At 43.7% G+C, this 144,179-nt stretch overlaps 1 protein-coding gene across 16 annotated transcripts; it reads right to left on the reverse strand.

Moving 5' to 3' along the window:
• Positions 1 to 53,633: 53,633 nt before the first annotated feature.
• LOC106588626 (phosphatase and actin regulator 4B) lies at positions 53,634 to 112,862 on the reverse strand. 16 transcript variants are annotated; one of them, XM_082970096.1, is made up of 16 exons: positions 112,564 to 112,862; positions 100,727 to 100,810; positions 94,579 to 94,614; positions 69,828 to 69,998; positions 69,512 to 69,592; positions 67,881 to 69,200; positions 67,037 to 67,465; positions 64,741 to 64,884; positions 63,387 to 63,996; positions 61,333 to 61,577; positions 59,482 to 59,647; positions 59,343 to 59,398; positions 58,488 to 58,549; positions 58,129 to 58,266; positions 55,730 to 55,806; positions 53,634 to 55,555 (listed from the first exon to the last, which is right to left on the reverse strand). In XM_082970096.1, the coding sequence occupies exons 3-16, from the start codon at positions 94,589 to 94,591 to the stop codon at positions 55,540 to 55,542; spliced, it is 3,528 nt and encodes a 1,175-aa protein (XP_082826222.1). In that variant the 5' UTR covers positions 94,592 to 94,614; positions 100,727 to 100,810; positions 112,564 to 112,862; the 3' UTR covers positions 53,634 to 55,539. The 16 variants fall into 16 exon arrangements, with proteins under 16 accessions (XP_082826222.1, XP_082826218.1, XP_082826223.1 ...); XM_082970092.1 differs by having other exon boundaries at positions 94,570 to 94,614; XM_082970097.1 differs by having other exon boundaries at positions 100,723 to 100,810.
• Between the last annotated feature and the right edge of the window lie 31,317 nt (positions 112,863 to 144,179).

The raw sequence follows: 144,179 nt of genomic DNA on the forward strand, positions 1-144,179 counted from the left end.
TTGGTTTTCGTGGGTAGTTGTTTTTGCACTGCGTGTTGTGTGCCTGCAAAACTGTTCCTGTCGTATATATTGTTTGAATTGTTAAGTGGATGCTCTACTCCTTTATTTTAATTAAAGATGAGTATTCACATACCTGCTGCGCCTTGGTCCATTTCTACAGAAGACAGCCGTTACAGAACTACCCACCACCAAAGGACCAAGCAGCAGAAGAGGAGGAAGCCACAGGAGAGAAAAAGGGAACAATGGACATGGGAGGACGTCCTGGACGGCAAGGGAGCCTACACCTGGGAAGAGATCCTGGCCGGAAGGGATCGCCTCCCATGGGAACAGGTGGAGGCACTCAGGAGAGTGGAGGCAGCTGGACAGAGGAACCATCGGGAACGTTACGCTGGAACACGGTTGGCTAGGAAACCCGAGAGGCAGCCCCAAGATTTTTTTTTGGGGGGGCACACGGGTAGTTTGGCCAGGCCAGGGAAGAGCCGTAAGCCAGCTACCCGTGACTACAGGGAGGTGCGTACGAGGTGGAGGGCGTCATGTTACGCTGAGGTGCGCACCATCTCGCCTATACGGACGCACAGCCCAGTTCGCCCAGTACCAGCGCCCCGCAGGTGCCAGGGCAAGGGGAGCATCGAGCCGGAAGGGGTGATGCCAACCCTGCACTCAAGACCGCCAGTGCGCCCTTTCGGTCCGGTGTTTCCCGCTAGACACACTAGCATGGAGGTGCGTGTCTCCAGGCTGGTACGTCCAATACCTGCCCCACGCATCAGGAGTCAACAGTCGTCATCAGAGCTGCCCGCCAGTCAACAGTCACCAGAGCTGCCCGCCAGTCAACAGTAACCAGAGTTGCCCGCCAGTCAACAGTCGTCAGAGCTGCCCGCCAGTCAACAGTCGTCGGAGCTGCCCGCCAGTCAACAGTCGTCGGAGCTGCCCGCCAGTCAACAGTCGTCGGAGCTGCCCGCCAGTCAACAGTCGTCGGAGCTGCCCGCCAGTCAACAGTCGTCGGAGCTGCCCGCCAGTCAACAGTCGTCGGAACTGCCCGCCAGTCAACAGTCGCCGGAGTGGCCGGACTGCGCTGAACTGCCGGAGTGGCCGGACTGCGCTGAACTGCCGGAGTGGCCGGACTGCGCTGAACTGCCGGAGTGGCCGGACTGCCCTGAACTGCCGGAGTGGCCGGACTGCCCTGAACTGCCGGAGTGGCCGGACTGCCCTGAACTGCCGGAGTGGCCGGACTGCCCTGAACTGCCGGAGTGGCCGGACTGCCCTGAACTGCCGGAGTGGCCGGACTGCCCTGAACTGCCGGAGTGGCCGGACTGCCCTGTTCTGCCGGAGTGGCCAGACTGCCTTGAACTGCCAGGGTGGCCAGACTGCCCTGACCTGCCGGAGTGGCCAGACTGCCCTGACCTGCCGGAGTGGCCAGACTGCCCTGACCTGCCAGAGGTGCCCGCCTGCCCGGATCTGCCAGGGTGCCCTGCCTGTCAGGATCGGCCCGAGTGGCCCTCCTGTCCTCCGGCCCAGCCCGAGTGGCCCTCCTGTCCTCCGGCCCAGCCCGAGTGGCCCTCCTGTCCTCCGGCCCAGCCCGAGTGGCCCGCATGCCTTCCGGCCCAGCCCGAGTGGCCCGCATGCCTTCCGGCCCAGCCCAAGTGGCCCGCATGCCTTCCGGCCCAGCCCGAGTGGCCCGCATGCCTTCCGGCCCAGCCCGAGTGGCCCGCATGCCTTCCGGCCCAGCCCGAGTGGCCCGCATGCCTTCCGGCCCAGCCCGAGTGGCCCGCATGCCTTCCGGCCCAGCCCGAGGGGCCCTCCTGCTCTCCGGCCCAGCCCGAGGGGCCCTCCTGCTCTCCGGCCCAGCCCGAGGGGCCCTCCTGCTCCCCGGCCCAGCCCGAGGGGCCCTCCTGCCCCCAGGCCCAGCCCGAGGGGCCCTCCTGTCCCCCGGCCCGGCCCGAGGGGCCCTCCTGTCCCCCGGCCCGGCCCGAGGGGCCCTCCTGTCCTCCGGCCCGGCTCGAGGGGTCCGTCTGCCTGGCGCAGCTATCGGCTCCACCGAAGTGGGCGACGCCGAGGGTGGAGCAGGGTCCACGTCCTGCACCGGAGCCACCTCCAGGATAGGTGGGTTGGGGAGGGAGGGTGTAGCACAGTGCCGTCGTTGACGGCAGCCACCCTCCCTTCCCTCCCTTATTGTTTAGGGGGTATTGCTTTTTGGTTTTGTTGGGGTAATGGGGATTTTTTGTGTTTTCTTTTAAGGTGCATTCCGGGGTCTGCACCTTTAGGGGGGGGTAATGTCACGTCCTGACCAATATTTAGGTATTATTTCTATTATATTTGGTCAGGACATGGCAGAGGTATATTTGTTTTGTATTATGGGGTTTTTGTGTGTGGTGTAGTGGGGTGTATTAGTTTGGTATAGGTTCTAGGTTTGTTTTTCTATGTGTAGTTTTGGGTGCTGGACTCTCAATTGGAGGCAGGTGTTTCTAGTTGCCTCTGATTGGGAGTCCCATAAGTAGGTGTGTGTTTGTTTGGTTTTCGTGGGTAGTTGTTTTTGCACTGCGTGTTGTGTGCCTGCAAAACTGTTCCTGTCGTATATATTGTTTGAATTGTTAAGTGGATGCTCTACTCCTTTATTTTAATTAAAGATGAGTATTCACATACCTGCTGCGCCTTGGTCCATTTCTACAGAAGACAGCCGTTACATATATATATATATATATATATAAAACTGCATAAATTTTGCTCTCCACTTTCTGGAGGACTGATTTTTGAAATCAGTGGAATTAGTGTATGACAGCTAAGGAGATGGAGAAAATACCTGTCTCTGGATTACATCTTCAAACTAAGGGCAATCATGGCATCTGTGACAGATGGAGAAGTGTCCATCCATGTATACAGGTAAGATAGTCTAGCTAGGTATGTTTTCAGATATTACGCATTTCTAATTTTGTTAGAAAATCATTTTCATTTCAAGTTAAAGTGCACTGTTAGCTAGCTACCTACCTAACGTTAGCTGACTGGTTCACTAGCTAAATTATCTGTACGATCTGTGTAGTAGTATTATTCGTATCTCAGAGCCATTTGCTTTGCTAGTTATAGCCTAATGTTAGCTAGCTAACATTGAACCTGGTTGGTTAGCTACCTCCAGATTCATGCTGGGTAGTAACGTCATGAGTTAGGATTATGGTTCATTATTTAGTTAGCTAGCTCCATGTCTTAACAAAAGACTCCACTTTGCAAGTATCTCTCTGGCTATCTACTCTGATTTCAGTCTGAGTGTGCCAGAGCGCAGAATAACTGACGAATTTACAAACGCTCAACACCCATTGAATTGGGGCGGCAGGTAGCCTAGTGGTTAGAGCGTTGAACTAGTCAAATCCCCGAGCTGACAAGGTAAACATCTGTCGATCTGCCCCTGAACAAGGCAGTTAACCCACTGTTCCTAGGCCGTCACTGAAAATAACAATTTGTTCTTAACTGACTTGCCTAGTTAAATAAAGGTAAAAAAAAAAAAAAAATGGCCGGTGTCAGTAAACGTTGGACAAAAAGCATAAATTGTTGCCAGCAGCACAGTTGCAGTCACCAATGCTCTGGATAACATACAAACAGTCTAACCAGCTCTGCCAGGACGAGTAAAAGGGTTCGAGTGAGCCGTTCTCTCATTTGTGTCTGGAAGTAGCAAGCAAGCTAGCCAACGTTAGCCAGTTAACTTGGGTGCTTTACTGCTGTTATTAGTACAGAATGCTCGGATCAACCCTTAAAGAGATGGGTAGGGCTAAAGCTTAAGAGGGTGTGAACGATGCTGAATGCGTGTAGACAAAGAAGTGCTCTCCAGTAGGTGTACCAAAACATTTTTAAAGGCCATTTTCTCAAAAGTGAGGTTACAAGATTAGTAACTTTCAAAGCAGAATTACTTTTCCATTGTTCCTCAACTGTAGTGTATGATATACCATTTTCTAGCTCTGAGTCTCTACTTTTATCCATTGTAAAAAACACAATTTCAGATTTTGGTACACAAGACAGAATCGAGCCGGTCGGTCACAAATTTTGGGAGGGGCAGAAAGCAGTTTTCAACAAGTGATTAAGTTGTGAGGCTCATCACTCCCCCTAACTGGGAGTGGCCCTGAGACAATTACTCAACGCTAACACATCTTTCTAGCTAAGTGACACACTGAAGTTGTGTTGCACTTGGTGACCTCTGACTGTTTCATCCTAACATTGTTGGTGTCGATGTGGATAACAATATCCCTATAACTATTTACACTCGCCAGTTTCAGCCTCAGCCAGCACCATCTTCAGATTAGCCTTTACGTCGGTATCCCTGCCACCTGGTAATGTATGATCGCTGGATGATTATTTTTAAGTCTAACATTGCGGTGGAATGGAGTCGCCAATGACTAGGGTTTTCATTTTGCCAGAGCTAATGGTGGGAGGCTTCAGCGGCTCAGTCCCCGTAACGGGAGGAGGAGAGACCAGAGAAGGCTAAAGTTCTGTCTCTGACTTGTTGCTTAGTGGGGAAAACTGGTTAGAAGTTTCTATCGGTTTAATGAGCGACACCGGTTGAGCTTGCCGAAAGTATATCTTTCCAGAAGTCATGATAAAATTGTCCGGCTGCGTGGACTGGGCAGGGCGATTAAAGCTATTACATGTATTTACTGGTGGCACAGATGCTGTATCATCCTTTCCTACATTTAAATTGTCCTTGTCTAACGATTGTGTTTGAGAAGCTGAGTTTGCAACTAGGCTATCCTCACCGTAAGGAGATAGTTATCCTATATATTAAGAGTAGAGCAACTGCATTGAGAAGGCTTAGTGTTACTTAGCTATCTTTTCTGGGGGCCGGAGGAGGTTCTGCAGGTCTTTGTAAAGCGTCTGGGTTGAAAAAGTTGAATTAAAAAAGTTGTGTGATGACAAAACTGTTTGTTAAATACAGAATTTGATTAAATAGTTGAGATTAAAAAACAAAAAAGTTTGTCAGGTAGCCAAGTAGCAACAAACAGTATAGCAGTACAATATGCCCGTACGACCAGAAATAAATACACAGGGTCATTTATTAGACATACCAGTGATGATTTCAAAATGTCATTAAAAAGCATTGTGGCTTTAATGCAAGCAAGCTTAATGTAAGCTTTCTTCATCTTCAAAAATGTAAACAACATCAGAGAAATGACTGTAGTAGAAGAATGAGAGAAAGTGATACTCTCGATTGGCTGACGTGGGAGCACAGCGTGACGACTCAATCACGATATATATATAATTGTTTGGATGGAAGACCATTGTGGGCTATCACAGGGGTGAAACACACCTTCTCTGTGGCAATCTCGAGGAAGAATCCTGGGGTCACTGATGCCAGGAGAGGTGTGAAGACTGATGAGACTTGAATCAACTAAATTAATGTTACTCTGTGAATTCAATTATCATGTTTGAGTTCATAAAGAGCCACACATTTTTATATGTTTTATTGTACTGTAAGTGCTATGGATTTATTGTTAATTAAAGGGATAATGTGTTATTTGGTCCGGCTCATGACGGATAGTTCAAAGAGGAGCAACACAGGGGTACGCTCCTATCGTTTTGTTGATTAGAATCGGGGTGTGTTTTCCAGTCTTTTCTTTTTACTAGCAAAATGCAAAGAAATACTATTTCAGGTTGGGGGTAGGTTTCTGTTTGAATTTGGTTAAAAGGACAGTGAATTTGCTCATAGTTTGAGAACTTGTTACCAAGCTCCTGTGTGTATAACACACAGTTTTTTCTCTTCGAGATGATTCTGAACTGAAGACGTGTAACCATGTTAAGTGTTAGCCTATTGGGGATAGTCACTTACTCTGTGTTGTTCTATAATGTACCATGTATCTCATGTACACTGTACTTGTTTGGGTGTTAATTCGTTCATGACTAATCAATTATATTAGTTGAACTGGGTAAATGCATTCCTCGTTTTACAGAGTCATTATTTGATTGACAAGAAGCTTATAATTTAGTAGGTCTATTGGTAATTGTTAATTACACTACTTATTACAGTGCTTGCCTCAATAAATGAATACTAGAACATTGGTCACCAGGATTAGCTATTTGTATCTAATCTCTTAATAATTGCTGTGCAAGTTAGACATGTTCATTGTAGTCATACTGAAAGGTGATGTAAGGCTTGTTACCTTGACTAGATTCCTCCAGAGGCCCACAGGGCTTGTTGCATTTATTCACATAATATTGTCAGATTGATGAATGTAGTTTATTATTATATTCAACATTATTTCTACATAATGATTGGATAATTTCCACCACACAACATTATCTACTGGCACTTTCCATGTCACAGAAATCATTGCCCCTTTAAAATAATACATTTTAAAGTGCTTCCAAAGTCTGTTTCAATAAAAGTAAATCATGAAATCAAATTGTAAATGCATTTCCAATTAGACGCCTTCAATATGAATGCGTCACAAATATGGCCCGAAGACCTCTGTCAGTGAGCTCTAGCGTTGCTATTGCCATTGCATGGAGCGATTCGCTGTCAGAAAATTAAAGTTCCTACTCTGTTTGCATCCTCTGCAGATCCAGCAAGCAACATCATCCACTGCAGTCACCATGGAGACAAGGGTAGAAACAACACTGTCCTCAGAGATGCAGAGCATTCGCTTCACTGAAGCATCTGAAGTGTTTATGGTTAATTAAGGGGAGTTTTCTTTCTACCAGCCTCATATTGATTACCCTTAGAGTTCAGCTAATTTCAGTTTATGTGACAACACAAGCAGTTGTGTAGGGAATCATTGTACCATCTAAACCACTGTGAAATATATTTTATTGTATTTTCAGATGTTCAGAGCTGGCATACAAACTGAAAGTAAATGACAAAAACAAAAGTTAAGAACGGGAAGCATAGAAATAGAGCACATAGGAGAGATCTACCACTTCTTAGTTTTGCCTTCAATGAGAATGAAAGATTTATAACTCACATTTCTATGTGAATTTGGTCAGTCAACCATAAAGTGACATACTTTAGCTTTAAGGATGAAAGATTAAAACAAGGAGAAAGATAATTATTCCTATGAGCAATACAAAGGGGTTCAACAACTCCCATGGGCTGGTTATAGCATTATAGCTCACCATTTCACATGGCTAAAGGACCAATGGGGACATGCCACCGGCTATAGAATCTATCAACATTCTATAGATTCTGAGAATATTTGATTAGATGGAAGAAGACCTAGAATGTCCATCGTTGGTTAATTGGCTTGTGTGGCAAATGAATGCACAAAAACCATATTGTTTTTCCTTTGCAAAAGAGGCAACCATTTGGACATTTGACCTATAGCATACATTAAGTCCAAATTAAAACCATACAACATCACTGTGTTATCCTGCTTAATTCAATAATGAGAAAGCACATGTATTTTATCCCTCGGTTAATTCCTGTGTCTGGATTTCTGTCAGCCCTAAAGGAAAAATAAATTATGCAGAGACCAAACCAGCCTGTGTTTCACAATTCTTTTATTCTATCAGAGCATTGTAGTGCACTATATAGGGAGTAGGGTCCCATTTGGGATGCACCCATGCTCCATTAGGCATTTCTTCATTCCGAGAGCTGTGCTCCCAAGGTTATAGTTCCCCTCGCAGACTTTTGTTATCAGGTACAATAGGCTTTACTGTAGTAGGCTCTCTGAATGCTAAAACCATTCCACAGAAGGATGTAGTTTATCTTCAGGTCGAAGGTTATTTGCCTCATATTCATCGTAAAATAAATCATCAAATGTTTAATGCTCGTAAAACTTTCCCTAAAGGCTATCTTAACTCTGGACTTCATATAATGATAATGTTAGGAAAAATATAGTGTCAGATATGGTAGGAAAGGATACAGGTTTTAAACAGGGACTAAGGTTGCAAAATTATGGTAATAGAAAAGAAATCCCAGGTTTTCCATAAATCCTAGTTGTAAGAATCCTATAATCAGGAGGGAATAATCAGGATATCCTGAATCTGCCAACCAGGAATTCTGGAAAACCTGTGAATTTTGAGAAAGGATGCATTATTCTTCCTCCATTATTCTTCCGCTCTTTCTCATCCAACCATTTTACATAAGATCATGCTACTTAAGATATTCATCGCCAGACCATAATATGTCTTGGTAATCGGGTTAGACTGAGTCTGCGTCCAAAATGCTAACCTATCCCCTATATATGATGCACTACTTTTGACCAGGCTATGGTCAAAAGTAGTACACTGTAGGAGAGAATAGGATGCCATTTCAGCCGCAGCCCCAGTCTAATCCGATTACCATGACTGATTCAGGTTCTGGTGATGAACATCTTCAGTAACATGATCTTATGCAAAATGGTTAGATGAGAAAGAGCTTCAGATCACAAACCCTCCAATGACAATAACGAATGATCATATTGATCTGATCTTCAGACTGGAGCTGAGCTGACTGAGAGGAACGAATGATGTGTTCATAACAATCCTCCAGATGATATGAAAAAGTCTGAAGCAAGAGGAGTCACAGTGAGGTCAGAGATAAGGCTATGGCTGAGTCTGAAAGGACACCCAATGCAGCAACACGATTTGAACGTTTAGACCAGAATGTTGCTTGATCGGTGGTCATTACTGGCCAAAAGTAGGCTACATGAAAAGTGCAATACTGTTAGTATAATCATGTCTTAGTGTGGGCTTTCAGTGAAATACGAAGCTCATCTGCATTTCTTGGGTTGAAAATTCTCAGCAAAAAAAGCATCTGACATCTGTATATAGGCATTAGGGTGCCATTTTGATTGTACCCTATGTGACCTTGACAATTATCCAGAAAGGAAATATGCTGAAGTATGGGGAGTCACACTGAGGCCAGGGATAAAACTTTATGCCAGAGGATGTGGGATGAAGATATGGGTCTCACTCAGGCGGACTGGCTGTGTTGTTATCAGCCTCAGACAGAAAGAGAGAGAGCGCGTGCGTGCGTGTGTGTGGTTAGTTGAGGGAGGCCTAGGGGAGATGGTGTGTGTGTAGGTATGGAAAGGCAATGAATACCTCCCTGCATCACTGTGTGTAAACGCCCACCCCTCTCACACACGCGCAAACACACCCGCAAACACACCCGCAAACACACACACACACACACACACACACACACACACACACACACACACACACACACACACACACACACACACACACACACACACACACACACACACACACACACACACCATTGGGGATACTATGAACAACAGCATTTGATTTTTAGCATCTTTCCACTTTTTCTCAAACCTGCAATGAATGTGAATAGTCTGGAGTTGGCAGGACTTACAGAGTTGTTTGTCTTTAACTGTGGACCAGAGCCACGGAATGGGATTGTCAAGATGAGGACTGAGTCTATGGCTATTCCCTTTTGTCTCCTTTGCCACCAGTTTTAAGGTAATTCAAAATATATTCAACAGAAACAGTCATGCAGGTTCTGATTCATTATAGCTACAATAAAAGGATTTGGGGAATTCACACAAGACTTGCTTTCCTTTCTACTACATCTCAATCCTTCTTCTCAATGGAGAGAAATGGAAAGAGAACATATACTGGTAGACTGCAAACGTTTCAAATTTCTCTAGCTGGATTGTCAGGTTCATGTTCATGTCATGTCAACATCATACAGTACCAGTCAAACGTTTGGACACACGTACTCATTCAAGTTTTTTTTTTTTACTATTCTCTACATTGTAGAGTAATAGTGTAGATATCAAAACTATGAAATAACACATATGGGATCATGTAGTATCCAAAAAAGTGTTGAACAAATCAAAATATATTTTAGATTTGAGATTCTTCAAAGTAGCCAATCTTTGCCTTGATGACAGCTAGCTTCACCTTGATTGCTTTTCCAACAGTCTTGAAGGCGTTCCCACATATGCAGAACACTTGTTGGCTGCTTTTCCTTCAGTCTGCGGTCCAACTCATCCCAAACCATCTCAATTGGGTTGAGGTCGGGTGATTGTGGAGGCCAGGTAATCTGATGCAGCACTCCATCACTCTCCTTCTTGGTCAAATAGCCCCTTCACAGCCAGGAGGTGTGTATAGTCATTGTCCTGTAGAAAAACAATTGATAGTCCCACAAAGCACATTTAGATGGAATGGCATATAGCTGCAGAATGCTGCGGTAGCCATGCTGGTTAAGTGTGCCTTGAGTTCTAAATAAATCACTGACAGTGTCACCATCAAAGCACCCCCACACCACGTCCTCCATGCTTCACGGTGGGAACTACACATGCGGAGATCATCCATTCACCTACTCTGCGTCTCATAAAGACACGCCGGTTGGAACCAAAGATCTCACATTTGTGCTCATCAGATCAAAGGACAGATTTTCACCAGTCTAATGTCCATTGCTTGTGTTTCTTGGCCCAAGCAAGTCTCTTCTTCTTATTGGTGTCCTTTCGTAGTAGTTTCTATGCAGCAATTCGACCATGAAGGCCTGATTCACGCAGTCTCCTCTGAAAAGTTGATGTTGAGATGTGTCTGTTACTTGAACATTTATTTTGGCTGCAATTTCGGAGGCTGGTAACTGTAATGAACGTATCCTCTGCAGCAGAGGTAACTCTGGGTCTTCCATTCCTATGACGGTCCTCATGAGAGACAGTTTCATCATAGCACTTGATGGTTTTTGTGACTACACTTGAAGAAACTTTGAAAGTTCTTGAAATGTTTCGTATTGACTGACCTTGATGTCTTAAAATAATGATGGACTGTAATTTCTCTTTGCTTATTTGAGCTCTTTTTGCCATAATATGGACTTGGTATTTTATCATATAGGGCTGACTATCTTCTGTATACCACCCCTGCCTTGTCACAACACAACTGATTGGCTCAAATGCATTAAGAATGAAAGAAATTCTACGAATGAACTTTTAACAAAGCACACCTGTTCCTTGAAATGCATTCCAGGTGACTACTTCATGAAGCTGGTTGAGAGAATGCCAAGCGTGTGCAAAGCTGTCATCAAGGCAAAGGGTGGCTACTTTGAAGAATCTGAAATATAAAATATATTTTGATTTGTTTAACACTTTTTTGGTTACTACATGATTCCATATGTGTTATTTCATAGTTGTGATGTCTTCACTATTATTCTACAATGTAGAAAATAGTAAAAATAAAGAGAAGTCCTTCAATGAGTAGGTGTGTCCAAACATTTGACTGGTACTGTATGTAATCCATTTCTCCCTGTGTGTGTTCAAGTGTTTGAATGTCGTTATAGGATTGTGACTATCTCTGTCTTGGTTGAATGATTGTGACTCCGAAGTAGACAACAATAAACAACAGCTACAAGACAGCTCTCTTTGTCCTGATATTTATTTTTATTTATTTTTTATTTCACCTTTATTTAACCATGTAGGCTAGTTGAGAACAAGTTCTCATTTGCAATTGCGACCTGGCCAAGATAGAGCATATCAGTTAGACACATACAACACAGAGTTTCACATGGAATGAACAAAACATTCAGTAATAATACAGTAGAAAAAAAGAAAACAAAAATTCTATATACAGTGAGTGCAAATTAGGTAAAATAAGGGAATTAATGCAATAAATAGGCCATGGTGGCAAAGTAATTACAATATGGCAATTAAACACTGGAATGGTAGATGTGCAAAAGATGGATGTGCAAGTAGAGACACTGGGGTGCAAAAGGAGCAGAATAAATAAATAAATACAGTATGGGGATGAGGTAGATAGATGGGCTGTATACAGATGGGCTATGAACAGGTGCAGTGATCTGTGAGCTGCTCTGACAGCTGGTGCTTAAAGCTAGTGAGGGAGATGGGAATCTCCAGCTTCAGAGATTTTTGCAGTTCGTTCCAGTCATTGGCAGCAGAGAACTGGAAGGAAAGGCGACCAAAGGAGGAATTGGCTTTGGGGGTGACCGGTGAGATATACCTGCTGGAGAGCGTGCTACGAGTGGGTGCTGCTATGGTGACCAGCGAGCTGAGATAAGGTGGGGCTTTACCTAGCAGAGACTTGTAGATAACCTGTAGCCAGTGTGTTTGGTGACGAGTATGAAGTGAGGGCCAGCCAACGAGAGCGTATAGGTCGCAATGGTGGGTAGTGTATGGGGCTTTGGTGACAAAACGGATGGCACTGTGATAGACTGCATCCAGTTTGTTGAGTAGAGTGTTGGAGGCCATTTTATAGATGACATCGCCGAAGTCGAGGATCGGTAGGATGGTCAGTTTTACGAAGGTATGTTTGGCAGCATGAGTGAAGGATGCTTTGTTGCGAAATAGGAAGCCGATTCTAGATTTAATTTTGGATTGGAGATGCTTAATATGAGTCTGGAAGGAGAGTTTACAGTCTAGCCAGACACTCAGGTATTTGTAGTTATCCACGTATTCTAAGTCAGAGCCGTCCAGATTAGTGATGTTGGATGGGCGGGCAGGTGCGGGCAATGATCGGTTGAATAGCATGCATTTAGTTTTATTTGCGTTTAAGAGCAGTTGGAGGCCACGGAAGGAGAGTTGAATGGCATTGAAGCTCGTCTGGAGGTTAGTTAACACAGTGTCCAAAGAAGGGCCAGAAGTATACAGAATGGTGTCATCTGCGTAGAGGTGGATCAGAGAATCACCAGCAGCAAGAGCGACATCATTGATGTATACAGAGAAGAGAGTCGGCCCAAGAATTGAACCCTGTGGCACCCCCATAGAGACTGTCAGAGGTCCGGACAACAGGCCCTCCGATTTGACACACTGAACTCTATCAGAGAAGTAGTTGGTGAACCAGGCGAGGCAATCATTTGAGAAACCAAGGCTGTTGAGTTTGCCAATAAGAATGTGGTGATTGACAGAGTCGAAAGCCTTGGCCAGGTCGATGAATACAGCTGCACAGTAATGTCTCTTCTCGATGGCGGTTATGATATCATTAAGGACCTTGAGCGTGGCTGAGGTGCACCCATTACCGGCTCTGAAACCAGATTGCATAGCGGAGAAGGTACGGTGTGATTCAAAATGGTCGGTAATCTGTTTGTTAACTTGGCTTTCGAAGACCTTAGAGATGCAGGGTAGGATAGATATAGGTCTGTAGCAGTTTGGGTCTAGAGTGTCTCCCCCTTTGAAGAGGGGGATGACCGCGGCAGCTTTCCAATCTTTGGGAATCTCAGACGATACGAAAGACAGGTTGAACAGGCTAGTAGTAGGGGTTGCAACAATTTCGGCAGATAATTTTAGAAAGAGAGGGTCCAGATTGTCTAGCCCGGCTGATTTGTATGGGTCCAGATTTTGCAGCTCTTTCAGAACATCAGCTATCTGGATATGGGTGAAGGAGAAATGGTGGGGGCTTGGGCGGGTTGCTGTGGAGGGTGCCGGGCAGTTGACCGGGGTAGGGGTAGCCAGGTGGAAAGCATGGCCAGCCGTAGAGAAATGCTTCTTAAAATTCTCAATTATAGTGGATTTATCGGTTGTAACAGTGTTTCCTAGCCTCAGAGCAGTGGGTAGCTGGGAGGAAGTGCTCTTATTCTCCATGGACTTTACAGTGTCCCAGAACTTTTTTGAGTTTGTACTGCAGGATGCAAATTTCTGTTTAAAAAAGCTAGCCTTAGCTTTCCTAACTGCCTGTGTATATTGGTTCCTAACTTCCCTGAAAGGATGTATATCACGGGTGCTATTCGATGCTGATGCAGAACGCCACAGGATGTTTTTGTGCTGGTCAAGGGCAGACAGGTCTGGAGTGAACCAAGGGCTATATCTATTCCTGGTTCTACATTTTTTGAATGGGGCATGCTTATTTAAGATGGTGAGGAAGGCACTTTTAAAGAACAACCAGGCATCCTCTACTGTCGGGATGAGGTCGATGTCATTCCAGGATACCCCGGCCAGGTCGATTAGAAAGGCCTGCTTGCAGAAGTGTTTTAGGGAGCATTTGACAGTGATGAGGGGTGGTCGTTTGATCGCAGACCCATTACGGATGCAGGCAATGAGGCAGTGATCGCTGAGATCTTGGTTGAAAACAGCAGAGGTGTATTTGGAGGGCAAGTTAGTTAGGATGATATCTATGAGGGTGCCCGTGTTTACAGATTTGGGGTTATATCTGGTAGGTTCATTTATAAGTTGTGTGAGGTTGAGGGCATCAAGCTTAGATTGTAGGATGGCCGGGGTGTTAAGCATGTCCCAGTTTAGGTCACCTAGCAGCACGAGCTCAGAAGATAGATGGGGGGCAATCAAATCACATATGGTGTCGAGGGCACAGCTGGGGGCAGAGGGTGGTCTATAGCAAGCGGCAACGGTGAGAGACTTGTTTCTGGTTCATTTTTAGAAGTAGGAGCTCGAATTGTTTGGGTACAGACCTGGATAGTAAGACAGAACTCTGCAGGTTATCTTTGCAGTAGATTGCAACACCGCCCCCTTTGGCAGTTCTATCTTGTCGGAAAATGTTATAGTTAGGGATGGAAATGTCAAGGTTTTTGGTGGTCTTCCTAAGCCAGTATTCAGACACGGCTAGGACATCTGGATTGGTGGAGTGTGCTAGGGCAGTGAATAAAACAAACTTAGGGAGGAGGCTTCTAATGTTAACATGCATGAAACCAAGGCTTTTACAGTTGCAGAAGTCAACAAACGAGAGAGCCTGGGGGATGGGAGTGGAGCTAGACACTGCAGGGCCTGGATTAACCTCTACATCACCAGAGGAACAGAGGAGTAGGATAAGGGTACGGCTAAAGGCTAACAGAACTGGACATCTAGCACGTTCAGAACAGAGAGTAAAAGGAGCAGATTTCTGGGCACGGTAGAATATATTCAAGGCATAATGTACAGACAAAGGTATAGTAGGATGTGAATACAGTGGGGGTAAACCTGTGCATATAGTGATAATGAAAGAGATATTGTCTCTAGAAATAGCATTTAAACCAGGTGATGTCACTGCGTGTGTGGGAGGTGGAACTAAATTGTTAGCCGAGGCGTTTTGAGCAGTGCTAGAGGCTCTACAGTGAAATAAAACAATAGATACAAACCAAAACAGCAATGGACAAGGCATGGTGACGTTAGGGAGAGGCAGAGAGAAATGTCCCTATTTGTTCTCCTGAATCACTTTTATGGCTGTTTAATCTCAGTGCAGCTATGAATGCTGAAATGTGTTTGGTGTATTACTCACCTCATTTTCACACTTCTCTCTTTGAGGGCGTCCACTCTCACTAATTGACAGCTGTCAGCGTAGTGACAGTTTAGCACAAAACCATCACTTCCACACTATTCCCTTTATAGTGAACTACTTTGTGTACTATAAAGGATATGGTGCCATTTGGGACACAGGACAAGATTAGGGAAACATGAAAGAGGCCTTTGCTCTACTCAACCGTAGACCCAGACTAAAGAGTGCAACGCTTTAGATAACAGTACTATTAGATATTTCTCTCTCTCAATTCAATTTAAGGGCTTTACATACTACACATATGTTTACATTGCCAAAGCCAGTGAAATAGATAACAAACAAAAGTGAAATAAACAATACAAAATTAACAGTAAACATTACACTTACAAAAGTTCCAAAATAATAAAGACATTTAAAATGTCATTATGTATATATACAGTGTTGTAATGATGTTCACATAGTTAAAGGTACAAAAGGGAACATAAACATAAATATAAGTTGTATTTACAATGGTGTTTGTTCTTTACTGGTTGCCCTTTTCTTGTGGCAACAGGTCACAAATCTTGCTGCTGTGATTGCGCAATGTGGTATTTCACCCAATAGATATGGGATTTTATCATTTAACATTTACATTTAAGTCATTTAGCAGACGCTCTTATCCAGAGCGACTTACAAATTGGTGCATTCACCTTATAATATCCAGTGGAACAACCACTTTACAATAGTGCATCTAAATCTTTTAAGGGGGGTTAGAAGGATTACTTTATCCTATCCCAGGTATTCCTTAAAGAGGTGGGGTTTCAGGTGTCTCCGGATGTGTGTCTGTGTAATCTGAGGGAAATATGTGTCTCTAATATGGTCATACATTTGGCAGGAGGTTAGGAAGTGCAGCTCAATTTCCACCTCATTTTTTGGGCAGTGTGCACATAGCCTGTCTTCTCTTGAGAGCCAGGACTGCCTTTGGCGGCCTTTCTCAAAAGCAAGGCTATGATCACTGAGTCTGTACATAGTCAAAGATTTCCTTCATTTTGGATCAATTTCAGTGGTCAGGTATTCTGCCACTGTGTACTCTCTGTTTAGGGCCAAATAGCATTCTAAGTTGCTCAGTTTTTTTGTAAATTCTCTCCAATGTGTCAAGTAATTATCTTTTTGTTTTCTCATGATTTGGTTGGGTCTGTTTTGCAGTCCTGGGGCTATTTGGGGTCAATTTGTGTTTGTGAACAGAGCCCCAGTGTAATGTGGTCTGTATGTAGCTTGTGTAGAGGCGCAGGGCGATCCGGGTGGAGACGGTGGAAATCCCACAGCAACGAAGGGTCCAAGACATCCTCCACCGGCACCCAGCATCTCTCCTCAGGACCGTAACCCTCCCACTCCACGAGGTACTGAAGGCCCCTCACCCGACGCCTCGAGTCCAGGATGGCTCGAACAGCATACGCCGGGGCCCCGGCGTGTCCAGAGGGGGCGGAGGAACCTCCTGCACCTCAGACTCCTGGAGTGGACCAGCCACCACCGGCCTGAGGAGAGACACATGGAACGAGGGATTAATACGGTAATCTGGGGGAAGCTGTAACCTGTCGCATACCTCATTCAGTCTCCTCAGGACTTTGAATGGCCCCACAAACCGCGGACCCAGCTTCCGGCAGGGCAGACGGAAGGGCAGGTTTCGGGTCGAGAGCCAGACCCGGTACCCCGGTGCGAACACCGGGGCCTCACTGCGGTGGCGGTCGGCGCTTGCCTTCTCCCGGATCACGGTCCGTTGCAGGTGCACATGGGCGGCGTCCCAGGTCTCCTCCGGGCGCTTAAACCATTCGTCCACCGCAGGAGCTTAGATCTGATGCCAAGGTGCCATAACCGGATGATACTCCAGTACACACTGGAAGGGAGAGAGGTTAGTGGAGAAGTGGGGACCCCGTAGTGCAGGAAGACGTGAGTGAACAGGGCCTCCGCAGTCTGTAGGGCTGTAGGGCTCCTATTCCAGCCTCGGACGTGTCCACCTCCACTATGAACGCCAAAGAGGGATACGGATGAGCCAGCACGGGAGCCGAAGTAAACAGAGCCTTCAGGTGACCAAAAGCCCTGTCCGCCTCAGCCGACCACTGCAGTCGCACCGGTCCCCCCTTCAGCAGTGAGGTAATGGGAGCCGCTACTTGACCAAAACCCCGGATAAACCTCCGGTAGTAGTTGGCAAACCCTAGAAACCGCTGCGCTTCCTTTACCGTGGTGGTAGTCGGCCAATTACGCACGGCTGAAATGCGGTCACTCTCCATCTCCACCCCTGAAGTGGAAATGCGGTACCCTAGGAAGGAGACGGACTGTTGGAAGAACAGACATTTCTCAGCCTTGACGTACAGGTCATGCTCCAACAGGGTGCTTGGTCTCCCAACGATCCATCGTCTGCAGCACACGATCCATGGCGGTGCCCAGATGTTGCAATATGGTCGCATGCTGCCGGACGCGCTCCTCTATTGCCACATGGAGGGCGTCTGCTCCTGCTGACTCCATTCAAGGTGAGTAATTCTGTAATGTGGTCTGTGTGTAGCTTGTAGAGGAGTCAGGCGCAGGACAGCAGATATGAGTAAATAAACGTTATTTACTCAAAATAGACAAATATAACACAATATAGCGAGCCCACATAACGGACTGTCTTACATAGAAACAATTACTCACAAACAAACATTGGGGAACAGAGGGTTAAATAATAAACAAGTAATTGGGGAATTGAAACCCGGTGTGTAAGACAAAGACAAAACAAATGGAAAATGAAAAGTGGATCAGCGATGGCTAGAAGGCCGGTGACGTCGACCGCCGAACGCCGCCTGAACAAGGAGAGGGGCCGACTTCGGCGGAATTCGTGACACCCAGGACCAGCTTGCTTAGGGGGCTCTTCTCTGTAGGCGAAGGCTATGTTATGGAAGGTTTGGGAATTGCTTCATTTTAAGTGGTTGCAGAATTTAACAGCTCTTTTCTGTATTTTGATAAGTAGTGGGTATCGGCCTAATTCTGCTCTGCATGCATTATTTGGCGTTTTACCTTGTACGCGGAGGATATTTTTTCCAGAATTCTGCATGCAGTGTCTCAATTTGGTGTTTATCCCATTTTGTGAATTCTTGGTTGGTGAGTGGACCCCAGACCTCACAACCATGAAGGACAATGGGTTCTATAACTGATTCAAGTATTTTTAGCCAGATCCTAACTGGTATGTCGAATTGTATGTTCCAGGTCTGACAGAATCTGTGCGGAAGATCTAGGTACTGCTATAGGCCCTCCTTGGTTAGTGACAGAAGCAACAGATCATCAGCAAACAGTAGACATTTCACTACAGATTCTAGTAGGGTGAGGCCGGGTGCTGCAGACTGTTCTAGGTCCCTCGCCAATTCGTTGATATATATGTTGAAGAGGGTGGGGCTTAAGCTGCATCCCTGTCTCACCCCCTGGTCCAGTGGAAAGAAATGTGTGTATTTTTTGCCAATTTTAACTGCACACTTGTTGTTTGTGTACATGGATTTTATAATGTCATGTGTTTTTCCACCAACACCACTTTCCATCAATTTCTATGGCAGGCCCTCATGCCAAATTGAGTCGAAAGCTTTTTTTGAAATCAACAAAACATGAGAAGACTTTGCCTTTCTTTTGGTTTGTTTGTTTGTCAATTAGGGTGTGCAGGGTGAATACATGGTCTGTCGTACAGTAATTTGATAAAAAGCCAATTTGACATTTGCTCAAATCAAATCAAATGTTATTTGTCACATACACGTGTTGAGCAGATGTTATTGTGGGTGTAGCGAAATGCTTGTGTTTCTAGCTCTAACAGTGCAGTAATATCTAACAGTAATATTTAACAATTTCACAATAATACACACACATCTAAAGTAAAGGAATGGAATTAAGAATATATAAATATTGGGCAAGCAATGTCAGAGTGGCATAGACTTTGATACAGTAGAATAGGATAGAATACAGTATATAGATATGAGATGAGTAATGCAAAATATGTAAACATTATTAAAGTGACTAGTGTTCCATTATTAAAGTAGCCAGTGATTCCAAGGCTATGTATATAGGGCAGCAGCCTCTAATGTGTTATTGATGGCTATTAAAATAATTGAACAGTCTTATGTTAGAAGCTGTTTTTCAGTCTCTCGGTCCCAGCTTTGATGCACATGTACTGATCTCGTCTTCTGGATGACAGTGGGGTGAACAGGCAGTGGCTCGAGTGGTTGTTGTCCTTGATGATCTTTCTGGCCTTCCTGTGACATCGGGTGCTGTAGGTGTCCTGGAGGGTAGGTGGTTTGCCCCAGGTGATGCGTTGGGCAGACTGTACCACACTCTGGAGTGCCCTGCAGTTGCGGGTGGTGCAGTTGCTATACCAGGCAGTGATACAGCCCAACAGGATGCCCTTAATTGTGCATCTGTAAAAGTTTGTGGGGGTTTTAGGTGCCAAGCCAAATGTCTTCAACCTCCTGAGGTTGAAGAGGCGCCGTTTTCCTGGAACGTCACTTCCAGGGCCATCACCTTCTCCCTGTTGGCTGTCTCATCATTTTTGGCAATCAGGTCTACTACTGTTGTGTTGTCTGCAAACTTGATGATTGAGTTGGAGGTGTACGAGGCCACACAGTGATGGGTAAACAGGGAGTACAGGTGGGGGCTGGGCACACATCCTTGTGGGTCCCAAGTGTTGAGTGTCAGAGAAGTGGAGGTGTTTTCCTACCTTCACCACTTGGGGTCAGCCCATCAGGAAGTCCAGAACCCAGTCGCACAGGGCGGGGTTCAGACCCAGGGCCTCAAGCTTAATGATGAGCTTGGAAGGTACTATGGTGTTGAATGCTGAGCTATAGTCAATGAACAGCATTCTTACATACAGTTGAAGTCATAAGTTTACATACACATAGCTTGGAGTGATTAAAACTCGTCTTTCAACCACTCCACAAATTTCTTGTTAACAAACTACAGTTTTGGCAAGTCGGTTAGAACATCTACTTTGTGCATGACACAAGTAACTTTTCTGTTTACAGACAGATTATTTCACTAATCATTAACTGTATCACAATTCCAGTGGGTCAGAAGTTTAAGTTGACTGTGTCTTTAAACAGCTTGGAAAATTCCCAAAAATTATGTCATGGCTTTAGAAGCTTCTGATAGGCTAATTGACATCATTTGAGTCAATTGGAGGTGTACCTGTGGATGTATTTCAAGGCCTACCTTCACACTCAGTGCCTCTTTGCTTGACATCATGGGAAAATCAAAAGAAATCAGCCAAGACCTCAGAAAAATATTGGAGATCTCCACAAGTCTGGTTCATCCTTGGGAGCAATTTCCAAACACCTGAACGTACCATGTTCATCTGTACAAGCAATAGTACGCAAGAATAAATATAACGGGACCTCGCAGCCATCATACCGCTCAGGAAGGAGACACGTTCTGTCTCCTAGAGATGACAATCAATGCAAATCAATCCCAGAACAACAGCAAAGGACCTTGTGAAGATGCTGGAGGGAACAGGTACAAAAGTATCTATGTCCACAGTAAATCGAGTCCCATATTGACATAACTTCAAAGGCTGCTCAGCAAGGAAGAAGCCACTGCTCCAAAACCGCCATAAAAAAGCCAGACTACGGTTTGTAACTGCACATGGGGACAAAGATCGTATTTTTTGGAGAAATATCCTCTGGTCTGATGAAACAAAAAAAGAATTGTTTGGCCATAATGACCATCATTATGTTTGGAGGAAAAAGGGGGAGGCTTGCTAGCCAAAGAACACCATCCCAAATGTGAAGCACGGGGGTGGCAGCATCATGTTGTGGGGGTGGTTTGCTGCAGGAGGGACTGGTGCACTTCACAAACTAGATGGCATCATGAGGCAGGAAGATTATGTTGATATATTGAAGCAACATCTCAAGACATCAGTCTGGAAGTTAAAGCTTGGTCGCAAGTGGGTATTCCAAATGGACAATGACCCCAAGCATACTTCCAAAGTTGTGGCAAAATGGCTTAAGGACAACAAAGGCAAGGTATTGGAGTGGCCATCACAAAGCGCTGACGTCAATCCTATAGAAAATTTGTGGGCAGAACTGAAAAAGCGTGTGCGAGCAAGGAGGCCTACAAACCTGACTCAGTTACACCAGCTCTGTCAGAAGGAATGGACCAAAATTCACCCAACTTATTGTGTGAAACTTGTGGGAGGCTACCCAAAACGTATGACCCAAGTTAAACAATTTAATGGCAATGCTACCAAATACTAATTGAGTGAATGCTCTGTGAATGCTCTTCCATGCCATCCCTAGGAGGGGTACACCACTTAAGTGGGATGAGTCACTGACATGATTTTCCTGTCCGTGTTTGCACCCCCCTTGGGTTCGTGCCGTGGCGGAGATCTTTGTGGGCTATACTTGGCCTTGTCTCAGGACAGTAAGTTGGTGGTTGAAGATATCCCTCTAGTGGTGTGGGGGCTGTGCTTTAGCAAAGTGGGTGGGGTTATATCTTGACTGTTTTGCCCTGTCCGGGGGTATCATTGAACGGGGCCACAGTGTCTCCTGACCCCTCCTGTCTCAGCCTCCAGTATTTATGCTGCAGTAGTTCATGTGTCGGGGGGCTAGGGTCAGTTTGTTATATCTGGAGTATTTCTCCTGTCTTATCCAGTGTCATGTGTGAATTGAAGTATGCTCTCTCTAATTCTCTCTTTCTCTCTTTTTTTCTTTCTCTCGGAAGAGCTGAGCCCTAGGACCATGCCTCAGGACTACCTGGCATGATGACTCCTTGCTGTCCCCAGTCCACCTGGCCGTACTGCTGCTCCAGTTTCAACTGTTCTGCCTATGGCTATGGAACCCTGACCTGTTCACCAGACGTGCTACCTGTCCCAGACCTGCTGTTTTCAACTCTTTAGAGTGAGTCAGACTACACTCAATCATAGCACCTACTGAAGAGATGAGTCTTCAATAAAGACTTAAAGGCTGAGACCAAGTCTACATCTCTCACATGGAAAGGCAGACCAAAATGGAGCTCTGTAGAAGAAAGCCCTGCCTCCAGCTGTTTGCTTAGAAAATCTAGGGACAGTAAGGAGGCCTGTGTCTTGGGACCGTAGTGTACGTGTAGGTATGTACGGGAGGACCAAATCAGAAAGAGAAGTAGGAACAAGTCCACGTAATGCTTTGTAGGTTGGCAGTAAAACCTTGAAATCAGCCCTAGCCTTAACAGGAAGCCAGAGGCTAGCACTGGAGTAATATGATCACATTTTTTGGTTCTAGTCAAGATTCTAGCAGCCGTGTTTAGTACTAACTGAAGTTTATTTAGTGCTTTATCCGGGTAGCCGTAAAGTAGAGCATTGCAGAATTCGAACCTAGAAGTGACAAAAGCATGGATTAACTTTTTGGCATTATTTTTTGGACAGAAAGTTTCAGATTTTTGCAATGTTACGTAGATGGAAAAAAGCTGTCCTTGAAACAGTCTTGATATGTTCGTCAAAAGAGAGATGGGGTCCAGGGTAACGCCAATGTTCTTCACAGTTTAATTTGAGACGACTGTACAACCATCCAGATTAATTGTCAGATTCAACAGAAGATCTCTTTGTTTCTTGGGACCTAGAACAAGCATCTCTGTTTTGTCCGAGTTTAAAAGTAAAACATTTAGCGCCATGCACTTCCTTATGTCTGAAACACAGGCTTCCAGGGAGAGCAATTTTGGGGCTTCACCATGTTTCATTGAAATGTACATCTGTGTGTTGTCTGCATGGCAGTGAAAGTTAACTTTATGTTTCTGAATGACATCACCAAGATGTAAAATAAATATTGAAAACAATAGTGGTCCTAAAACGAAGCCTTGAGGAACACCGAAATGTACAGTTGATTTGTCAGAGGACAAACCATATACAGAAACAAACTGATATTTTTCTGACAGATAAGATCTAAACCAGGCCAGAACTTGTCCATGTAGACCAATTTGGGTTTCCAATCTCTCCAAAACAATGGGTTGATCGATGATATCAAAAGCAGTACTAAGGTCTAGGAGCACAAGGACAGATGCAGAGCCTTGGTCTGACGCCATTAAAAGGTAATTTACCACCTTCACAAGTGCAGTCTCAGTGCTATTATGGGGTCTAAAACCAGAGTGAAGCGTTTCAAATGCATTGTTTGTCTTCAGGAAGGCAGTGAGTAGCTGCACAACAGCTATATATAAACATTTTGAGAGGAATGGGAGATTCAATATAGGCCAATAGTTTTTTATATTTTCTGGGTGAAGGTTTGACTTTCTCAAGAGAGACTTTATTACTGCCACTTTTAGTGAGTTTGGTACACATACACAAGCACAGGAAGCAGCTCATTCAGTAGTTTAGTTGGAATAGGGTCCAATATGCAGCTTGAAGGTTTAGAGGCCATGATTATTTTCATCAATGTGTCGAGATAAAGTATTAAAAAACTTGAGTGTCTCCATTGATCCTTGGTCCTGGCAGTGATGTGCAGACTCAGGACAACTTAGCTTTGGAGGAATACGCAGATTTAAAGAGCAGTCCGTAATTTGCTTTCTAATGATCATGATCTTTTCATCAAAGGAGTTCATGAATTTATCACTGCTGAAGTGAAAGCTATCCTCTTGGGGAATGCTGCTTTTTAGTTAACTTTGCGACAGTATCAAAAATAAATTTCGGATTGTTCTTATTTTCCTCAATTAAGTTAGAAAAATAGGATGATCGAGCAGCAGTGAGGGCTCTTCGATACTGCATGGTACTGTCTTTCCAAGCTAGTCAGAAGACTTCCAGTTTGGTGTAGCGCCATTTCCGTTCCAATTTTCTGGAAGCTTGCTTCAGAGCTCGGGTATTTTCTGTATACCAGGGAGCTAGTTTCTTATGACAAATGTTTTTTGTTTTAGGGGTGAGACTGCATCTAGGGTATAACACAAGGTTAAATTGAGTTTCTCGGTTAGGTGGTTAACTGATTTTTGTACTCTGACGTCCTTGGGTAGGTGGAGGGAGTCTGGAAGGGCATCGAGGAATCTTTGGGTTGTCCGAGAATTTATAGCACGGCTTTTGATGATCCTTGGTTGGGGTCTGAGCAGATTATTTCTTGCGATAGCAAATGTAATAAAATGGTGGTCGGATAGTCCAGGATTATGAGGAAAAACATTAAGATCCACAATATTTATTCCACGGGACAAAACTAGGTCCAGAGTGACTGTGGCAATGAGTAGGTCCGGAGACATGTTGGACAAAACCCACTGAGTCGATGATGGCTCCGAAAGCCTTTTGGAGTGGGTCTGTGGACTTTCCATGTGAATATTAAAGTCACCAAAAATGTAAATATTATCTGCCATGACTACAAGGTTCGAAAGGAACTCAGTGAGGAACACTGTATATGGCCCAGGAGGCCTGTAAACAGTAGCTATGAAAAGTGATTGAGTAGGCTGCATAGATTTCATGACTAGAAGCTCAAAAGACGAAAACGCAGTATTTTTTTTTTGTAAATTTACATTTGCTATCGTAAATGTTAGCAACACCTCCGCCTTTGCGGGATGTGCGGGGGATATGGTCACTAGTGTAACCAGGAGGTGAGGCCTCTTTTAACACAGTCAATTCATCAGGCTTAAGCCATGTTTCAGTCAGGCCAATCACATCAAGTTTATGATCAGTTATTAGTTCATTGACTATAACTGCCTTGGAAGTGAGGGATCTAACATTAAGTAGGCCAATTATGTTCGATATCACAATCTCTGTCAATAATGACAGGAATGGAGACGGTCTTTATTCCAGTGAGATTGCTAAGGCGAAGACCGCCATGTTTAGTTTTGCCCAACCTAGATCGAGGCACAGACACGGTCTCAATGGGGATAGCTGAGCTGACTACACTGACTGTGCTAGTGGCAGACTCCACTAATCTGGCAGGCTGGCTAACAGCCTGGCCTGCACCCTATCTCATTGTGGAGCTAGAGGAGTTAGAGCCCTGTCTGTGTTCGTAGATAAGATGAGAGCACGCCTCCAGCTAGGATGGAGTCTGTCACTCCTCAGCAGGCCAGGCTTGGTCCTGTTTGTGCGTGAGTCCCAGAAAGAGGGCCAATTATCTCCAAATTCTATCTTTTGGGAGGGGCAGAAAACAGTTTTCAACCAGCGATTGAGTTGTGAGAGACGGCTGTAGAGCTCATCACTCCGCCTAACTGTGAGGGGGCCAGAAACAATTAGTCGATGCCGACACATCTTTCTAGCTGATTTACACGCTGAAGCTATGTCGCGCTTGGTGACCTCTGACTGTTTCATCCTAACATTGTTGTGCCAACGTGGATAACAATATCCCTATACTCTCTACACTCGCCAGTTTTAGCCTTAGCCAGCACCATCTTCAGATTAGCCTTAACGTCGGTAGCCCTGCCCCATGCTAAACAGTGTATGATCGCTGGATGATTCATTTTAAGTCTAATACTGCGGGTAACGGAGTCGCCAATGACTAGGGTTTTCAATTTGTCAGAGCAAATGGTGGGAGGATTCGGCATCTCAGACCCCGTAACAGGAGGAGGAGAACCCAGAGAAGGCTCGGCCTCTGACCCGATGCTGAATAGGGAGAACCGGTTGAAAGTTTATTTTGTACATTTGTCTTTTGTACGTTTGCCCACTGACAAACAAATGATCAATCTATAATTTTAATGGTAGGTTTATTTGAACAGTGAGAGACAGAATATCAACAAAAAAATTCAGAAAAACGCATGTCAAAAATGTTATAAAATGATTTGCATTATAATGGGGGAAATAAGTATTTGACCCCTCTGCAAAACATGACTTAGTACTTGGTTGCAAAACCCTTGTTGGCAATCACAGAGGTCAGACGTTTCTTGTAGCTGGCCACCAGGTTTGCACACATCTCAGGAGGGATTTTGTCCCACTCCTCTTTGCAGATCTTCTCCAAGTCATTAAGGTTTCGGGGCTGACGTTTGGCAACTTGAACCTTCAGCTCCCTCCACAGATTTTCTATGGGATTAAGGTCTGGAGACTGGCTAGGCCACTCCAGAGCCTTAAAGTGCTTCTTCTTGAGCCACTCATTTGTTGCCTTGGCCGTGTGTTTTGGGTCATTGTCATGCTGGAATACACATTTTCAATGCCCTGGCTGAGGGAAGGAGGTTCTCACCCAAGATTTGACGGAACATGGCCCCGTCCATCGTCCCTTTGATGCGGTGAAGTTGTCCTGTCCCCTTTGCGGAAAAACACCCCCAAAGCATAATGTTTCCACCTCCATGTTTGATGGTGGGGATGGTGTTCTTGGGGTCATAGGCAGCATTCCTCCTCCTCCAAACACGGCGAGTTGAGTTGATGCCAAAGAGCTCCATTTTGGTCTCATCTGACCACAACACTTTCACCCAGTTGTCCTCTGAATCATTCAGATGTTCATTGTCAAACTTCAGACGGGCATGTATATGTGCTTTCTTGAGCAGGGGGACCTTGCGGGCGCTGCAGGATTTCAGTCCTTCACGGCGTAGTGTGTTACCAATTGTTTTCTTGGTGACTATGGTCCCAGCTGCCTTGAGATCATTGACAAGATCCTCCCGTGGGTTGATTTCTCACCGTTCTCATGATCATTGCAACTCCACGAGGTGAGATCTTGCATGGAGCCCCGCCGAGGGAGATTGACAGTTCTTTTGTGTTTCTTCCATTTGCGAATAATCGCACCAACTGTTGTCACCTTCTCACCAAGCTGCTTGGCGATGGTCTTGTAGCCCATTCCAGCCTTGTGTAGGTCTACAATCTTGTCCCTGACATCCTTGGAGAGCTCTTTGGTCTTGGTCATGGTGGAGAGTTTGGAATCTGATTGATTGATTGCTTCTGTGGACAGGTGTCTTTTATACAGGTAACAAGCTGAGATTATGAGCATTCATTTAGAGTGTGGTCCTAATCTCAGCTCATTACCTGTATAAAAGACACCTGGGAGCCAGAAATCTTTCTGTTTGAGAGGGGGTCAAATACTTATTTCCCTCAATAAAATGCAAATGAATTTATAACATTTTTGACATGCGTTTTTCTGGATTTTTGTTGTTGTTGTTCTGTCTCTCACTGTTCAAATAAACCTACCATTAAAATGTACACTGATAATTTCTTTGTCAGTGGGCAAACGTACAAAATCAGCAGGGGATCAAATACTTTTTTCCCTCACTGTATATTACCTGAGATTATTGTATTTTACTTTTTCTCCTTCAGAAGTAGTTTCAGACTGAACATTACTCACTCAGTTTTGTGTTAGATGGTATTTCCAGGTTCCACTGTGTTTCTTTTGCAGGTTTTGGTTTGTAAGAAGTTTTTTTCTTGATATTCATTGGTAGTAATAGCCCATTTAGGTCATTTTGTCCAATAACAAGGTTTTAGGTGTGGAATTGTGATGTGGATTGAAGGTTTTGATGTTGATGGTACTATCCTGTATAAGTCCCTGTGAAAAACGTCAAATGTATCTACATTTATCCAAGTCTAATTCTATTTTTTTTCCCAGAAGAACTAAATCCCATGCTCTCTGTGTCTCTCCTCTCTGACTCACTCTCTCTCTCTCGTTCAAGGCCGCAGTGCCAATTAGAAAGCCTTCATTAACATCCACCCCATTGGAGAACAACAGTTTTATCACGCAGCTAGTCTGGAGAGAAAAGGCTGCTTATACTGAATACAAAGACAATATCCAGAGTTTATACAAGAGTTTACAGCAGAGTTTATACCAGAGTTTTTAGCCAGAAAATGAATTTTTAATAGAGAGAGCAAGCACCGTAAACTTTGAGTTTCACCAAACTTTCAATCAAAAGCTGAGCCCCGATGGCTCTTTTCCCAAGAAATTTGGTGAACATCTAATACGTTTATGCAGGGGCGTCATTTCAGGTAACCCAGGGTATGGCCAGAAAGAAAACTGTGCTCACACAGAATACAAAGAAAGTCTTTACTAGAATTTAACTGCTGGTGCAGGGAGATTCAATACTTTTAATAGGAACTCAGAATGTAGAGTGAGCACGGCTGGCTAAACTTTCAATTTAAAGTTAAGATAAACCACGTTTCCATCCAACCATTTCATGCGGATGAATTACCCGACGCATGAAAAAAGTCATGACAGGGCTGATGGATACAATTTTATAAATGTCAACACACAATTTGTTTGTTTGACATTGTGGAATCTTTTTGAGTTGGGAAAATGTATTACGCGAGAAATATCGGTGGAAACGCCTTAATGCGCAAATATTGATATAATAACCACCATATTGAAGTAAACTTGGAGTCATGCGATGATATGGTGTGTGGTCCTCCCACTACGACTTGGGAAAGCATGCAGTTTCTTTGGCTACAGAATAAATAAGTTATGATGAACTTCACAGGGTGGTGAAAGTGCACACTCCTTTCCAAAAATATCGAAGGTCTTATTCTGGTGACATGATCATCGATGCTTGGCTGCCCTTTTGACAAATAATGTTGCTCGTATCCATAATAATCTCATAATGCAGAGAGTGCACAAAGAGTGCACGTTTTTACCCTTACACTACACAGCTTATTCAAATTATCAAAGTTTGATGATTCATTTATTATTTGAATAAGCTGTGTAGTGTTAGGGCAAAAACTAAAATGTGCATCCCTTGTGGTCCCAAGGACCGAATTTGGGAAACCCTATCATAATGTATGTAGCCTAACCCGCACTGTATCTGCAAGCTGTTGGCTAGAGCGCATGTACCAAAGTGGGCACATTTGCTATATACTGCAACAGTTTTTGTGACAAAACCATCAGTAGAGTGGAAGATGCGATGGAAACCCATTTAACTTTTATTTTTCATCCGGTACATGGGAATCTAATGACAAAAGTTATTTGTATGTGCACTACGTAATCCCGCACAGCCTTCTATCAGCAAAAAATCAGTTTGCTGGAAACATCTCCTGTGGGAAAGTGCTCATATTGTTTTATGCAGATTTTAGAATATTCTCATGAAAATCTGTCGCAAATTGGATGGAAACCTAGCTACTGATAGCACTTATTCTGAAAAGTTTGGTGTATATGAATGTGTATGTATCTCTTCAGAGAGCAGTGTTGTATCCTGACTTCCACTTAAGTAAAATTTTCACTTTGGCATACACTGACGTCAATGGGAGACTAAGTGAAAATTTAACTAAATTGAAGTTAGGATTTGTCCCTGAGAGAGTAATTACTGTTCAAGCACTATAGAACTGCATTTGGTTTATGGGCTATTAAGTAATTTAGCATTCTGTTCCTGGAACTTGTTATTCCAGTGAGGTGCAGTCTGTTTATATTTTTCCAGTTTAACCTTCTACCCTGATGCATATGTGACTGAATTGACACGGCTGCTTCAACTCATCCTCACTGTTAATGGCTGTCAGCACCTGTTAAAGTGGCTGTCCAAACTGTTGCAACTAACGAACTGAAAACGCCAGCCGTCCGGGCTGAGAGCATTATGTTGATGTGTGCGTGTGTGTGTGTGTGTGTCCACAAGAGTAGTAAACAAACAAAAATTGGACCAACTTGGGACATTTTGTTAGTCCCCACGAGATGAAATGCTATTTCTAAGGGGTTTAGGGTTAAGGTTAGAATTAGTGTTAGAATTCCATTAAGGGTTAGGGGCTAGGGTTAGTTTTAAGGTTAGGAGCTAGGGTTAGGGTTAAGGTTAGGTTTTTGGGTTTAGGTCAGGGTAAGAGTTAGGGAAAATAGGATTTTGAATGGGACTGAATTGTGTGTCCCAGAAGGTTAGGTGTACAATTCTGTGTGTGTGTGTGTGTGTGTGTGTGTGTGTGTGTGTGTGTGTGTGTGTGTGTGTGTGTGTGTGTGTGTGTGTGTGTGTGCACGCGCGCTAGCCTCATGGATGACCTGTGGCAGGAGTGAGAGAGTGTGTGTATGTTGCTATCGTTAAGAACATACTGAAAGCACTTTGTCCTGGCTTTCGGTGATGCTGGGCCTTTTCTTTATAATCAATTGATGGCTCTTTTAAAGAGTATTATCAGAAACAGCACATGGAGTTTAGTCAATGCCAAAGCTTTAATGGATTGTCTAAATAGGTTGTATTGTGGAGATAGGAGACAAGAAGACAGGGAGCAGTGTTGTATACCCACATCAGGTTCAAGGAAAACGTAAAAAAAATGGGGTGATGGGTTTAAAATGTTAGGCCGTGTTTTTGTGACATTTACGGAAGAATACAAGAGTGAATTCAGAAGAAACCAAGATGGAAAATAATTATTGACTTTCTGACCACACAGACAAAACTGTCCCCAAACCCATTAGGAAAATAGATGCCTGGAAACTGGCAACAGATTAGATGTGGAATAAACATCATGATCCATTAACTATAATGTTCCAATTACTTCATTACATTCATCAAAAATAGAATCACAAGGAACATACATAACAGTCAAGGCAAACTATGTTGCTATCATTGCTATAGCATGTAAACAGGTTCAAGGACTGAGTTATAGTGTGTCTCCAAAAAGGGAGAGAATGCATTACTGTAGCCTGAATCTCAGACCTGTTTTGTGCTAACATTCTACTCCTTGTAGTCGGTGTCATATGCCAAACACATCACGTTTGACATGAAAAGAAGTGGAATGTTTGCACAAACGGAATGGTACCCAGGCTATAACAACAGTGGTACATACAGTACCTAGCTACATATAGTACAACAACCTTATTACAGAAATGTAAACTGATAACCACTTAACAGTTTAAGGACTGGGTGGAAGGAGTGTGGTATAAACATATAAATAGAATCTCATTCTAGTTATGTGGGTATAACAGTACGGGACATTGTAGTACATTCGGGCGCTGCTTCTAGAGTGATTTGGTGCAGAAAATACTATATAAAGCACTACTTTTGACCAGGGACTGTATTGAGGGATGCAAACTATGCCACGGTCACCTCAAAAGACAGCTTGAACAACAACTTATCAACATTTTTCTCTCAACTCATCAGGAGCACATCTTTCTTCTATTCCAGGAACACAAAGTATACAGCATTTGTCCTCTTTCAAATCCCAAGGTATTCTCTGGCCTCAACAACTCTCTGCAAAGAGTTTTACACAACGACCAAGATGTACCACAACAGTGATCGATGGTTACTATAATTTACTGAAGGACCGATTGCTTGTTGTTGTCCTATAACTTTGCTGTGACAGAATCTTTTCCATTAACAGATGGGTCAGGTAGGTAATGAGGCTATGTGCAAACACACAGATGGAGCTGAAGGTGATCAACTCATCTCATTGACATCCGCTTCCAGACTTTCAAACAGGACTTATAGGGTGCTTCTGAAATGGCACCCTATTCCCAATATAGTGCACTACCACGGGTCAGGTAAAAAGTAGTGCACTAGGTAAAAGGGTGCCATTTTGGTGCAGCCAAAGACTCTTAAACACAATTTGCAGTCTGGACTAGGCTATGTTATGCAGTGTAGGACACATTTTACAGTCCATTAGATTCACTGACTCAACAACTGTGCCTTCATTTAGAACAGCAAATATAATTGAGGTACACAGACACACGCACGCACAGTTGCGGCGACTGAGACCTTGATTGCTTCTAGCTAACAGCCTGGGTTCGGTAATTGAAAGGTGTGTTGCTTGTGGCAACAGATGCATGTCATTACATTTCTGCTGAACTCCTGTGAGAAATGTATTGTAGATGGAAGGCATGAAGGCACAGGGAGGTCCTGCTTTAACCTGCCATCTTGAACATGCACGCATTCTTGCACGTAACTACGCACGCACACATGCACATACATACACGCACGCACACAAGCACACACACCCCCCAGGGCGACATAAATCCTAATCAGTCTGCTGTTACACAGCCACGACAGTGTACTAGTATACATTATGGTACATACATGTCAGTATTTGTATACATACCTTTATTGAATGTATGTCATTTACATACACAGCCTACATATAATATCATGCTCCACATAAAGTATTTGCCAAATGGCAGTAAATTATGTGCTTGATTTACCTGAATTCCTGTACAGACACACACTGTATGTTCATGTTGTAATCAAAATGTTTGAGACGTTTTGAATAGCATATTTTCTAGGTCAAGCTTCGGCTTGCTATGTCAGCTGGTTGGGCTATAATGCGCTTACAGCTGATGAGGAATTGATGCACACAATCTTAAGACTATTGTATTTCAAAGCAATATAGTGCGCACTGTAATCCTATTGGACTGAAACGTAAACTGCGGAACACATACAAATACAAGGGGCGGCAGGTAGCCTAGCGGTTTTTAGTGTTAGGCCAGTAACCAAAAGGTTGATGGATCGAATCCCCAAGCCGACTAGGTGGAATATCTGTTGACGTGCCCCATGAGCAAGGCACTTAACCCTAATTACTCTTGTAAGTCGCTCTGGATAAGAGCGTCTGCTAAATACTCAAATGTACAAATACTGTGTTGTCCGCAAGGGTAAAAGTCAATACTTTAGTGGCGCAGTGGTCTAAGGCACTGTATCTCAGTACCAGAGGTGTCACTACAGACACCCTGGTTCGAATCCAAGCTGTATCACAACCAGCCATGATTGGGAGTCCCATAGCGCGGTGCACAACTGGCCCAGCATCGTCTGGGTTTGGCCGGTGTAGGCCGTCATTGTAAATAAGAATTTGTTGTTAACTGACTTGCCTAGTTAAATAAAAACAAATTCTAGCGCTGCCACGACAACCCTGTAATACGAGGTCGGGAGGTCGCTTCAACACTAACGGGTAATGATGAAAAGCAACAAAAAATAGTTGCTAGTCCTGCTCTGTGTAGAGTTCATAATCACAATTATCTTGCTTGTTGTTTCAGCATTAATTCTTATCATCTTCTATGATGTATGCTACTAAACCAAAGACTGGTTGTACTTCAAAGTATTCTGCCTGAAAGCCCTTCATGACATTACATTAGCATTATAACATGGAAGAGTTGTTGATTATTGTGTCCTCGGCAACCACCTCCACTTACCCAGCCTGAGAGCATGCAGAGGGGAACGGTGTGTGTGTGTGTGTGTGTGTGTGTGTGTGTGTGTGTGTGTGTGTGTGTGTGTGTGTGTGTGTGTGTCACCCTGAGAGGAGAGTGAGTTAATGGGTTCGTTCAAAGAGACACAAAAATAATTTCAGGACACCAAACTGAACACAGACTCCAATAGGTTTCTATTGATGAAATGTGCAAATGTAATGATGAGGGTTTTTGTTCAGAAACCTCAGAACTGATGTTTTCTGTAATGACACCTTCTCAGTCAGTCAATAATCTTACAGACCCAGTTCCTTCCTACGAATAAATATCCTAGCTAGGTGGATCATTACTAGTGCCTATCTGCTGGTGCAACTATCTTGCGCCACCTCTCCATCCATCATACAGCAACGTAATACATTTTTTTAAAGTATTTCCGAATACATCATGTAACGTCATCTCATCACCAGAGTGATAACTGTGTGAGTACAACAGCAGAGTGATAACTGTGTGAGTACAACAGCAGAGTGAAGGGTGCCAATAAGGTAAAAATATCTCACCAGATGGCAAAGAAAATGGACTTGATGGAAGGACGAATGGCAAAGTGACCTGGCTCTCCACCTAATCTCTCACTCTCTCTCAGCTTACTTTGGAGATGTACAATAATCAAAATTGTCAACGTAACAACAATAACCAAGGGTCAAAATAACCATACAATAATAATAAGCATAGAGGACATGTGCAGGTTGGCTGGTCTGTCAGACACAATCCCTTATCTCTCTCTCTCCCACTCTCAGCAGCAGCAGCAGCTAACACATTGTGATTTAGCCAGAGGAACTAAAGACTGAGAAAGAAGCTTGTCTTCCCTTTAGTCCTCATTGTACTGAACAGAGGTTATAGAGGGCTTCTGGGGTCTGGAGCATTGGGACTCACATGGCTGATGGATTCTTGTGAGCCATTTATACATCTGCGATATTCCAACAACAAAGAAGAAACACAGTTTTTACCCTTTGATATCGTTGCGAGACGCTCCTCACCTCCGATTTGTCAACAAAACAAAAACAATACAAATGTTAGTGAGGTGGACAATGGCGCCGTTTCCCCTAATGCGGATTCCATCTTTAAGATTGAACATGTCAGATGCCTGGTGTTGGCTGTCCAGCCCCGGAGACATCTCCTGCCAGAGAGACCGTCTGATAGAAGTACACAGATCGGGGATGGATTCACAGCCAAGCCGGGCGGGTGTTTGTGACAGCTGACAGGCTGAGTGGCATATTGTATGGCCGAGCCGAGGCGTCGATCGATTCACAGCTGCTGTGATGGCCCAGTGTGTGCCAGCGCGCTGCTGTGACCGAGAAAAACATGTGCACCATGCCTCTGTCTGTTTATGCCAGTCCGAACCGTCCCCTGCCTCCACAGAGTCTGTCAGGGATGTCATGCTGTGTCACAACAGCCGTTCACAACTCCCACATCAACTCACAGAAGTCTACAAAACAGCGCACTTTACAAATACATTCTTTGTAGAATAATATTTTTCAATGTGAGTTATTTAGTGCAAGATGAGCTCAGATCACTCAACGTTCAGAGAGCAAGGCTACTGAAAAAAAGAACAGAACTGAGAACACAAAGCTCACACGCAAAAATCACACACATAATTCTTCATGGCCACCAACCCAGATCCCAACAAACAAGGTCTAGTCATGTCACAACTCAAAGTGAATGGCTGCATCGTAAATACACTCTACTATACAAAGAGGTGAAGGCCGTCTCTGCACGATAGAGGAAGCAATACAATTTGAACCTCAACATTTCTTAGTAATAGGTTAGGTACTGCCTTAAAGGTCTTCTTTTACATTTCATGGGCACTGGGTCGTGTGTGTAAAAAAAAATACTACTAATAATTATATATATATATATATTTTTTTTTTTTTTTTTTAAAGAAGCAAGTTTGCATTAATCACAGGTTAGCTAGGCATAAAGCTTTTTTCTTCAAAGTACATTTTTAGAGTGGTAATTTGAAAATCTGCAGGCCTCTTTCTCTCACTGCTTTAGTGCTCCTAAGTGGTGATTTTTCTCTCTGCTACCCTTAAACATCAACCACTCACAGGCTACAATACTTTTTAGCTCACTGTATGTACCAAAAGGCACCCTATATAATGCACTAATGTTGACCAGGCCCATTTGGGAGGTATACATTGTTCCCATTCTGGCCTGGGGGCTGAAAGGTGAGGGGAATACATAGAAAAAAACATATGCTCAAAATGGCACCAATTTGAAATGTTTTTATCTTTGAATGTCCACTAGGCCCAAGTCTGCTGCAATTACTTTTGGAAAAGTACCCAGATAAAAAGGGCTCATATTGAGATTTTGAGTTTTGTCTGCTCTGATAACAATGACTGTGGATGATTGAGCTAAATGTATGTTAACATATCTGAATTATTTGTTGACATATTTCATAGACTCCAGACATGAACATAAATAAACCAGCTTCAAAGTTTCTGGTTCTCAGAGGTCCTGGCAAAACAATCAGTGGCACTTTCTGCATGACACATACATTTCCTCTTAAAGAATTCACCTCCTATCCCCTTGAAGAGACTCAGTGTGGTCCTTTCCTAATTTAGTTTTCAGCTCGAGGGGACAAAATAAAGATTGATTCATGTTTTGGGGATGAATAAGATATCGCTTTGCAGATACACACCATAGATTTGTGTTGTTTCATTATTGATGAAAATGTGTTAATGGATTGATTATTGATGTTGGTCAAAGCAGGGTCATGATGGACAACATGAAGAGGGCGTATGATCACCATAAAACCACAGAGCATGAAGAAAAACGATGATATGAGAAAACAAATCTAGCTACAGTATTTCCACAGAATGGGTCTATATTGTTATTCTCCTGTATTAATAATATGATGTTACCACCCACCTAGCCTACTCTCCAGAGCCACCAGTCGCCTCTCTGACGACAAAATAACAACTTTAACAAACTTCTTTGTTCCTTTGTGACTTTTGTTGTTCATTGAGTTTCATGTATTAATTTGTTTCATTATAAACTCCTAGAGGAACGGATAAGGAAGTCAACAAAGCTCTACTAGTTAATTAGATTTAGAATGCCAAGCATGGCAGCAGCATTTTCTTAATTACAGCAACAGTCACATTGGAGGCTGCTGGAGCGAGGAAGAGCGTAGCACTCCTCTGAAGATTCCCTTATGAGCCAGAAGGGGGAGCCGGTGGACCCAGGGACCAGTCCACAACCAATGTGTCCCAAATGGCACCCTATTCCCTATATAGTGCACTGCTGTTGACCATGGCCCAGAGGGAATAGGGCTACATTTGGGACACACATTGGCTAAGGTGTGCTAGTTAGCAGTTAAAGGCTAGCAGTTAGCAGGCACAGGGGTTCAGGGTTTTATAAGAGGAAAGAGGGGTAATCATAAAAAGCATTTTGCGTGAAGCTAGAGGAGGCTGATTTGAAGTGGAGGATTGAGGTTAATGGAAAACAGTTAATTAGCCCCCTGTAGTGTCTAACCCAGATTTTTGAACAACAGTGTTCACAGTAAAGTCACTAACAGGGAGAGTAGATAAATGCAGTGTTTTTCGAGATGGGATACAGCTTGAGGAAACACAAGGGATTTCCTGTTGTCTGTGTTCAAATTCAAACAGCTAGTCTCTGAACAGAACAGAGTTCCCCTACTTACTTCATCCAGCCACATGGGCATGGAATATTTATGATGATGTTGGAACATTTTCAACTTCCTCCACAGAGGCTAATCAATGTTCATGGAACAGCAGCCGGGGGACTCAAGAGTCTGAAAGGTTATGGATTCAGTCTGATCCACGAGACAGACAACTCACAACAAGCATTCAATCACACAACCCTATTGTCCATGGAGAGATGAAGTTGTCTCTCCAGTGGTGAGGGATGGTCTGTCTCTCTGGGTTACCACAGAGTAGGAGTTTCAGGTCATTTTCTGATGGCATCAAACACTTGTTGTGTCCCAACAGCATCAAGGCCACTGGCTGCTAACACTGCTGTTGATGCAGTTAATGAAGACACTGTAGACATCATGCCTCCCAGAACACCATCCCAGGGGAAGGCTGGAGGACAGTGTTTAGGGGATGAGAGATTAATTTGGAGGGAGAGGACAGGAGTACATTGTTGAATCATGCCGAGAGGAGTCTGAGACACTAACAGTCCCTCCCTCAGGGGGAAGCTCTGGGATTGGGACACTGATGCGAGACTGTAATCACAATGTGGACTGTAGGTCTTACAAAGCTCTCTCTCTTTCGCTCCTCCGCTCTCCCTCTCTCTCACACACACACTCCCTCTCACACACACACACTCCCTCTCTCTGGCATTTTTGTCTATTGGTGATCGCTGCTCTTGGCCTGTGGTGGCTATGTTTATACCAGCTACAGCTCAGAAGAATAGACTGTGGCAGGTGAGGGGGAGCCTCAGAGGGATGGAGAGAGAGAGATGATGGAGAAACTGTGTGGAGGTTTGGCTCAGAGAGAGGAGGACAGATGGACATGGAGAGGCTGTGTGGAGGTATAGCTCAGAGAGAGGAGAGATATACACACATAATGTCCTCTAAAGAATATACAGTATATATTCTGTTTGGCTGGAAGGAAACTCCAGCATAGTGATTATCCTACTGTTGCCCCAAAGAGCATTGTAATGCTTCATGCAGGAGCCTAGTGAGGGAGGTAATAGAATGGCTCCTCTACTCCACTCTATACTTCCAGTCATTAAAATCACATACCAACCCAGGCTTCCTCCATGAATCTCTGGCTCAGCCTATAGGCCACTTCCGTTCCTCCTATACATTACTGTACAAAACATTATGAACACCTGCTCTTTCCATGACAGACTGACCAGGTGAATCCATGTGAAACCTATGTCACTTGTTAAATCCACTTCAAATCAAACTTTGTCACATGCACCAATACAACAAGTGTAGACTTTACCGTGAAATGCTTACTTACAAGCCCTTAACCAACAGTGCAGTTCAAGAATAAGAATAAGTAGACTAAAATAAAAAAGTAATAATAAAAAGTAACACAATAAGAATAACAATAGCGAGACTATATACAGTGGGCGCCAGTACCGAGTCAGTGTGCAGGAGTACAGGTTAGTTGAGGTAATTTGTAGATGTAGGTGGGGGTGAAGTGACTATGCATAGATAATAAACAGCGAGTAGCAGCAGCGTACAAAAGGGGGGGGGGGGTCAATGTAAATTGTTCATCAGTCTTATGGCTTGGGGGTAGAAGCTGTTGAGGAGCCTTTTGGTCCTAGACTTGGCGCTCCGGTACCGCTTGCCATGTGATAGCAGAGAAAACAGTCAATAACCCCTGAGGGGCCCCAGTGTTAAGGATCAACGTGGCAGATGTGTTATTACCTACTCTTACTACCTGGGGGCAGCCCGTCAGGAAGTCCAGGATCCAGTTGCAGAGGGAGGTGTTTAGTTAATCAGTGTAAATGAAGGGGAGGAGACAGGCTAAAGAAGGAATTTTAAGCCTTGAGATGTATTGTGTACAGTTGAAGTCGGTAGTTTACATACACCTTAGCCAAATACATTTAAACTCCGTTTTTCACAATTCTTGACATTTAATCCTAGTACAAATTACCTGTCTTAGGTCAGTTAGGATCACCACTTTATTTTAAGAATGTGAAATGTCAGAATAATAGTAGAGAGAATGATTTATTTCAGCTTTTATTTCTTTCATCAAATTCCCAGTGGGTCAGAAGTTTACATACACTCAATTTGTATTTGGTAGCATTGCCTTTAAATTGTTTAAGGTGGGTCAAACGTTTCGGGTAGCCTTTCACAAGCTTCCCACAATATGTTCCTCCTGACAGAGCTGGTGTAACTGAGTCAGGTTTGTAGGACTCCTTGCTCGTACATGATTTTCAGTTCTGGCCACAAATCTTCTGTAGGATTGAGGTCAGGGCTTTGTGACGACCACTCCAATACCTTGATTTGTTGTCATTGAGCCATTTTTGGAAGTATGCTTGGGGTCATTATCCATTTTGAAGACCCATTTGTGACCAAGCTTTAACTTCCTGAATGATTTCTTGACATGTTGCTTCAATATATCCACATCATTTTCCCTCCTCATGATGCCATCTATTTTGTGAAGTGTACCAGTCCCTCCTGCAGCAAAGCATCCGCACAACATGATGCTGCCACCCCCGTGCTTCACGGTTGAGATGGTGTTCTTCGGCTTGCAAGCCTACCCCTTTTTCCTCCATACAGTGGGGGGAAAAGTATTTGATCCCATGCTGATTTTGTACGTTTGCCCACTGACAAAGAAAGGATCAGTCTATCATTTTAATGGTAGGTTTATTTGAACAGTGAGAGACAGAATAACAACAAATAAATCCAGAAAAACGCATGTCAGAAATGTTATAAATTGATTTGCATTTTAATGAGGGAAATAAGTATTTGACCACCTTGCAATCAGAAAGATTTCTGGCTCCCAGGTGTCTTTTATACAGGTAATGAGCTGAGATTAGGAGCACACTCTTAAAGGGAGTGCTCCTAACCGCAGCTTCTTACCTGTAAAAAAGACACCTGTCCACAGAAGCAATCAAACAATCAGATTCCAAACTCTCCACCATGGCCAAGACCAAAGAGCTCTCCAAGGATGTCAGGGACAAGATTATAGACCTACACAAGGCTGGAATGGGCTACAAGACCATCGCCAAGCAGCTTGGTGAGAAGGTGACAACATTTGGTGTGATTATTCGCAAATGGAAGAAACACAAAAGAACTGTCAATATCCCTCGGCCTGGGGCTCCATGCAAGATCTCACCTCGTGGCGTTGCAATGATCATGAGAACGGTGAGGAATCAGCCCAGAACTACACGGGAGGATCTTGTCAATGATCTCAAGGCAGCTGGGACCATAGTCACCAAGAAAACAATTGGTAACACACCACGCCGTGAAGGACTGAAATCCTGCAGCGCCCGCAAGGTCCCCTGCTCAAGAATACATATACATGCACGTCTGAAGTTTGCCAATGAACATCTGAATGACTCAGAGGACAACTGGTAAAAGTGTTGTGGTCAGATGAGACCAAAATGGAGCTCTTTGACATACACTCAACTCGCCGTGTTTGGAGGAGGAGGAATGCTGCATATGACCCCAAGAACACCATCTTCAACGTCGAACATGGAGGTGGAGACATTATGCTTTGGGGGTGTTTTTCTGCTAAGGGGACAGGACAACTTCACCGCATCAAAGGGACGATGGACGGGGCCATGTACCGTCAAATCTTGGGTGAGAACCTCCTTCCCTAAGCCAAGGCATTGAAAATGGGTCGTGGATGGGTATTCCAGCATGACAATGACCCAAAACACACGGCCAAGGCAACAAAGGAGCGGCTCAAGAAGAAGCACATTAAGGTCCTGGAGTGGCCCAGCCAGTCTCCAAACCTTAATCCCATAGAAAATCTGTGGAGGGAGCTGTAGGTTCGAGTTGCCAAACGTCAGCCTCGAAACCTTAATGCCTTGGAGAAGATCTGCAAAGAGGAGTGGGACAAAATCCCTCCTGAGATGTGCGCAAACCTGGTGGCCAACTACAAGAAACGTCTGACCCCTGTGATTGCCAACAAGGGTTTTGCCACCAAGTACTAAGTCATGTTTTGCAGAGGGGTCAAATACTTATTTCCCTCATCAAAATGCCAATCATTTTATAGCGTTTTTATGGATTTTTTTGTTGTTATTCTATCTCTCACTGTTCAAATAGACCTACTATTAAAATTATAGACTGATAATTTCTCTGTAAGTGGGCAAACGTACAAAATCAGCAGAGGATCAAATACTTTTTTCCCCCACTGTACATAACGATTGTCATTATGGCCAAACAGTTCTATTTTTGTTTCATCAGACCAGAGGACATTTCTCCAAAAAGTACGATCTTTGTCCCCATGTGCAACCCTTAGTCTGGCTTTTTATGGCGGTTTTGGAGCAGTGGCTTCTTCCTTGCTGAGTTGCCTTTCAGGTTATGTCGATATAGGACTCGTTTTACTGTGGATATAGATAATTTTGTACCAGTTTCCTCCAGCATCTTCACAAGGTAATTTGCTGTTGTTCTGGGATTGATTTGCACTTTTCACACCAAAGTACATTCATCTCTAGGAGACAGAACGCGTCTCCTTCCTCAGCGGTCTGATGGCTACGTGGTCCCGTGGTGTTTGTACTTGCATACTATTGTTTTTACATATGAACGTGGTACCTTCAGGCTTTTGGAAATTGCTCCCAAGGATGAACCAGACTTGTGGAGGTCTACAATTGTTTTCTGAGATCTTGGCTGATTTATTTTGATTTTCCCATGATGTCAAGCAAAGAGGCACTGAGTTTGAAGGTAGGCCTTGAAATACATCCACAGGTACACCTCCAATTGATTCAAATGATGTCAATTAGCCTATCAGAAGCTTCTAAAGCCATGACATTTTATGGAATTTTCCAAGCTGTTTAAAGGCACAGTCAACTTAGTGTATGTAAACTTCTGACCCACTGGAATTGTGATACAGTGAATTATAAGTGAGATAACATGTCTGTTAACAATTGTTGGAAAAATGACTTGTGTCATGCACAAAGTATATGTCCTAACCGACTTGCCAAAACTATAGTTTGTTAACAATAAATTTGTGGAGTTGTTGAAAAACGAGTTTTAAATACTCTAAGTGTATGTTAACTTCCGATTTCAACTGTATGAGTGCCATTCAGAGGGTGAATGGGCAAGACAAAAGATTTAAGTGCCCTTGAACGGGGTAACTCAATATTAGAATGGTGTTAACTCAGTGTATTTTCTCCACACTCTGCTGTCAGTGTTCTCATGGCTTCTCATGGCTTTGTGTGTGTGTGTTGAGGGCAAGGCTGACCTGGATACTTGGACATCACAGTCTTACACTATGGTTGTATCTAAAAATATTAAACATTTATTAGATGAAGATAGAACTGTTGCCTCCTATACACAGTGCATTCGGAAAGTATTCAGACCCCTTGGCTTTTTCCACATTTTGTTACGTTAGCGTTATTCTAAAATTGATTACATTACTTTTTTCCCTCATCAATCATCATACAGTACCCCATAATGGCAAAGCAATTTTTGAAAATGTATTAAAAATAAAATCTGAAATACCGTATTTACATAAGTACATTTACATTTGTCATTTAGCTGACGCTCTTATCCAGAGCTCTTATCCAGAGCGACTTACAGTAGTGAATACATACATTTCATTTTCATTTCATGCATTTTTTTTTTTATTCAGACCCTTTGCTATGAGACTTGAAATTGAGCTCAGGTGCATCCTGTTTCCATTGATCATCATTGAGATGTTTCTAGAACTTGACTGGAGTCCACCTGTGATAAATATAAAGTCCCACAGTGCGTCAGCGCAAAAACCAAGCCATGAGGTCGAAGGAATTGTCCGTAGAGCTCCGAGACAGGATTGTGGTCTTCAATCAGGTCTTTATGGTAGAGTGGTCAGACGGAAGCCACTCCTCAGTAAAAGGCACACGACAGCCCTCTTGGAGTTTGCCAGAAGGCACCTAAAGACTCTCAGACAATGAGAAATAAGATTCTCTGGTCTGATGAAACCAAGATTGAACTCTTTGGCCTAAATGCCAAGCGTCACGTTTGGAGGAAACCTGGCACCATCCCGTCGGTGAAGCTTGGTGGTGGCAGAATCATGCTTTGGGGATGTTTTTCAGAGGCAGGGACTGGGAGACTAGTCAGGATTGAGGGAAAGATGAACGAAGCAGAGTACAGAGAGATCCTTGATGAAAACCTGCTCCAGAGCGCTCAGGACCTCAGCCTGGGGCGAAGGTTCACCTTCCAACAGGACAACGACCCTAAGCACACAACCAAGACAAACTAGGAGGGGCTTCGGGATAAGTCTCTGAATGTCCTTGAGTAGCCCAGCCAGAGACCGGACTTGAACCTGATCGAACATCTCTGGAGAGACATGAAAATAGCTGTGCAGAGATGATCCCCATCCAATCTGACAGAATTTGAGAGAATCTGCTGAAAATAATGGGATTAACTCCCCAAATACAGGTGTGCCAAGCTTGTAGCGTCATACTCAAGAAGACTCGAGGCTATAATCCCTGCTTTGTTATTATGGGGTATTGTGTGTAGATTGATGAGGGAAGAAAACTAATTTATGTGGAAAAAGTCAAGGGGTCAGAATACACTGTATTCATCACTCTTGGTAGTTGCCTGAGCCTCTGCATGAAAATAAATATGATACCTAGAATTGAAACAATACATTTGGTTTGGACACCTATGAATGGACAGAGGGGTGGTGGTGTTGTACACCTGTAACCCAGCTGCAAGAGATGAAACTTCTCAACTACATTAGTTTCTATAAGCAGACAAACTCAGCAAAAAAAGAAACATCCCTTTTTCAGGACCCTGTCTTTCAAAGATAATTCGTAAAAATCCAAACAACTTCACAGATCTTCATTGTAAAGGGTTTAAACACGGTTTCCCATGCTTGTTCGAATAATCCGATAAACAATTCAGGAACATGCACCTGTGGAACGGTTGGCAAGACACCAACAGCTTAAAGATGGGAGGCAATTAAGTTCACAGTTATGACAACTTAGGACACTAAAGAGGCCTTTCTACTGACTCTGAAAAACACTAAGAAAGATGCCCTGGGTCCCTGCTCATCTGCATGAATATGCCTTAGGCATGCTGCAAGGAGGCATGAAGACAGCAAATGTGGCCAGGGCAATAAATTGCAATGTCCGTACTGTGAGATGCCTTAGACAGCGCTACAGCGCGAAAGGATGGACAGCTGATCATCCTCGCAGTGGCAGACCACGTGTAACAACACCTGCACAGGATCGGTACATCCGAACATCACACCTGCGGGACAGGTACAGGATGGCAACAACTGCCCGAGTTACACCACGAATGCACAATCCCTCCATCAGTGCTCAGATTGTCCGCAATAGGCTGAGAGAGGCTGGACTGAGGGCTTGTAGGCCTGTTGTAAGGCAGGTCCTCACCAGACATCACCGGCAACAACGTCGCCAATGGGCACAAACCCACCGTTGCTGGACCAGACAGGACTGGCAAAAAGTGATCTTCACTGATGAGTAGGGGTTTTGTCTCACCAGGGGTGATGATCGGATTCGCATTTATCGTCTAAGGAATGAGCATTACACCGAGGCCTGTACTCTGGAGTGGGAATGATTTGGAGGTGGAGGGTCCGTCATGGTCTGGGGTGGTGTGTCACAGCATCATCGGACTGAGCTTGTTATTGCAGGCAATCTCAACGCTGTGCGTTACAGGGAAGACGTCCTCCTCCCTCATGTGGTACCCTTCCTGCAGGCTCATCCTGACATGACCCTCCAGCATGACAATGCCACCAGCCATACTTCTCATTCTGTGCGTGATTTCCTGCAAGACAGGAATGTCAGCGTTCTGCCATGGCAGGGGAGGGCAAGAGCCCGGATCTCAATCCCATTGAGCACGTCTGGGACCTGTTGGATTGGAGGGTGAGGACTAGGGCCATTCCCCCCAGAAATATCCGGGAACTTGCAGGTGCCATGGAGGAAGAGTGGGGTAACATCTCACAGCAAGAACTGGCAAATCTGGTGCAGCCCATGAGGAAAAGATGCAATGCAGTGCTTAATGCAGCTGGTAGCCACACCAATACTGACTGTTACTTTTGATTTTGACCCCCCCCTTTGTTCAGGGACACATTATTCCATTTCTGTTCATCACATGTCTGTGGAACTTGTTCAGTTTGTCTCAGTTGTTGAATCTTATGTTCATACAAATATTTACACATGTTAAGTTTGCTGAAAATAAACGCAGTTGACAGTGAGAGGACATGTCTTTTTTGCTGAGTTTACAAGAGCTGTTTTGAAAACCTATAGCCCTGTTTCAAGGGAAGGAAGCCCGTAGGCATCTCCCATCTCAGAGTCCCACAAGCCCAGATCCATCGCACATTTTAGGCACTCTACTCCCTGTCTCCATGGTGGGAGAGAGGTCCATTCGCCACAGCTTCATGTGGCTTCTGAAATCTCCCTGGGTAAAACCCCTGCAAAGTAAAGTGCATCAAGCAGACTCCATCCTCTATCTATACACTTACACTTAAGAGCCATGAGATGGAGAAAATACTATTATACAGGAATGAGAACTGCGCAGAGAGAGGGAGAGAAGGAGTAAAGAGATGGGAAAGAGAGGAAAGAAGAGAGATATCGGCAGGGGGAGAAAGAGAGGGGTAGAGAGGGATGAAGGGACAGAGGCTGCAGAAGGAGAAACATTGGGCTGTCACCACAAAGCTGCTATAATACAGTGGGAACATATCGAAAGCTACAATACTATATTCCCCTAAAGGCTTGTTATTTATTTTCTTAATCAAAACATGGTGGATCTCCAAAGACCTTTCATCAGATACTAAATGAGGGGAGGGAGATTGTGTGGTTTTAATACGATAGGAAAGCAACACGTTCCTAATGCATACTTCCTGGTCGTGTCCAATGATGTACAGTACTAGTCAAAAGTTTGGACACAACTACTCTTTAAAGGGTTTTTCTTTATTTCAACATTGTAGAATAATAATGAAGACATCAACACTATGAAATAACACATATGGTATCATAAGCAAAGAGAAACGACAGTCCATCATTACCTTAAGACATCAAGGTCAGACATCAAGGTCAGTCAATAACTTTGAACGTTTTTTCAAGTGCAGTCGCAAAAACCATCAAGCGCTATGATGAGACTGCTCTCATGAGGCAGCAGAGTAGCCTAGTGGTTAGAGCGTTGGACTAGTAACCAAAAGGTTGCAAGTTCAAATCCCCGAGCTGACAAGGTACAAATCTGTCGTTCTGCCCCTGAACAGGCAGTTAACCCACTGTTCCTAGCCATTTGTTCTTAACTGACTTGCCTAGTTAGATAAAAAAATAATGAGGACCGCCACAGGAAAGGAAGACCCAGAGTTACCTCTGCTGCAGAGGACAAGTTCATTTGTTACCAGCCTCAGAAATTGCAGCCCAAATAAATGCTTCACAGAGTTCAAGAAACAGACACATCTCAATATACACTGTTCAGAGGAGACTGCATGAATCAGGCCTTCATGGTCGAATTGCTTCAACGAAACCACTACTTAAGGACACCAATAAGAAGAGGAGACTTGCTTGGGCCAAGAAACACAAGCAATGGACATTAGACCGGTGGAAATCTGTCCTTTAGTCTGATGAGTCCAAATTTCTGATTTTTGGTTCCAATCGCCGTGTCTTTGTGAGACGCATAGTAGGTGAACTTATGATCTCTGCATGTGTAGTTCCCACCGTGAAGCATAGAGGAGGTGGTGTGATGGTGCTTTGCTGGTGACACTGTCAGTGATTTATTTAGAATTCAAGGCACGCTTAACCAGTATAGCTATCACAGCATTCTGCAGCGATACGCCATCCCATCTGGTTTGCGCTTAGCGGGATTTGTTTTTCAACAGGACAATGCCAACACACCTCCAGGCAATTTGACCAAGAAGGAGTGTGATGGAGTGCTGCATCAGATGACTTGGCCTCCACAATCACCCGACCTCAACCCAATTGAGATGGTTTGGGATGAGTTGGACCGCAGAGTGAAAGAGAAGACAGCCAACAAGTTCTCAGCATATGTGGGAACTCCTTCAAGACTGTTAGAAAAGCATTCCAGGTGAAGCTGGTTGAGAGAATGCGAAGAATGTGCAAAGCTGTCATCAAGGAAAAGGGTGGCTACTTTGAAGAATCTAAAATCTAAAATATATTTAGATGTTTTACACTTTTTTGGTTACTACATGATTCCATATGTGTTATTTCATAGTTCTGATGTCTTCACTATTATTCTACAATGTAGAAAATAGTAAAAATAACAAAAAGAAACTTGAATATGTCCAAACTTTTGACTGGTACTGTATATGTTGGAGCAAAATGACACCAAATTCATAGCCATGATCAATAATGTCCTGTACAGTAGAATTTACTAAAGTGAACAAATACATAGACATAAATAGATAGATGGGTAGATAAGTGTGTGTTTTGTGATCAAGTAAGTAGCGGCAAATTGCCAGTTGACATTCAGCTCAGTAAAATGACTGTCATTACATTCCACAACCTTCCGTTTACATATCGGACAACACAATATTCCATGTGCCTGTCAACCACAGGAAGAGGAAGTCAATGCTGAGGTAGTCTCACATCTGTCACGGGAAACTAAGCCTAAGGTAGTCTACATGACAACAACGATTACATGGTAGAGAGAGATCCCTGCATCCGTCAGTCCACTGAATAGGAAAAGGTAGGGTCAGTGTTATAGTAGGGATTGATGTTAAAATGTCAACCTCACAACCCAGAAGGAAATCTTATAGTAGATCAGGCTTACTGTTTTAGGAGCTTGGAAAGGTCCACCAATTCCAAGAGCTGAGAAGGTACATTAAATCTTTTTTTTTAAATGTTTCAGTGTTTGAAAGGGCTAACAGGATTTTGATCAACTGCTTCAGAAGAAACACCATGAAACATTTTTTCAACAGGACCATATTGTTGCCAATGGCAACTCGAATAAGGCAGAACCAGGGAGCCCCATTGGCTAAATGCTTTGACTTCAAATAAAAAACTACATGGGCATATAGACTTCTATCTTATTTATAATGTAGATTGGAGATCAATGTAGGTTACTGATGAAGAGCGAGCCAAAATCGTACTGTGTTGCATCTCCCCAGATAAGTACTCTACTCTCTATTTTATACACCAGTGAGGGGAGTCACTGGCAGAGTCCCAAATTGTCAAAGTAGTTATTACATACAGTGCCTTGCAAAAGTATTTACCCCCTTGGTGTTTTTCCTATTTTATTGCATTACAACCTGCAATTTAAATACATTTTTATTTGGATTTCATGTAATAGACATACATAAAATAGACCAGATTGGTGAAGTGAAATGAAAAAAATTACTTGTTTCAAAAAATTGTAAAATAAATTAAAAAAGGGAAAGTGGTGCGTGCATATGTATTCACCCCCTTTGCTATGAAGTCCCTAAATAAGATCTGGTGCAACCAATTACCTTCAGAAGTCACATAATTAGTTCGATTGCACACAGGTGGACTTTATTTAAGTGTCACATGATCTCAGTATATAGTCACCTGTTCTGAAAGGCCCCAGAGTCTGCAACACCACTAAGCAAGGGGCACTACCAAGCAAGCAGCACTATGAAGACCAAGGAGCTCTCCAAACAGGTCAAGGACAAAGTTGTGGAGAAGTACATATCAGGGTTGCGTTATAAAAAGATATCCGAAACTTTGAACATCCCACAGAGCACCATTAAATCCATTATTAAAAAATGGAAAGAAAAAATGGAAAGAATATGGCACCGTAACAAACCTGCCAAGAGAGGGCTGCCCACCAAAACTCACAGACCAGGCAAGGAGGGCATTACTCAGAGAGGCAACAAAGAGACCAGAGATAACCCTGAAGGAGCTGCAAAACTCCACAGCGGAGATTGATCTGTCCAAGAGACTTGCAGCTGTAATTGCTGCAAAAGGTGGCTCTACAAAGTATTGACTTTGGGGGGGGGGTGAATAGTTATGCACGCTCAAGTTCTTTGTCTTATTTCTTGCTTGATAAACAAACAAAAATATTTTGCATCTTCAAAGTGTTGTGTAAATCAAATGATATAAACCCCCCAAAAATACAATTTTAATTCCAGGTTGTAAGGCAACAATGTAAGTAGTCTGGGAGGCCATTTGATGAATTGTTCAGAAGTCTTATGGCTTGGGGGCAGAAGGGTTAAGGAGCCTTTTGGTCCTAGACTTGGCACTCCGGTACCGCTTGCCATGTGATAGCAGAGAACAGTCAATGACTTGGGTGACTGTAATCTTTGGCAAATTTTGAGTCTTTCCTCTGACACTGCCTAGTATATACAGTAGGTCCTGGATGACAGGAAGCTTGGCCCCAGTGATGTACTGGGCTGTACGCACTACCCTCTGTAGCGCCTTACAGTCAGATGCCTTACAGTTGCCATACCTGTCAGGATGCTCTCAAAGGTGCAGCTGTAGAACTTTTTGAGGATCTGGGGACCCATGCCAAATCTTTTCAGTCTCCTGAGGGGGAAAAGGTTTTGTCGTGCCCTTTTTACGACTGTCTTGGTATGCTTGGACCATGATAGTTCGTTGGTGATGCGGACACCAAGGAACTTGAAACTCTCGACCCGTTCCACTACAGCCCCGTCAATGTTAATGGGGGCCTGTTCCGCCCGCCTTTTCCTGTAGTGCACAATCAGCTCCTTTGTCTTGCTCACATTGAGGGAGAGGTTGTTGTCCTGGCACCACATTGCCAGGTCTCTGAACTCTCATCATTTTTGGTAATCAGGCCTACCACTGTTGTGTCGTCAGCAAACTTAATGATGGTGTTGGAGTCGTGTTTTGCCACACAGTCGTGGGTGAACAGGGAGTACAGGAGGGGACTAACCACACACCCCTGAGGGGCCTCAGTGTTGAGGACGTGTTGTTGTCTACCCTTACAACCTGGGGGCGGCCCGTCAGGAAGACCAGGATTCAGCTGCAGAGGGAGGTGTTTAGTCCCAGGGTCCTTAGCTTAGTGATTAGCTTTGTGGGCACTATGGTGTTGAACGCTGAGTTGTAGTCAATGAACAGCATTCTCACATGGGTGTTCCTTTTGTCCAAGTGGGAAAGGGCAATGTGGAGTGCGATTGAGATTGCGTCATCTGTGGATCTGGTATGCAAAATTGGAGTGGGTCTAGGGTATCCGGGATGATGCTGTTGACGTGAGCCATGACCAGTCTTTCAAAGAACTTCATGGCTACAGACGTGTGTGCTGCGTGGCGGTAATAATTTAGGTAGGTTACCTTCACTTCCTTGGGCACAGGGACTATGGTGGTCTGCTTGAAACATGTAGGTATTACAGACTCGGTCAGGGAGAGGTTGAAAAGACACCTGCCAGTTGGTCCACGCATGCTTTGAGTACACGTCCTGGTAATCTGTCTGGCCCTGCGGCTTTGTGAATGTTGACCTGTTTAAAGGTCTTCCTCAAATCCGCTACCGAGAGCGATATCACACAGTCGTCTGGGAACAGCTGGTGCTCTCATGCATGCTTCAGTGTTGCTTGCCTCGAAGCGAGCATAAAAGGCCTTTAGCTCATTTGGTAGGCTCGCGTCACTGGGCAGCTCACGGTTGGGTTTCCCTTTGTAGTCCGTAATAGTTTTCAAGCCCTGCCACATCTGACGAGTGTCAGAGCCTGTGTAGTAGGATTCAATCTTAGTCCTGTATTAACGCTTTACCTGTTTGATGGTTTGCCTGAGGGCGTAGTGGGATTTCTTATAAGTATCCTGATTAGTGTCCCACTCCTTGAAAGCGGCAGCTCTAGCCTTTAGCTCGTTGCCGATGTTGCCTGTAATCCATGGCTTATGGTTGGGATATGTATGTACGGTCACTGTGAAGCTGATGACTGAGGTGGTACACTCCAATGCCATTGGATTAATCCCAGAACATATTCCAGTCTGTGCAAGCAAAACATTCCTGTAGCGTAGCATCCGTGTCATCTGACCACTTCCGTATTGAGCGAGTCACTAGTACTTCCAGATGTAGTTTTTGCTTGTAAGCAGGAATCAGGAGGATAGAATTATGGTCAGACTTTCCAAATAGAGGGCGAGGGAGAGCTTTGTAAGCGTCTCTGTGTGTGGAGTAAAGGTGGTCTAGAGTTTTTTTTTCCTCTGGTTGCACATGTGACATGCTGGTAGAAATTAGGTGAAACGGATTTCAGTTTGCCTGCATTAAAGTCCTCGGCCACTAGGAGCACCACTTCTGGATGAACATTTTCTTATGGCCTTATACAGCTGGTTGTGTGCGGTCTTAGCGCCAGCATCAGTTTGTAGTGGTAAATAGACGGTTACAAATAATATAGATAAACTCTCCTGGTAGATAGTGTGGTCTACAGCTTATCATAAGGTACTCGACCTGAGGTGAGCAATACCTCGAGACATCTTTAATATTAGACATCGCCACCAGCTGTTATTGACAAATAGACACACCCCCACCACTCATCTTACCAGACGTAGCTCACTGTCCTGCCGATGCATGGAAAATCCCGTCAGCTCTATATTTTCCGTGTCGTCGATCAGCCTAGACTCGGTGAAACATAAGATAGTTTTAATGTCCCGTTGGAAGGATAGCCTTGATCGTCTATCATCCATTTTATTTTCCAGTGATTGCACATTGGCCAATAGAACGGATGGTAGTGGAGGTTTACTCACTCGCCTACAAATTCTCAGAAGGCAGCCAGACCTCCGCCCCCTTTTTCTCCGTCTTTTCTTCACGCAAATGACAAGGATTTGGGCCCGTTCCCGAGAAAGCAGTATATCCTCCGTGCATGTGCATAAAGGGAGGGTAAATTTACTAGGCAATAGGATAGATAAGAATAAAAAAGTACAGAATAGGAGCAGTATATGATGAATGTGAACGTGTATTGTCAGCATGCGTGTGCGGGGGGGGGGGGGGGGGGGGGTTGTGAGTGTCAGTGTAGTGTGTGTGTGTGTGTGTGTGTGTGTGTGTGTGTGTGTGTGTGTGTGTGTACACGGTGCCTTCAGATAGTATTCATATCCCTGGCTTTTTTCCACATTTTGTTGTTACAGCCTGAATTCAAAATATATAAAATATATTTGTTACATCTACACACAATATCCCATAATGACAAAATGAAAGTTTTTTTTATATATATATATTTTTCTTTTACATTTTTGCACATTCATTTATTGAAAATTAACTACAGGAATAGTTTGAAGCACCACCTTTGAGCTTTGAGTCTCCTTGGGTGTCTGTATCAGCTTTGCACATCTGGATTTGGGGATTTTCTCCCATTCCTCCCTGCAGAGTTTATCAAGCTTTGTTAAGTTAGATGGGGAGCAACAGTGAACATTAATCTTCAAGTCTTTCCAAATATTTTAAATGAAATTCAAGTCTGGGCTTTGGCTGGCCCACACAAGGACTTTCACATTCTTGTTCTGAAGCCATTCCAGTGTTGCTTTGGCTGTATGCTTGAGGTCATTGTCCTGTTGGAACGTAAATCTAGGTAGGTTCAAGGATTTCAGCTAGGTTCAAGGATTTCCCTGTATTTGGCTGCATTCATTTGGCTCCATTCAAGGCCTCAACATAGCATGATGTTGCCACAACCATGCTTGACAGTAGGGATGGTGTTCGATGGGTGAAGAGCTGTGCCTGGTTCTCCAGACAGCGCTTTTCATTCAGGCCAAAGAATTACATTTTTATTGGTTGCAACAAATCCGATTAATGCACAACTATGGGGTTGGCTTAGATTGTTGACAACATGTAAACTATATTTAGTTTCCAAATGTTTATTGAAAACAATTACATTTGCACAATGAGCACTCGTCTCTCATACTGTACATAGTCAGTTGTTGGTTAGCTAGCAAATTTTTGTCATATTAGCATAGACATGACAAGAGTCAAAACAAGACATGGTATCACAGTAACAAGATTACGAGCCAACTACGATTCCCCACATGGCAGCTTCTTGCCAATGTTGCCAACTATCTGACCATTCCGAATCATAACACCACAGACCTGATGTGCACGCATAATTTGTGACATTGTCAGCCAACCCGTTTAAAGTGGGCATAGAGTCCATGCAAGATAGTTCACTAAATGTATACCCGGAGTATTTAGCAGTCTCATGGCTTGGGGGTAGAACCGGTCCAAGAGCAGATGCTCCAGTACCGTTTGCCGGATGGTAGCAGAGTGAACAGTCTACGGCTTGAGTGGCTGAAGTAATTTTCCAGGCCTTCCTCTGACACACCGGCTGATATAGAGGTCCTGGATGGCAGGGAGCTCGGACCCAGTGCTGTACTGTGCCATCCGCACCACCCTCTGTTGAGCTTTGCGATCGAGGGCGGTGTATTTGCCATAGCAAGCAGTGATGCAGCCAGTCAAGATGATCTCGATGGTGCAGCTGTTCTGAATGACGTTGGTATCAGTAAGGAGAGGACCCACTGATGGCTATTGTGGGTGGAACACATTGTCCACAATTGATAGTCCAAGGACTCAATGAAAGAAAAGAAATGGAACAATAAAAACAGAATACATCAGCAAAGATGAAAGGCAATAAAGAAAGAGTAGAAGAGTATTAGATATTCACTTTGCTAAATAACTTGCATAACAATATTCTACAGCTAATTGGCTTAGAAGAACTAACATGAGGTCGAGTGGGCACAATGAACGTGTCTCTATTACGTGGCTTGATAATTAGCATTTCAAAGGCTGTAAAGAGAGGAGCAAACAGGACCCGATTTAACTTGGGGTTTGATGTGCAGTATGATATAACATGTCTGATCAAGGAAGGCTGTTTATCCCATGTATCAACAGTTGAAGAATACAAGAATACTCTATTGCCAGAGTTAAGCTACACGTTTCATCTGCATGTATGATGATAGTGAAGATTCATAACAGTTTGACTATTGTTGACCCAAAACACACAACATTTCCCTGAGATTTCCACCCAGAACAGTTTGAAGATGCAGCCAAACAAGAGTTTGTACAGTATAATACTGCCCTCACCTGGAGTGTTTTTCAAAAGGCAAGTGTTGGGATAATGACAAGTTGACAACATTCTTTAGGATGGTAAACCATTTATTTTAATTTGAGTGCGAGTTGACCATTCATTTATACAGTAGCTTTGCAAATCATTTTAAAGATATCTTTATAAAAAACAAAACATCTGTAAAATAAGGGAACCCTCTTTCGGTACCAATTTCTGTAACATTATTAGAAAATAGCACTGTTGTAACTCTTTAATTACATTTAAAAACAATTTTGTGTTAACATTAGGAAGACATAATATAAAGTCAATTAAATCAATCTACAGGATAAGTCTATACAGCTGAGGCCAACCAATGGCCTACATACACAAAGTAACATAAAACAATTTGTGAAGTAAAAATATATCCATGTTCCTGCCGCAGTCTTTCAACACTAACCGTTAAATAATTATAGTGTATGTAAGCTTTAGGTTTTGTCTTAAATTATATTAGTTCTAACGTTTCAAATTGTACAACTTCCTTATTTGTTTTACTTTAAATGTCCATTAACAATATGGTTCCTTATTACTACGCTGAACAAACGATTAGTCAGCTTATATTATGGGCTGTCACAAAATCACTTAGATAATCAACAGAACACAGTTAAAATGCACATCATTGTGTATGGGGAAAATGGTGCGACGCTGAATAAGGTCTATGTAACACAGCTAGATAGCTGACTAGCAGACACCACATTTGAGTTTCAATTTAACTAATGTCTTGTGGTTGGACAACTAAACCCATCACCGACATGTAGGCTAGCTATAGCGATTTCACATTTACTCCGTACAGTTTCCGTACCACTCCATGTGTTGTCCCATTAGAGATAAGGTTGGTACCATTGGGTACCCATAAACACACGTTGGAGGGGTTCACCAGCGTCATGTAGTCTAACAAAGTTCTGCATCACATTTAGTTGAACATTAAATCATTAATACTACCGTGTACTAATGTTGACCATCGTCATGATCAACAATCAATACGTATTCAATTATTTTCTGTTCTCAAATAAAAATAGGGCAAAGTGTTGAAGGAACTCTAAAAACCAGGTACAGTAAAGGCCTCTTGGGAACATTCTCGCTTTAGGGAACGACAGAGAATGGATGTGAGGAACAAAACAGGACATCCTTTGTCACAATCGCCGTCTGTTCCTCTTGTCCTTCCTATTCTGATAGTCAGTGTTGGCACAGGGAACCTACAAAATGGCAGCTGAAATAGGCCTAAACCACTACACCTCGTCCAGCTAGTTCTTCTCCAGCTCTCCCTGTGGGTTGTCTGGTCAGGCAGATCAACGCTGGAGTACAGTAGTACCAGTAGTCCCATGGATTCATATGCAAGGGGTTGGACCGATGGAGGTCACCTCTAGTCCATGGTTTTAACAGTAAGTGGTTTGGCCAAGAGGCCAAATCCCTAGTCCATGGTTTTAGATGCAAGTCGTTTATCTATCGGCCACACTTCTAGTCTGTGGTTTTAACAATGACTGGATAGACTGAGGGGCCACATCCATAGTCCCTTGTTTTAACAATGACTGGATGGACTGAGGGGCCATATCCATAGTCCATGGTTAGACAGGCTATACCTCTAGTCCATGGTTAGACAGGCTATACCTCTAGTCCATGGTTAGACAGGCTATACCTCTAGTCCATGGTTAGACAGGCTATACCTCTAGTCCATGGTTAGACAGGCTATACCTCTAGTCCATGGTTAGACAGGCTATACCTCTAGTCCATGGTTAGACAGGCTTTACCTCTAGTCCATGGTTTCAGATGTAGCCATCAATAGTGTTCCTTACAGGAGAGGAACAGGCTTGTGCCAGGATAGGGGGCTGTGGAAATTGCAGTCACCAGGGGTCTGTGTGCACCGTATTGCAGTCCTGCAACCCCCCGGCTCAGTATTGCATTTAAGTGCTTGTTCTGCAGCCGGGCCAGGGAGAACAGCTAAGGCCGATGGAATCTGAGGAGTGGGGACAGAGGAAAGTCATAATGTGCACTGGCTAAGAAGATCTAGGCTTTCAACTTGCAAAATTTCAACCAGAGTTCGAGTTTTAGAGAAACCTTGGTTCGTTTGGGGTCCCAGTCAGGGTATAGGTAAATAAAATAAAATATTGGTATTGGATAGGACTCTAACCTGGTGTAGATCCTGCTCTCTTCGTGAACCTCCATCTCAGAGCTCTTGAACTCGTTCAGTTCCTTGCGGATGGCAGCCTAGATTGAATAGAATAGAGAGCAAAGATTGAGTCAGGTGTTATGTGATGCACTGTACAGGCAGCAGGTCTACTCGTTAAGAGCAGGTCTACTCGTTAATAATGTACAGTACAGAAACAGATCAAATGATCAGTGCCTACAGTTCAGAATTCCATCTTTCTTGGATATGAATAAAATGAAAATGGAGCCAAAGAGTATGTTGTTCTCTCCAGCTGTCAGACGTATTTGCGACAGCACACTGCCTCATATCCAAATCCTGGAACCTCAAAACTCATAAATATCAACCTCTTAAGATATTAACTTGTCAATAAAAGTCCTGCAAATTAAAAAAACTAAACAGCAAATGTTTTAAGATCTCAGTTTTAATCTAAGAAAAGGTCAAATTATTTTTTTCCTCAGGGATTTTGAACCTCAATAGCAGAAAGTATGCAATAATTTATGTTTCAACCTCTTCTCCTAGCTTAACTGGTCCAGGTAATACTCTGGGGACAACTCAGCAAAGCCATTAAGCAGTGGTTATACTGCATTCTTGGGATTTTAGTTTGACACAGTATACAGTTGAAGTCGGAAGTTATTAATACTCGTTTTTCAACCACTCCAAATATTTCTTCTTAACAAACTATAGTTTGGCAAGTCAGATAGGACATCTACTTTGTGCATGACACAAGTAATTTTTCCAACAATTGTTTTACAGACAGATTATTTCACTTATAATTCACTGTATCACAATTCCAGTGGGTCAGAAGTTTACATACACTAAGTTGACTGTGCCTTTAAACAGCTTGGAAAATTCCATAAAATGATGTCATGGCTTTAGAAGCTTCTGATAGGCTAATTGACATCATTTGAGTCAATTGGAGGTGTACCTGTGGACGTATTTCAAGGCCTACCTTCAAACTCAGTGCCTCTTTGCTTGACATCATAGGAAAACCAAAATAAATCAGCCAAGACCTCAGAAAAAAAATTGTAGACCTCCACAAGTCTGGTTCATCCTTGGGAGCAATTTCCAAACGGCCTGAAGTACCACGTTCATCTGTACAAACAATAGTACGCAAGTATAAACACCATGGGACCACACAGCCGTCATACCGCTGAGGAAGGAGACGCGTTCTGTCTCCTAGAGATGAACGTACTTTGGAAAAGTTAAAATCAATCCCAGAACAGCAAAGTACCTTGTGAAGATGGTGGAGGAAACGGGTAAAAAAGTATCTATATCCACAGTAAAACAAGTCCTATATAGACATAACCTGAAAGGCCGCTCAGCAAGGAAGAAGCCACTGCTCCAAAACCGCCATAAAAAAGCCAGACTAAGGTTTGCAACTGCACATGGGGACAAAGATCGTACTTTTTGGAGAAATGTCCTCTGGTCTGATGAAACAAAAATAGAACTGTTTGGCCATAATGACCATCGTTATGTTTGGAGGAAAAAGGGGGATGCTTGCAAGCCAAAGAACACCATCCCAACCGTGAAGCACGGGGGTGGCAGCATCATGTTGTCAGGGTGCTTTGCTGCAGGAGGGACTGGTGCACTTCACAAAATAGATGGCATCATGAGAAAGGAAAATTATGTGGATATATTGAAGCAACATCTCAAGACATCAGTCAGGAAGTTAAAGCTTGGTCGCAAGTGGGTCTTCCAAATGGACAATGACCCCAAGCATACTTCCAAAGTTGCGGCAAAATGGCTAAAGGACAACAAAGTCAAGGTATTGGAGTGGCCATCACAAAGCCCTGACCTCAATCCTATAGAAAATGTGTGGGCAAAACTGAAAAAGCGTGTGCGAGAAAGGATGCCTACAAACCTGACTCAGTAACACCAGCTCTGTCAGGAGGAATAGGCCAAAATTCCCCCAACTTATTGTGGGAAGCTTGTGGAACGCGACCCAATATGTTTGACCCAAGTTAAACAATTTAAAGGCAATGCTACCAAATACTAATTGAGTGTATGTAAACTTCTGACCCACTGGGAATGTGATGAAAGAAATAAAAGCTGAAATAAATCACTCTATTATTCTGATATTTCACATTCTTAAAATGAAGTGGTGATCCTAACTGACCTAAGACAGGGAATTTTTACTAGGATTTATTGTCAGGAATTGTGAAAAACTGAGTTTAAATGTATTTGGCTAAGGTCTACGTAAACTTCAGACTTCAACTGTATGTCTGGAATTCAAAACCCTGCTGAAATGGTTAAGTAAAGAACCTCAGGACTTCCTAGTATAAAGGTACAAAGATTTCTCACTCTATACTATAGTTGAAGAGCACTGTTACCATTTTTTACAATCTACAATGTATTTGGTTAGTCGCTTAACTGCGACTCACCTTGTCGGAGGGAGTGAGCTTGGTCCAAGGTTTGTCTGCACGGCGGTCGTAGTCTTGAGTCGTGGTACACTCTACATACTCATGGAAACGCAGGATCTTCCTGGCCTGAAGCTCTGCTATGGTGGGCCTCTGGGACAGCTGGGAGGAGGTAGACAGAAAACACACTGAGTGACTGTCGAACTAAAATGATAAACTCTGGTTAGTTACATTTCAGTGTTTTATTTGTATATCTGTGTACGATTGCTTTGTTACCGGTGTGTGTGTATGCACGTTGGTGTACTGTATCTAAATGTGTTTCAATTCTGCAGTGTTTGTGTGTGTGTTAGGTGTGTGTGTGTGAGTGAGTGAGTAAGGCTAACCTTTCTGGTGAGTCTGCGTTTGATCTCGCTCCGCTCTGCCCTGATATCAGCTTCGTTCCTGGCTACAATAAGACAAGACATTCCATCCCATCAGAGACAGAACAATAACATGCCTCTAGTCAGAGAGAGAGAAAGAGAAAATAGTAGACTGGACCAGGGTCTATATTCACTAAGCCTATCAGAATAGGAGTGCTGATCTAGAATCTGTTTTTCCTTTTTAGATCATAATGAATATTATTATATTGTCAGGGGGGGACCTGATCCTAGACCAGCACTCCAGGCCATGAGCTTCTCCTGGCGTCTACACAGCACAGGAGTAACGGGAGTCGTTTTAATCAGTCTTTACCCTCTGGGACAAGGAAGTGCATTGTCTTAGATACACTGCAGTCTGAATATTATGGTGTCCTTTTACAGAGCTGTCTAAGGACAACGCTTTTAAGTAGTGCTTTCAGAGTCTTAAGATAACCAGAAGACAAACGTGAAAAACTTTACCTGCAGGCTACATGAGTGAAAATACCTTTTGGACAATATGATATCAAATTCTAAAAAGTGTTGGCACTACCGTTTTGGTGCCAATGCTAAACTCAAGAACAAACAAGTGCAATGGTCAAATTGCACCATGAATCAAGCCATCGCTTTTATTGTATGTAAGTACACGTACAGACCACAAGGGGGCATCTATAGGGCAGACAGACTAATGTATCGTAATCGATCGTTTTGGGTTACTAGTAAAACCAGAGAGATGCTTGTCTATCTTGAGGTGAAGGACATTAAAGCAACTGCGAGTGTAGATGAAGCATGAAGTTGATATTGACAAAAAATAAAAGTGACAGAGAAAGAGGGAAAGAGAGTTACCTGGAAGGATGTTTCTCTGCTCCAACTCCTCTGCTGTGGGTCTCTGACTCAACCTCCTGATTAGAGAAACACACAACACACGTTTAGGGTAGTGGAACATCACCCTCCCCAATTCACACTGATCTCTAGATGTAGTTACCTGTTGAGCGTGGTACCGATCTTGTTCTTGAGTGCCTCCCACTGCTCCCTGCTCTGCAAGCCGACTCCGTCTTGTACCGGTCCTCCCTCCCGCTCATCTCTCTCCTGCTGTCTCTCCAGCTTCAAAGCCAAGGTGTCCTTCCTTGTCACACGGCTGGCCAAGGCACCTGGGTGGTGCAGACAAACAGTTCCAGTAACATGGGACAATACCTTCGCTCTCCATCACATTTGAAAATTGTAAACTTCTCAGATTACACTTCTCATTTGGGTTAGCTTTACCTGCAAGTAGTAAAATATATGCAATGAAGGAAGAAAATAGAAAAACCGATTTGGAATTTCCCTTATTTATACTGTTTTTACTAATAACGAAAGGGCCTTCCTTGATAGTACTGTACTTACTTTGAGTTTGACTTCTGAGATTGAAATCAACACCAGACCCACGTGACATTATCACCAGACTTCAGATCTACTCACTAAATCAACACCAGATCCATGTGACATTATCACCAGACTTCAGATCTACTCACTAAATCAACACCAGACCCACGTGACATTATCACCAGACTTCAGATCTACTCACTAAATCAACACCAGACCCACGTGACATTATCACCAGACTTCAGATCTACTCACTAAATCAACACCAGATCCACGTGACATTATCACCAGACTTCAGATCTACTCACTAAATCAACACCAGATCCATGTGACATTATCACCAGACTTCAGATCTACTCACTAAATCAACACCAGACCCACGTGACATTATCACCAGACTTCAGATCTACTCACTAAATCAACACCAGATCCATGTGACATTATCACCAGACTTCAGATCTACTCACTAAATCAACACCAGATCCATGTGACATTATCACCAGACTTCAGATCTACTCACTAAATCAACACCAGATCCACGTGACATTATCACCAGACTTCAGATCTACTCACTAAATCAACACCAGATCCATGTGACATTATCACCAGACTTCAGATCTACTCACTAAATCAACACCAGACCCACGTGACATTATCACCAGACTTCAGATCTACTCACTAAATCAACACCAGATCCATGTGACATTATCACCAGACTTCAGATCGACTCACTAAATCAACACCAGACCCACGTGACATTATCACCAGACTTCAGATCTACTCACTAAATCAACACCAGATCCACGTGACATTATCACCAGACTTCAGATCTACTCACTAAATCAACACCAGATCCATGTGACATTATCACCAGACTTCAGATCTACTCACTAAATCAACACCAGATCCATGTGACATTATCACCAGACTTCAGATCTACTCACTAAATCAACACCAGACCCACGTGACATTATCACCAGACTTCAGATCTACTCACTAAATCAACACCAGATCCATGTGACATTATCACCAGACTTCAGATCTACTCACTAAATCAACACCAGATCCATGTGACATTATCACCAGACTTCAGATCGACTCACTAAATCAACACCAGATCCATGTGACATTATCACCAGACTTCAGATCTACTCACTAAATCAACACCAGATCCATGTGACATTATCACCAGACTTCAGATCTACTCACTAAATCAACACCAGATCCATGTGACATTATCACCAGACTTCAGATCTACTCACTAAATCAACACCAGATCCACGTGACATTATCACCAGACTTCAGATCTACTCACTAAATCAACACCAGATCCATGTGACATTATCACCAGACTTCAGATCTACTCACTAAATCAACACCAGATCCACGTGACATTATCACCAGACTTCAGATCTACTCACTAAATCAACACCAGATCCATGTGACATTATCACCAGACTTCAGATCTACTTACTTGGCGGATCATCGTCCTCGTCTTCATCGTCATCTCTGTAGAGGATGGGCCCGTCAGAGTCTGTCTCCTCATCCTCCTCACTGCTGTCTCCGGGCCCCCGGCCCTCTGGGATTACACTGACCCTGGGATCAACCACCAGACCCCTCCTGCTCCTGGGCTCCAGCTCAGGCTGCCTGGGGGGCAGCATCCGTCTGGGATGAAGCTTCTCCAACTCCTCCTCAATGTCAAAGTCATCATCCTCAGGTCTGGAGAGAGAGGGAGAAATGTTAACAATTGAATCTGACTGTTGAATAGAGTGTGATCAAGTGGGTATGAAGTATGCATATACAGTTGAAGTCGGAAGTTTACATACACTTAGGTTGGAGTCATTAAAACTCGTTTTTCAACCACCACAAACTTCTTGTTAACAAACTATAGTTTTGGCAAGTTGGTTAGGACATCTACTTTGTGCATGACAAGTAATTTCTTCAACAATTGTTTACAGACAGATTATTTCACTTACAATTCACTGTATCACAATTCCAGTGGGTCTGAAGTTTACATACATTAAGTTGACTGTGCCTTTAAACAGCTTGGAAAATTCCAGAAAATTACGTAATGGCTTTAGAAGTTTCTGATAGGCTAATTGACATCATTTGAATCAGTTGGAGGTGTACCTGTGGATGTATTTCAAGGCCTACCTTCAAACTCAGAAGAAATAAGCTAAGACTTCAGAAAAATAAATTGTAGACCTCGACAAGTCTGGTTCATCCTTGGGAGCAATTTCCAAACACCTGAAGGTACCACGTTCATCTGTACAAACAATAGTATGCAAGTATAAACCCCATGGGACCACGCAGCCGTCATACCGCTCAGGAAGGAGACGCGTTCTGTCTCCTAGAGATGAACGTACTTTGGTGCGAAAAGTGCAAATCAATCCCAGAACAACAGCAAAGGACCTTGTGAAGATGCTGGAGGAAACAGGTACAAAAGTATCTATATCCAGAGTAAAACGAGTCCTATATAGACATAACCTGAAAGGCCGATCAGCAAGGAAGAAGCCACTGCTCCAAAACCACGATAAAAAAGCCAGACTACAGTGTGCAACTGCACATGGGGACAAAGATCGTACTTTTTGGAGAAATGTCCTCTGATCTGATGAAACAAAAATAGAACTCTTTGGCCATAATGACCATTGTTATGTTTGGAGGAAAAAGGGGGAGGCTTGCAAGCCGAAGAACATCATCCCAACTGTGAAGCACGGGGGATGGCAGCATCTTGTTGTGGGGGTGCTTTGCTGCAAGAGGGACTGGTGCACTTCACAAAATAGATGGCATCATGAGAAAGGAAAATTATGTGGATATATTGAAGCAACATCTCAAGACATCAGTCAGGAAGTTAAAGCTTGGTAGTAAATGGGTCTTCCAAATGGACAATGACCCCAAGCATACTTCCAAAGTTGTGGCAAAATGGATTAAGGACAACAAAGTCAAGGTATTGGAGTGGCCATCACAAAGCCCTGACCTCAATCCCATAGAAAATGTGTGGGCAGAACTGAAAAGGCGTGTGCGAGCAAGGAGGCCTACAAACCTGACTCAGTTACACCAGCTCTGTCAGGAGGAATGGGCCAAAATTCGCCCAACCTATTGTGGGAAGCTTGTGGAACGCGACCCAAAACGTTTGACCCAAGTTAAACAATTTAAAGGCAATGCTACCAAATACTAATTGAGTGTATGTAAAATTCTGACCCACTGGGAATGCGATGAAAGAAATAAAAGTTGAAATAAATCTCTACTATTATTCTGACATTTCACATTCTGAAAATAAAAGTGGTGATCCTAACTGACCTCAGACAGGGAATTTTTACTAGGATTAAATATCAGGAATTATGAATAACTGAGTTTAAATGTATTTGGCTAAGGTGTATGTACACTTCCGACTTCAACTGTACATGTCTTTTTCTATTGCAATGATCAGAGTCACATTTTCAGCTGAGCGTAAATATTGTTCCCGCTTGTACTGTGGTAATAGATATGCTGTGACAATATGGAAGTATGATGAAGTAGTGTACTCACAGTCTGAGGGGTTCTATGGTGACGGGTAGGGAGCGTCGGCCTCCAGGCTCAGTGAGGAACTCTGGGGGGGACTCAAACAGCATGGAGTGGGCTCTCTGGGACCCATCTGGGTTAGCCTGAGCCGGGCTGGGGGAGCACAGGGCCCGCTGGATCAGGATGTGAAGGGGGATGGCTGGGACTGAGGCTGGGGGGTGGCTGGGCGGCTCTGTGGTGGGGCTGGGAGGGTCCTTCTGAGGGAAGGGGAGTGGGTCCGGGAGGGGGGCGGAGGCAGGGTTGGGGAGCGGTAAGTGGGGGTGGGAACTGGGAGTGGACGTGGGTATATGGGACAGAGGTCGGGGTGCTGGTGCAGGGTCAGAGGTGGGTAGTTGGAATCCTACTGCCCTGAGGGTGTCCCTGGTGTCGTCTCGGTCTGTGCTGGGGGGTACGGAGACAGTAGGTATGGGGACTGGGACAGGGACAGAACCAGAGGGGCCCGAGGTCTCTGGCTCAGGGGACGGGTCGCCAGAGTGGTGCTTGGTGACGGGGGTCATCCTCTTGGGCGGAGTGGGAGGAGAGCGCCTGGTGGGGGCAGGAACAACGATGATACCACTGCCAGCCTGAGAGAGTTCCGCTATGGAACAAAACACACAACAGAATGAATAGTAGTCATTTACAAGTACTGACATGCAGTAGACACAGAACAGAACTGACAGAGAAAGAGAGTGTTATTAATCTGAAATAGAAAAGGCATCACATTCACACTCAAGCAACCTGGTTAAAGGATTAACATGACTTGTTTAGTTTCATGAAGGCACAATGCACGATTTACCAGTGGATGGATGGAACATATTTAAAAAGCATGATATCAGGCCTGGACATTAGCAAAATGGTACACATCTAACCCTACGGTTTAGATGGAAATCATCCACAGCAGTATTCAAGCCTGACTCATTTGAAAACAACCAGAAAAGCATTTTATTAGTCCGAATCCATTATTTTGAAGTCATTTCACACGTCTCCGCAGTCTCTCTTGACCTTTCACCTTTCATCGAAGTCAAAGATTACACAACTAACAAGCTGGGGCACACTGCCTGGCAGTTATCTTAACTTCCATGCATTGTTTTCATTCCAGCCAAGTCAAGTTAGTTCAGTCAGTTCAGCCACAACTCAATCCGACATGCAATGAATGAAGTAGTAGGGGACCATCGATCTATGCTGGTGGTGCTTCACACCATGGGCAGAATGGGGAACAGTTATCCAGTTGTTATAGACACCGGTTGGGCATTAGACTTGGTGGTGTGGAGCGGTTATGGTTATTCAGAAGGACAGCGTCACACCATGGCAGGCTTGGGTTGTGCCCCACAGGACAGGGTACCTGAGCAGGCTTGTTCAGCCCGTCGGCGGTGGAGGTAGGTGGGCAGGGAAAGGTACAGGCTCAGCTCCCCCTGCCTTCTCCAGCTAGTACAGTAGTGATGAGGAAGGGGACCTTGGACCCTGGAGGCCCTGTTCAATGTGGACACTGACAGAGATGAGGGAGGTCAAGGCCTTCAGCAGGCTGCTTGAAGGTGCGGGACACTGAATAACTGGTCACTGTTGCCCAGCTAGGCAGATCAATTAATATCTAAACTAATATCTTACTAAATCCAATATTTAGCCTCTAAGGATAGAAAGCTGACAGATAAATACATGATTGTCTGGTGAGGATGTAGACCTATTGTATGTACATATTGTGATGATACATAAACCACTGTTCTCCAACAGAGAGAATGGATGTTTGCAATATGACCAATGACAGGGTTATATACACTGAGTGTACAAAACATTAGGAACACCTTCCTAATATTGAGTTGCACCCCCCTTTTCCCTCAGAACAGCCTCAATTCGTAGGGGCTTGGGCTCTGCAAAATGTCGAAAGCATGCCACAGGGACACTGGCCCATGTTGACTCCAACACTTCCCACAGTTGTGTCAAGTTGGCTGGATATCCTTTGGGTGGTGGACCATTCTTGATACACACGGGAAACTGTTGAGTGTGAAAAACCTTGCAGTGTTGCAGCTCTTGACACACTCAAAAACCATTTCCCCTGGCACCTACTACCATAACCTGTTCAAAAGGCACTTAAATCTGTTGTCTTGCCCATTCACCCTCAATGGCACACATACATAATCCATGTCTCAATTGTCCCAAAGCTTAAACATCATTACTTAACCCGTCTCCTCCCCTTGATTTACACTCATTGAAGTGGATTTAACATGTGACATCAATAAGGGATCATAGCATTCACCTGGTCAGTCTATGTCATGGAAAGAGCAGGTGTTCCTAATGTTTTGTACACTGTGTGTGTATATGATATAGCCACTGACCCCTGGGATTAGCCAGGAGGCATGGAGGGAAAATAACAGCAGCTGCAGGACTTAAGACTTGCTGAGTGGGAAGAACTGAACCGTGAGGTGTGTGTCAGTGTGTCACTGTAGCAGCCAATCAGAATACAGACTCTGAAAGCCTATCAGAGAGGAGATCCAAATGATGAATACTATCCTTTCCGCAGTACACAACTTTATGTTCAGCAGATGTCCGCTGTATGAATGTTGAGTGAGTGTGAAATGGAGTAACGCATCTATGAGGACCACACCTTCAGAATGGCATAGGAATTTTCTAATTGCGTCACAACAACTGTTACTATATTGACTGTTGGGATGGGCTCCGACCTAGGGCAGCTGCAGCATGCTGGGTCAGAAGACACAGAACACTGAGGCAGCCAATCAGAGCACTGGACGCTCCGGAGTCACTCCCAGCCTGTCGGAGGAGTGCCAGTGCGGCAATGTGTGTGCGTATGTTGTGCTTGCATAAACGCGGCAAAGACAAACCCTTGCCTGCCCCTCTCTTTGGAGACTGTCTCGATGTACACTGAAAATGCAGACTAGGGCCTTTTCTCGTTTGGGCAAAAGTCTGTCCTCCGCCCTCCCTTCTCAGTGAGCCGGAAACTGATGAGTGGTTGAGGAGTGTGTCAAATTGCTAATAGGCAAACGGAAGATGGTTCTCCCCTCCTCGATAGCCTCCTTTTGGCGAGGAAGCACAAGTGTCTCCTACCGGAGCACTTTGCGGCAGAGTTTTGAAATCTGTCACACCCCCTTTGAATCAGCTGTTGTTTTCTTGAAGGAGAAAATTATGCAAACATTTAAAAACAATATGCTACTGAAAATGTCTTGCACAACTAACTTAATTTGTTTTATCACTTCGCACTAATTTTGGGATCCACCTCTGTAAACGTAATTTGCCTGATGACGAGTGAGTGGAGAAGGCGAGTCACTTCATACAAGAGCATTTTCATCCACATTCCCTCTCCTCGATTACCTTTGACCTTTTTCAAAAGGAGGACGACAGACGAGAGGACGCAGGATTTGAGCAAATCCAGGAGAAAAGGCCTAGGTACTGTATAGAACAACACCCTGCGTTTCAGTACGCATCGAGACTAACCATTATACAGAAAAAGACACTTAAAAACAACAGTCTCATTGCTTTGGGTTCAAAAAGGTCAAACATAATTGTAACACTTTACTTGAAGGGTACGGGACTTAACTCATCCATAAACCCACGTAGTACAATTAAACGCAGTACATTATGGAGTGAAACAGCAGTACAAACAGGGAGCAGAGGCAGGGTAAACTCACCAAGCAGAGGCAGGGTAAACTCACCAAGCAGAGCAGGGTTGCTGTTGCGGTTGGTGGGTTTGGGTGGGGGTACAGGTGGCTGCTTGGCATGGGGGGGTACGGGGGGAGGAGTGGCCGATTCCCCCGTGGTGGAGGAGGGGGGTACCTGGATGGACCGTACAGGGGGGATAGGGTTGGAGTGGGTGGGAGGAGGGTCATCACTGATGACCAGGGAGACAGTCCTGGTGGGCTTGGCCACCGCTACAGCAGGGGAGATAGAGGAGGAGGGTGGGGTGGAGGTCTGGACAGGCTCCGTGGAGGTGGTGATAGTGGGGTGGCTCTTAGGAGGGAGCATGGCCTGTTTGGTAGGAGGCGGCTCTCTACGGGAGGAGTCACGGGTGGAGTCAGGATCTGGGGTGTGGCCAGGGGCGAAGCGGACACCAGTGGACTCTACAGACAGGAACAGGACACACACAGAGAGAGGTCAGGAGGACAAAAGGAGTTTCTATTTCCCCTGGTCCCGGGGCTCAAAGTGCAACCACAACAAGCATACTGTTACTGTACAGTGCTAAGCACATAGAACACAGAGCGGAGATAAGCTGCAACTCAACGTTGGACAATAAGCAGCTTTTTAACAGATTAACTAAAGACGGATTCTGGTCAGGTCCATACACACTTCACAGGGGTGAGAACAAGGAGATTCACAGAGTTACCAGATATACATAACCGAATCTCCTAGACACTCAACTAGCAGACAGTAACACACTGCACTTGCAAAGTGCCCAATAAACTGGGTGGAACTTGAGAGCAACCTTCAGACGTACATGTAAATGCATTGAATTTTACGTCACAGGCTGTTTTTTACCTGCTCGTCCGCGGGTCTCCCCTACTTTGGTCTCCTCAGATGGCATGTACCTGGGCAGGGTGCTCCCGCGGTAAGCCTCAGAGGCAGGGCGGACCCTGCTACGGAGGTCCTCTGAGGAGGTCTTCTGGAGACTCTGCCTTAGCTCCATCTCAGAGTGAAGTCTGACCACAGGATGACCCTCTTCTATAGGTCTCAAGAGGGTCTCTGGTTTAGCAGCCCTAGGAGGACTCCTCCTCCTATCCCTCTCCTCCCCTCTTTTTTCCCCATCATCTCTGCGATCACGATCATCTCTCCTTTCGTCTGACTTTTCACAAATTATTATCTTGTACCGGTCGTCTTTTCTTTCCCGGTCATCTCTCCTGTCATCCCTCTTCTCTCGATCATCTCTCTTCACGTCTCTCCTGTCGTCTCTTTTCTCACTATCATCTCTTCTCTCGTTTCCCTCTCTTCTGTCATATTTTTCTCCTCTCTTCTCCTTGTCCTCCTTCTCCCCCTCTCGATCATCTCTGTCCCTCCTTTCCCTCTCCTCTCTCCGGTCTCTCTTTTCCCTGTTGTCGCTTTCCTCCCTCTCCCGCCGATCTTCCCTGTCTCTCACCTCCCTCTCCCACCGATCCTTTCTTTCTCTCTCCTCCCTCTCATCACGAGGATCTCTCCTCTCCTCTCTCTTGTTCTCTTTCCCGTTTCTCCTCTCCTCTCTCTTGTCCTCCTTCCCGTCTCTCCTCTCCTCTCTCTTGTCCTCCTTCCCGTCTCTCCTCTCCTCTCTCTTGTCCTCCTTCCCGTTTCTCCTCTCCTCTCTCTTGTCCTCCTTCCCGTCTCTCCTCTCCTCTCTCTTGTCCTCCTTCCCGTCTCTCCTCTCCTCTCGCTTGTCCTCTTTCCCGTCTCTCCTCTCCTCTCGCTTGTCCTCTTTCCCGTCTCTCCTCTCCTCTCTCTTGTCCTCTTTATCCTCTTTCCGTTGCCTCCCCTCCTCCGGAGCAGGTCCCCTCGGTAGTGACCCTCCTCTCCTCTCTGACACGTCAGACGGCACTCTACTCCGTCTCTCCAGATCTATGGCCGATAGCCTGGCATGTGAGTCTACGTCCAGTGGGGCTCGGTTGGAGCGCGAGGCGTCAGAGGGCACCCGGCTCCTGCTCCGGGGGTCGTCTGAAGGGACGCTGCCCCGCCGTGGGTCCTCTCCCTGGGGTAGCCAGGTGGGGTTGAGCCCTGGGCCTGCCTCCCCCCGGGACATCTTGATCCCTGACTTTGAGACCTGGTCAACATCCATAGGTACTGGCTGGCCATTCTTCACCACCGGACCTTTGGAATGGTTCACATCGTTGCCCTCTGTCACACAGAAATACATTCTGATAAGGAATTTGAGGTCAGCAAAGATATTCTCTACAACTCAGCATTCTCTAAAAGTGTTACCCTACTATTAGTTTTGTTTCCCATTGATAAATTATAGGCTACTAGTATCTATGTAGGTCTTTGTCTACTCCACTATGATCAGGGCCCGTATCCACAAAGCATCTATGAGTAGGTGTGCTGATCTAGGATCTGTCCATGTAATCTTTTTTTATTATGATCAAAAGGCCTGATCCTAGACCAGCACTCCTACTGACAGGCTTTGTGGACACGGGCACTAGTCTGCATACCATTCTCTGGGAGTTCTTTCAGCACTCCTCTGTCAATCAGCTCCTGACGAGGTCTCCTTACTGAGATCTTCCTCTCCAACACTGAAAGTAAACAAATATGTTTAATTTCCCCGTAACAGAGGTGGCTTGATGAGTAACCTTGTCTGAGACGATGAAGACTTAAGCTCTCTTAAAGGTAACGTCTAGGCTTTAGCTCATCGGGCTAGCACAGTCTTGTTCAGAATCAGCAAGATATAAGAAAACGTTAAACTTCAACACGTCCTTACAGTGATGTACAATCCATCCATCAATTTGACTACTTCTAAAGGGGATGTACCTATTGAGGTTTCCAGAAACGTCTCACTGCTCTTCTTCTTCCTCCACTTCCAGGGCTTGAACATATTGCCGAAGCTGGAGAACTTGCCCTTGCGTTTGGAGGGAGGGGTTCCGCCTGATGAGTTCCCCCCCTCGCTCCCTGTCGTACTCTGCTGCAAGTCCACCTCATCATCTGGAGAGGGAGAAGTGAGTGGCATGACACGTATTACAAGACAGAAAATGAAGGCATGGGGAAAGAAAATGATAAAATAGGCCTACTGAATGTGCTGCCCTATTCGTAAAAAAGGGATACATTTCCTCTATAGACTAGGCCCTAACTAACTCTACAGTATGTCTCCAACAGTAGTGTTACAGAAGTTGGTATTTTATTAGGATCCCGATTAGCTGTTGCGAACGCATCAGCTACTCTTCCTGGGGTCCACACAAAACATGACATTAATAGACAAGGACAGATCAAAGACAGAACTACATCAATTTAAAAAAGGAACACGTAGCCTACATATCAATAAATACACAAACTAACTTGGCCAAATAGAGGAGAGGCGTTGTGCTGTGAGGTGTTGCTTTATCTGGTTTTTTAAACCAGATTTGCTGTTTATTTGAGCAATATGAGATGGAAGGGAGTTCCATGTGATAACAGCTCTATATAATACTGTATGCTTTCTTGAAAATATTTCTGGATTTGGGGACTATGAAAAGACCCCTGGTGGCATGTCTGGTGGGGTAAGTGTGTGTCAGAGCTCTGTGTAAGTTGACTATGCAAACAATTTGGAATTGAACACATTAATGTTTCTTATAAAAAGAAGTGATGCAGTCAGTCTCTCCTCAACTCTTAGCCAAGAGAGACTGGCATGCATAGCATTTATATCAGCCCTCTGATTACAATGAAGAAAAAGACGTGCCGCTCTGTTTTGGGCCAGCTGCAGCTTAACTAGGTCTCTCCTTGCAGCACTCGACAGGACAAAACTAGAGCCTGTAGGACTATGAACTAGGCTTGAGCTAGTTGGTTCTACATTCCAGCGCCATCTTAGAGTACAGAGTGTGTGTCTTACTAGACCACAGTACAGACTGAGCGAGGCTTAAAGCTGAAGGCTGGTCTGAATTCCACTCTTATTGGCTGTTGAGTTGTACACGCTGGCAGAAATTCTTATGTAGGTAAGTTGATAAGTGCAGCAGCCAAATACGTATTAACACAAGAGTTCAACATCGAACTGAGTGGGAAAGTTTCAAAACTGTTTCAATACAAACATAAGCCCATCATAGTCAATGGTAAACACATAATTACCATAGAAACTGCATTTAAAGAGCAGAATAAACAACACACGTTTGAGAGGAGAGGGTTAGGTTACTCTCCCAGAAACAATGACTCATAACTGCTCTCCAGCTGATAACATCACCTGCTGTTGCAAATCATGTAACAGATCCAGGAAGACTGGGTGTGAAATATCCACCCATTCTTAGGTGATGAGTCGTCCTTGCACACACTCGTTGCACAAGAGGACGATGTTTAGGACACAGCAGGCTGATGGTTGACTGACAATCAAATGCACTACCTAAGGAACCAGCCAGGAAGCTTTGAATAGCATGAGGTTCCTACACAACCAGTTCACATTGAGTTCTATATAAAAACACCAGACATCTGTTACAGTCATCTGTGTTATATTGCTGAGGTCACACCAATCCAGTTTATGGGTCACACTTTAGGGCAGAGCCAATTTGCAACTTCATCCCCCTTCCATCTCTCCCTCACCCCCTTCTATTCTGACTCTTACCAGGCACCCTGGCATGCGAAAGAGGGATGAAAGGTAAGTGGAAAGCAACAGATCAAATTCACTCAATTGGCAATTTGACAGATTCAAAAAGAGCTAGAGGAAGAGAGAATGCATATCGTGCCCTCAGGTAAAATAACAATTCTGTCCACGCTCAGCGGTTTTGACAGACTAAATAGTAGGAATAGATAAAATAATGCTAAAAACAGGATAGAGAATAATGTTATAAAAGACTAGTAGAGAGAGATGGCAAAAATATAGAGGTTGGGAGACAAGACATAGCAAGTCAAGAGATACATTCCAAGATGGCGTAGCAGTAGGACGTGTGTGTTTGTCTTTGTCTTATCCTGTGTAAATAGATGCCTTTTTTCATATACATCTTAATCTCACTTTCTATCTACGAACTAAATATACTTTCCTGCAACCCGCCTCACCCAATGTGGTACGGATCTGCTATTTTTTAGACCTTATAACTGGAACCTCCATCTGAAGCTAGCCAGCTAACTAGCTACTAGTCTTTGTTAGCCAAGGCTAGCAGTCTTCACCTTTAGCTCGGTCACCAGCCAGCCTTAGCTCGGACAATACCTGCCAGTCTGCACAGTGAGATATCAACCCAGAGCATATCGGATTGCTCCTCTCTACCACATCACCAGATTCCTGCCGCTCTGGATCATTACACCGGATCATCGCAGCTAGCTAGCTGCAAACGAGTGGCTACTGTTAGCTAACGCCTCTGTCTTGAAGTAAGCATGAGCTAGCCTCGAGCTAGGCCCATATACCAGCTAATTATAGGGCTACAATACATCTTTTGCCAATTGGCCTGGACCCTTTATTGTTGACACAGAGCCCTGTCGATCCATCACGACTGGACTGCCGACATGATCGCCCGATGTGGTCTCAACAGGCTATTCTGTTATGATGTCGCCGAAGAACCATCTGCTATCCCCGGCCCGCTAGCTTTCAGGAACGCTGTGTCCCCTGCTCGCCTAGCGTAGTAGTGACGACTGAACGGCACCCTGACTCAACTACTGCTGCTCTTTTGACCCTATGATCACTCGGCTACATAGCTGATGCCCCCTGGACAGTTTCAATAACACGGTACCTCATTTTGTTTACCTGTCGGCCTCAGCCTCAGTTCCTGTATGTACCTAACTGACCCACTGTGCCATTTACACGTTGTTGTCTTAGCTCTCCTGATCAAGACCTGTGATTGCTTTATGCCTCTCTCTGTCAATATGCCTTGTCTACTGCTATCTTGGCTAGTTCTTATTGTTTTATTTCCCTGTAGAGCCCTCAGTCCCACTCAATATGCATTAGATAACTCTTTTGTCCCATCCCACACACATGTGGAGACCTCACCTGTCTTAACTGGTGACTCCAGAGAAGAAACCGCTCATCGTCACTCAACGCCTAGGTATACCTCCACTGTACTCACATTCTACCATACCCTTGTCTGTACATTATGCCCTGAATCTATTCCACCACACCCAGAAATCTGCTCCTTTTATTCACTGCTCCCAACGCACTAGACGACCAGTTCTTATAGCCTTTAGCCGTACCCTCATCCTACTCCTCCTCTGTTCCTCAAGGTGATGTAGAGGTGAACCCAGGCACTGAAGCCCCCCAGTTCCACTCCTATTCCCCAGGCGCTCTCATTTGTGGACTTCTGTAACAGTAAAAGCCTTGGTTTCATGCATGTTTTCATCAGAAGCCTCCTCCCTAAGTTTGTTTTATTCACTGCTTTAGCACACTCCGCCAACCCTGATGTCCTAGCCATGTATGAATCCTGGCTTAGGATAGCCACCAAAAATGGCCATCCCAGCTACAACATTTTCCGCCAAGATAGAACTGCCAAAGGGGGTGGAGTTGCAATCTACCGCAGAGATAGTCTGCAGAGTTCTGTCATACTATCCAGGTCTGTGCCCAAATAGTTCGAGCTTATACTTAAAAAAAAAAATCCACCTTTCCAGAAATAAGTGTCACTGTTGCCACTTGATATAGACCCCCCTCAGCCCCCAGCTGTGCCCTGGACACCATATGTGAATTAATTATTTATCTTCAGAGTTTGTACTGTTAGGTGACCTAAACTGGGATATGCTTAACACACCGGGCGTCCTACAATCTAAGCTAGATCGCCTCAATCTCACACAAATTATCAAGGAACCTACCAGGTACAACCCTAAATTCGTAAACACGGGATATCATAGATATCATCCGGACCAACCTGCCCTCTAAATACACCTCTGCTGTCTTCAACCAGGATCTCAGCGATCACTGCCTCATTGCCTGTGTCCGTAATGGGTCCGCGGTCAAACGACCCCCCTCCATCACTGTCAAACGCTTCCTAACACACTTCAGCGAGCAGGCCTTTCTAATCGACCTGGCCCGGGTATCCTGGAAGGATATTGACCTCATTCCGTCAGTAGAGGATGCCTGGTTATTCTTTAAAAGTGCTTTCCTCACCATCTTAAATAAGCATGCCCCATTCAAAAATGTTGAACTAAGAACAGATATAGCCCTTGGTTCACTTCAGACTTGACTGCCCTTGACCAGCACAAAAACATCCTGTGGCGTACTGCATTAGCATTGAATAGCCCCCGCAATATCCAACTTTTCAGGGAAGTTTGGAACCAATATACACATGCAGTTTGAAAAAGCTAGCCTTTGCTTTCCTAAGAGAAATTTTCATCCTGTAGCACAAACTCCAAAAAGATCTGGGACTCTAAAGTCAATGGAGAATAAGAGCACCTCCTCCCAGACGCCCACTGCACTGAGGCTAGGAAACACTATCACCACCGATAAATCTACGATAATTGAGAATTTCAATAAGCATTTTTCTACAGCTGGCCATGCTTTCCACCTGTCTACCCCAGCCAACAGCTCTGCACCCCCCCACAGCAACTTCCCAAACCTCGCCCACTTCTCCTTCACCCAAATCCAGATAGCGGATGTTCTGAAAGAGCTGCAAAATCTGGACCCCTACAAATCAGCTGGGCAAGACAATCTGGACCCTCCCTAAAATGATCTGCCGCACTTGTTGCAACCCCTATTACTAGCCTGTTCAACCTCTCATATAGTCTGAGATCCCTAAAGATTGGAAAGCTGCCGCGGTCATCCCCCTCTTCAAATGGGGGAGACACTCGAGCCAAACTGTTACAGATCAACCTACCCTATCCTACCCTGCCTTTCTAAAGTCTTCGAAAGCCAAGTTAACCTGTTTGGGATAGGGGTCAGTATTTTCACGGCCGGATAAAAAAAACGTACCCGATTTAATCTGGTTACTACTCTTGCCCAGAAACTAGAATATGCATATAATTAGTAGATTTGGATATAAAACACTCTAAAGTTCTAAAACTGTTTTAATGGTGTCTGTGAGTATAACAGAACTCATATGGCAGGCCAAAAGCTGAGAAGATTCCATATAGGAAGTGCCCTGTCTGACAATTTGTCGTCCTTCTGTAGCATCTCTATTGAAAATACAGCATCTGTGCTGTAACGTGACATTTTCTAAGGCTTCCATTGGCTCTCAGAAGGCGCCAGAAAGTGTAATGGGGTGTCTGCAGTCTCTGGGCAAAGTACAGCAGCTCTGTTTGTGAGTGGTCAGGCTGGGAACAGTGAATGAATACAACGTCGCCCGGTTGGAATATTATCGCTATTTTACGAGAAAAATAGCATAAAAATTGATTTTAAACAGCGTTTGACATGCTTCTAAGTACAGTAATGGAATATTTAGAATTTTTTTGTCACGAAATGCGCTCGCGCGTCACCCTTCGGATTGTGACCAGAACGCACGAACAAAACGGAGCTATTTGAATATAACTATGGATTATTTGGAACCAAAAAAACATTTGTTGTTGAAGTAGAAGTCCTGGGAGTGCATTCTGACGAAGAACAGCAAAGGTAATCCAATTTTTCTTATAGTAAATCTGAGTTTGGTGAGGGACAAACTTGGTGGGTGTCAAATTAGCTAGCCATGATGGCCGGGCTATGTACTCAGAATATTGCAAAATGTGCTTTCACCGAAAAGCTATTTTAAAATCTGACATAAAGGAGTTCTGTATCTAAAATTCTTAAAATAATTGTTATGTTTTGTGTGAACATTTATCATGAGTAATTTAGTAAATTCACCGGAAGTTTGCGGTGGGTATGCTAGTTCTGAACATCACATGCTAATGTAAAAAGCTGGTTTTTGATAGAAATATGAACTTGATTGAACAAAACATGCATGTATTGTATAACATAATGTCCTAGGAGTGTCATCTGATGAAGATCAAAGGTTAGTGCTGCAATTAGCTGTGGTTTTGGTTTTTGTGACATATATGCTTGCTTTGAAAATGGCTGTGTGATTATTTTTGGCAGGGTACTCTCCTGACAATCTAATGTTTTGCTTTCACTGTAAAGCCTTTTTGAAAACGGACAATGTGGTTAGATTATTAACGAGAGTCTTGTCTTTAAAATGGTGTAAAATAGTCATATGTTTGAGAAATTGAAGTTATAGCATTTTTGAGGTATTTGTATTTTGCGCCACACTCTACCATTAGATATTGGTGAGGAGTTCCGCTAGCGGAACGTTTGTCCCTAAAAGGTTAAACAGATCACCGACCATTTCAAATCCCACCGTAGCTTCTCCCCTATGCAATCTGGTTTCCGAGCTGGTCATGGGTGCACCTCAGCCACGCTCAAGGTCCTAAACAATATCATAACCGCCACCGATAAAAGAAGGTACTGTGCAGCCATCTTCATCGACCTGGCCAAGGCTTTCGACTCGGTCAATCACCGCATTCTTATTGGCTGACACAACAACCTTGGTTTCTCAAATGACTGCCTCACCTGGTTCAACAACTACTTCTCAGATAGAGTTCAGTGTGTCAAATCGGAGGGCCTGTTGTCCGGACTCTTTTCTCTGTATATATCAATGATGTCGCTCTTGCTGCAGGTGATTCTTTGATCCACCTCTACGCAGACAACACCATTCTGTATACTTCTGGCCCTTCTTTGGACACTGTTAACTAACCTCAAGACGAGCTTCAATGCCATACAATTCTCCTTCCGTTGCCTCCAACTGCTCTTAAATGGAAGTAAAACTAAATGCATGCTCTTCAACAGATCGCTGCCTGCACCTGCCCGCCCGACTAGCATCACCACTCTGGAGGGTTCTGACTTAGAATATGTGGATAACAACAAATACCTAGGTGTCTGGTTAGACTGTAAACTCTTCTTCCAGACTCACATTAAGCATCTCCAATCCTAAATTAAATCTAGAATCGGCTTCCTATTTCGCAACAAAGCCTCCTTCACTTATGCTGCCAAACATATCCTCGTAAAACTGACTATCCTATCGATCCTTGACTTCGGTGACACTCTACTCAGCAAATTGGATGTCGTCTATCACAGTGCCATCCGTTTTGTCACCAAAGCCCCATATTCTACCCACCACTGCGACCTGTATGCTCTCGTTGGCTGGCCCTTGCTTCATATTCGTCACCAAACCCACTGGCTCCAGGTCATCTAAGTATTTCCTAGGTAAAGCCCTGCCTTCTCAGCTCACTGGTCACCATAGCAACACCCACCGGTAGCACACGCTCCAGCAGGTATATTTCACTGGTCATCCCCAAAGCCAACACTTCCTTTGGCCACCTTTTCTTCCAGTTCTCTGCTGCCAATAACTAGAACAAATTGCAAAAATCATTGAAGCTGGAGACGTATATCTCCCTCTCTAACTTTAAGCATCAGCTGTCAGAGCAGCTTACCGATCATTGCACCTGTACACAGCCAATTACCTCATCCCCGTTTTTTTTTCTCCCTCCTTTGCACCACAGTATCTCTACTTGCACATCATCTTCTGCACATCACTCCAGCACTAATGCTAAATTGTAATTATTTCACCACTATGGCCTATTTATTGCCTTACCTCCCTAATCTTACTACATTTGCACAACACTTTATATAGATTTTTCTATTGTGTTATTGACTGTACGTTTGCTTATTCCATGTGTAACTCTGTTTGTGCAGCACTGCTTTGCTTTATCTTGGCCAGGTCGCAGTTGTAAATGATAACTTGTTCTCGACTGGCCTTACTGGTTAAATAAAGGTGAAATAAAAAATGTAAAAAAGTGGTGCGAGACGGGGCCAAGATTCAGGACGGGAAGATGGGGGTGCTGGCGCCAGTTTCACCTCAATTCCACAGAACAGGTTGAGAGAGACAGAAAGAGACAGAGAAGCCAGTCAATGCCAGCAAAAACAAAACATATTCAAACCAGAGCATTGAGTTCAGTTGTTTTGGCTGTAGCCTCTAGCCCAGGGGTTCTCAAACTTTTTTGCCTACGACCCCATTTTGTTATCTGAAAATTCTCACAACCCCAATCATGAAAAAAAATATATATTTAATTAACAGACAATGTTTACTTTATTGTTTGGGGCTATGGTGGTTAATTGAAAACATTGTAGCAGTATTTCTGATTGCCTTCTCAACTCACCATCACACGGTGGTGTAAAGTACTTTTACTTTTAGTTCACTACATTACTAAGGAAAATATACTGTACTCCATACATTTCCCCAGACACCCAAAAGTACTCGTTACGTTTCAAAAGCTTAGCAGGACAGGAAAATGGTCCAATTCACACACTTATCAACAGAATATTCCTGGTCATCCCTACTGCCTCTGATCTGGCGGACTCAGTAAACACAAATTCTTCCTTGGTAAATGATGTCTGAGTGTTGGAGTGTAGCCTCTGGCTATCCGTCAGCAGCTGTTCGATTTCACTTAACGGCATGTCAACTGAGCCAGGCTCACAGTCAAACAGATTGGGAAGTAGGTCCCAAAGTGCACTTCCAAGCGTTGGAGGTGATTAGTCATCACTCGTGTGGGATACTTACAGATGCTGTTTTCTGTTAGAAACATGCACAGTCGAGGGAAGGGGGCATGGTTGGCTTTTGAAATACTCTCACCAATAATAAGTATTTCCTCTGAAACCACTGATTCAGTCACTCATCTGTAGAATGTTTTTGTATTTCCCTTGTATGCTTGCGTTCAGTTTTCTAAATATGTCTGTTACATAGGCAAGGAGACACATTTTCTTTTCATTAGACAGAAAGTCAACAAAGTCAGTTTTATTTTTACATCTCTCTCTCAGTCCTAGGACCATGCCTCAGGACTACCTAGCCTGATGGCTGTCCCCAGTCCACCTGGCCGTGCTACTGCTCCATAATCAACTGTTCTGCCTGCGGCTATGGAATCCTGACCTGTTCACCGGACGTGCTACCTGTCCCAGACCTGCTGTTTTCAACTCTCTAGAGACAGCAGGAGCGGTAGAGGTACTCTGAATGATCAGCTATGAAAAGCCAACTGACATTTACTCCTGAGGTGCTGACCTGTTGCATGTTCTGTTATAATCTCCACCCGGCACAGCCAGAAGAGGACTGGCCACCCCTCACAGCCTGGTTCCTCTCTAGGTTTCTTCCTAGGTTCTGGCCTTTCTAGGGAGTTTTTCCTAGCCACCATGCTTCTACACCTGCATTGCTTGCCGTTTGGGGTTTTAAGCTGGGTTTCTGTACACTTTGAGATATCAGCTGATGTAAGAAGGGCTTTATAAATACATTTCATCATTGTCATGAGCTGATTCCATATGTCCAGATATACTGAACCAAAATATAAAATGCAACATTCAACTATTTCAAAGATTTACTGAAATCAGGAAATCAGTAAACTGAAATATATACATTTCGGGCCTAATCTATGGATTTCACATGACTGGGAATACAGATATACACCTGTTGGTCACAGATACCTTAAAAAAAAGGGCATCAGAATCTCGTCACGTTATTTCTGCGCATTCAAATTGTCATAGATAAAATGTAATTGTGTTCATTGTACGTAGCTTATGCCTGCCCATACCATAACCCCACTGCCACTCTGTTCGCAACATTGACCTCAGCAAACCACTCGCACACACACCACCATACAAGCGGTCTGCGGTTGTGAGGCTGGTTGGACGTAGTGCCAAATTCTCTAAAACGAAGTTGGAGGCGGCTTATGGTAGAGAAATGAACATTCAATTCTCTGGCAATAGCTCTGGTGGACATTCCTCCAGTCAGCATGCCAATTGGTGCACCTGTGTAATGATCATGCTGTTTAATCAGCTTCTTGATATGCCACACCTCTCAGGTGGATGGATTATCTTGGCAAAGGAGAAACGCTCTAACAGGGACGTAAACAAATTGGTGCACAAAATGTGAGAGAAATAAGCTTTTTGTGCGTATGAAAAATGTATTTTATTTCAGCTCATGAAACATGCGACCAATACTTTACTTGTTGCATTTATATTTTTGTTGAGTGTACCTTTGCGAACAGGCATGCGCACAGTGGATGTAGTTTACAATCAAAGTTAACTGCTGCAGTATATCTGAGTTATGTGCTCAGCTCTTTTGCAACCAGTTGCTGTCAGTGGCAAAGGGAAGCACATTCACGGCCTGCCCGCCATAGATGAAGACCCATCTGTGCAAAAGCCAACCATTCGATCCCATATGGAATCTGTTTTTCGTCAATATAGCCATGCAGCACACTTAACATCTCCTGTGCAGTTTCATGCTCGGAATCATGAGACAGAGAATATGTCCTCGTGAATATTATCCCCCAACACGTATAGCAAACAAAAATGCAATGCATGGGCTAGTGGTCGACTGATTATGATTTTTCAACGCCAATACCAATTATTGGAGGACCAAAAAAGCCGATACCGATTAATATATGACAATTACAACAATACTGAATGAAAAATGAACATTTATTTTAACTTAATATAATACATAAATAAAATCAATTAAGCCTCAAATAAATAATGAAACGTTAAATTTGGTTTAAATAATGCAAAAACACAGTGTTGGAGAAGAAAGTAAAAGTGCAATATGTGCCATGTAAAAAAGCTACCGTTTAAGTTCCTTGCTCAGAACATGAACATATGCAAGCTGGTGGTTCCTTTAGACATGAGTCTGCAATATTCCCAGTTAAGAAGTTTTAGGTTGTAGTTATTATAGGACCATTTCTCTCTATACCATTTGTGTTTCATATACCTTTGACTATTGGATGTTCTTATAGGCACTTTAATATTGCCAGCCTAATCTCGGGAGTTGAATAGCTTGAAGTCATAAACAGCGCTGTGCTTCAAGCATTGCTAAGAGCTGCTGTTTGAATGAATGCTTACGAGCCTGCTGCTGCCTACCACCGCTCAGTCAGACTGCTCTATCAAATCATATACTTAATTATAATAAACACAGAAATACGAGCCATTAATATGATCAAATCCGGAAACTATCATTTCGAAAACAAAACGTTTATTCTTTCAGTGAAATATGGAACCGTTTCGTATTGTATCAAACGGGTGGCAACCCTAAGTCTAAATACTACTGTTACATTGCAAAACCTTCAATGTTATATCATAATTATGTAAAATTCTGGCAAATGAATTACGGTCTTTGTTAGGAATGAATGGCCTTTCAACAGTTCACAACGAGCCAGGCGGCCCAAACTGCTGCATATACCCTGCCTCTGCTTGCACTGAACGCAAGAGAAGTGACAATTTCCCTAGTTAATATTGCCTGCTAACATGAATTTATTTTAACTACATATGCAGGTTTAAAAAATATATACTTGTGTATTGATTTTAAGAAATGCATTGATGTTTATGGTTAGTGACATTATTGCAATGATTGTGCTTTTTTCACGAATGCACTTGTTAAAATCACCCGTTTGGCGAAATTGAAGGAGGCTGCAATTCGATGATCAATTAACAGACACCGCATTGATTATATGCAACGTGGAACAAGCTAGTTAACCTAATAATATCATCAACCATGTGTAGTCAACTAGTGATTATGTGAAGATTGATTGTTTTAAGATAAGTTTAATGCTAGCTAGCAACTTACCTTGGCTCCTTGCAGCCACAATGTCCTTTTGATGCTGTACTCGCTTAACAGGTGGTCAGCCTGCCACGCAGTCTCCTCGTGGATTGCAATGTAATTGGCCATAATTGGCCGATTACAGAATGTTATGAAACCTTGAAAAATCGGCCATGCTGATTAAATCGGCCGACCTCAAGCATGGGCATCTCGGCCTTCACAGCTAACGCCCATTTGAAGAGCATAAGCTGGGGAGTTTGAGTCGTTCAGGCAGAGTTTCCTCTTGACTGCTAGCAATACCATAAATTCATAATTTAACAGTGATATCTGACAACGGTATTGATGTGAGTTTCTGTGCCTCTGCCTTCCCACATATTGTTTTCACCATATCAATTGCGGCCAGTAATATCAAAGACTCTGCAATAGTGTGTGGTTTCATAGTGTAGTGGCCTAGCTATTCACTGTGGGAATGATTCAAGTGCGGCCTTTTCCCATGATCTAAGCACTCTCTGGTTGAATTTTATATTTTAATAATTTCCATATAGATTTAAGGTTAATCACATTACAATGATTGAGATACAAAAACCATAAGATAATACATATATTTTGTGTGTGTGATATATATACACACACACCACACACACACACACACACACACACACACACACACACACACACACACTCAAAAGTTTGGGCACACCTACTCATTCCGGGATTTTTATTTGTACTATTTTTGTCAACACTTCTTAAGGTTAGTCTAGGGTAAATGTATCAGCAGCAGAGCTCAGAACATATTTCATTTGGGTACAGACAGTTCCATACTTTATCATGGTCACCAGATCTGGCCATACCAACTGAACACCAGCAATCGCCATGCCAAGTCACCATAACTATTAGCTTAGCTACACTGTATTCTACATGAAATTATTTGGGATTAAGTCTAAGCCTTAGTTTACGTTGCTGTGAATGATACACCTCATTCAAATGAGTGCTCCTTTTTATGTCCCTTTAAATTCAGAACAATGTCGTCAGGTGCAGGTATTTCTATGAGAAGTCTTTGTCGGTTCGGTTCAGTTCTATGAGTCTGGTGTGATCCCCGGTTGACCGCAGAGAGGTCTTAACCTGAACTGTTTGGCAGTGCAGCGATGCAGGGACAGGGAGTGGTGGTGGGCAGTGAATCTTCCCTCAGTCAAACACACTGGCCTCACAGCTGCTCCTCACACTATATCCTGGACAGACTAAACAGGTGCTGGGAGGGGAGGAATAGGGGGTTGTCTGTCTCTTGGTGTGTGTAGCAAGGCAAGCATGTTAAAATAAAACGTGACAACGTGAGAAGAGAAGGCAGGTATCCGAGTACAGCAGAGATGTAGAATAAAGGTGACGCCACAGAGTCAGACAATCCTGGACTGACTGTAGCCCCCGCTACACAGAGACCGATAGGCGTAGCGGGGGGGGGGGGCCTATCAGCACACACACACACTTCTTGTTTGAACAGATATCTGTGACAATATTGGCAAGGTGAATGCACCCATTGTTTCCCGGCTTTAAAATCCACCTGCTGCCATGACTGTGTTAACATGACAAGCCGAGAGAAGCAGTGAGAGCTGCTAGAGTAGCCTAATGCTTGGTTTGCTCTTCCGCAACCAGCAGTAATACTGAAGGGTCCACACGGTAAATGACCAATACCAATGCCATGACACGAGTCAACAGCTTCTGACACCTACACGGAGTAACATAGCCATAAAGTTGGAATGACATTCTATTCCTAGGAGCGTAGCACTGTGGTGGTATACCATGCACACATGCAGTGGACGTATGCACAGGAGAGTACTGTACTTAAGAAATACATACACTACCGTTCAAAAGTTTAATTAATTAAATAGTACCCGCAAAACAGTCTCAACGTCAACAGTGAAGAGGCGACTCCGGGATGCTGGCCTTCTAGGCAGAGATCCTCTGTCCAGTGTCTGTTCTTTTGCCCATCTAAATCTTTTATTTTTATTGGCCAGTCTGAGAAATTGCTTTTTCTTTGCAACTCTGCCTAGAAGGCCAAAATCGCCACTTTACTGTTGACGTTGAGACTGGTGTTTTGCGGGTACTATTTAATGAAGCTGCCAGTTGAAAACTTGTGAGGCGTCTGTTTCTCAAACTAGACACTAATTGCACAACTCGTGCATTCCTTTCTATTTTGGTTAGAGCCAGTTTGAACTGTTCTGTGAAGGGAGTAGTACTCAGCATTGTATGAGATCTTCCATTTCTTGCCAATTTCTCGCATGGAATAGCCTTCATTTATCAGAACAAGAATAGACTGACGAGAAGAAAGTTGAGCCTGTAATCGAACCCACAAATGCTGATGCTCCAGATACTCAACTAGTCTAAAGAAGGACAGTTTTATTGCTTCCTTTATCAGGAGAACAGTTTTCAGCTGTGCAACATAATTGCAAAAGGGTTTTCTAAAAATCAATTAACCTTTTAAATGATAAACTTGGATTAGCTAGCACAACGTGCCATTGGAACACAGGAGTGATGGTTGCTGATAATGGGCCTCTGTACGCCTACGTAGATATTCCATTAAAAATCAGCTGTTTCCAGCTACAATAGTGATTTACAACATTAACAATGTCTACAGTGTATTTCTGATCAATTTGATGTTATTTTAAAATGGACAAAAAAAGTGCTTTTCTTTCAAAAACAAGGACATTTCTAAGTGACCCCAAACTTTTGAACGGATATATATATATATATATATATATATATATATATATATATATATATATATATATATATATATATATATATATATTATATATATATATATATATATATATATATATATATACTGCACTGTATGAGTCACCATCTGCTACAAGTTTATTGTATGCAATAACTTCATGACATAACATTGCCAACTCAGTTTAAAGTATGCAATACCTGCTAGGCCTACACTACTTTAACATTCCCCAACGGGCTCCAATATAAAAACCCAGATGTATTTTTTTATTTAACCTTATTTAACTAGGCAAGTCAGTTAAAGAACAAATTCATATTTACAATGACGGCCTGCCCCGGCCAAGCTCTAACCCGGACGACACTGGACCCGGACGACACAGTCTTTCTCCATTCTGATTGAACAGTATAAAAACAATTCACCAAAACAAATTTCAGCACTTTTATCATTTCTGCATTTCCTGCACTCAATTGCAGTGGTGATAAAGGTACACAAATTGTCATACTTGAGTAAAAATAAAGCTATGTTAATAGAAAATTACTCAAGTAAAAGTGAAAGTCAGCCAGTAAAATACTACTTGAGTAAAGTATTTGGTTTTAAATATACTTATGTAAATGTAATTGATAAAAGATACTTAAGTATCAAAACTAAAAGTATAAATAATTTCTAATTCGTTATATGAAGCAAACCAGATGGCACCATTTTCTTGTTTTTTTATTTACAGATAGCCAGGGGCACACTCCAACACTCAGACATCATTTATCAAGGAAGCATGTGTGTTTAGTGAGTCCTTCAGATCAGAGGCAGTAGATGACCATGGATGTTCTCTTGACAAGTGCGTGAATTGACCCTTTTCCTGTCTTGCTAAGCATTCAAAATGTAACGAGTACTTTTAGGTGTCAGGGAAAATGTATGGAGTAAAAAGTACAGTATTTGTTTAAAGAATGTAGTGAAGTAAAAGTTGTCAAAAATACCATACAGATAAAAGAAAGAGAACTTAAGTAGTACTTGAAAGTATTTTTACACCACTGCTCAATTGAGAGTTTCCACACTGTCATGTAGGGCTGCACGATATGGGAAAATAATTTAGGACTTATTTTTAACCAAATGTTGCAATTGCGATTTGACTTGTGAATTAGAGCAAAACTGTTGGAATCATGGAAATAGAATGACTATTGTAATTCTATAGTTAGAACATAATAGTGGACACTTTGAATACAGTGTTGTTTGAGATGACAACAAATTAAAATGCCAGGGAGGAGATATTGTGATAGGGAAGGAACTAAAGTGTTGATAGGTGTTTCCTAGGGGACCCTATAAGCTTTGGCTACATTGCATGTTCTCTTAGCTACTTCATGTAGCTAACATATTCTTGCTTCGCATAATCCTCTTTGATTTAGAAGATACTGTTGCACAAACAACATGCTGATCTAGGTCTACACCATCACTGGTATTATCAGGCTGTATTAGCTAGCTACGTTTGCTCTTACTCAGTACACTTATTAGTTAGCTAGTTATTAGCATTAGCGGCTAACAATCAGCGACTCAAGATTTCGGGAAACTTGCTAAGAAAAGACAAACTAGCTGTTTGCTGATGTAAGAAACACAAACTAATAGTGTCATAATATAAATCCACCAGTGTTCTATAAAGAAGCCAAGTGAAACAGCATTGTCGTCATCAACATTGTTGCATGTGGGCTCCCAAGTGGCGCAGTGGTCTAAGACACTGCATCTCAATGCAAGAGCACATCTGGGACCTGTTGGATCGGAGGGTGAGGACTAATCCCTCCAGAAATGTCTGGGAACTTGTAGGTGCCTTGGTGTAAGAGTAGGGTAACATCTCACAGCAAGAACTGGCAAATTTGGTGCAGTGCATGAGAAGATGCACTGCAGTGCTTAATGCAGCTGCTGGCCACACCAGATACTGACTGTTACTTTAGAATTTGACCCCCCCTTTGTTCAGGGACACATTATTCCATTTCTGTTAGTCACATGTTTGTGGAACTTGTTCAGTTTATGTCTCAGTTGTTGAATCTTGTTATGTTCATACAAATATTTACACGTTAAGATTGCTGAAAATAAACGCAGTTGACAGTGAGAGGACGTTCAATTTCTTTGAGTTTACATTGTCATATCGCCCAACCCTAATGCAGACTGAACACAAGTGTCTCGTGGTTCAGGAACATCAAATGCGCTCCTTGAGTGACAAGGGGCGTGGCTAGGTCTGTGTGGAAAGTGGCACGGAGAGAAAGATCAGAGAGAGATGACTCAAGTAGCAAACTATAAATATTGACATTACACATGGCGTATCACATTTAACAAACCAAACATTCAAATACCGGCATAGAAGGTAAAGTAAAAACCCAACCCGGTCCCTGCATCAATACCGGTATATCATAAAATACAGTATACCGCCCAGCCCTACATCACACAGCAAACACTGACTGGCCAGACCATGTCATGCAGTTCACATTTTTACTAAGCAAATAAACCTATGGGGGGCTAAATTTGTTGGTTTACAAACTCACAATACAAGCACAATAAACTTGAGCACAAGAAGAAGCGGGATAATAAGGAGATCACTTTATTGTCCACAGAAATTAGCATGCTGCTTCATCCCAACGACTCTAAGACAATCTCGGATGAGCCACCAACCCACCATAAGTCTGCACGGTACAGAGATCCAGACAATTGGGCCTAAATCCAACTGTAATGTTTTCTTCTCACTGACTACAACTCACAATCCAAGCCTAATAAATTAGACTGGAGCTCAGCTATACGGAGCCACCTCCCCATCAAGCAGGGACTGGAGATCGCTCTCAACATACAGTTTACAGAGGCCCTTTCACAGTCACAGCAGCAAAAACAGGTTTCTGTGTTTGTCTCTGTGTATTAGAGAGGAACAATGGTGGCTTTTGGCTAGGCAAACTGTACAACACCATAAGAAGAGATGGAATCCTGACACACACACTCACGATGGCAGCTGGTGCCTTGCACTCCCAGCTCCACTGTTTTTAATAAAAGGTTCCATGTTTCATCATAAAAAAAAGGGGTGAGGGAGAGATGGAGAGTGAGGGAAAAAAGAGGAGTTTAGACAGCAGAGTGGTCGGTGTAGTTTAGACAGCAGAGTGGTCGGTGTAGTTTGTGTATTACACAATCACCACATTCCAGCATCCATTCCCTCACACCGGTCTGTGCCTGCACTTCTCTGCCTCCGTTCTTTCTCTGTTTCCAACACAAAAACACCTGCACCACATTTCCTCCATATCCGTCTACCCTCTCGGTTCCATGTTAACACAAACACTTCTCTACAAAACATTCCACAAAAAAACTCCTCTTCCAAAGACACCAATACAAAAGCAGGTCCTTAGGTCCTGTTAGGTCCTCTGTTCTCCCAATACAACACAAACAAATAGCACTATCCTGAGTAGGCTACTTCACAAACTCCTCTTCCAAAAGCAAATACAAAAGCTCATGTCCTCAGGTTCTGTACATGCTCCTGTCCTGTCCTTAGACTCACCGGTGCTGTGTTGAGCAGGTTGCGGTTGGTGTTGCTGGGGCACTGTCTCAGCGTTGCTTGCATTCTGTCCCATGCTACCCCACGCCCCTGTCCCACCAACCCGTACCTCTCCTGGGGTCCACGGCAGGGAGGGATACAGACACACTGAGGAAAAATAGATCCCCAGCTACGATCCTCGCCAACAAACCCAACCGCCTTAACACTCCTGTAACCCAAGACACTCCTACTTCCTCGGCTCACATCGTTCTCTACCTCTTTTTCTCTCTCTCTTTCTAGTCCTGCCCTGCCCTTCCGTCTATTGCTCTGTGTGTTTTGGTATTGCTCTCTCTCGCTCTCTCTCACACACACACACACTCACTTTGAAGCTAGCCCCTCCTCCCTTCCTTCCTGTCTGTCTAGCTGACTTCATAAATAAAGTATGCCAGTTATAAGGCAGCAGCATACCAGCAGACTCAGATGCCGGTCATTCCTCACTGCAGATCTTTCAGGGGCAAGGTTTACAGGAGGTGAGAGAGTGAGCGTGGTAGTGGTGGGGGGTAGGAGAGGAGTGTAGTCAAGCCCAGAGAGGTTTGAGTCAGAGTGAGCCCCCTCCAGTAGAGCAGAGGGAGCAGCCCCCAGGCACAACAGCAATGGGAGGGCTCTCTGCTCGCTGGATAACAGACCTGGGGTCAAATATTATTCAACACTTTTTCAGATACTTTATCTGGGCTTGATTGAGGTTGCCTAGCACAACGGGACCAATATATGTGCAAGAGTGCAAACTCCGCCCATCTGGTACTCCAGACAGACGAGAGCAAAAGCTAACACTATTTGAGAGAATTCAAATAGTATTTGAACCCATGTCTGCTGGGGAGAGAAGAGGTTGGTAACGTGAGAAGTGGTGGAAGGTGAGATGGGTCTAGGTGGAGGGTTGAGCTTTGCACCAGGAAAAGAGGAAGTGATGTCACTGAGGTGTCGTGTTACTCTCCTGGAGTCAACCACATAGCCTATAATGTGAAATACACCACACGAGTGAAGGGAGGACAGAAGCATGTGCTGTTGCGCAGAAGGACAGCTGAATGGTAGAGTTGTTGCTGACTGAGTTAAATCAAAACACTTTTCTTATTTTATGGATAGTTTGAAAAAGCCCAACTGTTGAGGAAGAGAGAAGACACTAGCATAACAGCTCACCTAAGATGCCCCAACGTCAACACAATGCTAAAATCAACGCCGGCACGATATCGCAGGGCACGCTGAATTCTACAGCACACCTGAGCACACATTACCTTGAAGGTGTTTCTGCTTCCTATCGGTCTTTCTTTCACAATGGGAATATTGGGGGAAGTGAACTGACAAAGGGAGCAGGACATTTCAGTGAGTGTTTAACAGGGTCAGTTAGAAGTCCCTGTTTAACAGCAATGTTCCTTCAGCCCTGCTGTACTGAACTGCGGTAGCAGTGAGTGGTGTGGTTACATGTAGCCACTCTGTTTAGGCTGAGGGTGTGAGAGGAGAAATAGCTACTGGAAGGAGATATAAGGTGGGTTAGAGGGAGGGAGGTAAGGAAGGGGTGGGAGAGGAAGGCATGTCTTTCCTCCAGCCAATCAGACCGAGCGGGCTGTGCACTAGACTAAGGATGCAACCTCTTCAAGTCTACAAGAAGATACAACCCAGAGTCCACAAAGACATTCCATTTACTGAGAATCTTATCAAGAGAAGATTTGACAATTGCCAGCCCAGTCAGCAGTGCCTGGTTGACCGTGAGGCCAATTTGTGAATAGCTAGGCCTATAGCCTAACAAACTATTGTTGATCTTATATCAATCCTGTTCCATGTAGTGGACAAGAAAGCATGCGCAACTGCATAAATGGCTACACTCAAATTCAGTCTGAGCCAATACATGAAACAGTAGATATCAGTTTACCTAAAAATGTGATAAACTGCTATGAAATATAGTAAGCGCTGCTGGATGAGAGATGTTTTCGCAAATAGCAACGTGAACAAAGTCCATCTCAAACTATGACTGCAGAGCATGAAGGAAATTAACAGTTGGTTCTTCCCCTAGCCTAGCTATAATAGCCTAAGACTAAATTAACTAGTAGCCTAGTGAACCTAAACAGTCACAGAAATGCATTTACTCAACCTTTAGAGACCAGCCTACAATATTGACAGTATTGTAGGCTAATAGAAGGAAAACTAAATAAAACAGGAAATGTGGCTCATTAAAAGACAACTAAAAAAACTCACATACAGTTGAAGTGGGAAGTTTACATCCACTTAGGTTGGAGGCATTAAAACTTGTTTTTCAACAACTCCACACATTTCTTGTTAACAAACTATAGTTTTGGCAAGTCGGTAATTTTTCAGCTAAGACCTCAGAAAAAAATTGGAGACCTCCGCAAGTTTGGTTCAACCTTGGGAGCAATTTCCAAAAGCCTGAAGGTACCACGTTCATCTGTACAAACAATAGTACCTAAGTACAAACACCATGGGACCACGCAGCCGTCATACCGCTCAAAAAGGAGACGCATTCTGTCTCCTAGAGATGAACGTATTTTGGTGCGAAAAGTGCAAATCAATCCCAGAACAACAGCAAAGGACCTTGTGAAGATGCTGGAGGAAACAGGTGCAAAAGTATCTATATCCAGAGTAAAACGAGTCCTATATCGACATAACCTGAAAGGCCGATCAGCAAGGAAGAAGCCACTGCTCCAAAACCGCCATAAAAAGCCAGACTACGGTTTGCAACTGCACATGGGGACAAAGATCATACTTTTTGGAGAAATGTGCTCTGGTCTGATGAAACAACAATAGAACTGTTTGGCCATAATGACCATCATTATGTTTGGAGGAAAAAGGGGGAGGCTTGCAAGCCAAAGAACACCATCCCAACCGTGAAGCACGGGGGTGGCAGCATCATGTTGTGGGGGTGCTTTGCTGCAGGAGGGACTGGTGCACTTCACAAAATAGATGGCATCATGAGGCAGGAAAATTATGTGGATATATTGAAGCAACATCTCAAGACATCAGTCAGGAAGTTAAAGCTTGGTCGCAAATGGGTCTTCCAAATGGACAATGACCCCAAGCATACTTCCAAAGTTGGGGCAAAATGGCTTAAGGACAACAAAGTCAAGGTATTGGAGTGGCCATCACAAAGCGCTGACGTCAATCCTATAGAAAATCTGTGGGCAGAACTGAAAAAGCGTGTGCAAGCAAGGAGGCCTACAAACCTGACTCAGTTACACCAGCTCTGTCAGGAGGAATGGGCCAAAATTCACCCAACATTGTGGGAAGCTTGTGAAAGGATAGCCGAAACATTTGACCCAAGTTAAACAATTTGAAGGCAATGCTACCAAATACTAATTGAGTGTATGTAAACTTCTGACCCACTAGGAATGTGATGAAAGAAATAAAAAAGTTGAAATAAATCAATCATTCTTTTTACTATTATGACATTTCACATTCTTAAAATGAAGTGGTGATCCTAACTAACCTAAGAGATGAAATGTTAGGAATAGTGAAAAACTGAGTTTAAATGTATTTGGCTAAGGTTTGGCTATGTAAACTTCCGACTTCAACTGTAGCCTGAGTGGAACCTATTCAAGCTCAATATAATATAGTCAATCGCTCGTTTATTAGGTACACAAACCTGTTCACGAAAATTATTTGCACCTACAGTGAGTGAGTCACCACGGCCACCGTGGCTTGCTATATAAAGCAGGCAGACAGGCATTGAGGCATTCATTTACTGTTTGATTGAATGGGCAAAATAATTGACCTAAGCAACTTTGAGCATGGAATGATCATTGGTGCCAAGCACACCAGTTACAGTATCTCAGAAATGACCGGCCTCCTGGGCTTTTCAAACACGCCAGTGTCTAGGGTTTACCGAGAATGATGTGACAAACAAAAAACATCTAGCCAGCGGCAGTCCTGTGGGCGCAAACAGTTTGTTGATGAGAGGTCAAAAGAGAATGGCAAGAATTGTGCAAGCTAACAGGCGGGCCACAAACAGGCAAATAACGGCGCAGTACAACAGTGGTGTGCAGAACGGCATCTCGGAACGCACAACTCGTTGATCCGTGTCACGGACAGGCTACCGCAGCAGATGACCACACCGGGTTCCACTCCTATCAGTTAAAACAATAAGCTGCTCCAGTGGGCACGCGATCACCAACACTAGACAATTGATGAGTGGAAAAATATTGCCTGGTCTGATGAATCCCAGTTCCTGTTGCGTCATGCTGATGGTAGAGTCAGGATTTGGCACACATTATGTCCCTTGATACCAATTGAGTAATGTTTCTATTCCCCGAATACTTCAGGATGTTCTGGAGGCAAGGGGGGGGTCCCACCTGAAACTAGATGGGTGTACTTAATAAACTGGCTACTGAGTGTATATGAATAATAATAATAATAATAATAATAATAATGGCCATTGAGCAGATGCTTTTATCCATCCTTTTTTTTTTTTACGTATGGGTGGTCCCGGGAATTGAACCCACTACCCTGGCGTTACAAGTGACATGCTCTACCAACTGAGATACAAAGGTCCACCATAACCAATGAATGATTTACAGACTAGTTGGCTGTGGCAATGTGCAGTTTGTTGACACATTCCTAAACCGTTCAGTTACAGGTGTCACAATTCTTGGAACGATAACTTACTTCACACTAGTTCAAACCTGTCAATGTTTCAAACAGTGCTATTTTGAATACAGAGTGTAACCTAGAAAAGTAGCCAATTGTTTACTCCTCTGAATGAAGTAGTCAGTGTGTGAATGTCTACAGTGAATAACCTTGACTTAAAAATAAAAAAGATTGAGTGTGTCCTTGAGTGTGCGTCTTTTCAAATCTGACACTACTCGATTCAAAAACCTGTTTGCCTCTGTTGAGCCACAGTGCAGAACACAGTAGCTCCCTCTAGAGGTGGAACCAGGTAAATACAAGAAACTGAGCCCTGAAGAGGAAATGACAGGCAGGTATGTTAGGAATCCGAGGCTATTGGTCAGCTTTTGATAAAACGTCCTAATCTGGCCCACTACACTGGGAACCATAGCTGGCTGTCAGCTGGTCCCTACATGGATCCATACCGGCCTTATTGACTATTATCAAAGGAATCAGAATCTGTGATAACGAAAACGCTTATTTGTTTGAGCTGAATAAAAATAGGCTAGTGCATGTCTCAACACAATACAAATTCCATAATACTGATGAATCATCATCAAGTCACACACACACAATACAGGAGTCAAGGGCAAGAGATTATTCTTATTGCTTACATGACTATACAAATAGATTGAATTACTGCCACTGACTATGTCACTCCAGTCACTGCCAAAACCACCCCCATTGATATAAAAGGCCCCATCAGAGCCCTGTACAGCTCTGGGCACTATGATGGGGAAGGAATCAGTCCGGTTTAAACACCTCAGTTAAAAACAGTTTAAGAGACAGGGAGGAAATCAAATCAGTGAGGTATATTTATACTGAGCTGGGCCACTAGGCCAGCCAGGGTCAGAAAGCCAGCCAGGGTCAGAGTTGAGTAGATCTGGCCTTCTATTCTGTCCTAGCTGGTGACTGTGTGTCTGTTCCTCTAAGCCTAATAGAGTGGCAGGTAGCCTAGCGGTTAGAGCGTTGGGCTAGTAACCCAGAAGTCGCTGGTTCGAATACCCGAGCCGACAAGGTGGAAATCTGTCGACATGCCCTTGAGCAAGTCACTTAAGACCAATTTGCTCCAGGGGCGCCGTAGTACTTTGGCTGACCCTGTAAAACAACACATTTCACAGCAACTGTAAAACAACACATTTCACTGCATTGTGACAACATAACATATGTATTTGTTTTTGTGTGTTGGTCAACCAGGAGACTGCCCTGACCTGTCCAGGACTGCAACAGACCAGCCCCCACGTCTTTCACTGCCTGGCTTAGGAAGACCAGGGGAGGCCACACATACAGCACCTATGAAAATATCTCGGGCCGGCTTAAAGTACAAACAATCACACCGCTCCCTAATTCAGTTATCAAGTTCAGTCTTTTAGACTCTGCTTGATAAAACTGCCTCACAAATAATTGACATTGTTCACCAGTTTCAAACAAAAAAATAATAAATAATTCAACACAAGAACAGAACAGAGAAATCACAAACAGAAACAGCCTTTTACTCACATCGTACTGCCATTGCTAGGCCTTTCAGAGATCAATAAACAGACAATACATCCAACGATAGAACACAACAGATCGGTCTGCGACAGGTCAGGGAGACACTAACGAGACAGTATCAAGTACAGTCTCCTCTTCCATGGACTCACGGAGGTCCTTCCGCAGTTGAAACTAGAGACTACAGCCAAGGCCGTGTGGGGCTGGTAAAAAAAAAAAAACACTTAGCTGCTTCCTAACCTTTACAGGTGTGTCCTCTGCTGGGAGAAAGGCCCAACCAGATAGCCAGCCCCTGTCAACAGAGCCATGCGTCACGCTGCACCCAACCCCTAATGGATAGGACAGGCTAGTATCGCATACCCAGCACAGTCAACTTCGCACTTTACACTGTTAGTGTCGACTCCCCACTTTCGGCTTTCCCGATACCATTCCTGATGGTAATCTCCAAAGCACACCACAGTAGCATGCAACACTTATAACATCTAGCTAGGTTAGAACACTCTTATGTGTGGGTTTTTAGATGTTTTGACTGAGGGCAAAAGCTAAGACCACCACAAACAAAATCTAATTTTCCTAGACAATAAGACCAAAGCCATTCAAACAGTAAAAGGCATGCCACGCTGTTACAGCTAGGCTAAATCCAGTTTCATAAATCAGTAGGCTAGGAGAGAATTTAGGCCTGAATAGAAATCATACTTTTCTTACCACGATTTTCCATCACAGTCCTAAGGCCAGCAGCTCCTGGGTCAGACAAAAGAGGAAGAAACAGAGCAAATGAGGAAGTAGAACTACTAGATTAAAATATGCACATCAGAAAAAAAATGACATAGCCTAAAAATACATTTGTTTGACCTAGCCAGCCTCATCCCGCACGACGGTGTATCTCAGTGGAGACTATCAACAGAGGTCCTTATACCTCAGATAAGAGTGTTTGTGTAAAAATAGTAATTCACACCACATCAGATCTTTCCAGCAGGCAGAGCATTCAGTCTGTACAAGGGAGAGAGGAGAGGAGCCACAGAGTAGTAAAGTGGTGCTTACCTCTCATCTCCCCAACAGACACCCGACAGGCCGCAAAGCCAGGAAGAAGCAGTTTAGTTACTGTAAAATGAATAGCTTTATTCAAAATGGTTTGAGTCTCTAATATACAGTACCAGTCAAAAGTTTGGACACACCTACTCATTCAAGGGTTTCTGTATTTTTACTATTTTCTACAAAGTAAAGGTTCTTCAAAGTAGCCACCCTTTGCCTTGATGAAAGCTAAGCACATTCTTGGCATTCTCTCAACCAGCTTCATAAGGTGGTCACCTGGAATGCATTTAAATTAACAGGTGTGCCTGGTTAAAAGTTCATTTGTGGAATCTCTCATTCTAAATGCGTTTGAGCCAATCAATTGTGTTGTGACAAGGTAGGGGTGGTATACAGAAGACAGCCCTATTTGGTAAAAGACCAAGTCCATATTATGGCAAGAACAGCTCAAATAAGCAAAGAGAAAAAACAGTCCATCATTACTTTGACTGACATCAAGGTCAGTCAATCCAGAACACTTCAAGAACTTCGAACGTTTCTTCAAGTGCAGTCAAAAACAAATCAAGCACTATGATGAAATTGGCCACAAGAAAGGAAGACTCAGAGTTACCTCTGCTACAGAGGATAAGTTCATTAGTTACCAGCCTCAGAAATTGCAGCCTAAATAAAAGCTTCAGAGTTCAAGTAACAGACATCTCAACATCAACTGTTCAGAGGAGACTGTGTGAATCAGGCCTTCATGATCGAATTGCTGCAAAGAAACCACTACTAAAAAGGACACCAGTAAGAAGAAGAGACTTGCTTGGGTCAAGAAACGCGAGCAATGGACATTAGACCGGTGGAATTCTGTCCTTTAGTCTGATAAATCCAAATTTTAGATTTTTGGTTTCTACCACCATGTCTTTGTGAGAAGCAGAGTAGGTGAACAAATGATCTCCGCACGCGTGGTTACCACCGTGAAGGATGGCGGAGGTGGTGTGATTTGTGGGGGTGCTTTCCTGGTGACACTGTCGGTGATGTATTTAGAACTCAAGGCACACTTAACCAGCATGGCTACCACAGCATTTTGCAGCGATACGCCATCCCATCTGGTTTGCGCTTAGTGGGACTATTATTTATTTTTCAACAGGACAATGACCCAACATACCTCCAGGCTGTGTAAGGGCTATTTGACCAAGAAGGAGAGTGATGGAGTGCTGCATCAGATAACCTGGCCTCCCCATAATCACCTGACCTCTACCCAATTGAGAAGGTTTGGGATGAGTTGGACCGCAGGGTGAAAGAAAAGTAGTCAACATGTGCTCATCATATGTGGGAACTCCTTCAAAACTGTTGGAAAAGCATTCCAGGTGAAGCTAGTTGAGAGAATGCCAAGTGTGGAAAGCTGTCGTCGAGGCAAAGGGTGAATACTTTGAAGAATCTCAAATATAAAACGTTTGTTTGTTTAATACTTTTTTGGTTACTACATGATTCCATGTGTTATTTCAAAGTTGATGTGTTCACTATTATTCTACAATGTAGAAAAGAGTAAAAATAAATTAAAACCTTTCAATGAGTAGCTTAGAAATCAATCTCTCACCTTCCCTAGCAGTCCCTAGTTATTAACACGGCCCTTGATCCTCTGGTTGCACTGCCTGCTAACCTCCTGTGGTGCTCACTGTGTTATGGACTCTGGTCACACACAAGACAGGAGGAAATCGATGTTGAGCTTTCCACTCGACACAGAAACACACCTCAGATTAAAATGTAGGACTCTGGGCACACGGGATAGTAGCAAATCGATGTAGTGTTCCAGAAGCTTGTCCAGATTCAGATTGATCATTTACATTGAGCCAGAGAGCAGATGGAAGTGGAAGAGGATGACTTCTAAAAAGACTAGCTTGAGCCAGCAGCTGTGACATAATTGTGCATTAATCAGCCTAGCCATGAGTCAGACAGGTGACGCTCTGCCAAGTCAAAACTAATTTCATTACACTAGCAAAATGTAATCACCTGTCGCTATCAAGCAATTACTTTCTGTCTGAGCCAGATCTGAAGTTTGTGGCCATATGAAAGAGACCCAGGTGATGGAGGAATGAACCAGTGTCATGTGAATGTCTTTCTGGGTTTTAAACTAAAATGTTGCTAACCCAGCCAAAAGCAGTCAGCTGACTTTTTGATGTGCTCCAGGCAAGCTTTTAGGGAACAGATCCAAGCAGGGTTGCATCACAGGTCCTCTGTGTGTTAGCCAATTACAACCAGCTGATTTACAACCACAATACAATCAATTACACCCACAGTACCAGCTGCACAGCTTCTGGTTATTAACAACATGTGTGGAGGCAATATCACGTAGGGTTTCTTTTAGGGTTGACCCCATTTAGTCGACTTGTCGATTGTTTGGTCGACCAAGATTTCTTTAGTCAAGCAGTCAGTCGCAAATGTTTTAAATTTTTATGGTGCACAAGACACCTGTCTGGGTGGACTAATCCATTGTGGAGGGTGTAGGGATGGCACAGTCCTACAGTGGCATGTGCTACTGAAATTGTATCTGGTTATATTAAAAGGTGTAACACTAATACAAATAATATTTGATAAATGCGCATTCTCCCGGGTGGATAGCGGTCGCTGTCCGCAGTTCTGAAACATCACTGCCCTGTTAAATTGAGCCTTTTCCTAGACCATGTTGCCAAGTGTATAGTAGCAAAGTTAAGCAGCATATTGGTGTTGAGAACAATGTGGAGGAGGCAGCAACGGAGTGAGGAGACGAGAAAACGGCCAGCTCTGGCCTCAATTGTCTAAGTGAAGAAGCCTACTTAAATAGGTTTATAATGACTAGCCTAACTTTGTAAATGATCCATAAATATCTGCAGAAATAAGACAGATCCTGCTTCTGTTGCCCGTTTGAGTGTTTGTTTAATAGTCTACCGATTCCTTGAGCTCCAAGCCTCATGCTACCACAACATGTCAGATAAAGCAATTTCATCTGTTTTTAAACTTTGCTATGCTGTAATAACGCCGTTAAATCAGCCTCTCCGGTATAACTTATAATGTATGTGGTGTTGATTACACTGTTCCAAATGGTCAGAAAAATATTGTAATCTAACAGCACCCTTTTGTCACACAATACGCACGCAGCTCTTATACCCTCCTTTTTCTTGATCTCCTTGTTATTATTACAATTATGACCATCATCATTATAACAATAAATAATGCAATTATCATTAGTAGGCTTAGTATAGCAGCATTGTATAACCACCATCGAGCTGTAGGCCTAAGAGTGCATCCTGTTGAGCTGTCTTAATACCGCAACTTACCGAGGCCTATATGTCAACATATAGGTTACTGTACCAATCAATCATTCATTTGTTCATGTTCACAGCATATGAGTCATTCATGACTCGAAATGGAATCAAGCATTTTAATTTTAAAATGAAATAAAGGGAACCTTGAATACTTAGCCTAAACAATAAATCTGTTCCATGTCGGCAATTGCATTCACGTATGCATGCGGCTATCTTTAGTCTTTGCTATAATAAAGGCTTTACAAAAAAAAGTAAGCTTATAATATATTTATTGTTTATACTGTTCCAAATGGTCAGAAATAAATGTATATTGTATTGTAACAGCACCTGTTTGGCACACAATACGAACGCAGAGCTTCTTACGTTCCTTTATGTTGATCTCTAGTAGTCCAGTCAAACTTCATCCACTCATCTGACTTTCCCTCCTGAGCAACTAGTAAACATTCCCCTTTTAGAGGTTATTTTTCACCTCCTCCGCATCCATTTTGCTGACATTGTGTTACAGTGTTCGGAGTTTCTTATAAACAACTTATTGATGTGATTATGATAGGCAAGGCCCCATTGGTCACGAGCATGTGATGGATACATGTGTCAGGTGAAGAGAGCAGGGGTTGAATAGGGAATGTTTTTTTTGTTTTCTTGCACTAACCAGGTTTCCATCAAACATTTGTATGTGAGTGAAGTAAGAAATGTCATCACCGGCCTGATGGAAAAAGAAAATCTTTCGCCCAAACAAGGGCACTGCGTTCATCCACCTCTGGCCTGCTGGCCCCCCTACCTCTGAGGAAGCACAGTTCCCGCTCAGCCCAGTCAAAACTGTTCGCTGCTCTGGCACCCCAATGGTGGAACAAGCTCCCTCACGACGCCAGGACAGCGGAGTCAATCACCACCTTCCGGAGACACCTGAAACCCCACCTCTTTAAGGAATACCTGGGATAGGATAAAGTAATCCTTCTAACCCCCCCTTAAAAGATTTAGATGCACTATTGTAAAGTGGTTGTTCCACTGGATATTATAAGGTGAATGCACCAATTTGTAAGTCGCTCTGGATAAGAGCGTCTGCTAAATGACTTAAATGTAAAATGCTCAACTTTCCAAATGTCGACAAAACTAAATACAAGGTGGGTTCCTTTTGTGTCGTGCCAATACCAGTGTGGTTTCTCTTTGCTTATTTGACCGGTTCTTGCCATAATATGGACTTGGTCTTTACCAAATAGGGCTATCTTCTGTATACCACCCCTACCTTGTTACAACACAACTGATTGGCTCAAACGCATTAAGGAAAGAAAGAAATTCCACAAATTAACTTTAAACAAGGCACACCTGTTAATTGAAATGCATTCCAGGTGACTACCTCATGAAGCTGGTTGAGAGAATGCCAAGAGCGTGGAAAGCTGTCATCAAGGCAAAGAGTGGCTACTTTGAGGAATGTCAAATTAAAATATATTTTGATTTGTTAAGCACTTTTTTGGTTACTACATGATTCCATATGTGTTATTTCATAGTTTTGATGTCTTCACTATTATTCTACAATGTAGAAAATAGTAAAAATAAAGAAAAACCCTTGAATGAGTAGCTGTGTCCAGACTTTTGACTGGTACTGTACACGGGTAAAACATTTCCACCAATCGACTGGTCAAAAGAACAGATGACTGTCGACAAATATCTATTTTTTCCTTCGGGACAGACCTAGTTTCTTTACTACTAAGCTATAACCTACTACATGACACAAAAAAATGTTTAAGCAAAACACCAGTAAGTTATTTTCTATTCTGGACAATGGGACAAGACAAGCGCAGCCAGTGACTTATTGTATTAAATGAAAGCCTACTGTCTGTATATGCGGCCCGCAGGAACAATCACCTCTTCAAGCGATCAGGTACCTTTCCTGTAATCACAGCTAAGGACAGCTTTAGTGGGTATCCAGGGAGGCTCAGAGCTGCTCTTTGAACTGAGAGAGAGACAGTCAGTGGGAGTGTTTGTTCGTTGAAGCAGACGCACCCAGACCAAGGGCTGGATCAGGATCTGACAAAGTTGATCACCACAAAGGGCCGATCGCTACTGAGTTCAACGGTCACCACAGCAACAAAGAATGCTGTGGTCGCCTAGCTTGTGATTTGATTGGCCGTGTGGAGTAAGTGTGGCCTTGGCCTATCGGTGCAGAAAATGGGCGGGCGGTTAGTGGGAGGTACAGTATCGGCCCTTTGCTGCACTTTGGAATGTAGTAGTCCCTGACCGAAGTCCACTGACCAAAACAAACAATCCCTCCCTGATGCCCATGTGACCAACCTGAGCAGAAAAAAGGGCTGCGTTCATCTTAGTGCAATGTTGTGAAACGTCCAGGTAGAAATATATCACGTAGAACAAACATGCCTCCCTGAAATGTAGAATAAGGCTCTATTTATGCCATTTCTATCTGCAACTTTCGTCAACATTCGCCTTGTGAAAATGGCCCAGAGCTCAAACAGGAAGTAAATTCTTTGACCTACATATCAATCAGAAGGTAACACTCCTGGCCGACAGCTAGGTAACTTACTCACTTCAGAAGACCATAGGCCTTGTAACGTCCCCAGTCAGCAGTAGTGTCTGGGATTCCTGACTTCTGTGAAGGACTTGAATTATTCCTATAAAAGAGAGAAAACAAAGTCAGTGAAGGTCAAATAAAACAACAGCCTGACAGACTGTAGAGGTGTGACTACTACTGCAGATTTGCTGTACTTTACTACAGAGTGCTGACAGTACAGAATGTATGTGCTCTGGTACCACAGATCAATATCTCCGCCAAGGAGAAGGACAGGGACGGTCACTAGGGACTAATACATCCAGACACATGACCAGGGCTGTGATGGTCTTGCCAGGCCAATGTACACTGTCACTGACATAACCATACCATTGATTGGCGCATATCAGACTCAAAAGAAACACATCGCTTTTCTCTACAACTTCACTATTACCATTACAGTTTGTTATTATCAGTAGCATTTCGTTATTATTATTCACATTATTACCTCATAATATTAATCTAGTATATAAATTATGAAATGTCAGATTGGAGAAGAATTGCCCCCCAAAATACTGATTCCGATTGACGCAATAAACCATTATCACCAAGTCTAACGTGTTTCTCTCCACTTTTCTGAACAATTCGCATAACGTCACCAACGCTGCTGAGGTTATTTTCTGCTGCAATATGTTGTTCCAAGAGGCCAGAGGACACAGTAATGAGAAAAGTCATATACTACCGGAAAAATGATATGCTACTGAAAATAGCATATAGGCTATGCATCCTATAGGATGAATCATGAAAGGCACTTGGCTACGTTTCATTCTGTTGCACCCCATTTAATAAGAGAGGAAGCGGAAAACTGGCACCTGTCATTAACAAGATAGCTTTTTCTTCTATCTGATAAAAGACATGAAGTCCAGGCAGGCTGGTCTATTTCAGGAAACTTTCTGAATGGACATCATTTACATTTACATTTAAGTCATTTAGCAGACGCTCTTATCCAGAGCGACTTACAAATTGGTGCATTCACCTTATAATATCCAGTGGAACAACCACTTTACAATAGTGCATCTAAATCTTTTAAGGGGGGGTTAGAAGGATTACTTTATCCTATCCCAGGTATTCCTTGAAGAGGTGGGGTTTCAGGTGTCTCCGGAAGGTGGTGATTGACTCCGCTGTCCTGGCGTCGTGAGGGAGCTTGTTCCACCATTGGGGTGCCAGAGCAGCGAACAGTTTTGACTGCTTCCTCAGAGGTAGGGAGGCGAGCAGGCCAGAGGTGGATGAACGGAGTGCCCTTGTTTGGGTGTAGGGCCTGATCAGAGCCTGACGGTACGGAGGTGCCGTTCCCCTCACAGCTCCGTAGGCAAGCACCATGGTCTTGTAGCGGATGCGAGCTTCGACTGGAAGCCAGTGGAGAGAGCGGAGGAGCGGGGTGACGTGAGAGAACTTGGGAAGGTTGAACACCAGACGGGCTGCGGCGTTCTGGATGAGTTGTAGGGGTTTAATGGCACAGGCAGGGAGCCCAGCCAACAGTGAGTTGCAATAATCCAGACGGGAGATGACAAGTGCCTGGATTAGGACCTGCGCCGCTTCCTGTGTGAGGCAGGGTCGTACTCTGCGAATGTTGTAGAGCATGAACCTACAGGATCGGGTCACCGCCTTGATGTTGGTGGAGAACGACAGGGTGTTGTCCAGGGTCACGCCAAGGTTCTTAGCACTCTGGGAGGAGGACACAAGGGAGTTGTCAACCGTGATGGCGAGATCATGGAACGGGCAGTCCTTCCCCGGGAGGAAGAGCAGCTCCGTCTTGCCGAGGTTCAGCTTGAGGTGGTGATCCGTCATCCACACTGATATGTCTGCCAGACATGCAGAGATGCGATTCGCCACCTGGTTGTCAGAAGGGGGAAAGGAGAAGATTAATTGTGTGTCATCTGCATAGCAATGATATGAGAGACCATGTGAGGATATGACAGAGCCAAGTGACTTGGTGTATAGCGAGAATAGGAGTGGGCCAAGAACAGAGCCCTGGGGGACACCAGTGGTGAGAGAACGTGGTGCGGAGACAGATTCTCGCCACGCCACCTGGTAGGAGCGACCTGTCAGGTAGGACGCAATCCAAGCGTGGGCGGCGCCGGAGATGCCCAGCTCGGAGAGGGTGGAGAGGAGGATCTGATGGTTCACGGTATCAAAGGCAGCAGATAGGTCTAGAAGGATGAGAGCAGAGGAGAGAGAGTTAGCTTTAGCAGTGCGGAGAGCCTCCGTGACACAGAGAAGAGCAGTCTCAGTTGAATGCCCAGTCTTGAAACCTGACTGATTAGGATCAAGAAGGTCATTCTGAGAGAGATAGCAAGAGAGCTGGCCAAGGACGGCGCGTTCAAGAGTTTTGGAGAGAAAGGAAAGAAGGGATACTGAACTCATACGAACACACACCCACCTAAAAGGACCGGTCAATCAAAGCTGCCTACAGCGCATCTCACTCAGACACATAAGCAATTCACATTTGTCCTTTACCAAAAACATATAAAAAAAAAAAAAAAAAAAAAAACTTTCAGTAGGATATCAAACATTGTCTACATTATAGGATAATGCTAAATCAATGCAGCCTATTATATAAATTGGCGAGGAAGTTTTAAAGGGGATATAGAGACAGCTGTGACAGGTATGAAGACAAAATTGACAACCATTAGAAAATAGAAACACATGCACGCAACCGGTCCATAGCCTAACGATCAGCCGGTCCATAGCCTAACGATCAGCCGGTCCATAGCCTAACGATCAGCCGGTCCATAGCCTAACGATCAGCCGGTCCATAGCCTAACGATCAGCCGGTCCATAGCCTAACGATCAGCCGGTCCATAGCCTAACGATCAGCCGGTCCATAGCCTAACGATCAGCCGGTCCATAGCCTAACGATCAGCCGGTCCATAGCCTAACGATCAGCCTGTCCATAGCCTAACGATCAGCCTGTCCATAGCCTAACGATCAGCCTGTCCATAGCCTAACGATCAGCCTGTCCATAGCCTAACGATCAGCCTGTCCATAGCCTAACGATCAGCCTGTCCATAGCCTAACGATCAGCCTGTCCATAGCCTAACGATCAGCCTGTCCATAGCCTAACGATCAGCCTGTCCATAGCCTAACGATCAGCCTGTCCATAGCCTAACGATCAGCCTGTCCATAGCCTAACGATCAGCCTGTCCATAGCCTAACGATCAGCCTGTCCATAGCCTAACGATCAGCCTGTCCATAGCCTAACGATCAGCCTGTCCATAGCCTAACGATCAGCCTGTCCATAGCCTAACGATCAGCTGTTGATCCATTTTAGGAAAGCAATGGGTGGTTATGTTGACATTACATTTCCATTTGAGTGCCTTATCTAAATATGTGCAACACACTTATTGATAAGGGTAAACACCGGCAGATATTTCTCTGTCTGTCAGGGTTGTCTATAGCACAAGTGTTCTAATATATAGGCTATACAAATTATGCATTCACATATTAACTTCTAACTTACGCATCTTTCTGTCTTCTTCACTGCTCCATTCTTGCACAAATCACACATCTCCGCCGCCAATTCCACTGGCCTCTCTTCCCTCTCTCTCTAGCTCTTGAACGAGTAGCTAATATATAGACAATGAGCAGCAATATATAGTTTGAAACTTACATCAAGCAATTTTTTTTAACTAATAGCTATAGGCCTATTCGAGGAGAGAAGCATCGATCGAACCTCTTGCGTAGGCAATAAACTGGTGGGGAAGTATAAATGGTGAGAGCGACGTGTAGCCTAGCACTGGGGTAATGCGATCACATTGGCTAAATGAATACCTTGCTTCACTGATGCAATACAAAAAATAATAATAATAATAATAATAATAAAATACAGGCAGAGAGAAATTTATGAAATTCACACAACGAACCCACAGACCTGTCAGTGGCAGTGTCTCAGATCATTTCTATTGGCCAACTTATTTTCACATGCGAAAAGACGCAAAAATATAACCTGTTCCAAATAAATAATTGACAGATTGTGGCAGGACGATATTTCACAATTGGTGTGAACGGGGTAATAAACAAGAAATGCTTGTATGTTTTTTTTCTTCCTAATTAATCAGATGAAAATAACAGACTTGGTGAGAAAGGGCCTTTTCTGAAAATAGGCCTTTTACAAGATTAAATCATAACAGGACTGTTTGATTCTTATTAAAGAGAGAATACAGACAGGCTACTTTAGGAAACTTCCTGAATGGACATCTAGGCCTATAGAGAGAATCAGCGAACTCACATGGACACTCCTGTAAAAGGACCCGTCAATCAAAGCCACCAGCGTATGTCGGACACAAGAGCAAATATTTCTAATTTCCTTAAAAAGGTATTCAAAAACCTGGGCCTACCTTAGCCTACTTTCGGAATGCCTGTGAGATAATGAATTGATAAGGAAAGTATGAAGGGGAGAGCGACAGCTATGCAATAGTATGACATTGACTATCATTAAAATAGAAACAAATACACACAACATGTCCATAGCCTATTTATCAACCTTATAAGGTTCCGAATCAAATTAAACCATGCCAGGTTGGAGAGGATTGGCGCCTTGTCCATTTGACACAACATTAGTGCATTATTGGCCTCAGAGCCATAACAACCTTGTCGACTGCTGTTGAATAGTTAATGAATAGTCAGACACATCCAACCGGTTTTAAAAGACCCATTTATTCACTAGCAAGCAATGAAAATGTGCATTGTATTAAAAGTTTACACATCCTATATGCTAGCGCTTCTACACCCACGCACAACTAGCGAATTAGCTGCACGAGCATCAAACAGATGGAAAGAAGAGATGTAGACAGATTAAGTTTCCATAACAACTGCTTATAAATCATTAGTAAACAATCCCGCTATTAGGTGAAGTTTATCTACATGAAACTAAAGTTTATACAAAAAACAGAAGAAAATGTAGGCCTATTTAAACGGGTTTGACGGTTATTTTATTTAAATGGCGGTTATTCAATTACAGTCACAGCCCTAATCATGAAAAGTGACAACACCAAAAACACACTGCTTGAACTACTGAACCTGAACACTAATTTAGCTGCTGCTCATTGGCGAAATAAATAATTCATAGAACAGTCGGGCTAAGTCGTCCTGTTTCAGTTGCAGCAATCTCACGCCTGGTCAGCTTTGCTCTCTCTAACCGGTTTGGCGACTAGTCCAGTGTTACTGTAGTGTACACAGACGAACACACACGTGATGTCATTCCTCTCAGCAGTAGCTGTAGCAGTGTCTGTCTGTATACTACTCTGTACACCACTTAAATTAGCCCAACTAATCCCCACTGCCAGCCGGATCATCAGGCACTTGGTGGAACTAGACAGAGCCTGCCAAGTGTCTACCTGGCCCTGGTTACTCTGCTTTTCCTATATTTAATGGGATAATCAGTTGGCTATTTATTTGTAGACCTACATGTACACTGAGTGGACAAAACATTAAGAACACCTGCTCTTTCCATGACATGGACTGACCAGGTGAAAGCTATGATCCCTTACTGATGCCAATTGTTAAATCAACTTCAAAATCAGTGTACATGAAGGGGAAGAGACAAATTTTAAGCCTTGGGACAATTCAGGCATGGATTGTGTATGTGTGCCATTCAGAGGGTGAATGGGCAAGAAGAGATTAAACTGCCGGTTCAAACAAACTGGTTTGTTTGAAGAACTGCAACACAGCTGAGTTAATGCTCAACAGCTTCCCGTGTGTATCAAGAATGGTCCACCACACAAAGGACATCCAGCCAACTTGACAACTGTGGGAAGCAGCATCCCTGTGGAAGACTTGACACCTTTTCGAGTCCATGCCCCGACGAATTGAGGCTGTTCTGAGGGCAAGGGGCTCCGTAATACACCACAACAGGTCCTGGCCTGAACACTTGAACAAGCAACAGATAGTTACGCACACACACCACTTTGTCTACCGCCGTTTTACATTGCGTCAAAGGGTCAGCGAGCAGAGCAGAGCAGGTGACGACCTGTCTCTCTGTGCTTACTGGAATGTTTAGGTTGTTTGCATACATGAGTGACTGTTTTAGAGTCCTCTCTTGCCTCAGGAAACCAGAAAATGACACCGAAAGGAACAAAGTAACACAGGAAGACAGATTTCCAGGTTTGGTAAGGTGACCATGCCAGAGTATTGTATGTACTTCCACTGAAATGAAAGCACGTGTGACGGTGTGGGTGCTCCCTTGACGGCCAATTACATACACATCTAGCCTACATGGGCGGCAGGTAGCCTAGCGGTTAGAGCACTGGGCCAGTTAATGAAAGGTCGCTAGTTTGAATCCCTGAGCAGACAAGGTGAAAAATCTGTTGATGTGCCCTTGAGCAAGGCACCAAACCATAACTGCTTCAGGGTCGCTGTTGATAATGCCAGACCCTGGCCGTGACCCAACTCTACGAGCGCGTCTCAGGGGTAGTTGGGATATGCAAAAAAACATTTCCAACACACACATACGTATAATACACACTTGTGTGAGATAGGACAAATATAAGCACCCACCAAATTATTAATGTATTACTTATTAGGCTATAGATTAGTAATGCATGAAGTGTAGGAGGGCAATAACTGATGCAATAGAAGGCCTGCACCAGGCTAAAAATGCCTACATAAAATGCCTTCTGTTGCTAAATCAGCTGCTCTCCACTTTAATTGTGTGATAGCTTTCTACAATATTTCTGAAAGCTACAACTAGTGCAGCCTGTTCTGTACTGCCTGACATCTTACTAACGGCTTGTTCCTAGAGCAGAGTAAAGCATAATGCTGGATGGGCACAATCACCCATTGTGTCAAGTTAATTCTGCAGCACTGGCCATGTCCACACACAGAGTTGGGGGGGGTTAGCCCTTGGTCTAAATTATTCATATAGCCTACTGACAGCAGTGCAATAATCATTATAGGTCTGAAACAATAATAATAATAAACCACATATCATTAACTTTCCATTTCAAACAATTGTTAACTAAATTAAGGCCGATCATCAGGTAGCCTAGATGTGATGGATGACAGGTACTGAATTGGAAAGCGAAGAACTCTGTAATCTTCTGTTCAGAAAAATTACATTCCAATCTCTTCCCTAAAACCATGGACTTGAACCTAGAATAGATTTCCATCACCTTTTGCAGGGCAGTGTTAAAGCAGCCTATAAAAACAAAGCCTTACCTTTAAAACGACCGACAATATGATAAAACTGTTGTAAAAAAAATCCCTTTCTTTCATCTTCTCTCTAGAAGAACCTGACAAGTCAGACAAACCTTGAGGTATCCTATGCTACAGAAATGTTTCCCACCTCCAGTCAGCACTGAAGGCAATGGACACTTGTTGGAACAAGCAGAAAATGAATGCAATGGAATGCCTGAGAAGTATTTGCTCCTCTACTCTATAAACTTGTGGAAACTAAATGCCCAGTGACATGATTTACATTGTTACACACGCAGTCTCTTTCTGTTTCAAATCACAAGCATAATGAAACCAGAGAGATGAAACTGAACGAGGCATAGGCTTATTAAACTTGAGAGAGACTAATATTAATGCTGCTGAATGAGACATTGCTCAAGTTGCAAGTATTTGTAAAACAGTGAAACTAAACTGTAGTTCATCCAGATGGGGCTTATGAAAAAGAGCCTACCTCCAAGGGCTACTGTATGCTTCGTCCCGCAACGAGCCATTGTTTACAGATGTCTTGTAGCGGAAGGTTCCGTAGCCTGGCATCCATGATCAACCTAACCTATTCGGTTTCACCAAAATAACAGTTTCCTGTCAACAGAGGCATATCTAATATTTCTAGGAACAATACTTACGATTCGTTGGGTTGTGTCATTCATTACCATATAAGGGTTTAAAATAGGTTTTTATCCAGGGTCTCCCATTTTCCACCTGTGGGCTGCCATTGTAGTCCATTCTAGACCACGCAATCACGCGAAACTTAGCTACCACGTAATCTCTACAGGTGACCCTGGATAAAAATGGTGTTTAAACTCTTATTTGATAGTGAAGACAACATTCAACCCAACATTTACATTTTAGTCATTTAGCAGATACTGTAGTCCAGAGCAACATACTAGTGCATTCACTGGTGCCAACAGAGATGGTCGCCTCACTTCAGATCCTTAGGAAACTATGCAGTCATTTGTTTTTTTATGTATTATTTCTGACATTGTTAGCCCAGAAAATCTAAAGTGATATTACATACAGCCAGGAAGAACTACTGGATATAAAAGCGATGTCAACTTACCAACATTACAACCAGGAATACAACTTTCCCGAAGTAGATCCTTTGTTTGGACCTCCACTCTGGACATGGGATCTTACCCAGAGGCCGACCCTAAACAATGCGGTCACCGCAGGAGAGGCAGGAGGAGCGGCCTACTGGTCCGACTCAGAAGGCGAGCAAACCATCCACCGCATCCGAGCATATTACTCGCCAATGTACAATCTCTAGACAACAAGGTGGACGAAATTAGGGCACGAGTAGGCTTCTAGAGAGACATCAGAGATTGTAACATTCTGTGTTTCACGGAAACATGGCTCACTCGGGATATGTTGTCAGAGTTGGTACAGCCACCCGGTTTCTTCCCGCATCGCGCCGACAGAAACAAACATCTCTCTGGTAAGAAGGGTTGGGTTATATGCCTTATGATTAGCGTCTCATGGTGTAATCATAACAACATACAAGAACTCAAATCCTTTTGTTCACCTCACCTAGAATTCCTAACAATCAAATGCCAACCACATTATCTGCCAAGAGAATTATCTTCGATTATAGTCACAGCCGTGTATTCCACCCACCCCCCCCAACCAGAAACCGCGGTTAGATGGCAGCATTCGCGCAAAACTGAAAGCGTGAACCACCGCATTTAATCATGGCAAGGCGACTGGAAACATGACCGAATACAAACAGTGTAGCCATTCCCTCCGCAAGGCATTCAAACAAGGAAAGCGTCAGTATAGAGACAAAGTAGAGTTGCAATTCAATGGCTCAAACACAAGACGTATGTGGCAGGGTCTACAGTCAATCACAGATTACAAAAACAAAACCAGCCCCGTCGCGGACATCGACGTCTTGCTCCAAGACAAATTAAACAACTTCCTTGCTCGCATTGAGGACAACACAGTGCTACTTACATGGCCCGCTACCAAAGCCTGTGGGCTCTCCTTCACCATGGCCAACGTGAGTAAAACATTTAAACGTGTTAACCCTCGCAAGGCTGCTGGCCCAGAGGGCATGCCTAGCCGCATCCTCAGAGCATGCGCAGACCAGCTGGTTGGCGTTTACAGACATATTCAATCAATCCCTATCCCAGTCTGCTGGGCCCACATGCTTCAAGATAGCTTTCTTGGGAACAGGAACAATGGTGGCTAAGGTAACTGAACTAAATGAGTAGCACTCACTTCTGTCATCATGAAGTGCTTTGAGAGACTAGTCAAGGTTCATATCACCTCCACCCTACCTGATAGCCTAGACCCACTCCAATTTGCTTACATCCCCCACAATAGGTCCACAGACGACACAATCACCATCACACTACCTTATCCCATCTGGACAAGAGGTATACCTACGTAAGAATGCTGTTCATTGACTACAGCTCAGCATTTAATACCATAGTACCCTCCAAACTTGTCATTAAGCTCGAGACCCCGGGTCTCGACCCCGCCCTGTGCAACTGGGTCCTGGACTTTCTGACAGGCTGCCCCCAGGTGGTGAGGGTAGGAAACAACATCTCCACCCCGCTGATCCTCAACACTGGGGCCCCACAAGGGTACGTTCTCAGCCCTCTCCTGTACTCCCTGTTCACCCATGACTGCATGGCCATGCACGCCTCGAACTCAATCATCAAGTTTGCAGACAACACTACAGTGGTAGGCTTGCTTACCAACAACGATGAGATGGCCTGCAGGGAGAAGGTGAGGGCCCTCGGAGTCAGGAAAATAACCTCTCACTCAATGTCAACAAAACGAGATTTCAGGAAACAGGGAGCACCCCCCTATCCACATCAACGGTACAGTTGTGGAGAAGGTGGAAAGTTTAAAGTTCCTGGAAGTACACATCAAAGACAAACTGAAATGGTCCACACACACAGACAGCGTGGTGAAGAAGGTGCAACAGCGCCTCTTCAACCTCAGGAGGCTGAAGAAATTTGGCTTGTCACCTAAAACACTCAAACTTTTGCAGATGCACAATCGAGAGCATCCTGTTGGGCTGTATCACCGCCTGGTACGGCAACAGCTCCGTCCACACCCGCAAGGCTCTCCAGAGGGTAGTGCCGTCTGCAGAACGCATCTCCGGAGGCAAACTACCTGCCCTCCAGGACACCTACAGCACCCAATGTCACAGGAAGGCCAAAAAGATCATCAAGGACAACAACCACCCGAGCCACTGCCTGTTCACCCCGCTATCATCCAGAAGGTGAGGTCAGTACATGTGCATCAAAGCTGGGACCGAGAGACTCAAAAACAGATTCTATCTCAGGGCCATCGGACTGTTAAACAGCCATCACTAACACAGAGCGGCTGCTGTCAACATACAGACTCAAATCTCTGGCCACTTTAACAAATGTATCACTATTCACTTTAAATAACACCACTTTAATAATGTCTACATATCCTACATTACTCATATATGTATATACTGTACTCTATACCATCTACTGCATCTTGCCTATGCCGCACAGCCATCGATCATCCATATATTTACATATTCTTATTCATCCCTTTACATTTGTGTGTATAAGGTTGTCGTTGTGAATTTGTTAGATTACTTGTTAGATATTACTGCACTGTCGGAACTAGAAGCACAAGCATTTCGCTACACTCGCATTATAATCTGCTAACCATATGTATGTGACCAATAAAATTTGATAAGTGGGACAATAGTATAGGTTGACCAAGGATGCTAAGCTACGGAATCGTCTGCAACGAGCAATCTGTAAACAATGGCTTGTTACTGGACGAGGCAAGGTTACTGTATGGGTCTATCTACAGGATTTTTTGTTGACCTGCTGATATGACACATAATGTCCTGAAAACAATCCAACTGATGACTGTACTAGACAAAATAGATCTAGCCTATTTAAAAATGCCTTGTTGGTATTTTTGCGTGTGTCTGCTGAACTGCTTTTAGGCCTATTTGATGGCATACAGATGGAAATGTAGTCTGAAATTGTGGTTAAAGTCAAGTCTACTTCAATTGCCTTGAATTCTGTACACAATATTGTTGTTCTGGCACTTGGCATTGCAGGGGGCCAAACCAGCAGGGCACTGACTGTGTCCATCACCAAACAGAAATAACTAATGTGCCAACTAAATAACTTACCATCAATTTTAACCAACATTTTGCAGACTAAATACTATGTAATGTAACGTTATAGTGGCACAAAAGAATAGCCCAACGTCTTATGGAATATGGGGTTGTGCAACGCACCTGACTTGACCTGCCTGGATAGCTATCTAGTTGCACTAGTTTATCAGCTAGCTAGCTGGTTAACTAAAATAGGAACATCTAGTCAGACGGAATAAAGATTTACTTGTAACTATAAAGTTAATGACAAAACTAGCTAGATTATTGATACCAAATAAGTGCTGTGATAGACTCGTTACAGCACAGTACTAGAGTTTACAAGCAAAATAGCTCACGTTAGCTTGCTCTAGGTAGCAACAGGTGGCTAGTTTTCAGAGTTCTGGCTAATTAATCACTAGTGTAGTTATATATTCGCTAAACAGTTAACTTTCATGAACTCACAATGAGCACAATACATGTACATTCTCACTGACACAGTTGTGTATCTTGAGAAATAAGATATAATAGCTAACGTTAGCTGCACTTACCTTTGAAATACTCCTCCAAAAGCTGCTTCCTGCTTCGCTCGACTTTAAATCCCTTGTTAGCTGGCTACGTCGTTCAATCACATAACTGATGCCAGACGGAACTAACTAAACTAACCAGCTAATTTAGCTACCAAAAGTGCCAAAGCCTAGGCAACAACTATTATCAGGTTAGTATATTCTATACGTTTTCATTTGTACACAGCTACACTGCTTAGATAAATATTAGCTTGCGTAGCTAGCTAGCTAAGAATTTGAATACAGTGCTCAGAAATCGCTGTCGAAGGTGTACTGAGATTAGTTCGCACAGGCGCACTGAAGGTGCAAGATGAAGCGCTCCACCTTTGCAATTACGTGAAATAACGCATATGGAATCATGTAGTAACCCAAAAAGTGTTAAACATGATTCCAGGTGTGTTATTTCATAGGGTTGATGTCATCACTGTTATTCTACAATGTTGAAAATAGTAAAATTAAGAAAAAGCCTTGAATGAGTGGGTGTGTCCAAACTTTTGACTGGTACTGAACGTGTATTTCGGAGTGGGTTGTTAAAAGCGGAAGGCAAATTTCGGTTGAACCTTGTGTGCAATTAACCGATCATGCTATGTTAATCTTATTGTGGTATGATTGCATTGTTGAAGTTACACTAATGCTCGTTGTGCAGCTGCAGGACTATGTCAAAAATTTGAGTATGCTGATCTCTGCTGGTCATTATGTCAAATTGCAGGGTAAAGGTAAGGCCACACCTTACTTGTGCTGCCACTTACTGTATTATTTAGAAACACCAGTACGACCTGGCGGAGGGAGGGAGGGAGGGAGGGAGGGAAAGAAAGAAAGCCCTGCTCAGCAGTAGTGTACTATATAGGGACTAGGGTGCCGTTTGGGACGTAAACATAGAGAGTTTAAAGAGAGCGTAAAGACCTTTGTGCTATTTCACAAAAAGGCTTGGCTATTTATTATACAGCAACAAATGTATTTATTATACAGCAACAAAAAAATACTGATGTATCATCTGATATGTCTTATCTACTCTCCAAAAAAATAAGTGGCGTACGTGTGCATGTGAGTGACAGACGGCATTGTGCTGCTAACATATTTGCTTCCTCCTCTGTCCCAATCCCCTAAGCTCGAAATAGTGACACACAACAAAGCCTATTCCCCCTCAAGAAATTAAAAACATTTGTCATGGGTCCTCAGACCCTTAAAAGGTTCTACAGCTGCAACATCGAGAGCATCCTGACTGGTTGCATCACAGCCTTGTACAGCAACTGCTCAGCCTCTGACCGCAAGGCACTACAGAGGGTAATGCATGCGGCCCAGTACATCACTGGGGCTAAGCTGCCTGCCATCCAGGACCTTTATATCAGACGCCAGCCACCCCAGTCATAGACTGTTCTCTCTGCTACCGCATGGCAAGCGGTACCGGAGCGCCAAGTCTAGGATCAAAAGGCTTCTCAACAGCTTTTACCCCCAAGTCATAAGACTCCTGAGCAGCTAATCAAATGGCTACCCGGACTATGCATTGTGTGTGTGTAGATTGTACAGTCAACATGGTAATTACAACCAATCAGGGAAGAGAACCGAAAGCTGGACATAGAACAACCATTTTTGAGGAACAGAAACTGAACCGGGAACAAAAGCGATCTATAGTGTTCCGGAACAGGACCGTTATTTTCAAATCTTCAGAACTGGTTAATAATGTTATTTTATGTTCCAAAAATTGTATATCAAATCTACTATATCATTTTGTAATTCAGTGAAATTATGATGCTAGGAATAGCCTAAGTGACCAATTAAACATGTTCTAATTGTTGAGGTAAAATAATGATAATCAACTAGACTCAGTTGTAGGATGGTTTTTCTCTTCAGTGGATGGTCGGGGGCCCGGACTGCAAATTGACAGCAAGAAGGCAAAACATATATAATATTTCACTAAAACATAATCATTTCAAACCTTTCTTACATTTGTATATGAAGTGTCTCTCTATTATGGATGGGAATAATTGGGAACAGATTTCCAAAATTAAAATTAATAGAAAGCTGATTTCCTATTTTCACAGCATCAATCATGGAAATAAAACTGCTGAAAACAAATTCGTTCCCTATTTAAAACATTGGCCTAGGAGGCTAACATGAATATTGGTATCCTTAGTGCTCCACCAATTATACATTTTTCAACTTAAAATATTTATTTTATTCCCCCAAAATGTTTTTTTTTTTTTACATAAACGCTCTGTAGTTTAAAGCTTCAATCCTTATTTGCTACTTCCATTTTTGGTATGGAATACCCTGATATACCGATTGATTCTTGAAGAATATAACTTACAAAGGGCTCATGAGCTTAGTTCAACTGTCGTACCCCATCAGAACCTGTCACGTCCTGACCAGTAAAAGGGGTTATGTGTTATTGTAGTTTGGTCAGGGCGTGGCAGGGGGTGTTTTTCCGTGAGTTGGGGTGGGCATTCTATGTCCTTTTTTCTATGTTTGGTATTTCTTTGTTTCGGCCGGGTATGGCTCTCAATCAGGGACAGCTGTATATCGTTGTTGCTGATTGGGAGCCATACTTAGGCAGCCTGTTTTCCTTTGGGTTTTGTGGGTGGTTAATTTCTGTTTAGTGTGTTAGGATACCTGACAGGACTGTTTGGCTGTCGGTTGTTTTTTCTTTGTGAAGTGCCTTTTTTCATCCAAAATAAAAGATGAACAAATTCCACGCTGTACCTTGGTCCTCTTCTTCCAAAGACAGCTATTACAGGACCCAAAATAAAAGCTTGTTTTACTCCAATGTTTGTGTCCAATGTAAACAAACACTGTATAGCCTCAAAACATTGTTAAAACTATAATGTTGATATCATGGATTGTCAGTCCTAGCTCTGTCTATGAATTTGAGAGTGGTTACATTTCTCCAGGCCCAACCTCTTTTTACCCAATCAGAGGCGTGTAGAAATGCAGGAAAATAGCTTGAGAATGGCAATCTTCTCTCTGATGCCAAGAGATGGTCTTTTAAAATGTTCCTTCCCAGAGCCCGAGACTTGGTTTGTTCGGCCATGCACTGCTGAAGTCATAGTAAAGCTCCTTGTATGCAATTTTTTTCTCACTCGAGTTATGAGGCGGCCCCTGATGAATTTTCTGTCACAAAAAGGGTCAATCAGTTTGAGAACCGCTGAGCCGTGAGGGGTTGTTTAATTAGTTTTTTAAAGCTGATTTTGCTGTTTGCCTGGGTCATTTGAGATGGAAGTACACTCCTTGTATCTATGGATCTATACCAGTGGTCTCCAATCTTTTCTAGTATCAGAGCTACTTAAGAAAAATGTATTTTTTTGGTCTAGCTTTCAAATAGGCACGGTCTTCTCCTTTCCCCTGCAACTCTTTCCCGTGACCTTAGTGTACAAGAGAAAGTTCTGTCAATATACCTGGTAAAATAATGGTTAGTAAACAACTTAAAGCGGGCCCTGTAAAATAAAAAAAAAAAAATCTTGCTTTTTAAAAAAGATTTTTTGTGTAATTCTCCTTTAATTGGGCATCTGGCACTTTAATTGCACATCTAGCGAGTGAGGCATGTGCTGTTTTATTGTGCCGGTCTAGAGATGGTTCTGTACTGCTGCTCATTTCATGACAAAGTTAGCAATTAACAAATAATATATACAAATTATATACTTGCTCATGATATATTGTACTTCTGCCTACTTTGCGGTTAACATTTAACTGAGAAGGTTTTTGGGAAAGTATTTCTGTCAACCCACAAGACAGTTATTACATCAACAGGCTACACATGGACTGATAGAAAAATGCGCACTCCACACAGACAGACAGGGGCAATATTACTGGAAATTAATTGGCTGTCTTTTTAAGAAAATAGTGACTATATCAATGTTGCGTTGATTAGATACAGTTGAAGTCGGAAGTTTACATACACCTTAGCCAAATATATTTAAACTCAGTTTTTCACAATTCCTGACATTTAATCCTTGTAAAAATGCCATCATAGGTCAGTTAGGATCACCACTTTATTTTAAGAATGTGAAATGTCAGAATAATAGTAGAGTGATTTATTTCAGCTTTTATTTCTTTCATCACATTCCAAGTGGGTCAGAAGTTTACATACACTCAATTAGTATTTGGTAGCATTGTCTTTAAATTGTTTAACCTGGGTCAAACGTTTTGGGTAGCCTTCCACAAACTTCCCACAATAAGTTGGGTGAATTCTGGCCCATTCCTCCTGACAGAGCTGGTGTAACTGAGTCAGGTTTGTAGGCCTCCTTGCTTGCACACACTTTTTCAGTTTTCCCCACAGATTTTCTATAGGATTGACGTCAAAGCTTTGTGATAGCCACTCCAATACCTTGACTTTCTTGTCCTTAAGCCATTTTGCCCCAACTTTGGAAGTATGCTTGGGGTCATTGTCCATTTGGAAGACCCATTTGCTACCAAGCTTTAACTTCCTGACTGATGTCTTGAGATGTTGCTTCAATATATCCACATAATTTTCTATCCTCATGATGCCATCTACTTTGTGAAGTGGACCAGACACTCCTGCAGCAAAGCACCCCCACAACATGATGCTGCAACCCCCATGCTTCACGGTTGGGATGGTGTTCTTCGGCTTGCAAGCATCCCCCTTTTTCCTCCAAGCATAACAATGGTCATTATGGCCAAACAGTACTCTTTTTGTTTCATCAAACCAGAGGACATTTCTCCAAAAAGTACGATCTTTGTCCCCATGTGCAGTTGCAAACCGTAGTCTGGCATTTTTATGGCAGTTTTGGAGCAGTGGCTTCTTCCTTGCTGATTGGCCTTTCAGGTTATGTCGATATAGGGCTCGTTTTACTGTGGATATAGATACTTTCGTACCTGTTTCCTCCAGCATCTTCACAAGGTCCTTTGCTGTTGTTCTGGGATTGATTTGCACTTTTCGCACCTAAGTACGTTCATCCCTTCAGGCGTTTGGAAATTGCTCCCAAGGATGAACCAGAGTTGTGGAGTTCCAACATTTTTTTCTGAGGTCTTGGCTGATTTCTTTTGATTTGATTTTCCCATGATGTCAAGCAGTGAGGCACTGAGTTTGAAGGTAGGCCTTGAAATACATAAACAAGAACACCTCCAATTGACTCAAATTAAGTCAATTAGGCTATGAGAAGCTTCTAAAGCCATGACACCATTTTCTGGAATTTCTCAAGCTGTTTAAAGGCACAGTCAACTTAGTGTATGTAAACTTCTGACCCACTGGAATTGTGATACAGTGAATTATAAGTGAAATAATCTGGCTGTAAACAATTAGAGAAATTACTTGTATCATGCACAAAGTAAATGTCCTAACCGACCAGCCAAAACTATAGTTTGTTAACAAGAAATGTGTGGTACGGTTGAAAAACGGGTTTTAATGACTCCAACCTAATTGGATGTAAACTTCCAACTTCAACTGTAGTAGCTGAGAGCTTGCTGTGTCAGACACTTGTGAAATTTGATTATGACAGTTTGCGGTGGAACACGTGAAAATTGCATGTACTTTCAGAATTGTTTGGCGAGCTACTCATAGCTGGGCGATCGACCTGTTGGAGACCCCTGCTCTATGCAATACTGTGCATTGCCTTAAATTTGTTTTGTACTTGGGGACCGTAAAGAGACCCCTGGTGGCATCTCTTGTGGGGCACGTATGTATTTTTCAGGGAAGTGAGGAACCAATATACTCAGTCAGTTAGGAAAGCTAAGGCTATCTTTTTCAAACAGAAATTTGCTTCCTGTAGCACTAATTCCCAAATGTTTTGAGACACTGTAAAGTCCATGGAGAATAAGAGCACCTCCTCTCAGCTGCCCACTGCACTGAGGATAGGAAACACACACCACCGATAAATCTACGATAAACGAGAATTTCAATAAGCCTTTTTCTATGGCTGGCCATGCTTTCCACCTGGCTACCCCTACCCTGGCAAAATCTGGATCCCTACAAATCAGCCGGGCTAGACAATCTGGACCCTCTCTCTCTAAAATTATCCACTGAAATTGTTGCAACCCCTATTACTAGCCTATTCAACCTAACTGTTATAGACCTATATCCATCCTGCCCTGCCTTTCTAAAATCTTCGAAAGCCAAGTTAACAAACAGATCACCGACTATTTCGAATCCCACCGTTCCATCTCCACTATGCAACATGGTTTCCGAGCTGGTCATGGGTGCACCTCAGCCACGCTCAAGGTCCAAAATAATATCATATTCACCATCTATAAAAGACAGTATTGTGCAGCCGCATTTATCGACCTGGCAAAGGCTTTCAACTCTGTCAATCATCGCATTCTTATCGGCAGACTCAATAGCCTTGGTTTCTCAAGTGATTGCCTCGCCTGGTTCAACAACTACTTCTCAGATAGAGTTCAGTGTGTCAAATCTGAGGGCCTGTTGTCCGGACCTCTGGCAGTCTCTATGGGGGAGCCACAGGGTTCAATTCTCGGGGTGACTCTTTTCTCTGTATATATCAATGATGTCGCTCTTGCTGCTGGTGATTCTCTGATCCACCTCTACACAGACAACACCATTCTGTATACATCTGGCCCTTCTTTGGACACAGTGCTAACAAACCTCCAAATGAGCTTGAACGCCATACAATAGTCATTCCGTGGCTTCCAACTGCTTTTAAATGCAAGTAAAACTAATTGCATGCTCTTTAACCGATTGCTGCCCGCACCCTCCCACCCGACTAGCATCACTACTCTGGATGGTTCTGACTTAGAAGATGTGGACAACGACAAATACCTAGGTGTCTGGTTTGACTGTAAACTCTCCTTCCAGACTCACATTAAGCATCTCCAATCCAAAATTACATCTAGAATCGGCTTCTTATTTTGCAACAAAGCCTCCTTCACTCATGCTGCCAAACATACCCTCGCAAAACTGACTATACTACTGATCCCTGACTTTGGCAATGTCATCTACAAAATAGCCTCCAACACTCTACTCAGCAAACTGCATGTAGTTTATCACAGTGCCATCCGTTTTGTCACCAAAGCCCCATATACTACCCACCACTGCGACCTGTATGCTCTCGTTGGCTAGCCCTCACTACATATTCATCACCAAACCCACTGGCTCCAGGTCATCTATAAGTCTTTGCTAGGTAAAGCCCGGCCTTATCTCAGCTCACTGGTCACCATAGCAACACCCACCCAGTCGCACGCTCTCCAGCAGACATATTTCACTGGTCATCCCCAAAGCCAACACTTCCTTTGGCCGCCTTTCCTTCCAGTTCTCTGCTGCCAATGACTGGAGCAATTTGCAAAAATCACTGAAGCTGGAGTCTTATATCTCCCTCTCTAACTTTAAGCATCAGCTGTCAGAGCAGCTTACCAATCATTCTACCTGTACACAGCCAATCTGTAAATAGCACACCCGACTACCTCATCCCCATATTATTACTTACCCTCTTGCTCTTTTTCACCCCAGTATCTCTACTTGCACATCATCATCTGCACATCTATCACTCCAGTGTTAATGCTAAATTGTAATTATTTCACCTCTATGGCCTATTTATTGACTACCTCCCTACTCTTCTACATTTGCACACTCTGTACATAGGTTTTTGTATTGTGTTATTTGATGAAGATCAGATCAAATTTGATGACCAATTTATGCAGAAATCCAGGTATTTCCAAAGGGTTCACATACGTTTTCTTGCCACTGTAAGTATTCACACCCCTGAGTCAATGCATGTTAGAATCTCCTTTGGCAGCAATCATAGCTATGAGTCTTTCTGTAAGAGCTTTACACACCTGGATTGCACAACATTTGCACATTATTTGTTTTAGAATTCTTGAAGTTCTGTGAAGATGGTTGTTGATCATTGTTAGACATTTTCAAGTCTTTCCATAGATTTTCAAGCAGATTTAAGTCAAAACTGGAACTCGGCCACTCAGGAACATTCAATATTGTCTTGGTACACAACTCCAGTGTAGATTCTGCCTTGTGTTTTAGGTTATTGTCCTGCTGAACGGTGAATTTGTATCCCAGTGTACTTTTACTTTTGGTACTTAACTATAATTTAGTAATTATAATTACCTTTTGATACAGAAGTATATTTCAAACCAAATACTTTTAGACTTTTACTCAAGTAGTATTTTACTGGGTGACTTTCATTTTACTTGAGTCAATTTCTATTAAGGTATCTTTACTTTTACTCAAGTATGACAATTGGGTACTTTTACCACTACTAAAACATTAGACATGAGGTCCTCTCTAAGCATTACATGACTATGGCTCTGAACATATACAGCAACACCTCCCCCATAGGCATTTCTGTTTAATATGGGCTATTTTTTGCCCTTTCCTGGGTAGCTTATCAGAACACACAAAGCATGACAAGAACATTTTTTTGGCTAATAAGAAGTGAAATCGGAACTCAAGTTTTACTCTATTATACATCGATGCCAGGGTTTGATAACAGAAGCTGTTAAGCAATAATGTTTGTATTCAATCCAGCCATGATACAATTAATGTGTCTTTTGTTAGACTGGCATTAGAAAGTAAACACACCAAAATACTCTTGTTTGCTGTGAGAATTTGGGCTGCAAACATTCCCAGTCAGAAGTGTTTTCTCTTTACAGTGCAGTCTCTGCTGACCAGTTTCACTACTTGTTGTGAAATGTAATGTGATTGTTGAGTAACAGGAGGAAAAAGTCACACAAAGAGAAATTGTATTTGTGACCTTCTTTTAGGGCCCAGTTTATCCATGTTTCCCTCTTGTTTCCCGCCCAGAGATCTAATAATAGCAGTCTTTCCCTTCAGTTAGGGTGTTTCTGACCGGGGTTCCTGACCCGGGGATGGGGGGTGGAGGGGGGTGGGGGGTGGAGAAGGATTTGGGAATAAGGATTTGGGAGATGGACAGGTTTATCCCTGTGTAATCGGCTAGGCTGCTGTTGATAGACTGGTGGGATTCCATAGGAAGTGGAGGTGGTTATCCTAGGTGGTTGGCTGATAAACAGGTGGGGGTGGTTGTTTGGGTGCACCCTGACCCTGGTCCTGCCTGCAGGTGGGCGTACTGAGCTAGTCCAGATGTGATGAGGTAAGCTGACAGCTGGGTGAGTTATGCTAGACAGCTGTGTCACAAAACTGTACTGTATGGCAGTGTCTCCCTCCATTCACCCCTCCCTCCATCATGCCTGTCTCTACCCTCCATCCCTCCTCCCTCTGCCCTCTCTCTGCCCTCTGTCAGATTTTTCTCCACAGTATTTTCTTCAGCAGCAGTCAACCAGAAATAGTTACAAATGAAAGCACAATGATTGGAAGCGTTGGCTGTCTCATTCTAATGTTGAGGCTATTAATAAGACCAAACAGTCAATCACAGGTCAGACTTTTGGTTCTCTGTTGCACTACCTCATTGAACTATTCTTCCACCCTTTTGTGGTATTTTTTCATATAGACCTTGAATCCTTTTACAGGGTGTAGTGCTATACCCTGTACTCGTTTCCTCTAAAAAGTTGTATTTCATGAATCAACATTGTGATTTAATACACAACACCCACATCACATATTTGAAACCATTGAACAAACAGAGGAAATATTGTACCCACCGAGCCTTAAAACAGACTTACTATAAATGTGCCTGATAATCAGGTCATTTCATGGTGCATAGAATGTACACAAAACATGTCATGTCTGGCTCGGTTCTGCCAAATGTCTTAGAATATAAATAGGTCAGGATATTGTATTACAGCTGTTGGCATGTCTCTCCTCAACAGACATGTATTTCCTGTGTCTAATTGGGATGATTTGGTGGAGAATGTAGAATGCCATGGTTGAGTTGACGGAAAATGGGAGTCACAAAGGTGGATGGATGGAGGAGGAGGAACTTGGTTACTTATTTCTTATACCTCCAATCTCACCCGCATTAATCGTCCCACACAGAACGTTGTCATGAAGAAATAACGCCACCCAAATATGGACTTTTCTGAAGCAGTGCCAGATGTCATGCCATGTCCTCCTATCCCATGGAGTTTGGCCCTATCAGCTCAATACTCAACAAAGAATGCCATGGTTTAGGGAAGGATGAAGGATCTTGGTTAATTATTTCTAACAGCTCCCCATGTAAACCGACGCTGCCTGTAAGAAATAACGTTTATCCAAATATGGACTTGTCTTAAGCGGTGCCAGAAGCCATGTCCTGTTCCTCTCCCAAGGAGCGGTATTATGTGCTCAATACTCATCGCTACTGGTGTAGTAACACTGTGGGCCAATGCTAACAAGCTCCTACGTTAGTCTCTACCCACAGTGGCATGAGACTAGGCTAACATAACCCTTATCTTATTCCTCTAAAGACTCCTTTTCTAATGCCAAGCCTGTTTCGACACACTTCTCAAGCTGTGATCATGCAACAGAGAGCAAACAGAGCCTGTATCCCATAATATTATCCAGCAGCACAGTAACTGGTCTGATTCAATACATTCTGTCGGTCTGACTTCCTGTAGTCCTCAGCCCATGGGCCAATCTATACACAGTGCATTCGGAAAGTATTCAGACCCTTTCACATTTACACGTTACAGGCTTATTCTAAAATTCATTAAATAGTTTTTTTTCCCCTCATCAATCTACTCACAATACCCCATAATGACAAAATGAAAACAGGTTTTTAGAAATATCCCATTTACATAAGTATTCAGACCCTTTACTCAGTACTTTGTTGAAGCGCCTTTGGCTGGCATCAATTACAGCCTCGAGTCTTCTTGGGTATGATGCTACAAGCTTGGCACACCAGTATTTGGGGAGTTTCTCCCATTCTTCTCTACAGATCCTCTCAAGCTCTATCAGGTTGGATGGGGAGCGTCGCTGCACAGCTATTTTCAGGTCTCCAGAGATGTTCGATCAGGGTTCAAGTCCGGGCTCTGGCTGGGCCACTCAGGGACGTTCAGAGACTTGTTCTGAAGCCACTCCTGCATTGTCTTGGCTGTGTGCTTAAGGTCATTGTTCCCAGTCTGAGGTCATGGGCGCTCTGGAGCAGGTTTCCATCAAGGATCTCTCTGTACTTTGCTCCGTTCATCTTTTTTTGCTCTGACATGCACTGTCAATTGTGGGACCTTATATAGACAGGTGTGTGCCTTTCCAAATCATGTCAATGGAAACAGGACGAACGGGTCTAAATACTTTCTGAATGCACTGTAGGTAAAGGAATGGTTACCAAAGGACTTATGTTGACTTTCACCTTGGATTGACATTCAGAGTACATGTTACTTTGTGTTACAGTATGTAACCTGGTAAAATATTGTTTTATAGAGGTTGCAGGGGCTCTTGTGTTCAGCTGCCAGATAGGAAGCAGAGGTTGCAATACATTTGCAAAGAGCATGGAGTGTAACCACTCAACCACAGACTCACAGCACTCTTGTACTGTATTAATTAACGATTGGCCTACTTAGTACAATATACAGTTAACCTGGTAGTCTATTGACCTCAGGCTTTGGGGTCAAGTGTGCTTACAAGAATGCTGTTTAGTTTCTTCCTATCATTGTGTATTATCGTAAAGCCCTCTCATAACTGAGTGTCAAAGTGCTGGACCAGCATACTGGTCTTATCACACAACGCCATGCAACGTAAACAATGAATTCCACACTGTCACTTTTGAACAATTAATCTCCACATCGCAAGACTCACTGCAAGACCAAGACCCACTTAGAGACCTACTGCACTGTACTCATACATTCCTGTACATATTTATCCCTACACATCATGTGCAACATGTGGACTCCGAGGCACAAAGACATTGTCAAACACTCTTACAGACGCCAACCAAGAATGCTTTTTTTCAGCTGAAAACTAGAGCAAAATGACAGATTCAAAAGTCTTGTACAGTATGACAATGCAGCTGGCACGCATAAGCAGAAGTGATATGTATATGATAGGTCACCTATTCTATGATCTCACAATGCTCAATGTGCACCATGTAGGTATCCTTGGAACTATCACACACTCACCACACCACAAAGCTAAAAAATATATATATATTCCTGAGAGTATAAGGACAGGTTAAATTTAGAGAGAAGGGAAAACTAGTGTCTTGATAATAAGCCTTACTTTGGCTTAAGGTAGAAGGAGGAACAGTAAGCTCACCATTGTGGAATGTATTTATGATGTCAGTGGAACTATATTAGCCACGACCACCATGTCAAGTAAAGACTAGTGTTGGATCATGACTCACAGCTCTGTTGATGTCCTTCAGAACAAACACATGACAATGGCCTTCATCAGGACAGATTAAAGTGATATCAGAACACAATATAGCCACTGTCTGTCCACCGCTTTTTTTCCATTTTTAAACCTTATCTTCAGTGATTCATCGTTAGTTGGTCGTCATTGCTTTGGCTGCAATCAGAAGAAAGAATAGGTTGATTATCTTCTATTATAGTACATGTAATTTGAATATAACTTTTCATTAGTGTTATCTCAAAGCTCTACATAGGCAAACTGTTAAATAATGATGATACATTCTAAAATACAATAAAAGCATCATACATTCAGAACACAACATATCTATACGGCTGGCATACTTGGTATTGACCACAACAGTAATGATGCCATACAATAATATCAGCATAGCTGTAACTGGTATGAGTGTTGTATTGGAGTTTTAAAGTTTAACATTATGCACAATTGCATAACATGACTTAGTATTAACTGGTGTATTTGTAAGAAATGTCAGGGGGTAGATGGCACTTGGTCTACATAAGAACATGAGTTATGATCTTGAGCGTCCGCTCAACAGGAATTTTATCTCCCCTCACAAACAAGGTATTACGCAGTGTCTGGCTAATCACCTGCTGAAGCAAACCGCTGTAGATGTACGTCGTCCCCTCCCCAGGCCCTCCCTGTGTGGTTAACAATAGACACATGACCTCACCAAAGGACAGTAGTTGTAGTAGCAGACAGAGTGATTCCTGACTGCTTTATCTCCACATGACATTGGAAACCAGAGACACAGCCTTGTCTTTACTTCTGATGACTTGAAAATCAACTGCTTGAGGGAGAGGAGCGCTTATCCTATTTATAAAAAAAAACAGTGGAAGGCTTTCTCTGGTGAATCAGATGGCACTGGGAGACAGATGGAGGACATGTTTGGGATGTCAGAGAGGACTGGAGATGTGCTGTGAGGACGGTGGTCAGGATTACAGGCAGAGTCCTGTAATGGATGGAGGACATTGATAGAGAGATGGAGCAAGGGAGGGCATCATAACACACTGAAAGAGGAGGTTGGCATATCGTACTACACAGGCATTTCATCATAGAAAAAGCACTTAAATATTTCTTCACAAATGCAATGCCATTAGCTGAAAATCTAAGAGTCCTAGGCCAGGCTCTTGATGCTTAATACATCTCTTAGAATTTAGCTTTGAATTCAGGTTCTCATACAGTACAAAATATTGTACCAATGGACTAAATTGCTCAACAAGTTATTTCAATGAACATAGTGTATTTTCCCATCACAATCCGTCATGGCTAGCCAGTTCTCTGTCTAAGTGGCCAAGCACTGGTCTGCTTGTTATCCATCTATATGCGTCAGTTCCAGTCAACACGCACAGCGGCCATATTGTCCCCCTGACACATTTGACGTAAAAGCCATGTCAATCAGAGTAGAGTCAGACAGAGGTGGTTGTGGTGTCGAATGATAGATTAGACCTTCATGTCCCCGTAGTTACGACACAAGGTCTGTTCATGGTTCCACATCCCAGACAGTACAGGGCCCAATGTAAGAGACAACACCCACATCACTGGAGAGACAATTCATAAGCAAACACAGCCCTACTGACTGACTGACTGACTGAATGACAGAGAGACAGACAGACTGGTGAACAAAACAATTGCACACCTCCACATGTGTGAGTTATTTATAACATATAGTAGGTATTTATGCACTTATTTATGACATATAGTAGGTATTTATGCACTTATTTATCATATATAGTATAGTGGGTATTTGTGCAGTTATTTATGACACAGTCATTGTAGTCTCTCATGTGCGAAATCTGCATGTTGTGTCTGAAACACAAAGCTAAATGATTTCACAGTGTTAGTTTCTTATTATCAAGGCCATAAAGGTGATTACATCAGAGTTCACAGACATACTAAGTAACAGTTGTGTTTTTATGCTGAGAATGAAAGATGGGTGCAGGGTGAAACATTTATGGTCTTCTGGAGATGCACAAGTACACATAATAAATAGCTACTAATCCAACACGGCCAACGAATTATGGAAAGTTTCTGATCTTGTCAAGAACGGACAGGTAGCCAGAAAGCTAGCCCGTCTTACAAGAAACTCAATCGGGGACAATTACTGCAATATACACTAATAAAAACCCCAGAAAGGTATCGGTATCCAATCCTAGTCATTGATGACTCACTGCCCTGGCAGTGGGAGATTGGGCAGGAAATGAGCGCATGTGTTTGCCCTGCGTGCCAGGGCCATGTGTGTCTGCTCTCTGCATGCAAACCTATACCAGGCAGGGGAGGGTCTCACTATGGTTTCGCTAAAGGAAGCACTGCCCCTCCCTTCTGTCTGACATCACTATAGAAGATAAGACGTAGTCACCATTTGCTACATTTAGCAATGGCCCATACTCCTGCTGCGGGAGTGTGTGATCCAACAGGGTCACCTGCGTGCTATACTGTATTAGCATGCTGAGGTTAATCCTGAAGCTAAAGCTTGAGGAGCTAACACAAACGTCGAGTCTCAGGCAAGGTTGAACAGAGCATGGTTCACCGAACCACCTCCATCACATCACCCTAAATGCACCAGTGCCACAACCAAACACCTCCTCACTACTCAACACATCAGGGATGAACAAAGGACTCTCGTCCTCATTTTCCCTCCTCTTTTTCCTCCTCTCTTCAGAACCTAGGTTGACAACCTGTATCCTGAGGCCCCTGGTGCATCATGGAACCTTGATAACAGAAGTTATTTGAGGCTAGGTTATTGTTTTCAACCAAGGGTTCTAAAGACTAAAATTAGGAGGCTCAAACGTCTGGAAAATGTCAGATAAACTTACAGTGGAAAATGAAAACAATGCGTCTGAGGCTGTGGTATTTGGGTGGTATCCAACCAGTAGTGTGGACGATGAATGCCAACCAGAGGGCTCAGGCCTGGTGTAGAAGTAGGTCTCTTATAGGCTCTGGCCAGTGGCTTGGTTACTGTAATTTATCTAGTGCTGCAGTATGTTGTTAAGAATAATATTTACATTTTTACATTGTAGTCATTTAGCAGACGCTCATCCTCTAATTCACATTCTATTTAGGGCACATAACACTGTCATACATTTGATTGGGTTTTGTCTAGTGACCTAGTTAACTTATAAAGTGCTAAGTGCCTCAGTGGAATGTGATAAATATGTGGATGAACTAGGTATTACTGTGTACACTCTTAGAAAAAAGGGTTCCAAAAGGGTTCTTCAGCTGTCCCCATAGGAGAACCCTTTTTGGTTCCAGGTAGAACCCTTTTTATCTAAATGTGTGTTTGCCTGTGTGTGTGTGTGTGTGTGTGTGTGTGTGTGTGTGTGTGTGTGTGTGTGTGTGTGTGTGTGTGTGTGTGTGTGTGTGTGTGTGTGTGTGTGTGTGTGCGTTCATGCATGCGTATGTGCATGTGTGTGTGTTTGTGAGTGTATGTTAGTGTGCGCCCAACCACATGCATCCGTGTGTGTGTGTGTGTGTGTGTGCGTGTGCGTGTGAGTGTGAGTGTGTGTGTGTGTGTGTGTGTGTGTGTGTGTGTGTGTGTGTGTGTGTGTGTGTGTGTGTGTGTGTGTGTGTGTGTGTGTGTGTGTGTGTGTGTGCGTGTGTGTGTGTGTGTGTGCGTTCATGCATGCGTATGTGCGTTTGTGAGTGTATGTTAGTGTGCGCCCAACCACATGCATCCGTGTGTGTGTGTGTGTGTGTGTGTGTGCGTGTGCGTGTGCGTGTGCGTGTGCGTGTGTGTGTGTGTGTGTGTGTGTGTCCGTCCAGACGTATGTGTTCACCAACCAGGAAGACGGAAGAAACCCATGGGGAATCCTCCTATCCAGATTAGATGAAGATAAGCTACTAATGTTGTGGACCTTTCAATGCCACAGGTGACTGTAGAGGAAGGTCATGAAAATGTCATGTCTCAACACTGATGTTGAGGTTACAAGACTAACAGCATAATTAGGATGTTTCCCTGTATGACTTACTGGAAGGGTGAAGAAGGATGCCATTAGGATGCAAATCATCCAGGTGGAACATCCCCATATCGCCAGCTTCAATGGACCAGCCTGGATCAAACTATCATAAACCATGGTAGTGAGTGTGTGCTGAGCATAGGAATATAAATAGAATAGATTTGCTACAGCAAAGAATTCTATTCTTATGCTCCCATAGTGTAAGCTGTATACTTCTTAAAATAGTGTCTTCTAATCTAAACCCATATGTGTTTGGCATCTTAAATGATGCAAAATGCTTTAATAGAAAACCAATCAATAGAACTAGAGTAGAATGAAATTGGGTCGGTATTTATGGCACTCTGGAATTCCTAGATCTGGTGAGATGTTCAACAGAGATGACCAGGAGACAGAGTAGCACTGTGCCCTGTCTGCCAGCCAAGACATAGGTAGTGCATGGTGCCACCTCGCTGCCTGCAGCATTGACATCACCTGTCTAAAGAAAGGCCACCAGCAGCCCGCAAGACAGGTAGATGTACATGGGAGATATGGCTAGAAGTAAGAACAGGGTTACAGAGATGTCACAGGGTTCAAATGAAAGGCCAATGATGTCACCAGTTAGTACTAGCCTAGCGGTTAGAGCGTTGGACTAGTAACCGAAAGGTCGCAGGTTTGAATACCTGAGTCGACAAGGTGAAACATCTGTGGATGAGCCCTTGAGCAAGGCACTTGACCCTAATTTGCTCCAGCGGCGTCATACTACTATGGCTGGCGCTGTAAAAAAAACACATTTCACTGCACCTATCCAGTGTATGTGACAATAAAACCTCTTTAAAAAATATTTTTAAATATATCAACACAACATTATGGCAATGTTATGGATTGTTACTGTAAATGTATTCTTATAGTGTAGTTAGAATCCCATCCGCAGACATCATTACCCTATAATTATCATTATTGGATTTCATATGACTAAACAATTCCAGGCAATTATCGCTATATGACACAAGGAATGTGAACAGAATGTTAAGAAAAATGATTCTTTGTCGTCAAGTCATGAACATTCCAGTGGGCTTACGTGTAAAAGGCCAACAATGATCATGACAGCTAGTGTAGCTAAATGTAACAATGATGACAGCTACACTTTGACCTCTTCCTCACCTCATTTCCCCTTGTTAGCTGTGCTCAGAGGCGATGAGTTCCCTTACATGGTAAGAGGCCTTCTGTCCTATTGGAAACCATTCACTTTGACAAGGCTGTGGTATTCTTGGGTTTGTGAGATTGTGAAGATTCGTACATAAGGCCGTGATCCTACAAAAGGACAATGAGCCCTCCTTAGAAATCAGTTTGTAATAGTTACATCACTTTAGACAACTATGAGATGATCTATGGCTGAACAAACAAGGGCAATCAGACAAGACCACAATAGACTATGACAATCAGACTAGACTTTACGGGTACAGGGAGTGTACAAAACATTAGGAACACCTGCTCTTTCCATGTCAGACTGACCAGGTGAATCCAGGTGAAAGCTATGATCCCTTATTGATATCACTTGTTAAATCCACTTCAGTCAGTGTAGATGAAGGGGAGGAGACAGGTTAAAGAAGGGTTTGTAGGCCTGAGAAAGTTGAGACATGGATTGTGTGCCATTCAGAGGGTGAAGGGGCAAGACAAAAGATTTAAGTGCCTTTGAACGGGTTATGGTACAGTAGTAAGTACCAGGCGCATTGGTTTGAGTGACTCAAGAACTGCAACGCTGCAAGGTTTTCACGCTCAACAGCTTCCCATGTGTATCAAGAATGGTCCAAAACCCAAAGTACATCCAGCCGACCTGACACAACTATGGGAAACATTGGAGTCAACATGACCCAGCACCCCTGTGGAACGCTTTGGACACCTTGTGGAGTCCATGCCCCGATGAATTGAGGCTGTTCTGAGGGCAAAAGGAAGATGTTCCTATTGTTTTGTACACTCAGTGTGTATCCGTAGTCAAGGTCTAGACCTGTGCAAAGGTAGTGAAATGCTTACATACTGTATAACCATGACCATAAGCATAGTACACAGTGACTGTCTGTCTACTCAATATCAGCCTATACTGCTGAAGGTAGGCCACGTTATAAATAGCTCTAATTGTATCCAACAAGTAAATGTACACTCCCCTATGTATATATTTGGACAGTAAAGCTAAAATGTTTAATTTGGCTCTGTACTCCAACATTTGGGATTTTAGATAACATTTTTCATATGAGGCGACAGTACACAATGTCACCATTTACTTGATGGTATATACATACATATACATTTTACCATTTAGAAATGAAATACCTTTTATTGTATCTAGTCCCCCTATTTGAAAGATCATACCCCTAAGACATGCTAACCTCTCACCAATACCAAAAATAGGGGAGGTTAGCAGGGGAGGTTAGGGGAGGTTTGTTTTTGGGGGGGGTTGATATTTATGCCTTTCACACTCATCATTATTCACGATTCATCACTGATTATCCGTTATCATGGTAGCATCCACATATACTGCAAGTGTTCAGAAACATATTCTATTCCCATTTACAATAAACGTGACAATACATTATTTACTATTGGGTACAACATAATGTGAAACACAACCAAAACAAACTGAAAATTCATCCAACAAGTTTGTAGTTTCACAAGCTCGATGTAGTCATTGTGTGCTAGGAATAAGGGACCAAAAACTCAACTTTTGACTACTTTAATACACATATCATAGAATTTATACAAATACTTACGACACCTTCAAATTGGGGAACTAGATATATGAAGTGCTTTCATTTCTAAACTGTAAATGATAAGGGTATGTGTAATTCTACAATACTACTGTATATACTACTCAGCAGTAACTACTTTGTCTTTCCATCCTTTTTTTGTCCATGGGTCTTCACGTCCACAATAAGTATGTTGAATTTAGACATGGTTGTCATCCAGAATGATGTGTGTCACCACAGTAAAGTGATTATATCAGACATAATGTCACGCTGGTATAAAGGATTTTGGAGACAGGCGCAGGAATACACAATAAGGGTTTTTAATACACCCAAAACAAACACGTATACAAAAACACTGGGCTGTACCCAAACAAAAGAGCGAGGGTAAACGTCGTTGAACGACACGATACCCGTAATACACAATATATAAAGCACGCCGCGTAACAGCTGCACCAACGCATAGGTACTCACACCACCAACGGACATGGGAACAATAACCGACAAAGACAGAGGGCACATATATAGGGGAAATGGGAACCAGGTGTGTGTAATCAGACAAGACAGTCCGGGATTGATGATAATGAATCCCATTCAGTGAAGCCTAGAAAGCCGGTGAAGTAGACCTCCGGAACTGGTGAACAGAATGAGCAGCAGTAGCGGGAGGAGCCGTGACACATAAACTGCCATTCCTTCACAGATAGCAGTCAGTCAGGCTTCAGTTACTGTACAATTGGTTATGGCAAGAACGAATCCTCCACCTTTATCATTTCCTGTAGATCTTAATGTATTTCACTGAGGAAATGTGACCATTATAGAACCCAGCTTTACCTGAACTAGAAGGATTCCCAGAAACTTCTTATTCACATGTAGTGACTTGTTTAAATGTATTGCAAAATATTAAGGATGTGTGAGTGCATCTCAAACCAGCTTTAAGTAAGTTCTTACACATTTGTCAAGATGTGTATAGCCCACTTGAAAAAGACAACCCCAGAGAAACATTTCAACTTGATTATTATTTTTATTTATTTATTTATTTATTTATTTAACACTGTTGCAGATAAAAATACAAACTTTTGTTCATGAAGTCTGGGAATACTGATCAGATGAAGATAAATTACACTGATGAAAGCAACACCATGAAAGGTAGGAGACAGACCTGAATGAGTTCAACTTCATGAAGTGCTTCAGAATGCACCCTACCCAGCAAATCAAAAAACACGTAGCATATTGCGTGACTGTAGAACATTAGATGGTTAATAACGCTAGACACGTTCTGAAAAATCTTTCTCTCTCTGGGGCGCATACAGGAGCTAGGTCGCCCTCCCGCAGCTTTCAGAAGGGGATGAAATTCTTAATAAGTAACTGAGTAACTGGGTCTCGACCCCGCCCTGTGCAACTGGGTCCTGGACTTCCTGACGGGCCGCCCCCAGGTGGTGAGGGTAGGTAACAACATCTCCACCCCGCTGATCCTCAACACTGGGTCCCCACAAGGGTGCGTTCTCAGCCCTCTCATGTACTCCCTGTTCACCCATGACTGCGTGGCCATGCATGCCTGCAACTCAATCATCAAGTTTGCGGACGACACTACAGTGGTAGGCTTGATTACCAGCAACGACGAGACGGCCTACAGGGAGGAGGTGAGGGCCCTCGGAGTGTGGTGTCAGGAAAATAACCTCTCACTCAATGTCAACAAAACAAAAGAGATGATCGTGGACTTCAGGAAACAGCAGAAGGAGCAACCCCCTACTTACATTGACGGGACATTCGTGGAGAGGGTGGAGAGTTTTAAGTTCCTCGGCGTACACATCACGGACAAACTGAAATGGTCCACCCACACAGACAGCGTGGTGAAGAAGGCGCAGCAGCGCCTCTTCAACCTCAGGAGGCTGAAGAAATTTGGCTTGTCACCAAAAACACTCACAAACTTTTACAGATGCACAATCGAGAGCATCCTGTCGGGCTGTATCACCACCTGGTACGGCAGCTGCTCCGCCCATAACCGGAAGGCTCTCCAGAGGGTAGTGAGGTCTGCACAACGCATCACCGGGTGCAAACTACCTGCCCTCCAGGACACCTACACCACCCGATGTCACAGGAAGGCCAAAAAGATCATCAAGAACAGCAACCACCCGAGCCACTGCCTGTTCACCCCGCTAACATCCAGAAGGCGAGGTCAGTACAGGTGCATCAAAGCTGAAACCGAGAGACTGAAAAACAGCTTCTATCTCAAGGCCATCAGACTGTTAAACAGCCATCACTAACATTGAGTGGCTGCTGCCAACATACTCACTCAACTCAAGCCACTTTAATAATGGGAAAATTGATGTAATCAATTTATCACTTGCCACTTTATATTGGATAATGTTTACATAAACTACAATATTCATCTCATATGTATATACTGTACGCCATACCATCTACTGCATCTTGCCATCTTGATGTAATTAGATGTATCACTAGCCACTTTAAACAATGCCACTTTACATAATGTTTTCATAACCTACATTACTCATCTCATATGTATATACTGTACTCTATACCATCTACTGCATCTTGCCATCCTGATGTAATGTATCACTAGCCACCTTAAACAATGCTGCTTAATATGTTTTCATACCCTACAATACTCATCTCATATGTATATACTGTACTCCATACCATCTATTACATCTTGCCTATGCCGTTCGGCCATCACTCATTTATATATTTTTATGTACATATTCGTATTCATTCCTTTACACTTGTGTGTACAAGGTAGTTGTTGTGGAATTGGTAGATTACTTGTTAGATATTACTGCATGGTCGGAACTAGAAGCACAAGCATTTCGCTACACTTGCATTAACACGTGCTAACCATGTGTATGTGACAACTAAATTTGATTTGATTTGAGTATAGACCTCCAGCAGTCTGGAAGGAGATGGCCTGAGGCCTTGGTGGTGGTGACTGCTGATAGCTACATTACTGAGGGAAGTACTTACTATGGCTGTGATATGTGGTTGTCCCACCTAGCTGTCTTACATTTACATTTACATTTTAGTCATTTAGCAGACGCTCTTATCCAGAGCGACTTACAAATTGGTGCATTCACCTATAATATCCAGTGGAACAACCACTTTACAATAGTGCATCTAAATCTTTTAAGGGGGGGGGTTAGAAGGATTACCTTATCCTAACCCAGGTATTCCTTGAAGAGGTGGGGTTTCAGGTGTCTCCGGAAGGTGGTGATTGACTCCGCTGTCCTGGCGTCGTGAGGGAGCTTGTTCCACCATTGGGGTGCCAGAGCAGCGAACAGTTTTGACTGGGCTGAGCGGGAACTGTGCTTCCTCAGAGGTAGGGAGGCGAGCAGGCCAGAGGTGGATGAACGGAGTGCCCTTGTTTGGGTGTAGGGCCTGATCAGAGCCTGAAGGTACGGAGGAGCCGTTCCCCTAACAGCTCCGTAGGCAAGCACCATGGTCTTGTAGCGGATGCGAGCTTCGACTGGAAGCCAGTGGAGAGAGCGGAGGAGCGGGGTGACGTGAGAGAACTTGGGAAGGTTGAACACCAGACGGGCTGCGGCGTTCTGGATGAGTTGTAGGGGTTTAATGGCACAGGCAGGGAGCCCAGCCAACAGCGAGTTGCAGTAATCCATACGGGAGATGACAAGTGCCTGGATTAGGACCTGCGCCGCTTCCTGTGTGAGGCAGGGTCGTACTCTGCGAATGTTGTAGAGCATGAACCTACAGGATCGGGTCACCGCCTTGATGTTGGTGGAGAACGACAGGGTGTTGTCCAGGATCACGCCAAGGCTCTTAGCACTCTGGGAGGAGGACACAATGGAGTTGTCAACCGTGATGGCGAGATCATGGAACGGGCAGTCCTTCCCCGGGAGGAAGAGCAGCTCCGTCTTGCCGAGGTTCAGCTTGAGGTGGTGATCCGTCATCCACACTGATATGTCTGCCAGACATGCAGAGATGCGATTCGCCACCTGGTTGTCAGAAGGGGGAAAGGAGAAGATTAATTGTGTGTCATCTGCATAGCAATGATATGAGAGACCATGTGAGGATATGACAGAGCCAAGTGACTTGGTGTATAGCGAGAATAGGAGTGGGCCAAGAACAGAGCCCTGGGGGACACCAGTGGTGAGAGCACGTGGTGCGGAGACAGATTCTCGCCACGCCACCTGGTAGGAGCGACCTGTCAGGTAGGACGCAATCCAAGCGTGCGCGGTGCCAGAGATGCCCAGCTCGGAGAGGGTGGAGAGGAGGATCTGATGGTTCACGGTATCAAAGGCAGCAGATAGGTCTAGAAGGATGAGAGCAGAGGAGAGAGAGTTAGCTTTAGCAGTGCGGAGAGCCTCCGTGACACAGAGAAGAGCAGTCTCAGTTGAATGCCCAGTCTTGAAACCTGACTGATTAGGATCAAGAAGGTCATTCTGAGAGAGATAGCAAGAGAGCTGGCCAAGCACGGCGCGTTCAAGAGTTTTGGAGAGAAAGGAAAGAAGGGATACTGGCCTGTAGTTGTTGACATCGGAGGGGTCGAGTGTAGGTTTTTTCAGGAGGGGTGCAACTCTCGCTCTCTTGAAGACGGAAGGGACGTAGCCAGCGGTCAAGGATGCGTTGATGAGCGAGGTGAGGTAGGGGAGAAGGTCTCCGGAAATGGTCTGGAGAAGAGAGGAGGGGATAGGGTCAAGTGGGCAGGTTGTTGGGCGGCCGGCCGTCACAAGACGCGAGATTTCATCTGGAGAGAGAGGGGAGAAAGAGGTCAAAGCACAGGGTAGGGCAGTGTGAGCAGGACCAGCAGTGTCGTTTGACTTAGCAAACGAGGATCGGATGTCGTCAACCTTCTTTTCAAAATGGTTGACGAAGTCATCCGCAGAGAGGGAGGAGGGGGGGGGGAGGGGGAGGAGGATTCAGGAGGGAGGAGAAGGTAGCAAAGAGCTTCCTAGGGTTAGAGGCAGATGCTTGGAGTTTAGAGTGGTAGAAAGTGGCTTTAGCAGCGGAGACAGAAGAGGAAAATGTAGAGAGGAGGGAGTGAAAGGATGCCAGGTCCGCAGGGAGGCGAGTTTTCCTCCATTTCCGCTCGGCTGCCCGGAGCCCTGTTCTGTGAGCTCGCAGTGAGTCGTCGAGCCACGGAGCAGGAGGGGAGGACCGAGCCGGCCTGGAGGATAGGGGACAGAGGAGATCAAAGGATGCAGAGAGGGAGGAGAGGAGGGTTGAGGAGGCAGAATCAGGAGATAGGTTGGAGAAGGTTTGAGCAGAGGGAAGAGATGATAGGATGGAAGAGGAGAGAGTAGCAGGAGAGAGAGAGCGAAGGTTGGGACGGCGCAATACCATCCGAGTAGGGGGAGAGTGAGAAGTGTTGGATGAGAGCGAGAGGGAAAAGGATACAAGGTAGTGGTCGGAGACTTGGAGGGGAGTTGCAATGAGATTAGTGGAAGAACAGCATCTAGTAAAGATGAGGTCAAGCGTATTGCCTGCCTTGTGAGTAGGGGGGGAAGGTGAGAGGGTGAGGTCGAAAGAGGAGAGGAGTGGAAAGAAGGAGGCAGAGAGGAATGAGTCGAAGGTAGACGTGGGGAGGTTAAAGTCACCCAGAACTGTGAGAGGTGAGCCATCCTCAGGAAAGGAACTTATCAAGGCGTCAAGCTCATTGATGAACTCTCCAAGGGAACCTGGAGGGCGATAAATGATAAGGATGTTAAGCTTGAAAGGGCTGGTAACTGTGACAGCATGGAATTCAAATGAGGAGATAGACAGATGGGTCAGGGGAGAAAGAGAGAATGTCCACTTGGGAGAGATGAGGATTCCAGTGCCACCACCCCGCTGGCTCGATGCTCTAGGGGTATGCGAGAACACGTAGTCAGACGAGGAGAGAGCAGTAGGAGTAGCAGTGTTATCTGTGGTGATCCATGTTTCCGTCAGCGCCAGGAAGTCTAGGGACTGGAGGGTAGCATAGGCTGAGATGAACTCAGCCTTGTTGGCCGCAGACCGGCAGTTCCAGAGGCTGCCGGAGACCTGGAACTCCACGTGGGTCGTGCGCGCTGGGACCACCAGGTTAGAGTGGCAGCGGCCACGCGGTGTGGAGCGTTTGTATGGCCTGTGCAGAGGAGAGAGAACAGGGATAGGCAGACACATAGTAGACAAGCTACAGAAGAGGCTACGCTAATGCAAATGAGATTGGAGTGACAAGTGGACTACACGTCTCGAATGTTCAGGAAGTTAAGCTTACGTTGCAAAAATGTTATTGACTAAGATGATACAGTACTGCTGGCTGGTGGAGTAGGCTAGCTAGCAGTGGCTGCGTTGTTGACTTTGAACGTGTAGCTGGCTAGGTAACCTCGGTAGTTTCAGTACTACACCTTGTCATGATACAAAGCAACTTTGTAGCTAGCTAGCTAACATAACACTAATCAAGACGTTCCTTGTAGTGTATTTAGTTTCAACAATGCTGCTCGTCGGTAATAGTTGGCTAGGTTAGGAAAAATGGCGTCGCGGGGGACGGAAATAGCTGGCTAGCTAACCTCGATGGCTGGCTAGCTAACAATTATCAATTAACAATTATCAAGTTATGACAAAGACAACTAGGTAGCTAGCTAGGTAACACTGCACTAGTCTAATCGTTCCGTTGTTTAGTCTTAAGATGAGTGCACTAACTGTAAGTCATTCTGGATAAGAGCGTCTACTAAATTACTAAAATGTAAATGTTGGCCTTATAGTCCATTCACATCTTCAATGAAAGCACCATTCATACTAAGCATTGTGATCTTGGTATTATTACTGGACCGTAGCTCAGTACAGTAACATAACACAGGGTTCACTGCACTGAAAGCATCCAACCAAAACCTCAGTGAAGTGAAATCATGACCACATAACCCAGTGTAGACAGATAATGGATGCCTCCCTGTTAATGATAGCACCTATCTATCTGCTGTATCTCCTCTGTGTTCCTCCCATCCGGGACCAGGGAATGTTCTCCTCTGCTCTCTGCTTCCTGCTGTGTACCAGCCTGCCTGCCTGCCTGCCTGCCTGCCTGCCTGCCTGCCTGCCTGCCTGCCTGCCTGCCAGGAGCTGTTCCTGGTGGACTTCAGACACAACACAAACACTACCACCTCCTGGCCTCATGTTAAGACAGAGAGTGTGTGGGGGGAGAGAAAAAGAAAGGGAGAGAGGGTTGGTGATAGAGGGGCTGTTGACTGTTGAAGTGTAGAAGGGTGTATCAAAGAGGGATGGAGAGGGCTACAGTAGTTCCTGGACACTGAGGAAACAGGCATTTCCTGTAATGGAGCCAGTGAATGGGGGATTCTGTCCTTTTGTCCCCACAGACATGTCTGGACTGAGACTACGTCAACACTCCGTACTGAAAATATGTATCACCTAACAATGACTACTGTTTGTTTCTTTTTATTTGTCCTTTCAATTTGACTTTAGGATTCTTTTTATCAAGATGTACAGAATGCTGCAACCCTGTTCAGTGCATCCATAATGTGATAATGAAAGTGATAGTGATAATGAAAAAGCTGTTAATAATTAAGGCAATTTCAGAGTTGTGAGGCTAGTTCTCTTCCTCTTCCATGCAACTCTACTGTTTCTTGGCAGCATCTCTACCTGCCTCTCCCTGCTCTGTAGATGGGAGTTCCATCCCTCGACTCAGAACATTAAAGTCAGGAAGCCTCTGGTGCCAGCCTTGTATTCTGAAGTCAGTCTGTCCTAAACAACACATATCATCATGGCCTTGCCGACCTTGTATTCTGAAGTCAGCCTGTCCTAAACAACACATATCATCATGGCCTTGCCGACCTTGTATTCTGAAGTCAGCCTGTCCTAAACAACACAGATCATCACGGCCTTGCCGACCTTGTATTCGGCAGTCAGCCTGTCCTAAACAACACATATCATCACGGCCTTGCCGGCCTTGTATTCTGAAGTCAGCCTGTCCTAAACAACAGATATCATCACGGCCTTGCCAGCCTTGTATTCTGAAGTCAGCCTGTCCTAAACAACACATATCATCACGGCCTTGCCAGCCTTGTATTCTGAAGTCAGCCTGTCCTAAACAACACATATCATCATGGCCTTGCCGACCTTGTATTCTGAAGTCAGCCTGTCCTAAACAACACATATCATCACGGCCTTGCCAGCCTTGTATTCTGAAGTCAGCCTGTCCTAAACAACACAGACCATCACGGCCTTGCCGGCCTTGTATTCTGCAGTCAGCCTGTCCTAAACAACACGTATCATCACGGCCTTGCCGGCCTTGTATTCTGAAGTCAGCCTGTCCTAAACAACACGTATCATCACGGCCTTGCCGACCTTGTATTCTGAAGTCAGCCTGTCCTAAACAACAGATATCATCACGGCCTTGCCAGCCTTGTATTCTGAAGTCAGCCTGTCCTAAACAACACATATCATCACGGCCTTGCCGGCCTTGTATTCTGAAGTCAGCCTGTCCTAAACAACACATATCATCACGGCCTTGCCGGCCTTGTATTCTGAAGTCAGCCTGTCCTAAACAACACGTATCATCACGGCCTTGCCGACCTTGTATTCTGAAGTCAGCCTGTCCTAAACAACAGATATCATCACGGCCTTGCCAGCCTTGTATTCTGAAGTCAGCCTGTCCTAAACAACACATATCATCACGGCCTTGCCAGCCTTGTATTCTGAAGTCAGCATGTCCTAAACAACACATATCATCACGGCCTTGCCGACCTTGTATTCTGAAGTCAGCCTGTCCTAAACAACACATATCATCACGGCCTTGCCAGCCTTGTATTCTGAAGTCAGCCTGTCCTAAACAACACGTATCATCATGGCCTTGCCGACCTTGTATTCTGAAGTCAGCCTGTCCTAAACAACACGTATCATCATGGCCTTGCCAGCCTTGTATTCGGCAGTCAGCCTGTCCTAAACAACACGTATCATCACGGCCTTGCCGGCCTTGTATTCTGAAGTCAGCCTGTCCTAAACAACACATATCATCACGGCCTTGCCGGCCTTGTATTCTGAAGTCAGCCTGTCCTAAACAACACATATCATCATGGCCTTGCCGACCTTGTGTGAATCTGAGCACACATTTTTCTTGGAGGGAGTTTCAATGTTCTCTATCATTCTCCAAAGAAAGCACACGCCTGGTTCACTGTTTCACAGCCTTCCTCATTGACTCAATGTGAGTTTTGACAACTTTCCAGCCTCCAGCCTTCCAAAACCTACATCATTGGTCTGATAATGTCCCTAATTGACCTTGGATGGCAGTAAACACAAGTATGATGATTTCTACATTGTAAGCCACATCCAGGACATTACACACAGTAGCCTGTCTAGTAGTAGCACACAGCATGCAGATACATTACAGCATAAACATACAATGTACGTGTGTGGTCCTCATCCCAGGGATGTGTGTATGGTCTACACTGTCGCCATGGTGTGGTATGCGGGTATGGGTACTGGCCGGCCACCATCCCCCCTGCTCCCTGCGTCTGCAGTCTGCTGCTACATCCTCTGGTATGCTAGAGAGGACAGGAGCTGGCCATCATTCATACGTGTGAACGGGAAATGAAGATATCCATCTGTAGTCTGTGGGTGTACATCTGTGGTTATAGAGTGGAAGATGGTTGGATGTTTACAGAGTGTCTGGTTATTAACACTGGAGCACTGACATCAACACTATAAAATAACACAGATGGAATCATGTGGTAAACAAAAAAGTGTTAAACATATCAAAATATATTTTATATTTGAGATTCTTCAATGTAGTCACCCTTTGCCTTGATGACAGCTTTGCACATTCTTGGCATTTTCTCAACCAGCTTTACATGGAATGCTATTCCAACAGTCTTGAAGGAGTTCCCACATACACTGAGCACTTGTTGGCTGCTTTTCCTTCACTCTGCGGTCCAACTCATCCCAAACCATCTCAATTGGGTTGAGGTCGGGGCATGGTGGAGGCCAGGTCATCTGATGCAGCACTCCATCACTCTCCTTCTTGGTCAAATAGCCCTTACACAGCCTGGCGGTAGTGATAGTCCTACTAAGCGCAAACCAGATGGGATGGCAAATCGCTGCAGATTGCTATTGTAGCCATGCTGGTTAAGTGTGCCTTGAATTCTAAATAAATCACTGACAGTGTCACCAGCAAAGCACCTCACACCATCACATCTCCTCCTCCAAACTTCACAGTAGGAACCATACATGCGGAGATCATCCATTCACCTACTCTACGTCTAACATGGCGGTTGGAACCAAACTCTCAAACTTGGACTCATCAGACCAAAGGACAGATTTCCACCGGTCTAATGTCCATTGGTTGTGTTTCCTCGCCCAAGCAAGTCTCTTCTTATTACTGGTGTCCTTTAGTAGTGGTTTCTTTGTAGCAATTCAACCATGAAGGGCTGACTCACGGAGACTCCTCTGAACATTTGATTTTGAAATGAGTGTTACTTGAACACTGTGAAGCATTCATTTGGGGTGCAATTTCTGAGGCTGGTAACTCTAATGAATTTATATTCTGCAGCAGAGGTAACTCTGGATCTTCCTTTTCTGTGGCGGTCCTCATGAGAGCCAGTTTCATCATAGCCCTTGATGTTTTTTGTGACTGTTCTGGATTGACTGACCTTCATGTCTTAAAGTGATGATGGACTTTCTCTTTGCTTATTTTAGCTGTTCTTGCCATAATATGGACGTGGTCATTTACCAAATAGGGCTATCTTCTGTATACCACCCCTACCTTGTTACAACACAACTGATTGGCTCAAACGCATTAATAAGGAAAGAAACTCCACAACTGATATTTTAATAAGGCACACCTCTTAATTGAAATGCATTCCTGGTGACTATCTCATGAAGCTGGTTGAGAGAATGCCAAGAGTGTGCAAAACTGTCATCAAGGCAAGGGTGGCTACTTTGAAGAATCTCAAATATAAAATATATTTTGATTTGTTTAACACTTTTTTGGTTACTACATTATTCCATATGTGTAATTTCATAGTTTTGATGTCTTCACTATTATTCTACAAATGATAAAATAGTAAAGATAAAGAAAAACTCTTGAATGAGTCGGTGTGTCCAAACTATTGACTGGTACTGTATGCCAGGACACAGTACAGAAACACAGATGGCTATTTAAACTATCAAGCAGGAATGCCATCCAGTACAGACGTTTCATTGACCGACAGTGTTTTATAAAAAGAACACATCGGGTTTATTGTCTTGTACGGATTAAGAAATGTTTGTTCTTGGTGGTCTGGGTTACTGTAAACTTGAATTACAATGACCAATTTCATACTGGCAAGTTACAGAAGATATACGATGGATAAGAATGTAACAAAAACTTGGACAAGAATAGAAAGCTTGGAATGTTGAGATCGTCGGCTAAGGAGGGCTCATTGTTTGACTGTGTGACTTCGTGAGTATGCATAGAGGAATGCAATACAGTACTCGTCACAAAAATGTCACCATGTTTGTTCTTTCTACTGTACTGGCGTTGTTTACCACAAAGAGGTTCCATTCCGCCTGCATGGCACGACAATCAGGCGGCTTTTATCCACTAAAACAACTTGACCTTTAACCTGATCCCTAACCCCTGTTTCCTTGTTGTGTTTCCTTGTTGCTCATCTCAGCTACTCTCAGCCCAGACACATAGCTGAGAAGTATCAGAAGAGACGGTGTCTGGCTCAAACAGCCGTGATAGCCCTGTCAGAATGTCCCCTCCGGTGCCTACCAGCCACCTACATTAAAGTCCCCTGGCTGAAACAAACCCAGGAAGTAAAGGAATGTTCAGATACCGGTCTGTTCTGGAACCACAGTCTGCAGTCTGGGTACTGCCGGACCTTAAGGCTGGAGTTGAATAACAGCAAACATTCAAACACTGAGGCAAACCAACATGCATATATACACACACACACACACACGCACACACACACACACACACAGACACACACACACACACGCACACGCACGCACACGCGCACACATGCACACACACGCACACACACGCACACACACACACACACACACACATACACTGAGTGTACAAAACATAAGGAACACAAGCTCTTTCCATGACATACTGTAGACTGACCAGGTGAATCCAGGATAAATCTATGATCCCTTATTGATATCACTGATAAACCCACTTCAATCAGTGTAGATGAAGGGGAAGAGACAGGTTATAGAAGGATTTTAAGCCTTGAGACAATTGAGACATGGATTGTGTATGTGTGCCATTCAGAGGGTGAATGGGCAAGACAAAAGATGTGTGTGCCTTTTGAACGGGGTATGGTAGTAGGTGCCAGGTGCACCGGTTTGTGTCAAGAACTGCAACGCTGCTGGGTTTTTCATGCTCAACAGTTTACCGTGTGTATCAAAAATGGACAACCACCCAAGGGACATACAGCCAACTTGACACAACTATGGGAAGCATTGGAGTCAACAATGGCCAGCATCCCAGTGGAATGGGATGCCCCTACGAATGAAGGCTGTAGAGGCATGGAGGGCAAAGTCAATATTAAGAAGGTGTTCTTAATGTTTTGTACACTCAGTGTATATGCAAAGAGAACAGACAAAAGCATGTATTCACACACAGGTATACTGTGGGTAAAATCCCACAACACATAATGTTCCCACAAAGATAAACAAATGAGAGGTGAATAAAAGAAAAGAAAACAATACAGCAATGTTATGACAACCAAGTGATTAACTGGGCCACAATCAGTCTCCATCCATATCAGCTGTGTATCAGTGACCCTGCCAGCACACATGCCCCGGTTTTTCCAC

This window comes from Salmo salar, chromosome 27, assembly GCF_965601325.2.
Source record: "Salmo salar chromosome 27, fSalSal1, whole genome shotgun sequence".
Taxonomy (NCBI): domain Eukaryota; kingdom Metazoa; phylum Chordata; class Actinopteri; order Salmoniformes; family Salmonidae; genus Salmo; species Salmo salar.

Bases quoted from the DNA above. Each gene is read 5' to 3' on its own strand.
- LOC106588626 (XM_082970087.1), bottom strand. From the start codon at position 87,811: ATGGGACAGAATGCAAGCAACGCTGAGACAGTGCCCCAGCAACACCAA. The intron at 69,593-69,827 runs GTACATCCCCTT...GTTTACTTTCAG, and splicing joins GTTTCTGGAAACCTCAATAG to TGTTGGAGAGGAAGATCTCA. The intron at 64,885-67,036 runs GTGAGTTTACCC...CATCTCTGTCAG, and splicing joins GTTTACCCTGCCTCTGCTTG to TGTCCACATTGAACAGGGCC.